The following is a 144,179-nucleotide window of genomic DNA, read 5'->3' as shown; positions in this document are numbered from 1 at the left end:
ATTGCCTTACCCCTCTTGTGTGCGAGAGGTGCAATCTTTTCTTGGTCATGCAGGATTCTACAGGCGCTTTATAAGGGATTTTAGCAAAGCAGCCCTTCCACTGTCCAACTTGGTGCAAAAGGAGGTGGAGTTTGACTTTAATGACAGATGCAAAGAGGCTTTTGATTGCCTCAAAAGAGCGTTGACTACCACCCCCATCATCCAGGCACCCGATTGGACAGCCCCTTTTGAGCTTATGTGTGATGCATCAAATTATGCATTGGGGGCTGTCCTTGCTCAGAAAATTGATAAATTGCCCAGGGTGATATATTATGCTTCTTGGACTTTAGATGCTGCCCAAGCAAATTATACTACTACTGAGAAAGAGCTTCTAGCCATAGTTTTTGCTCTTGAAAAATTTCGATCTTATTTGCTTGGTACTCGCATTATTGTTTATACTGACCATGCAGCTCTAAAGTACATGTTGAAGAAGGCTGATTCTAAGCCTAGGTTGATCCGATGGATGCTCTGGCTCCAAGAGTTTGACTTGGAGATCCGTGATAGGAGCGGAGCACAAAATCTAGTTGCTGATCATTTGAGTCGGATCGAACGTGTCTCTGATGCAGATTCACCTATTCGGGATGATTTCCCGGATGATCATTTGTATATATTGTATAGTATTTCTGACTCTCTTTCTACTCCCTGGTTTGCTAACATTGTCAATTATTTAGTTGCCTCTGTTTTTCCTCCCTTAGCATCTAAGGCCCAAAAAGATAAAATTAAAAGTGATGCTAAGCATTTTATTTGGGATGACCCCTACTTGTGGAAATTGTGCAGTGATCAGGTCATTAGACGGTGCATTCCAGATCATGAGACTGACTCAGTCCTGCAGTTCTGTCATTCTTCCGCACCGGGAGGTCATCTGGGTGTTCAAAGGACAGCTCGCAAAGTGCTTGATTGTGGTTTTTATTGGCCCACCATCTTTAAAGATGCATGGAAGATCTGCAGCACTTGTGAGCAGTGTCAGAGAGCAGGAAATACACTTACACGGCGACAACAAATGCCTCAGCAACCTATGCTATTTTGTGAGGTGTTTGATGTCTGGGGTATAGATTTCATGGGTCCTTTTCTTGTCTCTTTTGGTTATGTTTACATTCTCCTTGCAGTTGACTATGTTTCAAAATGGGTGGAAGCCAAGCCCACTAGAACTAATGATGCTAAAGTTGTCGCAGACTTTGTCAGGTCTAATCTGTTTTGCAGGTTTGGAGTACCTAAAGCATTTGTTAGTGATCAAGGAACCCATTTTTGCAACAGGACAATGCATGCCCTGCTTAAAAAGTACGGGGTGGTACACAGGGTATCCACACCATACCACCCCTAGACCAATGGACAGGCAGAAATTTCTAACCGAGAAATCAAGCGAATTTTAGAGAAGATTGTGCAGCCAAGCAAGAAAGATTGGAGTACCAGGCTTGATGATGCTCTCTGGGCACATCGGACTGCCTACAAAGCACCTACAGGAATGTCTCCTTATCGGGTTGTCTTTGGAAAGGCATGTCATCTTCCAGTGGAAATTGAGCACAAAGCTTACTGGGCAGTGAAGACTTGCAACTTCTCTATGGATCAAGCTGGTGAGGAAAGAAAGTTGCAACTGAGTGAGTTAGATGAAATCCTCCTAGAAGGCTACGAGAATGCCAAGTTCTACAAAGAAAAGACCAAGAAGTTCCATGATAGCATGATAGTTAAAAAAGACTTCGTGGTTGGGCAAAAAGTGTTATTGTATAATTCTAGGCTTGGACTCATGAGTGGTAAGTTGAGGTCTAAGTGGATTGGTCCTTTTGTTGTTACTAATGTTTTTCCTTATGGTACAGTTGAGATCAAAAGCGACTCCACAAACAAGAGCTTCAAGGTCAACGGACATCGACTTAAGCCATTCCTCACGAACCCTTCTTTAGTGGACGTAGTGGTGGAAGAGACTTCCTTACTCCACCCTACTCTTCCTCCACCATGACTTAGGGAGTTTTTCTTTTCCTATCTCCTTCTTTGCTTTTATTACACTTGTCCGATTCTCTTTGATGATTTAATTGTTTTTAATCTTTTAATTGTGCTACATTTAGGACAATGTGTTGTTTAAGTATGGGGGGGGGGGAGTGTTCTTTGGTTTTGCTAGTTTTGTTGGTTTTGTTAATTTGTTAGTTGTGTTAATTTGTTAATGTTGTTAGTTTCGTCGGATTTTTAGTTTAATATTTTGGGTCAATTTTGTGTGCACGTACGACTTTGCATGTTTTTCTTTGAATTATAGGATATGTTCATGAAATGGGTAATTGTTTTGAAAATAAAAGTTCTTGACATTTTGTGACTTGAAATCCTTGATTCTTCTCTACATGTCATGATAGTTTTGAAAGCTCAATTTGAAAGTGATGATTTTACCTTTGTGAGAATTTGAGCCATCCATCATCATAATCATTTGGTGTGTTTTGCCCCATTGATTGCTTGCACAATAGCCTTGGCTTGATTCTTGTTGATGCGTCCTAATTCACATGCATATTTGGAAATGATTGAGGCAATTTTGTTCTTATAAGCTTCTAGCCAAACGGACCTACCTTGAATTAATTCCTTTGATAGCCCTTTTGAGCCTTGTTTCCCTTTCCTTGTTTTGAAGCTCACTACAAGCCTTAAGTGAAAACCATGATATCACCATATCCTTAAGGAATTTTGGAGCTTTGGAATTGTTTTGGGAATAAGTGTGGGGGGTTTTTGTTTCATTGGACAACTTGTTTTGTTGGCTATGCTTCATGATGTATTTTGGGCCATACTTGATGTACATTGTATATTGGTTAAATGTTGGACATGCTGAATGAAATGTTGTTTCTCAAAGGCTATAGAGTAAAAAAAAAATATTCGAAAAAAGAAAAAGAAAAGCAATAAAGTTGAGTGAATAAGATCTTAAATGGCACAAGAATGATGAAACTCTTGGTTCTACTCTTCATGTTTAATTTTTATCTTTACTTCTTTTTATTTTCTTATTTTTTTTTCTTAATATGCACTTATTCCCCTTTGCTCCTCTATTCCTTTGGGATTTAGCCACTTATTCCATATTTCTCCATACCTTGTCCTTGGCCCCATTACAACCTTAAAAGACCTTTTGATCCTCATGTGCTTGTGTTTGTGGGTTGATTGTCAATTTTAGAATCTTGCCAAGTCTATGTGGTGTTTGCTTTCATGGGTGCTTTGAGGGTAAATAGTAGCCTAGACACTTGAGAGATAGAGTGTATATCTTGTGAGGCTTTATCACTTTTCATTCTTGAGCTGATTAACTATTTTGCCATGATTGGGTTGCTTGGATGATTTTCATGAATGTCTTGACTTTTTGGATCTCCTTATGTTAGATGTTACCCATTCCTTTCATTCCTTGATGTTCATTGAGAAATATATGAATGTGTTTGTTTGTCTCTATTTGATATCCTTGGATTTTGTTCTTTGTTTCATTTTGCCCAGGAGTGCAAAAGGCTAAGTATGGGGGGTTTTGATGTGCCATCATTTTCTTCTATTTTCTAAACCCTTTTTGCACCATTTTAATTATTGATTGGTCTTAATTGTCAATTAATTAGGCAGTTTTATTATTTGGGCTCATTTAGCTAATTTGATGTTTTTAATCTAATTTCAGGAATTAATGAAACATTGGGCTTAATCCGGATTTTAGTTGTGGACTTGAAGAGGGCAAATAAAGCAGAGCTTACCTTAGTTAATTTCTAATTAGGAAATTTCGCAATTTTATTTTATGTTGTTCAGTGTTTATTTCGTTTTGGGCCAGAGTATTGTAATAGGGCCCAGTGACTTTGAGTGACTCTTTTTAAATAGCTGCCTTGGGATTTGTGCAAGGCATTCTGTTATGCTATTTTCATTATTCAGAGCTTTGGTTTTAGGTTTTCACGTTTTTCTGTTCCCTTGTTACAATTTTCGTTCTTAATGCAAATTTCCGTTTTCTGCTTCTAATTACGAGTTCATTCGTGCTTCTTCTTCTACTTTCATTTATGTTTCTGTTCATTTACGTTTCTGTTCATTTATGTTTCTGTTTCATGTTTCATTTGCATTTTCTATTTGAATCCATGGAAGGCTAGATTTTCTGGTGTTGTTTCCTTTTGAGGATGAAGCCCAACTCTCTTTGAGGTTTCGCTTGTAATGTGGGTTCCTGGCAGTTTTCCCTTCACCAGTTATCCCAATTTCGTGAATATTAATCAGTGCACACTTTGTGTTCGATTAATTGCCTCTAAGCCTAACTTGCGTTCATGCTTAATGGACGAAGGGCTAACTGGTGTATGTGGTGCCTAATCACGTATTGAAAACCCTAAGTTGATTTTCGCTTAGTAAATTGAAATAGGGTTGGATTAAGTGGTTGACTGTTAGGGACGAATTCTCCATAACCCAGGATAAGAGAATGGCTTCTGAATCAGAGGAAACAACCCGTTTTTAATATTAGTAGTTTCGTATTCCAGTTTACTTGTTCTGCTCTTTAATTACCAAACAACCAACCCCCCCCCCCAATCGTTACTGTTACTGCAAGTATATTATGAACATTTGGTTTGTCACTGCTCGTTGGGAAACGACCTAGGATCACTTCCTAGTTACTGCATTTTCATGTTTATTTGATTCGGGTACAGCCTCGATCAAATTTGGCGCCGTTGCCGGGGAGCAGTGTCCAAAGGTTCATAATAGCTAGCTAGTGTTGTGTGTTTAATCCTTTCGTGTTTTATGTTTAAATTGTTAGTATTGTGTTAGTATGTGTGTTAGTGTTGTTTAGTGTCCTGGTATTTTGTTTAATGTGTGTTCTGTTTCAGTTGTCAATCTTATTTACTTTCATTTTTACTGTTTTGAAGCCTAGACTTAGTTTAATTCTGTTCTAAACAATCAATTACCAATGTTTCTTTCAACAATGCCTTATTTATGAATTTAACCCTCTCTAATACTAGTTCCCTGAGTTCGATACTTGGATTCATCCATTTTAATTTTAAATACTTGACAATCCGGTACGCTTTCCGGCGAATCGGATTTCCCTTGAACATAATTGTATAAAGAAAAATTGGACCAAAAAAGTAACTGTAGGGGAAATCCAACAGCGACTCCACTCGTTTTCTCCCTAGGAGACGAACATGCTTGCTTTTATGTTACTTATTTTTCTTTCGTTGTCTCGTCGTGAGGTAGGTTGTGACAGATGACAACTCCACTAGGTACCATTAGACAGTTAAGCTATTCGATCAGTGTGCAATTTTATTGTGACTTTTTCTTTATTTATGTTCCCTTTTCCATTTTATCTTTTGTTTTGTTCATATTTGTGTATAACCTTTGCTATGTTATTGTCTTTTAGTGTGTATCTGTCTATCTGTTACGTTTGTAGCTAGGAATGTTTTTTTGTGCCATTGAATCCTGTGGTAGACGACATGTGATGTACTTGTTGCATCTACCTAGGAGTTGTCTGTTTGCTTGGCAAGTAGGGTAGGGTAATTCTTAGATTGCTCTATGAACACATGGCACTTACACTTTTGCACACACGTTGAGATGTTAGGCCCTATACCTGGGTCTGTGTGAGCCATAGGGAGTGGAGGTTGATCTGTGGTCATGTTGGGTCTTCGACTCGCTTGATAACAGTGAAGCCTCATCTAGAGTTTTCCTCTCTTGATGATGCGTTGTCGCTGATAAACCCTATTGCCACAATGTAATATCTAATAGGATGATATCTCTAGAAGCCAATAAAGTTACGTGTAACATCCCTCGGGAGTTGTCACTAGAAGTGGACTTTTGGATCCTTTCCATTAGGTTCTTGATCGCATCATGCATCTCTTCTTGGCATCATAATGGACACATTCATTCCTGCATTTATCATTTATCATATTCATGCATTGCATTTGCATAAGTCATCGCATTATCATACATCTTCATTTAGCATGCTTTTGTTTTGCCGATTGCATAAATTCTATTTTCATTGTTCATATGTTATGTTCACTCATGCATGATCCTGATACATAGTTGCTCATGCCTTGCATTTTCCTCACAAGAAAAACAAAAACAGTTAGAATTTAGTGTGAAATTTACACCACATTCTTAGTTACATGTGTTGGGTACCATGATGATAGCTATAAATAGACCATGTTGGGATTATACACTATACACCTATTTCTCTTTAAAAATGATTGAAACATGGTACCCAATGCATTGTTAATAAGAGAGGGTGGTCTTTTTGGGTGTCTTGTGTCAGTTTGATAAGCACGTTTGTCATGCATAGCATAACCATACCCTAATCATTCACAATATCTCCTCTATAATGTGGTGTTGAAGTATTGGCAATCAAAATTTCTATTCTTGGAAACATAGGGTCGAACCAAGCACATGCTTTTAAGAAAAGATTTTCATCAAGTGAAGGTCAAGTATGGAAGTAACCAGCTTGCAAAAGTTGGGGCAGAAGATGGATCAAGTTTACATAGCTCATTTGGCTACTGCCAACACATGATTGAGCTAAATGATTTACAAAATTAGGAACTATTGATGTCTATGTTTTATTTCTAGATGCACTTTGACTCTGACAAGATGTAATGAACAATGTTGTTTTAATGAATATTTGAATTGATTCGACCCTATGTTCTATTGAATGTCCTGTGTAAAATTTGCAATACTTCAACAATGTATCATTCACATACATCCATGCTTATTTTTCTTTTCACATTGGTTGCATTGCTCATTGCATTCTTTCCTTGAAATCAGAACTGTAATCATTGTAATCAAAAGGAAAGAACGCGTTTTACGGTGCCCTTACCGAACGCGTGCCAAAGCTAAAGTGATGAGTGAAATAGAGGAGCTACAAGAGTGGATGAAGGCCGACACGGAGGCCATGAAAGAGCAAATGATCACAATGATGGAAGCCATGATGAGTATGAGAAAATTGGTGGAGGCCAACATGGCTACAATCGTTGTCACAAGTACTGCCACTGAGGTGGACCCGACTCACCCATCTGGCCTCAAGCAAGTAAATCGTCTAGCCTCGGATATGGTTGGTCAGGGAGGCGAAGCATTGGGAAGTGCGGGCGACCCCCATTTTGTGCAGGTTCAGAGCAAGCATTCCTTCCAACCATATGGCTTGCCTCCTTACTATACACCACCTAATGTTGCACACGCTCTCGAGGAGAATGTCAACAACTCCACTCCCATAACCATTGAGAGCCAACAACCCCGGTCTGGTCATGCACCAGTTCCTCAACCCATGGGGGAAACACATGAAATACCCCAGGACCACGCTCTGGCCGACTTAGAGCCTTACCTCAGATATGCCACTGAGGGGCAAGCATTTGGTGGCATACCCCTACCAAACACCTTTGGGGGCCCTCAGCATCGCCCGCAATCACAACTGTAACCCTTACATTTTGCAATGGGAAGACTGCCTCCTGCTATGGTGGAAAGGGAGAAATTTGATCATATAGAGGAAAGGTTGAGGGCTATTGAAGGAGGCGAAGATTATGTTTTTGCTGACATGGCAGAGTTGTGCCTAGTGCCCAATGTGGTCATTCCTTTGAAGTTCAAGGTGCCAGATTTCGATAAGTATAAGGGGACTACTTGCCCCAAGAATCATTTGAGGATGTACTGCAGGAAAATGGGGGCATACTCGAAAGATGAAAAATTGTTGATGTATTTCTTCCAGGAAACTCTTACTGGGGCAGCCATCACCTAGTATACTAATCTGGAACCTTCCCGGCTCCATTCTTGGAAGGACCTAATGGTTTCCTTCATTAGGCAGTATTAGTACAATTTTGATATGGCTCCGGATAGAATGCAGCTATAGAACATATGTAGGGGCAAGTTTGATATGGCTTCGGAGCATGAATCTTTCAAAGAATATGCCCAAAGGTAGAGGGATTTGGCAGCTCAAGTAGTGCCCCCATTGATGGAAAGGGAGATGATAACAATGATAGTGGACACGCTACTGGTGTTCTACTATGAGAAAATGGTGGGCTACATGCCTTCAAGCTTTGCAGATTTAGTGTTTGCTGGTGAGAGGATCAAAGTGGGTCTGAGAAGAGGCAAGTTTGATTATGCTGCTTTGATGAATAAGAAGCTTGGGGCAAACAGAGAGAATAAGAAGGAGGGAGAAACCCATGTTGTGGCTGTCGTCCCTACAGGGCAAAATTTCCCACTAGCTCAACAATATCAATACTCAGCCAATATCAGTCCTTCTCATTACCCACCACCCTACCAGCCAAGAACACCCAATCATACATAAGGGTCGCCCCTAAATCGGCCACAAAACCCGCCTGCTGCACATTCAAGGCCAAACACCACCCTTGAGCGTAGTGGTGGAAGAGACTTCCTTACCCACCCTACTCTTCCTCCACCATGACTTAGGGAGTTTTTTCTTTCCTATCTCCTTCTTTGCTTTTATTACACTTGTCCGATTCTCTTTGATGATTTAATTGTTTTTAATCTTTTAATTGTGCTACATTTAGGACAATGTGTTGTTTAAGTATGGGGGGGGGGAGTGTTCTTGGTTTTGCTAGTTTTGTTGGTTTTGTTAATTTGTTAGTTGTGTTAATTTGTTAATGTTGTTAGTTTCGTCGGATTTTTAGTTTAATATTTTGGGTCAATTTTGTGTGCACGTACGACTTTGCATGTTTTTCTTTGAATTATAGGATATGTTCATGAAATGGGTAATTGTTTTGAAAATAAAAGTTCTTGACATTTTGTGACTTGAAATCCTTGATTCTTCTCTACATGTCATGATAGTTTTGAAAGCTCAATTTGAAAGTATGATTTTACCTTTGTGAGAATTTGAGCCATCCATCATCATAATCATTTGTGTGTTTTTGCCCCATTGATTGCTTGCACAATAGCCTTGGCTTGATTCTTGTTGATGCGTCCTAATTCACATGCATATTTGGAAATGATTGAGGCAATTTTGTTCTTATAAGCTTCTAGCCAAACGGACCTACCTTGAATTAATTCCTTTGATAGCCCTTTTGAGCCTTGTTTCCCTTTCCTTGTTTTGAAGCTCACTACAAGCCTTAAGTGAAAACCATGATATCACCATATCCTTAAGGAATTTTGGAGCTTTGGAATTGTTTTGGAATAAGTGTGGGGGTTTTTGTTTCATTGGACAACTTGTTTTTGTTGGCTATGCTTCATGATGTATTTTGGGCCATACTTGATGTACATTGTATATTGGTTAAATGTTGACATGCTGAATGAAATTGTTGTTTTCAAAGGCTATAGAGTAAAAAAAAAATATTCGAAAAAAGAAAAAGAAAAGCAATAAAGTTGAGTGAATAAGATCTTAAATGGCACAAGAATGATGAAACTCTTGGTTCTACTCTTCATGTTTTAATTTTTATCTTTACTTCTTTTTATTTTCTATTTTTTTTTCTTAATATGCACTTATTCCCCTTTGCTCCTCTATTCCTTTGGGATTTAGCCACTTATTCCATATTTCTCCATACCTTGTCCTTGGCCCCATTACAACCTTAAAAGACTTTTGATCCTCATGTGCTTGTGTTTGTGGGTTGATTGTCAATTTTAGAATCTTGCCAAGTCTATGTGGTGTTTGCTTTCATGGGTGCTTTGAGGGTAAATAGTAGCCTAGACACTTGAGAGATAGAGTGTATACTTGTGAGGCTTTATCACTTTTCATTCTTGAGCTGATTAACTATTTTGCCATGATTGGGTTGCTTGGATGATTTTCATGAATGTCTTGACTTTTTGGATCTCCTTATGTTAGATGTTACCCATTCCTTTCATTCCTTGATGTTCATTGAGAATATATGAATGTGTTTGTTTGTCTCTATTTGATATCCTTGGATTTTGTTCTTTGTTTCATTTTGCCCAGGAGTGCAAAAGGCTAAGTATGGGGGGTTTTGATGTGCCATCATTTTCTTCTATTTTCTAAACCCTTTTTGCACCATTTAATTATTGATTGGTCTTAATTGTCAATTAATTAGGCAGTTTTATTATTTGGGCTCATTTAGCTAATTTGATGTTTTTAATCTAATTTCAGGAATTAATGAAACATTGGGCTTAATCCGGATTTTAGTTGGACTTGAAGAGGGCAAATAAAGCAGAGCTTACTTAGTTTAATTTCTAATTAGGAAATTTCGCAATTTTATTTTATGTTGTTCAGTGTTTATTTCGTTTTGGGCCAGAGTATTGTAATAGGGCCCAGTGACTTTGAGTGACTCTTTTTAAATAGCTGCCTTGGATTTGTGCAAGGCATTCTGTTATGCTATTTTCATTATTCAGAGCTTTGGTTTTAGGTTTTCACGTTTTTTGTTCCCTTGTTACAATTTTCGTTCTTAATGCAAATTCCGTTTTCTGCTTCTAATTACGAGTTCATTCGTGCTTCTTCTTTACTTTCATTTATGTTTCTGTTCATTTACGTTTCTGTTCATTTATGTTTCTGTTTCATGTTTCATTTGCATTTTCTATTTGAATCCATGGAAGGCTAGATTTTCTGGTGTTTTCCTTTTGAGGATGAAGCCCAACTCTCTTTGAGGTTTCGCTTGTAATGTGGGTTCCTGGCAGTTTCCCTTCACCAGTTATCCCAATTTCGTGAATATTAATCAGTGCACACTTTGTGTTCGATTAATTGCCTCTAAGCCTAACTTGCGTTCATGCTTAATGGACGAAGGGCTAACTGGTGTATGTGTGCCTAATCACGTATTGAAAACCCTAAGTTGATTTTCGCTTAGTAAATTGAAATAGGGTTGGATTAAGTGGTTGACTGTAGGGACGAATTCTCCATAACCCAGGATAAGAGAATGGCTTCTGAATCAGAGGAAACAACCCGTTTTTAATATTAGTAGTTTCGTATTCCAGTTTACTTGTTCTGCTCTTTAATTACCAAACAACCAACCCCCCCCCCAATCGTTACTGTTACTGCAAGTATATTATGAACATTTGGTTTGTCACTGCTCGTTGGGAACGACCTAGGATCACTTCCTAGTTACTGCATTTTCATGTTTATTTGATTCGGGTACAGCCTCGATCAAATTTGGCGCCGTTGCCGGGGAGCAGTGTCCAAAGGTTCATAATAGCTAGCTAGTGTTGTGTGTTTAATCCTTTCGTGTTTTATGTTTAAATTGTTAGTATTGTGTTAGTATGTGTGTTAGTGTTGTTTAGTGTCCTGGTATTTTGTTTAATGTGTGTTCTGTTTCAGTTGTCAATCTTATTTACTTTCATTTTTACTGTTTTGAAGCCTAGATTAGTTTTAATCTGTTCTAAACAATCAATTACCAATGTTTCTTTCAACAATGCCTTATTTATGAATTTAACCCTCTCTAATATGTATCCCTGAGTTCGATACTTGGATTCATCCATTTTAATTTTAAATACTTGACAATCCGGTACGCTTTCCGCGGAATCGGATTTCCCTTGAACATAATTGTATAAAGAATTGGACCAAAAAGTAACTGTAGGGGAAATCCAACAGCGACTCACTCGTTTTCTCCCTAGGAGACGAACATGCTTGCTTTTATGTTACTTATTTTTCTTTCGTTGTCTCGTCGTGAGGTAGGGTTGTGACAGATGACAACTCCACTAGGTACCATTAGACAGTTAAGCTATTCGATCAGTGTGCAATTTTATTGTGACTTTTTCTTTATTTAGTTCCCTTTTCCATTTTATCTTTTGTTTTGTTCATATTTGTGTATAACCTTTGCTATGTTATTGTCTTTTAGTGTGTATCTGTCTATCTGTTACGTTTGTAGCTAGGAATGTTTTTTTGTGCCATTGAATCCTGTGGTAGACGACATGTGATGTACTTGTTGCATCTACCTAGGAGTTGTCTGTTTGCTTGGCAAGTAGGGTAGGGTAATTCTTAGATTGCTCTATGAACACATGGCACTTACACTTTTGCACACACGTTGAGATGTTAGGCCCTATACCTGGGTCTGTGTGAGCCATAGGAGTGGAGGTTGATCTGTGGTCATGTTGGGTCTTCGACTCGCTTGATAACAGTGAAGCCTCATCTAGAGTTTTCCTCTCTTGATGATGCGTTGTCGCTGATAAACCCTATTGCCACAATGTAATATCTAATAGGATGATATCTCTAGAAGCCAATAAAGTTACGTGTAACATCCCTCGGGAGTGTTCACTAGAAGTGGACTTTTGGATCCTTTCCATTAGGTTCTTGTCGCATCCTCACAGTGATCAGAAATGAGAAGGAAGAGCTGATTCCTACTCGGGTGCAGAACAGTTGGAGAGTCTGCATTGACTATAGGAGGCTAACCAGGTTACCAAAAAGGACCATTTTCCCCTGCCATTCATTGACCAGATGCTTGAACGCCTGGCAGGTAAATCCCACTACTGTTTCCTTGATGGTTTTTCTGGTTATATGCAAATTACTATTGCTCCTAAGGATCAGGAAAAGACCACATTCACCTGCCCTTTGGCACTTTTGCTTATAGGTGGATGCCTTTCGGCCTGTGCAATGCCCCTGGTACCTTTCCAGCGGTGCATGATTAGTATTTTCAGTGATTTTTTAGAAAATTGCATAAAGGTGTTTATGGATGATTTCACTGTATATGGATCCTCTTTTGATGGTTGTTTGAATAGTTTGGAAAAAGTTTTGAATAGATGCATTGAAACTAACCTTGTTCTAAATTTTGAAAAATGTCATTTTATGGTTGAGCAAGGTATAGTTTTAGGCCACATTATTTCCAATAAGGGTATTGAAGTAGATCCTGCAAAAATTTCTGTTATTTCACAATTGCCTTACCCCTCTTGTGTGCGAGAGGTGCAATCTTTTCTTGGTCATGCAGGATTCTACAGGCGCTTTATAAGGGATTTTAGCAAAGCAGCCCTTCCACTGTCCAACTTGGTGCAAAAGGAGGTGGAGTTTGACTTTAATGACAGATGCAAAGAGGCTTTTGATTGCCTCAAAAGAGCGTTGACTACCACCCCCATCATCCAGGCACCCGATTGGACAGCCCCTTTTGAGCTTATGTGTGATGCATCAAATTATGCATTGGGGGCTGTCCTTGCTCAGAAAATTGATAAATTGCCCAGGGTGATATATTATGCTTCTTGGACTTAGATGCTGCCCAAGCAAATTATACTACTACTGAGAAAGAGCTTCTAGCCATAGTTTTTGCTCTTGAAAAATTTCGATCTTATTTGCTTGGTACTCGCATTATTGTTTATACTGACCATGCAGCTCTAAAGTACATGTTGAAGAAGGCTGATTCTAAGCCTAGGTTGATCCGATGGATGCTCTGGCTCCAAGAGTTTGACTTGGAGATCCGTGATAGGAGCGGAGCACAAAATCTAGTTGCTGATCATTTGAGTCGGATCGAACGTGTCTCTGATGCAGATTCACCTATTCGGGATGATTTCCCGGATGATCATTTGTATATATTGTATAGTATTTCTGACTCTCTTTCTACTCCCTGGTTTGCTAACATTGTCAATTATTTAGTTGCCTCTGTTTTTCCTCCCTTAGCATCTAAGGCCCAAAAAGATAAAATTAAAAGTGATGCTAAGCATTTTATTTGGGATGACCCCTACTTGTGGAAATTGTGCAGTGATCAGGTCATTAGACGGTGCATTCCAGATCATGAGACTGACTCAGTCCTGCAGTTCTGTCATTCTTCCGCACCGGGAGGTCATCTGGGTGTTCAAAGGACAGCTCGCAAAGTGCTTGATTGTGGTTTTTATTGGCCCACCATCTTTAAAGATGCATGGAAGATCTGCAGCACTTGTGAGCAGTGTCAGAGAGCAGGAAATACACTTACACGGCGACAACAAATGCCTCAGCAACCTATGCTATTTTGTGAGGTGTTTGATGTCTGGGGTATAGATTTCATGGGTCCTTTTCTTGTCTCTTTTGGTTATGTTTACATTCTCCTTGCAGTTGACTATGTTTCAAAATGGGTGGAAGCCAAGCCCACTAGAACTAATGATGCTAAAGTTGTCGCAGACTTTGTCAGGTCTAATCTGTTTTGCAGGTTTGGAGTACCTAAAGCATTTGTTAGTGATCAAGGAACCCATTTTTGCAACAGGACAATGCATGCCCTGCTTAAAAAGTACGGGGTGGTACACAGGGTATCCACACCATACCACCCCTAGACCAATGGACAGGCAGAAATTTCTAACCGAGAAATCAAGCGAATTTTAGAGAAGATTGTGCAGCCAAGCAAGAAAGATTGGAGTACCAGGCTTGATGATGCTCTCTGGGCACATCGGACTGCCTACAAAGCACCTACAGGAATGTCTCCTTATCGGGTTGTCTTTGGAAAGGCATGTCATCTTCCAGTGGAAATTGAGCACAAAGCTTACTGGGCAGTGAAGACTTGCAACTTCTCTATGGATCAAGCTGGTGAGGAAAGAAAGTTGCAACTGAGTGAGTTAGATGAAATCCTCCTAGAAGGCTACGAGAATGCCAAGTTCTACAAAGAAAAGACCAAGAAGTTCCATGATAGCATGATAGTTAAAAAAGACTTCGTGGTTGGGCAAAAAGTGTTATTGTATAATTCTAGGCTTGGACTCATGAGTGGTAAGTTGAGGTCTAAGTGGATTGGTCCTTTTGTTGTTACTAATGTTTTTCCTTATGGTACAGTTGAGATCAAAAGCGACTCCACAAACAAGAGCTTCAAGGTCAACGGACATCGACTTAAGCCATTCCTCACGAACCCTTCTTTAGTGGACGTAGTGGTGGAAGAGACTTCCTTACTCCACCCTACTCTTCCTCCACCATGACTTAGGGAGTTTTTCTTTTCCTATCTCCTTCTTTGCTTTTATTACACTTGTCCGATTCTCTTTGATGATTTAATTGTTTTTAATCTTTTAATTGTGCTACATTTAGGACAATGTGTTGTTTAAGTATGGGGGGGGGGGAGTGTTCTTTGGTTTTGCTAGTTTTGTTGGTTTTGTTAATTTGTTAGTTGTGTTAATTTGTTAATGTTGTTAGTTTCGTCGGATTTTTAGTTTAATATTTTGGGTCAATTTTGTGTGCACGTACGACTTTGCATGTTTTTCTTTGAATTATAGGATATGTTCATGAAATGGGTAATTGTTTTGAAAATAAAAGTTCTTGACATTTTGTGACTTGAAATCCTTGATTCTTCTCTACATGTCATGATAGTTTTGAAAGCTCAATTTGAAAGTGATGATTTTACCTTTGTGAGAATTTGAGCCATCCATCATCATAATCATTTGGTGTGTTTTGCCCCATTGATTGCTTGCACAATAGCCTTGGCTTGATTCTTGTTGATGCGTCCTAATTCACATGCATATTTGGAAATGATTGAGGCAATTTTGTTCTTATAAGCTTCTAGCCAAACGGACCTACCTTGAATTAATTCCTTTGATAGCCCTTTTGAGCCTTGTTTCCCTTTCCTTGTTTTGAAGCTCACTACAAGCCTTAAGTGAAAACCATGATATCACCATATCCTTAAGGAATTTTGGAGCTTTGGAATTGTTTTGGGAATAAGTGTGGGGGGTTTTTGTTTCATTGGACAACTTGTTTTGTTGGCTATGCTTCATGATGTATTTTGGGCCATACTTGATGTACATTGTATATTGGTTAAATGTTGGACATGCTGAATGAAATGTTGTTTCTCAAAGGCTATAGAGTAAAAAAAAAATATTCGAAAAAAGAAAAAGAAAAGCAATAAAGTTGAGTGAATAAGATCTTAAATGGCACAAGAATGATGAAACTCTTGGTTCTACTCTTCATGTTTAATTTTTATCTTTACTTCTTTTTATTTTCTTATTTTTTTTTCTTAATATGCACTTATTCCCCTTTGCTCCTCTATTCCTTTGGGATTTAGCCACTTATTCCATATTTCTCCATACCTTGTCCTTGGCCCCATTACAACCTTAAAAGACCTTTTGATCCTCATGTGCTTGTGTTTGTGGGTTGATTGTCAATTTTAGAATCTTGCCAAGTCTATGTGGTGTTTGCTTTCATGGGTGCTTTGAGGGTAAATAGTAGCCTAGACACTTGAGAGATAGAGTGTATATCTTGTGAGGCTTTATCACTTTTCATTCTTGAGCTGATTAACTATTTTGCCATGATTGGGTTGCTTGGATGATTTTCATGAATGTCTTGACTTTTTGGATCTCCTTATGTTAGATGTTACCCATTCCTTTCATTCCTTGATGTTCATTGAGAAATATATGAATGTGTTTGTTTGTCTCTATTTGATATCCTTGGATTTTGTTCTTTGTTTCATTTTGCCCAGGAGTGCAAAAGGCTAAGTATGGGGGGTTTTGATGTGCCATCATTTTCTTCTATTTTCTAAACCCTTTTTGCACCATTTTAATTATTGATTGGTCTTAATTGTCAATTAATTAGGCAGTTTTATTATTTGGGCTCATTTAGCTAATTTGATGTTTTTAATCTAATTTCAGGAATTAATGAAACATTGGGCTTAATCCGGATTTTAGTTGTGGACTTGAAGAGGGCAAATAAAGCAGAGCTTACCTTAGTTAATTTCTAATTAGGAAATTTCGCAATTTTATTTTATGTTGTTCAGTGTTTATTTCGTTTTGGGCCAGAGTATTGTAATAGGGCCCAGTGACTTTGAGTGACTCTTTTTAAATAGCTGCCTTGGGATTTGTGCAAGGCATTCTGTTATGCTATTTTCATTATTCAGAGCTTTGGTTTTAGGTTTTCACGTTTTTCTGTTCCCTTGTTACAATTTTCGTTCTTAATGCAAATTTCCGTTTTCTGCTTCTAATTACGAGTTCATTCGTGCTTCTTCTTCTACTTTCATTTATGTTTCTGTTCATTTACGTTTCTGTTCATTTATGTTTCTGTTTCATGTTTCATTTGCATTTTCTATTTGAATCCATGGAAGGCTAGATTTTCTGGTGTTGTTTCCTTTTGAGGATGAAGCCCAACTCTCTTTGAGGTTTCGCTTGTAATGTGGGTTCCTGGCAGTTTTCCCTTCACCAGTTATCCCAATTTCGTGAATATTAATCAGTGCACACTTTGTGTTCGATTAATTGCCTCTAAGCCTAACTTGCGTTCATGCTTAATGGACGAAGGGCTAACTGGTGTATGTGGTGCCTAATCACGTATTGAAAACCCTAAGTTGATTTTCGCTTAGTAAATTGAAATAGGGTTGGATTAAGTGGTTGACTGTTAGGGACGAATTCTCCATAACCCAGGATAAGAGAATGGCTTCTGAATCAGAGGAAACAACCCGTTTTTAATATTAGTAGTTTCGTATTCCAGTTTACTTGTTCTGCTCTTTAATTACCAAACAACCAACCCCCCCCCCCAATCGTTACTGTTACTGCAAGTATATTATGAACATTTGGTTTGTCACTGCTCGTTGGGAAACGACCTAGGATCACTTCCTAGTTACTGCATTTTCATGTTTATTTGATTCGGGTACAGCCTCGATCAAATTTGGCGCCGTTGCCGGGGAGCAGTGTCCAAAGGTTCATAATAGCTAGCTAGTGTTGTGTGTTTAATCCTTTCGTGTTTTATGTTTAAATTGTTAGTATTGTGTTAGTATGTGTGTTAGTGTTGTTTAGTGTCCTGGTATTTTGTTTAATGTGTGTTCTGTTTCAGTTGTCAATCTTATTTACTTTCATTTTTACTGTTTTGAAGCCTAGACTTAGTTTAATTCTGTTCTAAACAATCAATTACCAATGTTTCTTTCAACAATGCCTTATTTATGAATTTAACCCTCTCTAATACTAGTTCCCTGAGTTCGATACTTGGATTCATCCATTTTAATTTTAAATACTTGACAATCCGGTACGCTTTCCGGCGAATCGGATTTCCCTTGAACATAATTGTATAAAGAAAAATTGGACCAAAAAAGTAACTGTAGGGGAAATCCAACAGCGACTCCACTCGTTTTCTCCCTAGGAGACGAACATGCTTGCTTTTATGTTACTTATTTTTCTTTCGTTGTCTCGTCGTGAGGTAGGTTGTGACAGATGACAACTCCACTAGGTACCATTAGACAGTTAAGCTATTCGATCAGTGTGCAATTTTATTGTGACTTTTTCTTTATTTATGTTCCCTTTTCCATTTTATCTTTTGTTTTGTTCATATTTGTGTATAACCTTTGCTATGTTATTGTCTTTTAGTGTGTATCTGTCTATCTGTTACGTTTGTAGCTAGGAATGTTTTTTTGTGCCATTGAATCCTGTGGTAGACGACATGTGATGTACTTGTTGCATCTACCTAGGAGTTGTCTGTTTGCTTGGCAAGTAGGGTAGGGTAATTCTTAGATTGCTCTATGAACACATGGCACTTACACTTTTGCACACACGTTGAGATGTTAGGCCCTATACCTGGGTCTGTGTGAGCCATAGGGAGTGGAGGTTGATCTGTGGTCATGTTGGGTCTTCGACTCGCTTGATAACAGTGAAGCCTCATCTAGAGTTTTCCTCTCTTGATGATGCGTTGTCGCTGATAAACCCTATTGCCACAATGTAATATCTAATAGGATGATATCTCTAGAAGCCAATAAAGTTACGTGTAACATCCCTCGGGAGTTGTCACTAGAAGTGGACTTTTGGATCCTTTCCATTAGGTTCTTGATCGCATCATGCATCTCTTCTTGGCATCATAATGGACACATTCATTCCTGCATTTATCATTTATCATATTCATGCATTGCATTTGCATAAGTCATCGCATTATCATACATCTTCATTTAGCATGCTTTTGTTTTGCCGATTGCATAAATTCTATTTTCATTGTTCATATGTTATGTTCACTCATGCATGATCCTGATACATAGTTGCTCATGCCTTGCATTTTCCTCACAAGAAAAACAAAAACAGTTAGAATTTAGTGTGAAATTTACACCACATTCTTAGTTACATGTGTTGGGTACCATGATGATAGCTATAAATAGACCATGTTGGGATTATACACTATACACCTATTTCTCTTTAAAAATGATTGAAACATGGTACCCAATGCATTGTTAATAAGAGAGGGTGGTCTTTTTGGGTGTCTTGTGTCAGTTTGATAAGCACGTTTGTCATGCATAGCATAACCATACCCTAATCATTCACAATATCTCCTCTATAATGTGGTGTTGAAGTATTGGCAATCAAAATTTCTATTCTTGGAAACATAGGGTCGAACCAAGCACATGCTTTTAAGAAAAGATTTTCATCAAGTGAAGGTCAAGTATGGAAGTAACCAGCTTGCAAAAGTTGGGGCAGAAGATGGATCAAGTTTACATAGCTCATTTGGCTACTGCCAACACATGATTGAGCTAAATGATTTACAAAATTAGGAACTATTGATGTCTATGTTTTATTTCTAGATGCACTTTGACTCTGACAAGATGTAATGAACAATGTTGTTTTAATGAATATTTGAATTGATTCGACCCTATGTTCTATTGAATGTCCTGTGTAAAATTTGCAATACTTCAACAATGTATCATTCACATACATCCATGCTTATTTTTCTTTTCACATTGGTTGCATTGCTCATTGCATTCTTTCCTTGAAATCAGAACTGTAATCATTGTAATCAAAAGGAAAGAACGCGTTTTACGGTGCCCTTACCGAACGCGTGCCAAAGCTAAAGTGATGAGTGAAATAGAGGAGCTACAAGAGTGGATGAAGGCCGACACGGAGGCCATGAAAGAGCAAATGATCACAATGATGGAAGCCATGATGAGTATGAGAAAATTGGTGGAGGCCAACATGGCTACAATCGTTGTCACAAGTACTGCCACTGAGGTGGACCCGACTCACCCATCTGGCCTCAAGCAAGTAAATCGTCTAGCCTCGGATATGGTTGGTCAGGGAGGCGAAGCATTGGGAAGTGCGGGCGACCCCCATTTTGTGCAGGTTCAGAGCAAGCATTCCTTCCAACCATATGGCTTGCCTCCTTACTATACACCACCTAATGTTGCACACGCTCTCGAGGAGAATGTCAACAACTCCACTCCCATAACCATTGAGAGCCAACAACCCCGGTCTGGTCATGCACCAGTTCCTCAACCCATGGGGGAAACACATGAAATACCCCAGGACCACGCTCTGGCCGACTTAGAGCCTTACCTCAGATATGCCACTGAGGGGCAAGCATTTGGTGGCATACCCCTACCAAACACCTTTGGGGGCCCTCAGCATCGCCCGCAATCACAACTGTAACCCTTACATTTTGCAATGGGAAGACTGCCTCCTGCTATGGTGGAAAGGGAGAAATTTGATCATATAGAGGAAAGGTTGAGGGCTATTGAAGGAGGCGAAGATTATGTTTTTGCTGACATGGCAGAGTTGTGCCTAGTGCCCAATGTGGTCATTCCTTTGAAGTTCAAGGTGCCAGATTTCGATAAGTATAAGGGGACTACTTGCCCCAAGAATCATTTGAGGATGTACTGCAGGAAAATGGGGGCATACTCGAAAGATGAAAAATTGTTGATGTATTTCTTCCAGGAAACTCTTACTGGGGCAGCCATCACCTAGTATACTAATCTGGAACCTTCCCGGCTCCATTCTTGGAAGGACCTAATGGTTTCCTTCATTAGGCAGTATTAGTACAATTTTGATATGGCTCCGGATAGAATGCAGCTATAGAACATATGTAGGGGCAAGTTTGATATGGCTTCGGAGCATGAATCTTTCAAAGAATATGCCCAAAGGTAGAGGGATTTGGCAGCTCAAGTAGTGCCCCCATTGATGGAAAGGGAGATGATAACAATGATAGTGGACACGCTACTGGTGTTCTACTATGAGAAAATGGTGGGCTACATGCCTTCAAGCTTTGCAGATTTAGTGTTTGCTGGTGAGAGGATCAAAGTGGGTCTGAGAAGAGGCAAGTTTGATTATGCTGCTTTGATGAATAAGAAGCTTGGGGCAAACAGAGAGAATAAGAAGGAGGGAGAAACCCATGTTGTGGCTGTCGTCCCTACAGGGCAAAATTTCCCACTAGCTCAACAATATCAATACTCAGCCAATATCAGTCCTTCTCATTACCCACCACCCTACCAGCCAAGAACACCCAATCATACATAAGGGTCGCCCCTAAATCGGCCACAAAACCCGCCTGCTGCACATTCAAGGCCAAACACCACCCTTAATACAAACCAAAACACCAACCAGGGAAGGAATTTTCCAGAAAAAAAGCCTCTAGAATTCACCCCAATTTCGGTGTCGTATGCTAACTTACTCCCATATCTACTTAATAATGCAATGGTAGCCATAATCTTAACAAAGATTCCTCAACCTCCATTTTCTCGAGGATACAACTCGAATACAACATGTGCTTATCATGGAGGAGTTCCGGAGCATTCCATTAAGCATCGTATGACCCTGAAACATAAGGTGCAAAGTCTAATTGATGCAGGTTTGCTAAAATTCGAGGAGGACAATTGCTTGTGAATTTTGACGTTGTCAAGCGATACTATGCATGATACTTGGGGAAATTTGAAGGTTGTTGTTAGATGTCTCCAATGGTTCATTAGGATTTTCAAGTTTATGCCATTACTATAAACAACAGTCACAATGCTAATAATATGGATAAATTTGATGTCCTTGCCTCTCATTCTCTCATAATTACATCTTTGTGTATTTATTTAAACATCCACTAGAATGTGAATGTATGTCGTTGGCTTTGTTTGCTCAAGTGACCTGCACTCCCGAGTTGATCTCCAAGTCTGTTCAATCAGAAATTGCTCGTTCTACATGTTTGGTGGGGGTGCCGTAAACGACGAGTAAAGTAAAAAAATGATTGATTGATTGTGTTTCAAATCAAAAATAAGAAATACAAACATTCATATGACCTTATTTTATCGTTCTTAAAAGTTGTCTTTTGAGAGAAAAATGGGATGTCAAGAACAAGAGTTATTCGACTTAATTTGTCAATTGAAAATCTTTTAAATATTTCTCATCCTTGAAAATTCATTTTCGAGAACCTGCACAGTTTCTTTCATTTTTCCTTGCTACAAGGTCATGAAAAGACATCAATAGATACCTCAGAGCTCTACACTGGGACAATGAGAGGCACCATGCATGAGCCTCAAGGGAACCTAGGGGCAGATCAAAAGTTCTCACCCGGTACGTTGAAAACCTGAAAGAGGAGTCTAGGCAAAATTAAGGTAATAAAAAATAAAAGGAAGAAAGAATAAGGAGCATGTTTATCATAGGTTTGGTCCCAAAATCCAAGCTATAAAAGTATCTAGTCAAGATTTGAAATGACACATAGTCGTGTTTCAACATCCCAAACACTAATTTATCCCTTGCTACCCCCTTCGAGCCAAAGCATATTTGTTTTCTAAAAAAAACAAAAAAAAAACAACAAAAACAAAATAGAAACCCTGAGTAGGAACCACCGCTGAACCGGCGGGAAGAGCAATGCAAACAACACATGCATGAAGTTGGGCAACAATGAAAAAATAAATAAAATAAATTCCGCCAAAGGTGAGTGAAGAAAAAAAAGAGACAAAAGATCTCCAAATTTTACAAGAAAGGCACAAAAGTGCAATAAAGATTAATGAATAAGACAAAAGGAGTAGAGCCCAGCCCAAAAAAAAGGAGTATAAGCGAGACTCTCAAGGTTCTTACTCAATATAACCCTTAAACACTCTTTGAGCCTCTCTGATCGTTTCTTTCATAGCCCTCTTGCCCTTGACCACGTTACAAGCCCAATGAAGTCCATGTGGATCAAGGAATGACTAATTTTGCTTTTCAGTTTGGATTTTGGAATGGAACCCGCAGACGCTTGTGATTGTTGAAAAGAAGATATAGAAAAAAAATCCTCGAGGTTTTGAATTTGCACATTTGAGAAGAAAAACTCATTCAACCAGGAGCTTGTGGAAAATGCTCAAAGACAATTGTGACAGTAAGGTACATCTGATGTTAGTCACTCATGTAGACTCCTTACGGTTCCTTTTGAATCCAAAGGTGACCTTTGTTGTATAAAGTCTTTCAGGATCAGCCCATGTCATCAAGTTTCAGCAGGATCGATAGACCCTTGGCATCACTTTATGACCTTAAATCAGGAAAGTTTCACTTGGTCATATACCAAAGTGTAACAATCCATTTCCATCCTTCAATAGTGCATGTGATTGGTCCTAAAGCCATATATTTTCTTGCTGTGTAGAATAATCAAAGTTTTTAAACAAAAAAGAAAGGATGAATCCCAGGATCAATATTTCAGTTGATTGATTAAATGTCAAACGACTCCACTGTCGTCACCCAAAACTGTCAAGTGATTAAATCAAAACATACACTCTGAGGGAGATCCCAAAGAGATTTGCAAAAGATAGAATGAGGTTGCATGAGTTATCACGTCTTTTAGAAAGAGACAATCAATCTGTGTTTTTCACACAAAAACAAAAAAAAATTAAGATCACCAAAAGAAGAAAGAATGTCATGAACATTGCACAATTTTTCATTGCATTACATTGTTGCATACAAAACCTGCAATTACTTCATTTTAGGGCGAAGTTTGCATGTTCATGCATTCCAAAACTCATGTTTCACATCAGGCTATGAGTCCATAGATTTCTCATTATATACCAATTTCCAAAATCCAATTGCATGACTCATTGGACTCAACGTCCTTTTCTTTATGTTTCAAAAGACTACAGTGTCTTTTGCTTTCACACTTTCCAAGACTATAATGTCTTTTGCTTTATGATTTCAAAGACTTCAATGTCTTCAGTCTTTTATGATTTCAAAGACTTCAATGTCTTCAGTCATTTACGCTTTCAAATACTATAATGTCCTCAGATACATTTCAAAGATTACAATGTCTTAAGTCATTTACGCTTTCAAAGACTACAATGTCTTCAGTCTTTTGCATTTTCAAAGTCTGCAATGTCTTCAGTCATTTATGCTTTCAAACACTACAATGTCTTCAGTCATTTACGCTTTCAGACACAACAATGTCTTCAGTCATTTATGCTTTCAAAGACTACAATATCTTTTGTCATTTATGCTTTCAAAGACTACAATGTCTTCATTCATTTATGCTTTTAGAGACTACAATGTCTTTTTTCATTTATGCTTTCAATGTCTTTTATCATTTATGCTTTCAAAGACTACAATGTCTTTTGTCATTTTCGCTTTCAAAGACTACAATGTCTTCAGTCATTTATGCTTTCAAAGACTACAATGTCTTTTGTCATTTTCTCTTTCAAAGACTACAATGTCTTTTGTCATTTTTGCTTTCAAAGATTACAATGTCTTTTTTTCATTTATGCTTTCAAAGACTACAATGTGTTCAGTCATTTACGTTTTCAAAGACTACAATGTTTTTTTTTTCATTTTCGCTTTCAAAGACTACAATGTCTTCAGTCATTTACGTTTCCAAATACTACAATGTCTTTTTTCATTTTCACTTTTAAAGACTACAATGTCTTCAGTCATTTATGCTTTCAAAGACTACAATGTCTTCAATCATTTATGTTTTCAAAGACTACAATGTCTTCAGTCATTTATGCTTTCAAAGGCTACAATGTCTTCGGTCATTTACGCTTCGAGAGACTACAATGTCTTCCGTCATTTATGCTTTCAAAGACTTTAATGACTTTTGTCATTGTCACTTTCAAAGACTAGAATGTTTTTTGTCATTTATGCTTTCAAAGTCTACAATGTCTTTTGTCATTTACGCTTTCAAAGACTACAATGTCTTCAGTCATTTACGCTTTTAAAGACTACAATGTCTTCTGTTTTATGTTTCCAAGACTACAATGTCTCTTGCTCTATGATTTATAAGACTTCAATGTCTTCTGTTTTACTTTTTTTCAAAGACTTTGACGTCTTCTGCTTTATCTTTCATAGGATTCAATGTCCTCGTCTTTTTTTCATAGGACTCAATGTCTTTGTCTTTGTGTTTCTTAGGACTCAAGTCCTCTTTTTTTATGCTGTGAAAAAAAAAACTTCAAGTGTCTCCCGCTTTTATGCTCTACAAGACTTCAATGTCCTCCATTTTACGTTTTATAAGACTTCAAGGTCCTCTCATTGGGGTTATAGGACTTCAATGTCCTTTTGTTTTTTCAGTTTCACTTCTCTTGTTTTCTCTGGCGTCTGGTTTTTGAATAGCAAGATCACTCATATGAAATTAGGGTCCTTATCTTTACCTACCTTTTATTTTCAATAAAAGATAAGTAAAGAGGGGCAACTGTCAGGCCCTAATTTTGTCCGAGGACTATCATTCACTGATGTTTTGATTCTCGATAGCCGAATTGCGGTGTTCGACACCAATTACCACACAAAGCAAAGGATCACTCGGTGTTTTGATCAAGAATACAAAAGGATACCAAGGAAGGGGGAAAAGGGGTCTTCTTCTTGATTTTTCTAGACCCCAGCTCGCCCAGGCTAGCATCTGGCTCGCCTGGGCCATGGAATTACCTCTTGGCTAAGCAACCAACTCGCCTGGGCGAGCTCATTACTTCAGGGCTAAGCTCCAGCTCGCCTGGGCGAGCTTAAACCGTCCCAAGGTGACTATTTTCCTATAAATAGGTATCCTAGGGTGGTCTTTAAGGGGTTGGAAGGTTCGTAACTTGAGAAAATTAAGAGAGAAGAAGAAGAAGAAAGAAGAGGAAACAAAGCTGAGGCACTACCAAATCGCGACCGTGATCATTCCCTATGTTGTTTCTTGTTTGGTGTTCTTCGTTCGACAATCGGTTAGTTTTGTTTTTAAGGATTAAATGTGATTTATGTACCCTTAGGGGTCCCCCTTATTATTATGTGCACATTCATCTCCTCCATCTATCATAGATAATCTCATTTTCTTTTGTAAAGTTTAATCTCAACCGATCACTAGTATCGTAAAGTTATCTTAAAAGAGATTGAAAGTTAATAGACAAAAAACCAAAATAAAACCAACTCATAACTAAACTTCATTTCACCAAATATCACTTGAGATCGTTTCAAGGTCCAACGCCTTAACGATTCTCTCTGCTTTTCAAAATTTAAAACATCGTTTCAAGGTCCAACGCCTTAAACGACTCTTTGTTTGCAATTAAAATAAATCTTTCAAAAAACATAAAATCAATTTAACACACAAACATCCAAACTTAAAGAACTACGTAGGTTTGAATTCTTCATCGCACCTGGGGATATGTAGGAGAAAGGCAGCCCCCTTGTCGACCCCAAAAACAATAAAAAAATATAAAAAATGAAAAATAAATAATTTTGAAGTCACATTGTGCACACTCAATTAAAAGTTGTCGTCCTTGTGACGGGTGCATGGGTGTTAATACATTCTCTATGCGTAAACAATTCCCGAACCCTTATTTTCAAGATTCGCAGACCTCTTTTTGGTTTTTCTAACGTTTTCCTCGAATAAACGTTGATTGCGACTTTACTCGTTTTCTCCCTAGGAGACGAATGTGCTTGCTTTTATGTTATTTATTTTTCTTTCACCGTCCTGTCGTGAGGTAGGTTGTGACACATGTCTCACTTTATCTTCATCTCTCTTGTTAATCTTCTTTTTCTCTTATTCCTCATCATGCCACCATGGTGGGATTTTAGCTTGCATTTTTATTTTTGGATAAAGGTATATATGGTGACTTGTAGCTGGAATGTGTGAACATGATGCTTAATTTTGCTTTATTGGATTTTAGGATTTAAAATTGCTACAAAACATAATTTAAAACATTATTTGTTAATCTAAATTTTTTGAGCTTGAAACCATCATTAACATATTTTTAAAATTGCCTTAAATACACATTGTTAGTAATGTCAACAATTTTTTTTCAACAATGTCAATTGTGAGGACTAGAGTAAGCTATTTCCAAATCAAGGGGACTAAATAATTACTTTTAAATTTTGATGACTAAAATTCACTTTTTAATATAGGGAAAAAAAACTTGACTGAAATTTGCAAGACAAAAAGTTGTTGGCATTGTCTTCGTTAGCCACGCTAGTCGTTTCACTAATGTCGTTGATGGTTAGGGACTAAAAAGTTTTTTAAAAACAATTAAGAGATAAGGAAACATATTTACCAAAAATTTCAAGGACTAAAAATATAATTAAACTAAAAATGTTTTAAAAGAATAAATATATTTAATATTTCAAAAATATTATTGATTTGAGTCTGACTCAATAAAAAATTAACTCATATGATAAAGGTTGCTTCCTAGTTCTCACTTGTATATCCCATTTTGATCATATTATTAGTTTATATAGAATTCTGACACATTTGTCATGCTAAGATTGACTATCTTGAGTATAAACTTTGCAAAACTAGCATTCCCAAGTGATTCAATAATGAGTTGTTTGATGATATCGAATTATAATTTAAATTTAGGCATAGTTCAATTCTCAAAAGTTATATATATATATATATATATATATATATATATATATATATATATATATATATATATAAAGAATATGTGAGAACAACTAATAACAATCATTAAATCAAAATTATAAAAAAATGAGAATAAAATATTTAAAATTTAATATATCATCAAATATTTAAAAGATTAACCAGACAACAAATAAATCTATAAAGATCTCAATTATCACTCCTTAAAATATCTCATTTAATCCATCACCATCATGATTGTCATTGCCATCTACCACCACCATGACCACCGTTGCATCCACTACCATAGTCACCACTACTATCACCACCATAATTAACTGTCACCACCACCATCGTCAATCGTCACCACTTCTGTCACTGTGACCTTATTTGTTGTTCTCTCTCTCTCTCTCTCTCTCTCTCTCTATATATATATATATATATATATATATATATATATATGGCCAAATGATCTATTTGGTCCCTTATCTTATTTTTTGGTTCATTTTGATCATTTATCTTTTTAAAATGGTCTTTTTATGAGTTTGAAGTTAACGTCGTTAATGATATTAGCATACTAGTGGCTAAAAATCACCACAAAATGAAAAAAAAAACCCTAATCACTAAATTGTTTTACTCCTTCCCTCTTTCCTTAGAACCGTTAATCTTCCCTCAAAGGCCAAAACATCTCGCATCTAATCCCATCTCATTAACTTCCTCTCCTTCCAAATCGAAACTCTCCAACCTTTCCCAATCGAAACTCTTCTACACTGCAAATCTCAAAAAGCAATGAGAGAGTAACAAATTTTATTCATTACAGACTTGAGCGGATGTGATTACCCCTCCACTCTTATCTTCACCACGTGTAGTTCCCTCTACATCACGCACGACAACAAGATTACCTATTTCGATGTGATTCCCTCCCCTCTCTCTCTCTTGTTGACACTTGCCTATGCTCGCTGTCACCATTGCCAACAACTTCTCAGCCTCTAGATCCTTAACCTCGAAAAAGGGACGTATAACAGAAACCTTAGATTGAGAAAACACCACCAAATCCACTGATCCACGACATTGTTCACTCAAATTCGATTATGATTTATGATAAGCATGTGCAATTGTGGGCTTTTCAATCCAAAAAAAGATAAGGGTTTTGAATGATGAACTTAATTAATCAGGAGTGTGTTCTGCATAAGGATTGAAAAGCATACATACCCTAAATGAGTTCAAAACGATTTCCATATAAGAAAAGCATAGTTTCCGCATGAAATTCATTGCGATCAAAATTTTAATCATATGATTTACTATGTTAAAATAAGTTTAAAAAACCTAGCAGCTGGAAAATGTGCCACTTAACTACATTTAATTATTACATGTGCTGACTTTATGGTAAAGAATTGTTTCAACAAGCTCGGTTGGATCTCTCTTAGATGCATAGTGCATTATATATAGTACTCTGGTAGGAAACTTCGTCCCCTTATTGAGTATCTTCAAGAAGCAGCAAACTATTAATGTTGTGCCGACACTAGTGCCTTTCTCTACGTAAAACCTCCCAAGAGTTTACTTGTTATGTATGCTCTGCAATTAATATCAGCCAATGCCATATGGATTTTGATGCTTAATTTACGTCATTGGAGAAATATTGTAGGTTAACAATGAAGTTGAAGTCCCTTTTTTTTATAATACTATTATTTAAATTTAGTCAATATGAAGTTATCAGATTATTAGTTTAAGAATTTTTATATCTACAAATTAAAAAATTATAAATTTTAATTTTCTATACATTATCTATTAATTAGTATTAAATAGGTTATTGAGAGAATGCTTTACTATTACCATTCAAACTTTTTATACATCACGCCACATTAATAATAATAGAAAAAAAAACTTATTGTTGTTAATTTGTCTTGTACGAAATCTAAATTCAATTGATCGTTGATTTCCGTCAAATTTCTTGATTTTAAATTTTACATTTAGTATTTGTCCAATTAACGGTACGTGTAAAGACATGAATTCGTACGACATTCGTAGTAATGGGTTTGTATTATGAAGCAATTCTTATAATCATATCACAGTGTTTTATCAATATATTGACCTAAATGTTACTACATCATGTCTCTTAATTAACGTCTTAAATTCAAGTTTTATAAATAAAAACAAATAATTAGAAAGAGAAATTTCACTAAATAATACATGGCTACATACTGTTTCTGACTACATGGTATAATCTAAGACTAGAGACGTACCCAATTACAAAATTCTTATAAAATTAGGGATTCGAGTACATTTTTTTTATTAATTTAGAGACTTTTTAATTAAAAATTCCAAATACTTCACGTACCTAATGATTAATTTAACCCTATTTAAACAGCAAAAATTAGACACCCCCTATTTCACTTCACTACTAACATCCAATAACAAAACCCCCATCGGCAGTGTAAAATATTTATTCTAATAAAGCTAGCAAGAGCTGTGAAAATTCCTCGAAACTTCAAAGATTCAATTCTTCAAAAAAAAACTACATGGTACATGGTTACATACTGCTTCTCACTAATCTCGTCCAACAAATGAATATTGGGAATAAGCTATCGTTGTACGTATAATAGAGAGTATACCATAAAAATTCCTCACTATAACCAAACCAAATAATCCAAATATATATACTCAACCCCAATAGGCTTATAGTCCTTATAGACACTATACATAATTTTACCTCATTCAAATCTTCACTAATCACAGCCCCGAGTGATATGAAGAACTAAGTCTTAATTAATTGGTTGCTTTCAAATGGCACACCACACCATGGAGGAGGACTTGAACATCTTGGAGGTGAATTACAACACGCTGAGCATGGCAACAACAATGTTATTACAAGTGCAAAGACTGCACCACCATAGGCAAAGAACCTTAGTTCAATTGTAACAAAGAAGTGTCTATTTCTGGACACCAAAGTTCGATTCCAAATGCTTGGGAATTTCACAACCAATTTGCGAGAGGTCATTTTTGGGACTAAGCTTGCACTGCTTTTTCCTGCTGTCCCTTTAGCTGTTGTTGCAGATTTTTATAGCTTTGGAAGGGTAAGTAAGAAACAAAGTCCATTATTTTCAAGTTAATTCCTTCTTACATATATATACAATGTCAATGTACTAATTAGCTTACATAGATATGATGATAATGCCCGAATCGGTATCAGGATTGTTTATTAACATGAGAATGTCATAAATTCACTACAATGGGCCTAGTGATAAGAGGCTAATCGGGTAATTTACACTAGGTTTGTTGAACTTTCTTATCGGTATTGTACACACAAAAAAATGAAAATGTTATGACATGAGATAATTAGAACTAATAATAGGAGTATAGGACCTATTATAATCGTTCTCTGAGTCAAAAAGTATTTCAGATAATAATCCTTTTGCTTCAAATAATATTTTAAAATATTATTTGAACATGCTTTATCTAAGAAAAATAATTTTTTTAAAAAAACTTATTATATGATTTGAGATCATGTATTTTAATGATTTTGATATATGTCTTGAATAATCATATTTTTTAATTCATAAAAAATAATTAATAAAACTCAGTTATATGTCATATGATGATGTCACATCAAAGAATAATTTTTTAAAGTTTCAGTCTTTCCAACAGTGGTCAGACAAGCTAAAGTAGATAGTGCTTGCTCAAGTAAGTGTTGTAATTAACTATATTTATATTTAACTAGTCGGTAACCCGTGCGCATGCATGGGTCTTTTGTCTAAATGATTTTCGATGGAAGAAAAATAAAAAAGACATTATAAAAAGATAAAAGAAGCAACATTCATATTAAATTGTTGTAATCTCAAATTGTTTGAAGATAAATATAAGGACGTCTGAAATAAACATAAACAAACATTGTTTTGCAAAATGACACCATAGATTTTCCTAATCTATATCACTATCATCCCAATCAATTGCACGCCTGATGATAACTGATGAAATCCTCCCTAGGAAGGGACCAGTCACTAGAACCATGAGCAAGAGGCTCCAAGAAGATTGGGCTAGAGCTGCTGAAGAAGGCCCTAGGATTCTCAAGAACCTCAGGGTAGATTTCTGAGCCCATGGGCCAAGGTTGGATCCAATTATCTTTGTACATATTAGACTAGGATTTGGTCCTTGTATTTAGGGTTCCATATTGTAGGTAGGGTACCCTAGAAATATAGGATTTTTTCAGCCCTTGTATTTTAGGGCACCTACACTAGTTTTTGTATTATGAGTAGTTTTGTAATTTCACATGCACTAAGTGGATATTTGATGTGTGTGGTTGGAAATAAATTTAATTGAATTGGTAGAAGCCCAATCCAATTAAATTTTAGAGGGGGAAGTGAGTATTTGCTTACTACACCCCATTGCCACATCATATAGTCACACTTTGTGCATGTCCTTCATGCTTTTCATGCCTCATGACACCTAAGCACACTTAGTGGAGAATCTTGGAATTGATCTTGGATTAGTGGGCTGAACCATAACTAAAATTCACTAAACATAATTAGTGAAATTTTGGCTCCAAAGTTTGGCTCCACAAATTCAATTTCAAATTCAAGTGAAATTTGAATTTCCCTCCAATTTTGTGTGACACTTAGGCTATAAATAGAGGTCATGTGTGTGCATTTTTTTTGGAAAACTTTGATGATTTGAAAATTAAACTTCAGATTTCAAAGCTCTTTTAGAGCACAAAATTTCGTGCTCTTCTCTCCCTCTCCCTTCATTCATCTCCTTCTTCCTCCAAGCCATTATCCATGGCCTTCCATGGTGGTGAGCATCTTCTAGACTCATCTTCTCCTTGAAGTGGCGTCTCCTCTCTCTCTTCCTTCTCCATTCCGCTGCCATTCATCTTCCAAGAAGCAAAGGAATCCATTGATGAAGAAGATCCTAGGCCTACAAGCTCCAATGGAGCTTACATCATGTGGTATCAAGAGCATCTTCATCTAGGTGATGTTCTTTTGCTTCCTCTATCATTTTGTTCGGTGAATTCTCTTTAATTCCTTGTTCTTCATCTTATTCTACATGTATATCCTGCATTGTCTTGTGGTTTGGTGCTGTTTAGAGTAGATTCAAAAAAAGTAAACCGATTAAATCTTAAATCTACACTTGTTCTTGCATTTCTATGGTTCAAATTTTGTACATCTACTCTTGAATCTTGTTTTTGTGTTGATTTTAGGTTCTATCATTTTTCATTCATAATATTCTTGTGCAGAACCTTAGATCTAAATGTTCTTCCAAAATATTGATTAAAAAAACACAAAAATCTAAGTGTAAATCACTTAATCCATGTTGTCTTAGAGTCATGTTTAGTCATAGTAATTATCACATTATGTTCTAAGTTTGTGTTGAATTTTATTTTGTTGATTGAATTCTAGATACATTTGTTCATGTATTCTTGTCATTCTTAGCCTATCTTTTGAATTTTGAGTCTAATTCATGCATGTTATTTAGTTCATAGCATGTTCTAAATCAATTCCTAGAAGTAGTCTTGTTCTTGAACTTTTTTTTGTTTTCTAAGTTTTCTACATGATGCCTATGATGAAGTTGAGTTGTGGTGCTGAGTTGTGGCTGGATTTGTGAATCAAAATAAGTTTTAAGCTATCTTGAATTGTGTTATTCAAGATAATTGAGCATAAGCAAACACAAATTGTAACTATCCAAGCCTTAAGCAACATAAACACTACTCTTGATTTCTAGGTTGAAATCGCTGGTGCTGGCATCTTGAACATATGAACTTGTATAAATTACTGGGAATTGTTCACTATGTTGTTTGAGCTGAAGGTTTTAATGAATTTTCTAGACATCTGGACCAAAATTATAAAAAAAGAACCAAGCTATTTGGATTAAAGGAAAAAATAAGAAAAATCGCACAAGTTGGCAGAAAAAATCAGTGTCCAGGAAAAAAAAAAGTGAAAGGAAAGTGTGCTTGTTGTTTTGGCTCAAAATTTGTTCTATAATTGGTGCCTATTTTATACCAATCCTAGTTCTGAAATTTCAATTGAAAATTATTGTAAAAACAAGTTCTAAAACTAGAGGTTTCTTGAGTCTTTTTTTTAGAGTTTTTCTACTCTACTCTAGAGCCATTCTAGGTTTCTCTGAGTCCTAGCTTGCTTTTTTGTGCTTTTCATTGCTTTAATTGTTGAATAATCCTTGGAAATTTGTCTTGTTAAAACTCTATTGGTTTAGCTTTCATTTAATTTTTTTGTCTTTGGTTATTGCTTGTCTCTTTGTTTCCTTGCTTGTGAGTTGCCATATAGGAAATTGGAAAGGAGGATTGGTGCCATATCTTGAAGAATTTGAGTCAATAAGCAAGGGGCCAACCACCTTAAGAGCTATTGGACTAAGAAGCACTCCAAATTGAGTGAAATACTAAAGAGAGAATAGCCACCACAATTGAGGACTTTTTTTTTTTGTAATTTTGTAATTGGCAATTTGTTTTGCTTTCAAATTTTGTAACAAAAAGGCCTTTCGTTGGAAGTAAGTTGGGAGCCTCCAATAGGTCACCCTACTTCCATTTGTGTGTAATAATTTTAGGCAATTTTTCCTTAGGATAGTGAGTGTTTTGTTGGGAACCTTAAATGAGGTCATCCAAACACTCTTAGGATCCACCTAGTTTGCATTTCTTGCACTTTAATTTCATGCTTACTTTCATAGCTTATTTCCTTTACCCTCCATTGTCAAACCGCCTAGATAGCTTACCTTTTACCAATTAGTTTTTACCTTATCTTTCACACCTCTTTTAGTGTTTATTTTGGCTAGTTTCAACCATAGTTTCTTTTACCTTTCTTTCAAACCCCCAACAAGAAAGAACCATAACTTAGGAACCAACATGAGTCTTCATTCTTTATCTAGTGTTAATGGTGAGGGTTCTACTCCTAAGGACCCCTTGTATAAGATATTAGATGAGTTGAGATCCCTTAAGTTGTGGAAAAAAAACAAGACAGAAAAGAAAAAGGTAAAAAAGAGTGGAAGAAATAAGTCAAGATGAAAGAGAGAAAATAAGAGAGGAAGAGAGAAGAAAAATAATGAAAGAAATGAAAAGAGAAAAACATGCCTCCTATAGTAGTCATGACTCTTGCAAGAGTTTAAGTGAAGAACTTAGCGACTATTATATAGGGCGTCATAGTTCACATACTAAACATCACTCCCAAAGAAGAGAAAAGGATAGAAGGCCTCAAGAGGTTAACATTAGCCTCCCATATTTCCATGGAAAAGATAATGTTGAGGCTTACTTAGATTGGGAAATGAAGGTTGAACAACTCTTTTCTTGCCATCATATTAGCGAAGAGAGAAAAGTTCTATTGGCTACCCTTAACTTTCAAGGGTATGCCCTCTATTGGTGGACTTCCCTTGTTAGGGAATGAAGGATTCATGGGGATCCTCCAGTAGAGTATTGGAATGATCTTAAGAGTGCCCTTAGGAAGAGGCACATTCCCTCCTACTATGAAAGGGAGCTTATGGACAAGCTCCAAAGGCTTAGACAAGGGAGTATGAGTGTTGAAGAATATAGACAACAAATGGAACTACTCCTTTTAAGATCTAGACTTAGGGAAGAGGAAAGAACAAGCATAGTTAGGTTTCTTAGTGAACTTAATATGGAAGTGAGGGATAAGGTTGAACTCCTTCCATATAGGGACCTAGATGAGCTAGTCCAACTTTGTATAAGAGTGGAGCAACAACTTAAAAGAAAGCCTTCTTCAAAATCTTATGGCTCTCACTCTTATCCAAGGAAGGACCAAGCCCATGGAATTTTGGGGGCTGCACCTTCAAAACCTAAGGAAGATAAGGGTAAGACCATAGAGAAATACACCCCTAAGACTAGTTCCCAAGAAAGGACTAGCAATATTAAATGCTTCAAATGTCTTGGGAGAGGTCACATTGCCTCTCAATGCCCCCACAAAGAAAATCAAGGGGTCAAGACATTTATAGTAGTCAAGAGGAGACCACTTCTTGCCCTTCCTCTAGTGGAAGTGAAGATGAAGTAAGGGGTGAAGAGTCTAGTGAAGAAGTCTACCCCCATGAAGAAGGTGACCTCTTAATGGTTAGAAGGCTCCTTGGAGGTCAATCTTGTGATCTATCTCAATCCCAAAGAGAGAACATCTTTCATACAAGATGCAAAATTTTAGATAAAACTTGTTCTCTCATTGTGGATAGTGGATCTTGTTGCAATTGTTGTAGCACAAGATTAGTTTCCAAGTAGAACCTCACTATCATTCCCCACCCAAAACCTTATAAACTTCAATGGCTCAATGAGCAAGGGGAAATGATAGTTAACCAACAAGTGAAGGTACCTTTTGTGTAGATAATATAGTTTTCTTAGGTTTTGTAGTTGGTAGAAATGGGGTCCAAGTGGACCCTGAGAAAATCAAGGCCATCCAAGAATGGCTCACCCCAAAAAGTGTGGGAGATATTAGGAGCTTCCATGGGTTAGCAAGCTTCTATAGAAGGTTCGTTCCTAATTTCTCTACAATTGCATCACCTCTCAATGAGTTGGTGAAGAAGAATGTGGCATTTACCTGGGGTGAAAAACAAGAGCAAGCCTTTGCTTTGCTCAAAGAAAAGCTTACTAAGGCACCTGTTCTAGCTCTTCCTGACTTTTCTAAAACTTTTGAGCTAGAATGTGATGCCTCTAGAGTGGGAGTTGGAGCTTTATTGTTTCAAGGTGGGCACCCTATTGCTTATTTTAGTGAAAAACTTCATAGTGCCACCCTCAACTACCCCACCTATGATAAAGAGATTTATGCCTTAATAAGAGCCCTCCAAACTTGGGAACATTACCTTGTTTCCAAGGAATTTGTCATTCATAGTGATCATCAATCACTTAAGTACATTAGAGGGCAAAGCAAGTTAAACAAGAGGCATGCAAAATGGGTAGAGTACCTAGAGCAATTTCCATATGTTATCAAATACAAAAAGGGAAAAACAAATGTGGTAGCTGATGCCCTCTCTAGGAGACATACATTGTTTTGCTCCCTAGGAGCTCAAATTTTAGGATTTGATAATATTAGGGACTTGTATGCATTAGATGAACATTTCTCTCCCATTTACGAGAGTTGTGGGAAAAAGGCCCAAGATGGATTCTATTTGGCTGAGGGATATTTGTTCAAAGAGGGAAAGCTTTGCATACCCCAAGGATCCATTAGGAAATTACTTGTGAAAGAGAGCCATGAGGGTGGGCTCATGGGCCACTTTGGGATAGACAAGACCCTTGTCATACTCAAAGAAAACTTTTATTGGCCCCATATGAAGAAAGATGTCCATAAGCATTACACTAGGTGTGTGGCTTGTTTACAAGCCAAGTCTAGGGTGATGTCTCATGGGCTATACACACCCTTACCCATCCCATCTGCACCTTGGGTAGACATTAGTATGGACTTTGTCCTTGGGCTTCCTAGAACCCAAAGAGGTGTGGACTCTATCTTTGTGGTGGTGGATAGGTTTAGCAAGATGGCACACTTTATACCATGCCACAAGGTGGATGATGCTTCCCACATCTCAAAACTCTTTTTCAAGGAAGTTGTGAGACTCCATGGTTTGCCTAGGACCATTGTGTCTGATAGAGATGCTAAGTTCCTTAGCCACTTCTGGAAAACCTTATAGGCTAAGCTAGGAACTAAACTTCTTTTCTCTACCACTTGTCATCCACAAACTGATGGGCAAACAGAGGTAGTGAATAGGTCTTTATCCACCCTTTTAAGGGCTCTTCTGGAAGGCAACCATAAGTCTTGGGATGAGTATCTTCCTCATGTAGAATTTGCCTACAACAGGGGAGTTCATAGAACCACTAAGCAGTCGCCTTTTGAGGTTGTCTATAGGTTCAATCCCCTAACACCGTTAGACCTCATTCCCCTCCCACTGGACACTTCTTTTATACATAAAGAAGAGGAATCTAGGTCAGAATTTGTAAAGAAGTTGCATGAGAGGGTTAAGAACCAAATAGAGAATCAAACAAAGGTGTATTCAACTAAAGGCAATAGAGGAAGAAAAAAGCTAGTTCTTAATGAGGGTGACTGGGTTTGGCTCCATCTTAGGAAGGATAGATTCCCTACTAAAAGGAAATCCAAGCTTAGCCCTAGAGGGGATGGACCTTTTCAGCTTTTGGAGAGGATCAATAACAATGCCTATAGGTTGGACCTCCCAGAAGAGTATGGAGTCAGCACCACTTTTAACATTTCTGATTTAATTCCTTTTGCAGGTGGAGCTGATATTGAGGAGGAGGAACTAACAGATTTGAGGTCAAATCCTCTTCAAGGGGAAGGGGATGATGAAATCCTCCCTAGGAAGGAACCCGTCACTAGAACCATGAGCAAGAGGCACCAAGAAGATAGGGCTAGAGCTGCTGAAGAAGGCCCTAGGGTTCTCATGAACCTCAGGGTAGATTTCTGTGCCCATGGGCCAAGGTTGAATCCAATTATCTTTGTACATATTAGACTAGGATTTGGTCCTTATATTTAGGGCTCCATATTATAGGTAGGGTACCCTAGAAATATATGAGTTTTTCATCCCTTGTATTTTAGGGCACCTAGACTAGTTTTTGTATTAGGGATAGTTTTGTAATTTCACATGCACTAAGTGGATATTTGATGTGTGTGGTTGGAAATAAATTTAATTGAATTGGTAGAAGCCCAATCCAATTAAATTTTAGAGGGGGAGGTGAGCATTTGCTTACTACACCCCATTGCCACATCATATAGTCACACTTTGTGCATGTTGTTAGTGCTTAGCTTTACTGAGTTTTAAAAGATTGGCTAAAATTTTGTTAAAACATAAGCACTTAGACAATGAAGGAAAGCTGGAGTTGCTGCACATGGTGTCTAACATTATGTCAAGGAATCAGATCGGGCTGCACAAGGCACAAGGCAAGATAAAATGTCAAATGAAGAATTGAAGCTGCAGGATCCACGATGTCGGATACAATGTCCAGGACATCCTGCCCGAAAATACTGGACACATAAATCTGTTATATCTTTAACAGATTAATGTGCAGTCAGCAACAGATTAGGAGATCTATCTTTAGGAACGAATTAAAAGATAATTAAAGTTTGAATTACAAACTTGAATAGTTTCGTTCAGGGATTAGAGATTGAAGATAAAAACTAAAAGATAAAACTTTATCTTTTAGATCTTTAAGTGCAGATTTTTCAGGAGAATGATAGATCTTATCCAGCGCAAGTTGTTGCAGCCCAGATACGTACACTGCTATATAAACATGAAGGATGCACGGGTTTTTTTCACCAAGTCCGAGATTGAAGAGTTATTTTGTGAGTTTTGGGACTTGAGTGTTTTGTGAGCCACCTTGACGTTACCCTAACATCAAGTGTTGGACCTGAGTGTGTAGAGTTGATCTCTATTGTTCAGAGAGCAATCTCTGGTGTGTCTTTGATTTGTTTGTAAACACGGGTGAGTGATTGAGAGGGAGTGAGAGGGGTTCTCATATCTAAGAGTGGCTCTTAGGTAGAAGTTGCATGGGTAGTGATTAGGTGAGAAGGTTGTATACAGTGGCTGTTAGATCTTCGAACTAATACTATTCTAGTGGATTTCCTCCCTGGCTTGGTAGCCCCCAGATGTAGGTGACGTTGCACCGAACTGGGTTAACAATTCTCTTGTGTTATTTACTTGTTTAATCTGTTCATACTGTCATATATAATCTGCATGTTCTGAAGCGGGATGTCGTGACATCCTGTACGACATCTGTCCTCAGTATCAGAATTTCAATTGGTATCAGAGCAGGCACTCTAAATCACTGAGTGAGATCTAGGGAGATAAATTCTGATGAACATGGAGAAAGAAGGAGGACCAGTGAACAGACCACCAATTCTGGATGGAACCAACTATGAATACTGGAAAGCAAGGATGGTGGCCTTCCTCAAATCACTGGATAGCAGAACCTGGAAAGCTGTCATCAAAGGCTGGGAACATCCCAAGATGCTGGACACAGAAGGAAAGCCCACTGATGAATTAAAGCCAGAAGAAGACTGGACAAAAGAAGAAGACGAATTGGCACTTGGAAACTCCAAAGCCTTGAATGCCCTATTCAATGGAGTTGACAAGAATATCTTCAGATTGATCAACACATGCACAGTTGCCAAGGATGCATGGGAGATTCTGAAAATCACTCATGAAGGAACCTCCAAAGTGAAGATGTCCAGATTGCAACTATTGGCTACAAAATTCGAAAATCTGAAGATGAAGGAGGAAGAATGCATTCATGACTTCCACATGAACATTCTTGAAATTGCCAATGCTTGCACTGCCTTGGGAGAAAGGATGACAGATGAAAAGCTGGTGAGAAAGATCCTCAGATCTTTGCCTAAGAGATTTGACATGAAAGTCACTGCAATAGAGGAGGCCCAAGACATTTGCAACATGAGAGTAGATGAACTCATTGGTTCCCTTCAAACCTTTGAGTTGGGACTCTCGGATAGGACTGAAAAGAAGAGCAAGAGCCTGGCGTTCGTGTCCAATGATGAAGGAGAAGAAGATGAGTATGACCTGGATACTGATGAAGGTCTGACTAACGCAGTTGTGCTCCTTGGAAAACAGTTCAACAAAGTGCTGAAAAGAATGGACAGGAGGCAGAAACCACATGTCCGGAACATCCCTTTCGACATCAGGAAAGGTAGTGAACACCAGAAGATGTCAGATGAAAAGCCCAGCAAAGGAATTCAATGCCATGGGTGTGAAGGCTACGGACACATCAAAGCTGAATGTCCCACCCATCTCAAGAAGCAGAGGAAAGGACTTTCTGTATGTTGGTCTGATGATACAGAGAGTGAACAAGAAAGTGATTCTGACAGAAATGTGAATGCACTCACTGGGATATTTGAATCTGATGAAGATTCAAGTGATATTGATGTTGAAATCACTTTTGATGAGCTTGCTATATCCTATAGAGAACTATGCATCAAAAGTGAGAAGATTCTTCAGCAAGAAGCACAACTGAAGAAGATCATTGCAAATCTGGAGGCTGAGAAGGAGGCACATGAAGAGGAAATCTCTGAGCTTAAAGGAGAAATTGGTTTTCTGAACTCTAAACTGGAAAACATGACAAAATCAATAAAGATGCTGAATAAAGGCTCAGATATGCTTGATGAGGTGCTACAGCTTGGAAAGAATGTTGGAAACCAGAGAGGACTTGGATTTAATCATAAATCTGCTGGCAGATCAACCATGACAGAATTTGTTCCTGCCAAAGACAGCACTGGAGCCTCGATGTCACAACATCGGTCTCGACATCATGGAACGCAGCAGAAAAAGAGCAACAGAAAGAAGTGGAGGTGTCACTATTGTGGCAAGTATGGTCACATAAAGCCTTTTTGTTATCATCTACATGGCCATCCACGTCATGGATCTCAAAATAGCAGCAGCGGAAGAAAGATGGTGTGGGTTCCAAAACACAAGATTGTTAGTCTTGTTGTTCATACTTCACTTAGAGCATCAGCTAAGGAAGATTGGTACCTAGATAGCGGCTGTTCCAGACACATGACAGGAGTTAAAGAATTCCTGGTGAACATTGAACCTTGCTCCACTAGCTATGTGACATTTGGAGATGGCTCTAAAGGAAAGATCACTGGAATGGGAAAGCTAGTCCATGATGGACTTCCTAGTCTGAACAAAGTACTGCTGGTGAAGGGACTGACTGCAAACTTGATCAGCATCAGTCAGTTGTGTGATGAAGGATTCAATGTAAACTTCACAAAGTCAGAATGCTTGGTGACAAATGAGAAGAATGAAGTTCTAATGAAGGGCAGCAGATCAAAGGACAACTGCTACCTATGGACACCTCAAGAAACCAGTTACTCCTCCACATGTCCATCCTCCAAAGAAGATGAAGTCAAAATATGGCATCAAAGATTTGGACATCTGCACTTAAGAGGCATGAAGAATATCATTGACAAAGGTGCTGTTAGAGGCATTCCCAATCTGAAAGTAGAAGAAGGCAGAATCTGTGGTGAATGTCAGATTGGAAAGCAAGTCAAGATGTCCCACCAGAAGCTTCAACATCAGACCACTTCCAGGGTGCTGGAACTACTTCACATGGACTTGATGGGGCCTATGCAAGTTGAAAGCCTTGGAGGAAAGAGGTATGCCTATGTTGTTGTGGATGATTTCTCCAGATTTACCTGGGTTAACTTTATCAGAGAGAAATCAGACACCTTTGAAGTATTCAAAGAGTTGAGTCTAAGACTTCAAAGAGAAAAAGACTGTGTCATCAAGAGAATTAGGAGTGACCATGGCAGAGAGTTTGAAAACAGCAAGTTTACTGAATTCTGCACATCTGAAGGCATCACTCATGAGTTCTCTGCAGCCATCACACCACAACAAAATGGCATAGTTGAAAGGAAAAACAGGACTTTGCAAGAAGCTGCTAGGGTCATGCTTCATGCCAAAGAGCTTCCCTATAATTTCTGGGCTGAAGCCATGAACACAGCATGCTATATCCACAACAGAGTCACACTTAGAAGAGGGACTCCAACCACACTGTATGAAATCTGGAAAGGGAGGAAGCCAACTGTCAAGCACTTCCACATCTTTGGAAGTCCATGTTACATTTTGGCAGATAGAGAGCAAAGGAGAAAGATGGATCCCAAGAGTGATGCAGGAACATTCTTGGGATACTCTACAAACAGCAGAGCATATAGAGTATTCAATTCCAGAACCAGAACTGTGATGGAATCCATCAATGTGGTTGTTGATGATCTAACTCCAGCAAGAAAGAAGGATGTCGAAGACGATGTCAGAACATCGGGAGACAATGTAGCAGATACAGCTAAAAGTGCAGAAAATGCAGAAAATGCAGAAAACTCTGATTCGGCTACAGATGAACCAAACATCAATCAACCTGACAAGAGTCCTTCCATTAGAATCCAGAAGATGCACCCCAAGGAGCTGATTATAGGAGATCCAAACAGAGGAGTCACTACAAGATCAAGGGAGTCTGAGATTGTCTCCAATTCATGTTTTGTCTCCAAAACTGAGCCAAAGAATGTGAAAGAGGCACTGACTGATGAGTTCTGGATCAATGCTATGCAAGAAGAATTGGAGCAATTCAAAAGGAATGAAGTCTGGGAGCTAGTTCCTAGACCCAAGGGAACTAATGTGATTGGCACCAAGTGGATCTTCAAGAACAAAACCAATGAAGAAGGTGTTATAACCAGAAACAAGGCCAGACTTGTTGCTCAAGGCTACACTCAGATTGAAGGTGTAGACTTTGATGAAACTTTCGCCCCTGTTGCTAGACTTGAGTCCATCAGACTATTACTTGGTGTAGCTTGCATCCTCAAATTCAAGCTGTATCAGATGGATGTGAAGAGCGCGTTTCTGAATGGATACCTGAATGAAGAAGTCTATGTGGAGCAGCCAAAGGGATTTGCAGATCCAACTCATCCAGATCATGTATACAAGCTCAAGAAGGCTCTCTATGGATTGAAGCAAGCTCCAAGAGCTTGGTATGAAAGGCTAACAAAGTTCCTTACTCAGCAAGGGTATAGGAAGGGAGGAATTGACAAAACTCTCTTTGTTAAACAAGATGCTGAAAACTTGATGATAGCACAGATATATGTTGATGACATTGTGTTTGGAGGGATGTCGAATGAGATGCTTCGACATTTTGTCCAACAGATGCAATCTGAATTTGAGATGAGTCTTGTTGGAGAGCTGACTTATTTTCTGGGACTCCAAGTGAAGCAGATGGAAGACTCCATATTCCTCTCACAAAGCAAGTATGCAAAGAACATTGTCAAGAAGTTTGGGATGGAAAATGCCAGCCATAAAAGAACACCTGCACCTACTCACTTGAAGCTGTCAAAGGATGAAGCTGGCACCAGTGTTGATCAAAGTTTGTACAGAAGCATGATTGGGAGCTTACTATATTTAACAGCAAGCAGACCTGACATCACCTTTGCAGTAGGTGTTTGTGCAAGATATCAAGCCAATCCCAAGATAAGTCACTTGAATCAAGTAAAGAGAATTCTGAAATATGTAAATGGCACCAGTGACTATGGGATTATGTACTGTCATTGTTCAGATTCAATGCTGGTTGGATATTGTGATGCTGATTGGGCTGGTAGTGCAGATGACAGAAAAAGCACTTTTGGTGGAGGTTTCTATTTGGGAAACAATCTTATTGCATGGTTCAGCAAGAAGCAGAACTGTGTGTCCCTATCTACTGCAGAAGCAGAGTATATTGCAGCAGGAAGCAGCTGCTCACAACTAGTTTGGATGAAGCAGATGCTGAAGGAGTACAATGTCGAACAAGATGTCATGACATTGTACTGTGACAACATGAGTGCTATTAATATCTCTAAAAATCCTGTTCAACACAGCAGAACCAAGCACATTGACATTAGACATCACTATATTAGAGATCTTGTTGATGATAAAGTTATCACACTAGAGCATGTTGCCACAGAGGAACAAGTAGCAGATATTTTCACAAAGGCATTGGATGCAAATCAGTTTGAAAAACTGAGGGGCAAGCTGGGCATTTGTCTGCTAGAGGAATTATAGCAGCTACTTCTGTCTGAACGTGCTCAAACGTCTCACTCAACATTAATAGCACGTTCACTACTGAGCCAAAACAAATTCAAACTCCGTCCCCCTACCTTCCTCATTCAAACTTACATTTTCGTGGCAATCTCGTTTTCATTCCCCAACAATTCTCAGATATTCACGAAACCACTCCAAAAGCTCTGCTTCTCCATGGCTACCTCACCAAAAGAAACCTCATCCCCTGTTTCACCCTCTGTACCATCATCTCCATCATCCTCCAAAACTCCATCAAACCAGGAACAATCCGAATTCAATATCCAACCCATACAAATGATTCCTGGTCCAGGCCCTGTTCCTGAGAAACTGATCCCTAAAAGACAACAGGGAGTGAAGATTTCTGAAAACCCTAACTTTGCAACAAGCCCTAGGGAAGTAGACACTGAGATGGATAAGAAAATCCGCAGTCTTGTGAATAGCATTTTGAAAAATGCTTCTGTCCCTGATGCTGATAAAGATGTCCCAACATCTTCCACCCCAAATGCTGAAGTCCTCTCTTCATCCAGTAAAGAGAAATCAACAGAGGAAGAGGATCAAGCCACAGAGGAGACCCCTGCACCAAGGGCACCAGAACCTGCTCCAGGTGACCTCATTGATCTAGAAGAGGTAGAATCTGATGAGGAACCCATTGTCAAAAAGTTGGCACTTGGCATTGCAGAAAGATTACAAAGCAGAAAGGGAAAAACCCCCATTACTAGGTCTGGACGAATCAAAACTATTGCACAGAAGAAGAGCACACCAATCACTCCTACCACATCCAGATGGAGCAAAGTTGCAATCCCTTCCAAGAAGAGGAAAGAAATTTCCTCATCTGATTCTGATGATGATGTCGAACTAGACGTTCCCGACATCAAGAGAGCCAAGAAATCAGGGAAAAAGGTGCCTGGAAATGTCCCTGATGCCCCATTGGACAACATTTCATTCCACTCCATTGGCAATGTTGAAAGGTGGAAATTTGTATATCAACGCAGACTTGCTGTAGAAAGAGAACTGGGAAGAGATGCCTTGGATTGCAAGGAGATCATGGACCTCATCAAGGCTGCTGGACTGCTGAAAACAGTCACCAAGTTGGGAGATTGTTATGAAAGCCTAGTCAGGGAATTCATTGTCAACATTCCCTCTGACATAACAAACAGAAAGAGTGATGAGTATCAGAAAGTGTTTGTCAGAGGAAAATGTATTAGATTCTCCCCTGCTGTAATCAACAAATACCTGGGCAGACCAACTGAAGGAGTGGTGGATATTGCTGTTTCTGAGCATCAAATTGCCAAGGAAATCACTGCCAAGCAAGTCCAGCATTGGCCAAAGAAAGGGAAGCTTTCTGCAGGGAAGCTAAGTGTGAAGTATGCAATCCTGCATAGGATTGGCACTGCCAACTGGGTACCCACCAATCATACTTCCACTGTTGCCACAGGTTTGGGTAAATTTCTGTATGCTGTTGGAACCAAGTCCAAATTTAATTTTGGAAACTATATTTTTGATCAAACTATTAAGCATTCAGAATCTTTTGCTGTCAAATTACCCATTGCCTTCCCAACTGTATTGTGTGGCATCATGTTGAGTCAACATCCCAATATCTTAAACACCATTGACTCTGTGAAGAAGAGAGAATCTCCTCTATCCCTGCATTACAAACTGTTTGAGGGGACACATGTCCCAGACATTGTCTCGACATCAGGGAAAGCTGCTGCTTCAGGTGCTGTGTCCAAGGATGATTTGATTGCTGAACTCAAGGACACATGCAAGGTGCTGGAGGCAACCATCAAAGCCAACACAGAGAAGAAAATGGAGCTGGAACGCCTGATCAAAAGACTCTCAGACAATGGCGTTGATGATGGAGAAGCAGCTGAGGAAGAAGAAGATGCAGCAGAGGATACAGAATCAGATGATGATGATTCTGATGCCACCCCATGACCATCAGACCTTTATTTTTGCTTTTTACTCTTACTAGTTATTGGTCTGTAATATTTGCACATTAATTTCATGCATTCTACTTTTGCCAAATTCTGTCTAAAAAGGGGGAGTAGAATATTATATTATGATTTATGATTTTGAGGGGGAGTAGTATTTATACTGCTGCTGCTGATGATGATTGATGTAAGCTATGAGTTTGAGGGGGAGTAGTATACTGCTGCTGCTGATGATGATTGATGTAAGCTACTAAAACTAGTAGCTGATAGAAGATGCTGCAGTGAACTGCTGCCTAGCAGAATATTCACTTCACGGCAGTAAGAGCATGGAGACAGGGGGAGCAGAAAGCTGATGTCACGTGAGATGTCTTGACATCCTGGAAAAGACTTGTAGATTTGCAACTTGCAGAATTTTGCTGTCACCACTACAGATACTGCTGTGCTTGATTACTCTGATAATGAAAGTTGCTGATCCCACTTGCATGACTGCTCGTACCTGCTCAGGAAGTGTCTAAGTATGTTTTAGACAAAATTTGCCAAAGGGGGAGATTGTTAGTGCTTAGCTTTACTGAGTTTTAAAAGATTGGCTAAAATTTTGTTAAAACATAAGCACTTAGACAATGAAGGAAAGCTGGAGTTGCTGCACATGGTGTCTAACATTATGTCAAGGAATCAGATCGGGCTGCACAAGGCACAAGGCAAGATAAAATGTCAAATGAAGAATTGAAGCTGCAGGATCCACGATGTCGGATACAATGTCCAGGACATCCTGCCCGAAAATACTGGACACATAAATCTGTTATATCTTTAACAGATTAATGTGCAGTCAGCAACAGATTAGGAGATCTATCTTTAGGAACGAATTAAAAGATAATTAAAGTTTGAATTACAAACTTGAATAGTTTCGTTCAGGGATTAGAGATTGAAGATAAAAACTAAAAGATAAAACTTTATCTTTTAGATCTTTAAGTGCAGATTTTTCAGGAGAATGATAGATCTTATCCAGCGCAAGTTGTTGCAGCCCAGATACGTACACTGCTATATAAACATGAAGGATGCACGGGTTTTTTTCACCAAGTCCGAGATTGAAGAGTTATTTTGTGAGTTTTGGGACTTGAGTGTTTTGTGAGCCACCTTGATGTTACCCTAACATCAAGTGTTGGACCTGAGTGTGTAGAGTTGATCTCTATTGTTCAGAGAGCAATCTCTGGTGTGTCTTTGATTTGTTTGTAAACACGGGTGAGTGATTGAGAGGGAGTGAGAGGGGTTCTCATATCTAAGAGTGGCTCTTAGGTAGAAGTTGCATGGGTAGTGATTAGGTGAGAAGGTTGTATACAGTGGCTGTTAGATCTTCGAACTAATACTATTCTAGTGGATTTCCTCCCTGGCTTGGTAGCCCCCAGATGTAGGTGACGTTGCACCGAACTGGGTTAACAATTCTCTTGTGTTATTTACTTGTTTAATCTGTTCATACTGTCATATATAATCTGCATGTTCTGAAGCGGGATGTCGTGACATCCTGTACGACATCTGTCCTCAGTATCAGAATTTCAATTGGTATCAGAGCAGGCACTCTAAATCACTGAGTGAGATCTAGGGAGATAAATTCTGATGAACATGGAGAAAGAAGGAGGACCAGTGAACAGACCACCAATTCTGGATGGAACCAACTATGAATACTGGAAAGCAAGGATGGTGGCCTTCCTCAAATCACTGGATAGCAGAACCTGGAAAGCTGTCATCAAAGGCTGGGAACATCCCAAGATGCTGGACACAGAAGGAAAGCCCACTGATGAATTGAAGCCAGAAGAAGACTGGACAAAAGAAGAAGACGAATTGGCACTTGGAAACTCCAAAGCCTTGAATGCCCTATTCAATGGAGTTGACAAGAATATCTTCAGATTGATCAACACATGCACAGTTGCCAAGGATGCATGGGAGATTCTGAAAATCACTCATGAAGGAACCTCCAAAGTGAAGATGTCCAGATTGCAACTATTGGCTACAAAATTCGAAAATCTGAAGATGAAGGAGGAAGAATGCATTCATGACTTCCACATGAACATTCTTGAAATTGCCAATGCTTGCACTGCCTTGGGAGAAAGGATGACAGATGAAAAGCTGGTGAGAAAGATCCTCAGATCTTTGCCTAAGAGATTTGACATGAAAGTCACTGCAATAGAGGAGGCCCAAGACATTTGCAACATGAGAGTAGATGAACTCATTGGTTCCCTTCAAACCTTTGAGTTGGGACTCTCGGATAGGACTGAAAAGAAGAGCAAGAGCCTGGCGTTCGTGTCCAATGATGAAGGAGAAGAAGATGAGTATGACCTGGATACTGATGAAGGTCTGACTAACGCAGTTGTGCTCCTTGGAAAACAGTTCAACAAAGTGATGAAAAGAATGGACAGGAGGCAGAAACCACATGTCCGGAACATCCCTTTCGACATCAGGAAAGGTAGTGAACACCAGAAGATGTCAGATGAAAAGCCCAGCAAAGGAATTCAATGCCATGGGTGTGAAGGCTACGGACACATCAAAGCTGAATGTCCCACCCATCTCAAGAAGCAGAGGAAAGGACTTTCTGTATGTTGGTCTGATGATACAGAGAGTGAACAAGAAAGTGATTCTGACAGAAATGTGAATGCACTCACTGGGATATTTGAATCTGATGAAGATTCAAGTGATATTGATGTTGAAATCACTTTTGATGAGCTTGCTATATCCTATAGAGAACTATGCATCAAAAGTGAGAAGATTCTTCAGCAAGAAGCACAACTGAAGAAGATCATTGCAAATCTGGAGGCTGAGAAGGAGGCACATGAAGAGGAAATCTCTGAGCTTAAAGGAGAAATTGGTTTTCTGAACTCTAAACTGGAAAACATGACAAAATCAATAAAGATGCTGAATAAAGGCTCAGATATGCTTGATGAGGTGCTACAGCTTGGAAAGAATGTTGGAAACCAGAGAGGACTTGGATTTAATCATAAATCTGCTGGCAGATCAACCATGACAGAATTTGTTGAGGCTTACTTAAATTGGGAAATGAAGGTTGAACAACTCTTTTCTTGCCATCATATTAGCGAAGAGAGAAAAGTTCTATTGGCTACCCTTAACTTTCAAGGGTATGCCCTCTATTGGTGGACTTCCCTTGTTAGGGAATGAAGGATTCATGGGGATCCTCCAGTAGAGTATTGGAATGATCTTAAGAGTGCCCTTAGGAAGAGGCACATTCCCTCCTACTATGAAAGGGAGCTTATGGACAAGCTCCAAAGGCTTAGACAAGGGAGTATGAGTGTTGAAGAATATAGACAACAAATGGAACTACTCCTTTTAAGATCTAGACTTAGGGAAGAGGAAAGAACAAGCATAGTTAGGTTTCTTAGTGAACTTAATATGGAAGTGAGGGATAAGGTTGAACTCCTTCCATATAGGGACCTAGATGAGCTAGTCCAACTTTGTATAAGAGTGGAGCAACAACTTAAAAGAAAGCCTTCTTCAAAATCTTATGGCTCTCACTCTTATCCAAGGAAGGACCAAGCCCATGGAATTTTGGGGGCTGCACCTTCAAAACCTAAGGAAGATAAGGGTAAGACCATAGAGAAATACACCCCTAAGACTAGTTCCCAAGAAAGGACTAGCAATATTAAATGCTTCAAATGTCTTGGGAGAGGTCACATTTCCTCTCAATGCCCCCACAAAGAAAATCAAGGGGTCAAGACATTTATAGTAGTCAAGAGGAGACCACTTCTTGCCCTTCCTCTAGTGGAAGTGAAGATGAAGTAAGGGGTGAAGAGTCTAGTGAAGAAGTCTACCCCCATGAAGAAGGTGACCTCTTAATGGTTAGAAGGCTCCTTGGAGGTCAATCTTGTGATCTATCTCAATCCCAAAGAGAGAACATCTTTCATACAAGATGCAAAATTTTAGATAAAACTTGTTCTCTCATTGTGGATAGTGGATCTTGTTGCAATTGTTGTAGCACAAGATTAGTTTCCAAGTAGAACCTCACTATCATTCCCCACCCAAAACCTTATAAACTTCAATGGCTCAATGAGCAAGGGGAAATGATAGTTAACCAACAAGTGAAGGTACCTTTTGTGTAGATAATATAGTTTTCTTAGGTTTTGTAGTTGGTAGAAATGGGGTCCAAGTGGACCCTGAGAAAATCAAGGCCATCCAAGAATGGCTCACCCCAAAAAGTGTGGGAGATATTAGGAGCTTCCATGGGTTAGCAAGCTTCTATAGAAGGTTCGTTCCTAATTTCTCTACAATTGCATCACCTCTCAATGAGTTGGTGAAGAAGAATGTGGCATTTACCTGGGGTGAAAAACAAGAGCAAGCCTTTGCTTTGCTCAAAGAAAAGCTTACTAAGGCACCTGTTCTAGCTCTTCCTGACTTTTCTAAAACTTTTGAGCTAGAATGTGATGCCTCTAGAGTGGGAGTTGGAGCTTTATTGTTTCAAGGTGGGCACCCTATTGCTTATTTTAGTGAAAAACTTCATAGTGCCACCCTCAACTACCCCACCTATGATAAAGAGATTTATGCCTTAATAAGAGCCCTCCAAACTTGGGAACATTACCTTGTTTCCAAGGAATTTGTCATTCATAGTGATCATCAATCACTTAAGTACATTAGAGGGCAAAGCAAGTTAAACAAGAGGCATGCAAAATGGGTAGAGTACCTAGAGCAATTTCCATATGTTATCAAATACAAAAAGGGAAAAACAAATGTGGTAGCTGATGCCCTCTCTAGGAGACATACATTGTTTTGCTCCCTAGGAGCTCAAATTTTAGGATTTGATAATATTAGGGACTTGTATGCATTAGATGAACATTTCTCTCCCATTTACGAGAGTTGTGGGAAAAAGGCCCAAGATGGATTCTATTTGGCTGAGGGATATTTGTTCAAAGAGGGAAAGCTTTGCATACCCCAAGGATCCATTAGGAAATTACTTGTGAAAGAGAGCCATGAGGGTGGGCTCATGGGCCACTTTGGGATAGACAAGACCCTTGTCATACTCAAAGAAAACTTTTATTGGCCCCATATGAAGAAAGATGTCCATAAGCATTACACTAGGTGTGTGGCTTGTTTACAAGCCAAGTCTAGGGTGATGTCTCATGGGCTATACACACCCTTACCCATCCCATCTGCACCTTGGGTAGACATTAGTATGGACTTTGTCCTTGGGCTTCCTAGAACCCAAAGAGGTGTGGACTCTATCTTTGTGGTGGTGGATAGGTTTAGCAAGATGGCACACTTTATACCATGCCACAAGGTGGATGATGCTTCCCACATCTCAAAACTCTTTTTCAAGGAAGTTGTGAGACTCCATGGTTTGCCTAGGACCATTGTGTCTGATAGAGATGCTAAGTTCCTTAGCCACTTCTGGAAAACCTTATAGGCTAAGCTAGGAACTAAACTTCTTTTCTCTACCACTTGTCATCCACAAACTGATGGGCAAACAGAGGTAGTGAATAGGTCTTTATCCACCCTTTTAAGGGCTCTTCTGGAAGGCAACCATAAGTCTTGGGATGAGTATCTTCCTCATGTAGAATTTGCCTACAACAGGGGAGTTCATAGAACCACTAAGCAGTCGCCTTTTGAGGTTGTCTATAGGTTCAATCCCCTAACACCGTTAGACCTCATTCCCCTCCCACTGGACACTTCTTTTATACATAAAGAAGAGGAATCTAGGTCAGAATTTGTAAAGAAGTTGCATGAGAGGGTTAAGAACCAAATAGAGAATCAAACAAAGGTGTATTCAACTAAAGGCAATAGAGGAAGAAAAAAGCTAGTTCTTAATGAGGGTGACTGGGTTTGGCTCCATCTTAGGAAGGATAGATTCCCTACTAAAAGGAAATCCAAGCTTAGCCCTAGAGGGGATGGACCTTTTCAGCTTTTGGAGAGGATCAATAACAATGCCTATAGGTTGGACCTCCCAGAAGAGTATGGAGTCAGCACCACTTTTAACATTTCTGATTTAATTCCTTTTGCAGGTGGAGCTGATATTGAGGAGGAGGAACTAACAGATTTGAGGTCAAATCCTCTTCAAGGGGAAGGGGATGATGAAATCCTCCCTAGGAAGGAACCCGTCACTAGAACCATGAGCAAGAGGCACCAAGAAGATAGGGCTAGAGCTGCTGAAGAAGGCCCTAGGGTTCTCATGAACCTCAGGGTAGATTTCTGTGCCCATGGGCCAAGGTTGAATCCAATTATCTTTGTACATATTAGACTAGGATTTGGTCCTTATATTTAGGGCTCCATATTATAGGTAGGGTACCCTAGAAATATATGAGTTTTTCATCCCTTGTATTTTAGGGCACCTAGACTAGTTTTTGTATTAGGGATAGTTTTGTAATTTCACATGCACTAAGTGGATATTTGATGTGTGTGGTTGGAAATAAATTTAATTGAATTGGTAGAAGCCCAATCCAATTAAATTTTAGAGGGGGAGGTGAGCATTTGCTTACTACACCCCATTGCCACATCATATAGTCACACTTTGTGCATGTTGTTAGTGCTTAGCTTTACTGAGTTTTAAAAGATTGGCTAAAATTTTGTTAAAACATAAGCACTTAGACAATGAAGGAAAGCTGGAGTTGCTGCACATGGTGTCTAACATTATGTCAAGGAATCAGATCGGGCTGCACAAGGCACAAGGCAAGATAAAATGTCAAATGAAGAATTGAAGCTGCAGGATCCACGATGTCGGATACAATGTCCAGGACATCCTGCCCGAAAATACTGGACACATAAATCTGTTATATCTTTAACAGATTAATGTGCAGTCAGCAACAGATTAGGAGATCTATCTTTAGGAACGAATTAAAAGATAATTAAAGTTTGAATTACAAACTTGAATAGTTTCGTTCAGGGATTAGAGATTGAAGATAAAAACTAAAAGATAAAACTTTATCTTTTAGATCTTTAAGTGCAGATTTTTCAGGAGAATGATAGATCTTATCCAGCGCAAGTTGTTGCAGCCCAGATACGTACACTGCTATATAAACATGAAGGATGCACGGGTTTTTTTCACCAAGTCCGAGATTGAAGAGTTATTTTGTGAGTTTTGGGACTTGAGTGTTTTGTGAGCCACCTTGACGTTACCCTAACATCAAGTGTTGGACCTGAGTGTGTAGAGTTGATCTCTATTGTTCAGAGAGCAATCTCTGGTGTGTCTTTGATTTGTTTGTAAACACGGGTGAGTGATTGAGAGGGAGTGAGAGGGGTTCTCATATCTAAGAGTGGCTCTTAGGTAGAAGTTGCATGGGTAGTGATTAGGTGAGAAGGTTGTATACAGTGGCTGTTAGATCTTCGAACTAATACTATTCTAGTGGATTTCCTCCCTGGCTTGGTAGCCCCCAGATGTAGGTGACGTTGCACCGAACTGGGTTAACAATTCTCTTGTGTTATTTACTTGTTTAATCTGTTCATACTGTCATATATAATCTGCATGTTCTGAAGCGGGATGTCGTGACATCCTGTACGACATCTGTCCTCAGTATCAGAATTTCAATTGGTATCAGAGCAGGCACTCTAAATCACTGAGTGAGATCTAGGGAGATAAATTCTGATGAACATGGAGAAAGAAGGAGGACCAGTGAACAGACCACCAATTCTGGATGGAACCAACTATGAATACTGGAAAGCAAGGATGGTGGCCTTCCTCAAATCACTGGATAGCAGAACCTGGAAAGCTGTCATCAAAGGCTGGGAACATCCCAAGATGCTGGACACAGAAGGAAAGCCCACTGATGAATTGAAGCCAGAAGAAGACTGGACAAAAGAAGAAGACGAATTGGCACTTGGAAACTCCAAAGCCTTGAATGCCCTATTCAATGGAGTTGACAAGAATATCTTCAGATTGATCAACACATGCACAGTTGCCAAGGATGCATGGGAGATTCTGAAAATCACTCATGAAGGAACCTCCAAAGTGAAGATGTCCAGATTGCAACTATTGGCTACAAAATTCGAAAATCTGAAGATGAAGGAGGAAGAATGCATTCATGACTTCCACATGAACATTCTTGAAATTGCCAATGCTTGCACTGCCTTGGGAGAAAGGATGACAGATGAAAAGCTGGTGAGAAAGATCCTCAGATCTTTGCCTAAGAGATTTGACATGAAAGTCACTGCAATAGAGGAGGCCCAAGACATTTGCAACATGAGAGTAGATGAACTCATTGGTTCCCTTCAAACCTTTGAGTTGGGACTCTCGGATAGGACTGAAAAGAAGAGCAAGAGCCTGGCGTTCGTGTCCAATGATGAAGGAGAAGAAGATGAGTATGACCTGGATACTGATGAAGGTCTGACTAACGCAGTTGTGCTCCTTGGAAAACAGTTCAACAAAGTGATGAAAAGAATGGACAGGAGGCAGAAACCACATGTCCGGAACATCCCTTTCGACATCAGGAAAGGTAGTGAACACCAGAAGATGTCAGATGAAAAGCCCAGCAAAGGAATTCAATGCCATGGGTGTGAAGGCTACGGACACATCAAAGCTGAATGTCCCACCCATCTCAAGAAGCAGAGGAAAGGACTTTCTGTATGTTGGTCTGATGATACAGAGAGTGAACAAGAAAGTGATTCTGACAGAAATGTGAATGCACTCACTGGGATATTTGAATCTGATGAAGATTCAAGTGATATTGATGTTGAAATCACTTTTGATGAGCTTGCTATATCCTATAGAGAACTATGCATCAAAAGTGAGAAGATTCTTCAGCAAGAAGCACAACTGAAGAAGATCATTGCAAATCTGGAGGCTGAGAAGGAGGCACATGAAGAGGAAATCTCTGAGCTTAAAGGAGAAATTGGTTTTCTGAACTCTAAACTGGAAAACATGACAAAATCAATAAAGATGCTGAATAAAGGCTCAGATATGCTTGATGAGGTGCTACAGCTTGGAAAGAATGTTGGAAACCAGAGAGGACTTGGATTTAATCATAAATCTGCTGGCAGATCAACCATGACAGAATTTGTTCCTGCCAAAGACAGCACTGGAGCCTCGATGTCACAACATCGGTCTCGACATCATGGAACGCAGCAGAAAAAGAGCAACAGAAAGAAGTGGAGGTGTCACTATTGTGGCAAGTATGGTCACATAAAGCCTTTTTGTTATCATCTACATGGCCATCCACGTCATGGATCTCAAAATAGCAGCAGCGGAAGAAAGATGGTGTGGGTTCCAAAACACAAGATTGTTAGTCTTGTTGTTCATACTTCACTTAGAGCATCAGCTAAGGAAGATTGGTACCTAGATAGCGGCTGTTCCAGACACATGACAGGAGTTAAAGAATTCCTGGTGAACATTGAACCTTGCTCCACTAGCTATGTGACATTTGGAGATGGCTCTAAAGGAAAGATCACTGGAATGGGAAAGCTAGTCCATGATGGACTTCCTAGTCTGAACAAAGTACTGCTGGTGAAGGGACTGACTGCAAACTTGATCAGCATCAGTCAGTTGTGTGATGAAGGATTCAATGTAAACTTCACAAAGTCAGAATGCTTGGTGACAAATGAGAAGAATGAAGTTCTAATGAAGGGCAGCAGATCAAAGGACAACTGCTACCTATGGACACCTCAAGAAACCAGTTACTCCTCCACATGTCCATCCTCCAAAGAAGATGAAGTCAAAATATGGCATCAAAGATTTGGACATCTGCACTTAAGAGGCATGAAGAATATCATTGACAAAGGTGCTGTTAGAGGCATTCCCAATCTGAAAGTAGAAGAAGGCAGAATCTGTGGTGAATGTCAGATTGGAAAGCAAGTCAAGATGTCCCACCAGAAGCTTCAACATCAGACCACTTCCAGGGTGCTGGAACTACTTCACATGGACTTGATGGGGCCTATGCAAGTTGAAAGCCTTGGAGGAAAGAGGTATGCCTATGTTGTTGTGGATGATTTCTCCAGATTTACCTGGGTCAACTTTATCAGAGAGAAATCAGACACCTTTGAAGTATTCAAAGAGTTGAGTCTAAGACTTCAAAGAGAAAAAGACTGTGTCATCAAGAGAATTAGGAGTGACCATGGCAGAGAGTTTGAAAACAGCAAGTTTACTGAATTCTGCACATCTGAAGGCATCACTCATGAGTTCTCTGCAGCCATCACACCACAACAAAATGGCATAGTTGAAAGGAAAAACAGGACTTTGCAAGAAGCTGCTAGGGTCATGCTTCATGCCAAAGAGCTTCCCTATAATTTCTGGGCTGAAGCCATGAACACAGCATGCTATATCCACAACAGAGTCACACTTAGAAGAGGGACTCCAACCACACTGTATGAAATCTGGAAAGGGAGGAAGCCAACTGTCAAGCACTTCCACATCTTTGGAAGTCCATGTTACATTTTGGCAGATAGAGAGCAAAGGAGAAAGATGGATCCCAAGAGTGATGCAGGAACATTCTTGGGATACTCTACAAACAGCAGAGCATATAGAGTATTCAATTCCAGAACCAGAACTGTGATGGAATCCATCAATGTGGTTGTTGATGATCTAACTCCAGCAAGAAAGAAGGATGTCGAAGACGATGTCAGAACATCGGGAGACAATGTAGCAGATACAGCTAAAAGTGCAGAAAATGCAGAAAATGCAGAAAACTCTGATTCGGCTACAGATGAACCAAACATCAATCAACCTGACAAGAGTCCTTCCATTAGAATCCAGAAGATGCACCCCAAGGAGCTGATTATAGGAGATCCAAACAGAGGAGTCACTACAAGATCAAGGGAGTCTGAGATTGTCTCCAATTCATGTTTTGTCTCCAAAACTGAGCCAAAGAATGTGAAAGAGGCACTGACTGATGAGTTCTGGATCAATGCTATGCAAGAAGAATTGGAGCAATTCAAAAGGAATGAAGTCTGGGAGCTAGTTCCTAGACCCAAGGGAACTAATGTGATTGGCACCAAGTGGATCTTCAAGAACAAAACCAATGAAGAAGGTGTTATAACCAGAAACAAGGCCAGACTTGTTGCTCAAGGCTACACTCAGATTGAAGGTGTAGACTTTGATGAAACTTTCGCCCCTGTTGCTAGACTTGAGTCCATCAGACTATTACTTGGTGTAGCTTGCATCCTCAAATTCAAGCTGTATCAGATGGATGTGAAGAGCGCGTTTCTGAATGGATACCTGAATGAAGAAGTCTATGTGGAGCAGCCAAAGGGATTTGCAGATCCAACTCATCCAGATCATGTATACAAGCTCAAGAAGGCTCTCTATGGATTGAAGCAAGCTCCAAGAGCTTGGTATGAAAGGCTAACAAAGTTCCTTACTCAGCAAGGGTATAGGAAGGGAGGAATTGACAAAACTCTCTTTGTTAAACAAGATGCTGAAAACTTGATGATAGCACAGATATATGTTGATGACATTGTGTTTGGAGGGATGTCGAATGAGATGCTTCGACATTTTGTCCAACAGATGCAATCTGAATTTGAGATGAGTCTTGTTGGAGAGCTGACTTATTTTCTGGGACTCCAAGTGAAGCAGATGGAAGACTCCATATTCCTCTCACAAAGCAAGTATGCAAAGAACATTGTCAAGAAGTTTGGGATGGAAAATGCCAGCCATAAAAGAACACCTGCACCTACTCACTTGAAGCTGTCAAAGGATGAAGCTGGCACCAGTGTTGATCAAAGTTTGTACAGAAGCATGATTGGGAGCTTACTATATTTAACAGCAAGCAGACCTGACATCACCTTTGCAGTAGGTGTTTGTGCAAGATATCAAGCCAATCCCAAGATAAGTCACTTGAATCAAGTAAAGAGAATTCTGAAATATGTAAATGGCACCAGTGACTATGGGATTATGTACTGTCATTGTTCAGATTCAATGCTGGTTGGATATTGTGATGCTGATTGGGCTGGTAGTGCAAATGACAGAAAAAGCACTTCTGGTGGAGGTTTCTATTTGGGAAACAATCTTATTGCATGGTTCAGCAAGAAGCAGAACTGTGTGTCCCTATCTACTGCAGAAGCAGAGTATATTGCAGCAGGAAGCAGCTGCTCACAACTAGTTTGGATGAAGCAGATGCTGAAGGAGTACAATGTCGAACAAGATGTCATGACATTGTACTGTGACAACATGAGTGCTATTAATATCTCTAAAAATCCTGTTCAACACAGCAGAACCAAGCACATTGACATTAGACATCACTATATTAGAGATCTTGTTGATGATAAAGTTATCACACTAGAGCATGTTGCCACAGAGGAACAAGTAGCAGATATTTTCACAAAGGCATTGGATGCAAATCAGTTTGAAAAACTGAGGGGCAAGCTGGGCATTTGTCTGCTAGAGGAATTATAGCAGCTACTTCTGTCTGAACGTGCTCAAACGTCTCACTCAACATTAATAGCACGTTCACTACTGAGCCAAAACAAATTCAAACTCCGTCCCCCTACCTTCCTCATTCAAACTTACATTTTCGTGGCAATCTCGTTTTCATTCCCCAACAATTCTCAGATATTCACGAAACCACTCCAAAAGCTCTGCTTCTCCATGGCTACCTCACCAAAAGAAACCTCATCCCCTGTTTCACCCTCTGTACCATCATCTCTATCATCCTCCAAAACTCCATCAAACCAGGAACAATCCGAATTCAATATCCAACCCATACAAATGATTCCTGGTCCAGGCCCTGTTCCTGAGAAACTGATCCCTAAAAGACAACAGGGAGTGAAGATTTCTGAAAACCCTAACTTTGCAACAAGCCCTAGGGAAGTAGACACTGAGATGGATAAGAAAATCCGCAGTCTTGTGAATAGCATTTTGAAAAATGCTTCTGTCCCTGATGCTGATAAAGATGTCCCAACATCTTCCACCCCAAATGCTGAAGTCCTCTCTTCATCCAGTAAAGAGAAATCAACAGAGGAAGAGGATCAAGCCACAGAGGAGACCCCTGCACCAAGGGCACCAGAACCTGCTCCAGGTGACCTCATTGATCTAGAAGAGGTAGAATCTGATGAGGAACCCATTGTCAAAAAGTTGGCACTTGGCATTGCAGAAAGATTACAAAGCAGAAAGGGAAAAACCCCCATTACTAGGTCTGGACGAATCAAAACTATTGCACAGAAGAAGAGCACACCAATCACTCCTACCACATCCAGATGGAGCAAAGTTGCAATCCCTTCCAAGAAGAGGAAAGAAATTTCCTCATCTGATTCTGATGATGATGTTGAACTAGACGTTCCCGACATCAAGAGAGCCAAGAAATCAGGGAAAAAGGTGCCTGGAAATGTCCCTGATGCCCCATTGGACAACATTTCATTCCACTCCATTGGCAATGTTGAAAGGTGGAAATTTGTATATCAACGCAGACTTGCTGTAGAAAGAGAACTGGGAAGAGATGCCTTGGATTGCAAGGAGATCATGGACCTCATCAAGGCTGCTGGACTGCTGAAAACAGTCACCAAGTTGGGAGATTGTTATGAAAGCCTAGTCAGGGAATTCATTGTCAACATTCCCTCTGACATAACAAACAGAAAGAGTGATGAGTATCAGAAAGTGTTTGTCAGAGGAAAATGTATTAGATTCTCCCCTGCTGTAATCAACAAATACCTGGGCAGACCAACTGAAGGAGTGGTGGATATTGCTGTTTCTGAGCATCAAATTGCCAAGGAAATCACTGCCAAGCAAGTCCAGCATTGGCCAAAGAAAGGGAAGCTTTCTGCAGGGAAGCTAAGTGTGAAGTATGCAATCCTGCATAGGATTGGCACTGCCAACTGGGTACCCACCAATCATACTTCCACTGTTGCCTAAAAGATTTACTGAGTTTTAAAAGATTGGCTAAAATTTTGTTAAAACATAAGCACTTAGACAATGAAGGAAAGCTGGAGTTGCTGCACATGGTGTCTAACATTATGTCAAGGAATCAGATCGGGCTGCACAAGGCACAAGGCAAGATAAAATGTCAAATGAAGAATTGAAGCTGCAGGATCCACGATGTCGGATACAATGTCCAGGACATCCTGCCCGAAAATACTGGACACATAAATCTGTTATATCTTTAACAGATTAATGTGCAGTCAGCAACAGATTAGGAGATCTATCTTTAGGAACGAATTAAAAGATAATTAAAGTTTGAATTACAAACTTGAATAGTTTCGTTCAGGGATTAGAGATTGAAGATAAAAACTAAAAGATAAAACTTTATCTTTTAGATCTTTAAGTGCAGATTTTTCAGGAGAATGATAGATCTTATCCAGCGCAAGTTGTTGCAGCCCAGATACGTACACTGCTATATAAACATGAAGGATGCACGGGTTTTTTTCACCAAGTCCGAGATTGAAGAGTTATTTTGTGAGTTTTGGGACTTGAGTGTTTTGTGAGCCACCTTGATGTTACCCTAACATCAAGTGTTGGACCTGAGTGTGTAGAGTTGATCTCTATTGTTCAGAGAGCAATCTCTGGTGTGTCTTTGATTTGTTTGTAAACACGGGTGAGTGATTGAGAGGGAGTGAGAGGGGTTCTCATATCTAAGAGTGGCTCTTAGGTAGAAGTTGCATGGGTAGTGATTAGGTGAGAAGGTTGTATACAGTGGCTGTTAGATCTTCGAACTAATACTATTCTAGTGAATTTCCTCCCTGGCTTGGTAGCCCCCAGATGTAGGTGACGTTGCACCGAACTGGGTTAACAATTCTCTTGTGTTATTTACTTGTTTAATCTGTTCATACTGTCATATATAATCTGCATGTTCTGAAGCGGGATGTCGTGACATCCTGTACGACATCTGTCCTCAGTATCAGAATTTCACATGTCCTTCATGCTTTTCGTGCCTCATGACACCTAAGCACACTTAGTGGAGAATCTTGGAATTGATCTTGGATTAGTGGGCTGAACCATAACTAAAATTCACTAAACATAATTAGTGAAATTTTGGCTCCAAAGTTTGGCTCCACAAATTCAATTTCAAATTCAAGTGAAATTTGAATTTCCCTCCAATTTTGTGTGACACTTAGGCTATAAATAGAGGTCATGTGTGTGCATTTCTTTTGGAAAACTTTGATGATTTGAAAATTAAACTTCAGATTTCAAAGCTCTTTTAGAGCACAAAATTTCGTGCTCTTCTCTCCCTCTCCCTTCATTCATCTTCTTCTTCCTCCAAGCTCTTATCCATGGCCTTCCATGGTGGTGAGCTTCTTCTAGACTCATCTTCTCCTTGAAGTGGCGTCTCCTCTCTCTCTTCCTTCTCCATTCTGTTGCCATTCATCTTCCAAGAAGCAAAGGAATCCATTGATGAAGAAGATCCTAGGCCTACAAGCTCCAATGGAGCTTACATCAACAACCTCCCAGATCTTCTCAGCACGCCTATAATTGAATGAGAGCTTGTCTCCATGGCTAAAATCACCTTCTTGAATGAATTTGTACCAAGGAAGAGTGACATACTTGTCACCGATGCCTTTGTCGAGCACAACTACATTCCATGGCAGTGGAGGTCCGAATCTTCTGAGAATTGTCATATGATCACCACAGTGGATTAGGCATTGTGTGACAGAGGTTGGAAGTTGCTGCAGGGGAAAAAAAAGGAGTTAGGCATTGAAATTTATATTTGTATGGAAGATATATATGGATATGAATATTTTACCCGTGGATATGGTGCGCCTAGCATTGATTGGTTGATTTCATATGTCCAGATGTGTTTTCTTGTTGCACGGCGCCTTTTGCATTTCTGCTGGTCTAATGGTGGAGTGAAGTGGAGGTCAAATTTTGCAGGGTGGTCGCAGGTCAGGAAATTTATCATGACAGATTCATAAATCTGCAGTTCTGTCCTGAATCTTGTTAGGCCATCAGCAAAGTAAAGTTTGTCTTTCTGTTGTCTGACTTGAATTTTGTAGGTTTCCCCATCATACTTAAATTCAACAATTTTAGGATAATTTGGTAGCCATTGGCGCTGATAGAAGCCTGGTATTTCTATGGAGTCTTGCAATGGGGAAAAAGCGTTTAAAAAAGGAAAACAATATCAGAAGCACAAAGGATAAAATATGGAAAGGAAGGCTTTGATTTAACCTTGTCACAATGGAGGGCAGCTTTAAACTGCAATATCAATGGTTGTCTGATAGCAAGCAATCTCAATTGTAGTGCAATGAGGAAAAAAATGGGCTTAGCATTTAAAAAACATGCATATTGACTAATTCAATTGTCTGCAGGTCTAAATTGTTGTGTTGCTGCAATGTGGTAGTAATTGGATTTAACAGTTCTAATTTAGGATAATTAAAATAAGATAAGAGAAGATGCATATAATATAAGACGTAGGAAATTAGATGCAAAGCATGAAAATAAGGAATACAGAACATTGCAGAGATCAGAAAATGCAGCAAAAGCAAATACAGATATCATATGATTGAACAGATAAGAAAATGCATTTCATGATTCGAATTAAAGGCCTAAAGCAAGAAACTTTGAAAGAGCAGAATCAGGATTATAAAGAGAATATAATAGATGATGTATATCAGAGATGATATGATCGAACAAATAAGAAAATACACTTCATAATGGTAATGAAGGACCAAAAGCAAGAAAGTTTGAAAGGGCAGAGTCAGCATCATAAAAACAATGTAATAGATGGTGGAGATAACTGAACTACTTAGAATCTTAATACAATAGTTCGAAATAATGGTAATAGAATGCTACGAAATTTAATAGACATTTAAAAAGATTTAACTTAATATTGTATCTGTTTTGTTTTGGATAAGGTATAATCACACAGGATATGCATAGGCTGTTTTTTCCTATATGCATGAATTAAATGTTATTCTAGATGACATGCTACCTAGGGTTCATTGACAGTGACAATATAGTAGCATCATTCAAAATTATTGAATAATTTTTTGGATTCGTTACCAATGAACAAAAGTAAATTAATATATAAATTTCTGACTATGTATTTAATAATAGAACATCAGAATGAGTGGAACAGGTTTTTGAATTAGTATCAACAAAATGTCCAATTTCAACATGGATTGCGATAAAAGCACAACATGAATGCAAAAAGTGTGAGGGACAAAAATAACATTTAAACGTTACTAATATCTAAAGGGCAAGATAGATGATAACGTAGTATGCAAGAAACCTAACACAATGGGCACAAATAAATGAAGCAGAAGCAGGGAAATAAATTGGATTTACCTTCTAATATTTGTAAAGACCTCTTTGAAAACCACATTCGTGGTTGAAGTCATTTTTTTTTGTCCTGATGATGTATTAAAATTCGAAGTCCTTTCTTTGACTTGACTCTTGAAAATGCAACATATAGTTGGCCATGTGAAAAAACTGGTTTTGGCAAGTAAAGTCCAACTGAAGATAGTGATTGTCCTTGGGATTTATTAATTTTCATAGCATAAGAAAGCATTATCGGAAATTGTCTCCTCAATAGCTTAAAAGGCCATGGTGACTGTGAAGGCAACATAGACATTCATGGGATATAAACATGAACTCCGATATTTGTCCCAGAAATTATGTCAGCTGCAATAACATGCTTTGCTAATCTTGTGATAATTAACCTAGTACCATTACACAACCCTTGAGTTTGGTCTAAGTTCCTTAATAAAATTATTGGTGTTCCAATCTTGAGTTTGAGACAGTGATTGGGTAAGCCATATGTTGTCAATGAATTCAAAAATTCAGTTGTCAGTGAGCCGGAATGACAACTTTCAATGGTTTTGGATTTGTCAACTGAATCAGAACTTAGATATTCCATTTGTTCACCTATCAATATTTTAGACATAAAAAAGAAAATTCATCAACCAAAAATGTTAAATCCAGGAAAGTTGATTAAAAGATGAAAAACAGAATAAGATAGTTTACTATATGATTACCCGGTATCATTGTAAGCATATAATCATTAACTTGTTGCACTGTTTCATTTGTGGAAGCTAATATTGCTCTGGTTTGGAAGTATTCAGGATCATTGTGATGATGAGATAGATATGGAAATGTAGAGCTAATTATACTATGAATAGGATCATTATATTCTGTGATTAATAGTTCCTGTGGAATTTCAATAGTAACATAACCATCATTTTCATCTCCAATAATACCATCACCAATATCTATAATCCATTATGCAAAAGCTGCAGTTTCTTCTTGATCTGTTGCTTGCATGTTGTTTTGTAAACGCATGTTTTTTGTTAGTCTCAAGATCTGACAGTGATCCCATAGATAAGAGGAATTAATTGTGGCGTTAACAATATCAGAACGGCTGCCTCTTGGAATGACTGGCAGGATCTGCCGGAAATCTCCACCAAAGACCATGACTTTACCTCCAAAGATTGTATTGTCCTTTGAGTTGTGTTTGATGATATCTCTAAGACTGTGATCAAGTGCCTCAAAACAGAATTTGTGAGCCATGGGTGCTTCATCCCAAATGATTAGACTTGTCTAATTTAATAGCTCAGCTAATTCAGTTTGTTGATGGATATTGCAAGTTGAGTCTTCAAAAACTGGAACTGGAATTTTAAATTTTGAATGTGCAGTTCTACCTCCAGGCAATAGCTGAGAAGCTATGCCGCTAGAGGCCACCATTATTACAATTTTATTGTTAGCTCTCAATGAACTTGCAAGTGTTTTCCAAATGTATGTTTTTCCTGTACCTCCATATCCACAGAGAAAAAACATACCACCTTCATCTTTATTAACAGCTTCAACAATCTGGTTGTAAATTGAAGCTTGTTCATCTGAAATCATCCATATGTGGTGTTAGATTTAAAGATAAATGAATGAAGTTAAAATACTAATTTATAGATGAGAAAAGCTAAGAAGGAAATGCACATAATAATTTTCAGAGGGGTAAATTGCTCTATACTTAATGTACCTGTCATGTGAGAAAATAGATGTTCAAACTCTGATCTAAGTTCTTCATTGTTGTAGTTCAGTTCAGCTAATATAAGGCTATTGTCTAGATAAGTTGGACAATTCGCATCCTCTGGATATGGCATTGAAGGATAGTCTCTTAGCGATCTTTGATTTGCTTGCAGCAGTTGTTCAATTTCAAGCAAGACCAAATTTTGAAGAGTTCTATCATCAAGCTGCAATGCTAATACACAAAAGAGAAAAAAGTCAAATTATGTGTCGTATCAATATTGATTTGTCTGATGGGAAATTAGCACAAACCTGGACTTGTTGATGGTTTTTTATAATTATAGACAATGTCATCAGCCATCCAATGCCAAGTTTGGTCCCAAACTTGTTCAGGTTTGCTCATTGTTGCAGTTAAAAGTAACAACACAAATAGCTTTCTTATATAATGTGCTGAACCCCAGTCTTTTGCTTCTTTGATTGCCTCAATAAATTCTTTATCATCTTGTAAAAATCCCACAACAAAACATGCTTCTTTATATGTAGAATACTGAACATTATCAACTGTTCTTAAATCCTCAAATGAGGTAGGTCCTTTACAAATGGTAAGCATCATTCTCAAATAAAATAATTCCCCTGTAATTGGTGGAACCCATAGTAATCTGCCAATGGTATAGCCTTTCTTCCTAAGGTGCCAACATCTTTTCTTCTGATTGTATACAAACTTTGAAACAAATTCTGCATAAGTAAGATTTCTCCCTTCAACAGAATTTTGGTTGGTGTTCATCCATGAAATAAACTTTGAATCAGAGATACTTGGCTTAGACAATACATCATCAATATCATCATGGTCTTCATAGAGAACACTATGTTGGCCTAGAAGATGGAAGTGTAATCTTTCAACAACAGGTTTTTTGCCATGTATTGGAAATCCAAAGATTCTCCAAGTAGATTCACAAGGACATATGTATCTGTTAGGAAGATAGAATTAGTTGTTATAACAATGATGATCAGATAAATTAGAGATCAAGTTTTAACAATACCTGCAATCTATATATTCTTTGATCTCATCATTATGGGTGCCACCATTCTCAGTTTGATCGTTATCTTCATCAATCAAAACAGCAGTCACCCTATCATATCCCTTGTTGATGTACTTAAATAAATATTTGATAGAAGTGCTTTGGTTACACCATTCAATATTGATATACGCTTGGTATTTTCTGAGCAATCTTGGATTGTAAGGTACAATATACCTGTTATCAACTATAACACCATTTTTCTCAATTGCATTACCATTGTTTCTTCTACGATAGAATGGAAAACCATCAGCATCTAAAATAGTATGCGGCTGGAACATTTTAGGATAGAAACGAATACACTTGCCTTTTTTCATGCATGGAGATCCATGATTCAGACATCCACATGGACCATGAACCATATGGTTTTTTACTAATGAATACAGTTCTGGATCATCTTGCTGTGAAGGTATCTCTGCTGATATAATTTGATCAATTTCATCTGAGGATGGGTATTTGTTATCAGGATGTAAAAATAGCAACAAATGGACATGAGGTAGGCCTCATTTTTGAAATTCTATTGTATACATATCTGCAATTCATTAGTAAGTCTGTTAATAGAAAATAATTAAAGTTATTAAATATGATTGTGTGATTAATATTGGTAGTGTAAAATAACAATGTCACACATAATATAAATTCAACAAACTTAGAATCAACTTACATGCAATAACTTTGCCTAGCATGTGATTCTTTGTCAGGTCCATAAGCATTTGTTCATACTTTAGTTTGAAGACTCTGGAGATTTTGTTTGGCCTATCTGCTGCTTTCAGATTCAATGGATTCAACAATCTATGGATTTCAGGCCAATTTGGATTGCAGGTTAAAGTAATAAAAAGATTTGGGAAGCCCACATGGCTACATATGGCCATACCATCAAAATAAAGTTGATCCATATAGCGCGGACTGCCAACAAAAGTTGAAGGCAAAATGACTCTTTTACCTTTATTTAGGCCTCTCCTACTTCCATCATCCAATGACTGTTGTAAGCTACAAAACTTGTCAACTCGAAGTTTTTTTTACTTGTTTCTGATGTAAGAAAGTCTTTCTGACTCAACCATAGTATAGCCATCAACAACAAATTGTTGGAATAGTCTCCTAGAATTCAACAAAGTCATAGATTCATTTGATCTGCATTGTAGCCTATAAGAAAACCACTCCCTCATTGTAAGACGATTTCTTTTCCTTTTCTTACCATCTGATCGACTGCTATGTAGAATATCAGGTCTATATCCATCTTCCCCATAAGGAAATAAGAGAGGGTATTGTAGAGCTAGATAGCTAGAATGTAATTCATGGATCCTTTGTAGTTGTCCATGCTGAGTTTCAATAATAATATCTCTTTTTGAATTTGCATCAAAATCGCCTACTATTAGTGCTACAACTTCAGGAACAGTAGGTACATTATATGTACGACCATCTTTCTCACGATTAGCAATCAATTTCAACTTGATATTATTCACTTGAACATCTTGTAATCTATCTCTGGCCATCCTGAAAGTTTTTGCATGCACGTTGTATTCATCTAACATCTCACTAAGTTGTGAAACAATGTGTTCTTGAATTTGATTATGTGGACTGTTGACTAAAATAAACAATTATATATATGATGATTGGAAGATTAGTAATGCAGAATAAACAATTGAATCCTATTTAAATGTAAGATTGTTGATCAATGTTGTGCATTTATAATAATAATAATGAAAGACTAACTACCTTATTGCATTAATCCTATTCTGCACTTCATTTTCTGTGTCAAAGATATACAATTGTGCAAATTTTGGTTCTTTCCCAGGAATCGGTAACATACTACCTATTCTATGACATGGTTGACCTTGAATTCTTATTGTAGGAGGTCCTCTTGAATGATTAATTGATTTGTCAAACTTAATACCAGCAGAAGTAAAGGCAAACATCATGTTATATGTCCTTATGTTCTGTTGGTAATTTTTACTATCAGATGTATCATGATCATACAAAAGTTGGTAGAGATATTTAGGTGGATTCTGTAACAATGGAAGTTCAACCTTGCCATTTCCACAACATAAACTGAATCTTGGATTTGTAGTTCTTTTATCTTTTGAGACTCTTTCATCATACCACATATTTGCATTACAGTGACTACACTGCATGAGTTGATCACCAAGATCAAAATATCCTGAAATAATTTAATGATATATGGCAAAGTGAAGTTGGTCATTGAAAATGTTTTAGGAAAACATGTAAATTGAAACACGATAAACAAAAGCAGTTTTGTAGAGTGAAAGATATTCGACAGTGAGCTAATAACATAGTGTTTATCAATATTAATCGTTACCTTCTCTATTAATTGCAGGCTCATTAGCTGAGGACATATAATTTTGGTTCTCAGGTGAAGAAACTGAAACACAACCCATGAAAATTGCATTTAGATTAGATTATAGCATTATAATGTTGAAAATTAATTTGATAAAGTCTATTTTAATTGGTACCTTGTGTTGATTTAGAACTGTCATCCTCTGATGAATCACGAATATTGACTAAAAAAGTGAATTGAATCTAAGTTTAGTGGAATTTATTTAATGTGGAATGGATTCACATAATATTGAATGTACCTTACAGGTTGCTTGTCCTTGTGTGAAAAAAATTATGGATATTGTATTACTAAATCAACAAACTAATTAAAATTATTAACTGTAATTTGGTACATAATATTTTGAATTGCTTACAATCAATATTCTGAGCCTGATCATTAACTTTGTGCTGCCTAATACCTTTATTTTTTATCCTAGCTTGTGTCGTATCACGATGATTTGCATACTCATGGTTATCCATGTTCTTGATGGTTGTTGTTAATCTTGACTGAGTTATAAAATTTTCACTGACTTCTTGTTTTAATATATTACAATACATGCAAAATTAAAATTGCAAAAGTCCATGGACATGCAGAAAAGGAATGTTATTCCACTTGAACCAAGACATAACTTGACTTGTTGACTAAAATTATCAATGTTGACACATGGTTAAATAGATCATACTTTGATAAAAATGATTAGACATGCATGTATAGCCATGATTATAGTCATGGTTTTGACGACCACATTAAAACTTGAAAAGTAAGTAATCAAAAGTAAGCATAAGGAAAAACACTAAAATTATGAATGCTGACAGCTAATTAAATGCACTAAATTGATTAGACTTGCATTTATAACCATTATTATACCTATGCTTTGGCGCCATCGATAAGAAATATGATATCGAAAATGTTATGCATGGCAGAATTAGGATGTCAAGCTAAACAAAAATTGTTTTTTTACTTGTTTTATTAATTGTACATCATATTGAGACATCTGATGAAAGATGGAGTAAATTTATCAAATATCCGATTCTACATTTGCGAAAGCCAAATCAAGCAAAAAATGTTATCTAAATTAACAAATCATGCTAAACGATGATTGATAATAAAGAAACACTTAATTACATATCATTGATGATCCAAGATCATGTTTCTCAAGACTCCAAAGCTGATACTTTTGTCTTGGTGTGTATATTCTGCTGTTAGAAAATTAATCAGATATGAATGTTGATTTAGTTGTGCTAGTGATCAATATTTCCTAATCATCATTTCTAACATTTTAATTTGTTTCCCGTGAATACTTTTTGCTCAGACAATTAAGGATGCACAACATAAAATCAGATGAATTAATCAGATATTAATGGTGATTTAGTTGTGCTACTGATCAATATTTCGTGGTCATTATTTCTAATATTTTAATTTGTTTCCCATGAATACTTTCTGCTCAGACATTTAAAGATGCACACCTTAAAATCAGATGGTTTAATGGCCGGTTAAAACTTTAATTGAATTTTAACTTATCATCATTGTGAAGAACATGTTTTTTGAACTTTCTGTCTGGCAATCTCTAATTTTTATTTTCAAATCTTACTTGTTCTATCTCTCATGATATATTTCAATTCATAACATTTGCATAGCTCGATTTCTTTAAAGATGGCTTTATAACCATTAATATAAGCATGGTCTGTTGATAGTTATTTTAACAATTGAACAAATAAGGATTTTGAAATATAGTGCAATAGTTAAGGTGACATCGGATAAGCCATACAACTAAAATGCCAGGATACTCGCATACAAAATAAGATTAAAATTTAAACAAAAGTTCTGATCAGAGTTCAAAAGCAACACCACCACAACAGAAATAAGGTAGAAGCCAATGTACAATATACAAATACCAAGGGGGAAAAAATTGTTCAACACAACTTGGAAACAACCAAATGCACTAAATTCAGGCATGTTTTTTTAATTTGTTGGATGAAAGTTGTGCAGGTGAAATTTGAGAGATCCCTGGTTCATCATCACAATCCTGAAATGCCTGCCGCTTTGTAGGCGTCAAGGGGAGTCCAAACAGGGGATCATGATCTGCTGTCACAGAGAGGGATTGCTAGATAAAACAAATGGCAATCAATAAGTTGAATGCTAAGTTGAAAGTCATGAAGTGTCAAAATGCAAGAATTGCAAGAAATATCATATTTAAAAATGAGAGCAGTCATCAAAACTCACAGATTCATGTTGAGCAGAATGATTCGAATCAGAAACCGAGATATCCATTTTTGAAGATGTCTGAATAAGACATACATTGAAGATAACACAACCCATGGAAAACAGATAAATATGAATAGAATACATACTTTTCACAATAGTTAATGTCAAATAACTTGCATTGAACATTACCTCAGCATCAGCTAGCATATCCATCACAGCATTTATCAAGCACGAGTCAGCTGAACACTTCAAAACAGCAAAATTCCTAAACTTGGGTTGCACCTTTATCTTGAAAGCAAGTTCATGACCCAGCAGCTTATCAAGTGCTTGGGGTGAAGCATTCAAATCAACATCACCATCCTTGTTCAAAGAGAATAATTGTATTACACAAACAAAAAATAACATATCAAACATAAACAATTACGGTTGAATCCAAAAACACACTTCAATTTTAAGCTTATTAACTGCATCAGCTGATTGGCCAATTAATTCACTGCATTCACGGTCCCAAAGCAGGAATTTTGTGCTTTCATTTCCCTGGTTGATCATCACCTCAAGCCTATACCTGCCACCATATGCACCAATAGTCAAAAAATGATGAAGGCATAAAAAATACACAACATTTTAAAAGATCACAATCACCTAAGCACAACTTCCTTATTGTATTTGCCGCATGCACATGTAAAGGGCGCCATCTCTGCATCACTTTTTTTATGGCACTGAATGCAAGCTGTATAACACCATGAATGATTGTCCAGAACAATCCTAGTAATTGTGCCAATAGTGACACAAACAATTTCCTGCATGAAACAGCATAGACATCAAATAAAAAACTTCAGATAATGCATGACAAAGAAGTAAAATCTATATAAGATCATTACTTCAGAGATGGTGTTAATCTCAACAATAGTCTTTGCCTCAGTCTTGCCAAAGAATGATTCTTTTGATGATAATTGGATAGAACCTGAAAGCTGTGTACTCCCTTCACCATGGGATTTAAAACCTGACCGGGCCTCAATGCCCAACTCTGCAAGCCTACAAATATACAATGAACAACAAAAATAAGACAAAAAATAATCAATATATATTACATAACACATACAAAAAATATCGTTCATTGAATTCTTGAATCTCCATCACGGGCTGGTTAATAATTAACTTTGAAGCCTTGAAAGAATTGTTGATCGATGCAAGATAAGATCCTGAATCATTTAAAAAAACAAAACCATAACATGCAATAGCATAAACAGAGAAATCAATAAATTCAAGATGAGGATATACCCTGCGCTTCCTTGATCCTACAATGGCTTAATAGAACTGTAATTGCACCATCACCTTCATAATCATCTAAGAACTTCACAAACTGCAAGCAATAATCATCCCACAAAGTGCAAGATAGCAATTGCTGGCTATCAAAAACAAATAGTTATGAAACAATCAGTTATTAATAATAATATAATCATAGCCACAACTTGACAAAGCATATCACATAAATTGTCACCAAGAATCGAACTTCACCTCAAGTCCTTTAATTTGAAAACTACCCTTCTACCTTTTCCTGAAACTTGCCGAAAGACAACCTCCTCCACAAGACCAATAACATCTATAAAGCAAGTAGGAAAATCAGGGAATGTTATTTAATTCCAAAAACAACAGAACTTTCAAAATAAACTCAATTGCAAAAATATAACTTAACATACCAACCAATAGTCCACGTTCAAACTGGCCAACCACAACATCTGCAAATCCAACAAATCTGTATTTTCTAAAAGGGATGTCCCCTAGAACACACTCCCTCACAACAGTAACCCTAATAAACACCAATTTAAATTGATGATCACACACTCTGTACTGACCATTGTTTTTTAGCACTTTAAAATTGTGCATGACGTAAGTACAATTTTCTTCCAAGTCCATTTTTATTTTACTTCAATTGGTCTTGTTTACAAACAGCGTGGATCTCATCACCCTGGATTGCATTAAGGTTACAACACAATGAAATGAACAATGAGTAATAAGTAATAAAGCTACAAAAAAAAACACAGAATTGAAGCATACATCGGAGTCCACAAACACCATTCCAGCTTGCTCAGATTTGTTAGGCGTGCCAATAAACCATAGATCACTGATCCTCACACTGAATTTAAGAGTTTCTTTTGAGCCATCGATGCTCTTTATCTTGTCTGGAGAACGTGCCATAACACTGAAAAAAATACAACAAAGCCACCATCAAAACAGAAACATGATAAGCTAAGCAAAAATCCAAAACCTCGTTCAACACACAAAAATGAGAAGCTAAATGCATGTAAGAAAACACACATGAAAACAGCACCAGAACAGAACAACAGAAGTACCACCAACCCTAAACCAAACATGCAAACCAAACATCGCCCAACACAACAAAATTAAAAAATAACATGCATGCAACAAAACAAACATAAAAACACCACAGAAACAAAAGCCAAAAACCCGAAAGGTAATATGCATGTAAGAAAAGAAAAGCCAAAAAACCATAAGCTAACATCGAATGTAACAAAACATACATCAAAACAGCATCAATCAGAACCCAAATTAAACTGCTCTGTATCTGCGAAAATGAAAACCAAAAACGCGCAAACTGAAGAATGAAGATTGAAATGCAAGAAACCACGTAAAGAAGCAAAGGCCAGCACATGCACAACATGCAAAATAAAACACGTGTAAATGCCACAATCAACAAAATTAAACACCTGTAAGCATCAGAAGAGTGGTAAATTAAGGGCTAAAAGACAAAAAAACCAACAAAATGGACATCTGTCACAATCTTAAGCAGGGGTATTTCAGTAATTTCCATAGGGTTCTCTTTTATAGATTGTATATAGATAACTTTTCTGCCATATGTAGCCTTGGATTTTTGCTTGGAGCCTACTTGGACTCACCCCTCTAGCTGAACGTGTCAGCTTCTTTACTGAGTAAGTTTGCATGTCACTTCCTATGCAGGCTTTTTACACAAATGAGTTAATTTTTTTAAAAAAAATATAAAAATATTATAGGTATGAGTAAATTATGTTTTAAGAAAATCAGATTTTCTTAAAAAATACTGAAATCGCTATAAATAATAAAGTGATAATTACACTCATGACTTTAATTTTTTTTATAAAAGAAAATAATACTTGAAGTTCAATATTTTTTTAAAAAAAATCAACTTTTTAAAATTATATTTTAAAACACAATTTATCCATACTCATAATATTTTCCAAATTTATTTATTACTGAATGTTTTTTAAAAATTAATTGTTTGTGTAAAAAAGCCTCATATATATCAACATCATACAGTCACTACAAATATATTGAAGTCCATATTTCTAATACTTTTAATCTGTTTGATTTTTCTCTCAAAATTCAAGGCAAATTGAGTATTACACTGGCCGCACAAGTAAAAATTAAATCATAAATATTAATCTCACATGATTTGCATACAATAAGAAGCTAATACAAAGAATGCAACACTAAGCTTTTCTTAATAATATTGTGTGACAATGGAAAGTGTGAATATTTTCAGTTGGAGGGCTTCTGAATGCAACCTGTGGAAATGCAACCCAGATGATCATATCTCTGTTAGCACTTCACCAAAACAAAGTAAATGTTGTGAAGTTCTCTCTGCTGGGATCCATTCTCTCAAACCTTCTATTAGTGCTTAGAAGTTCACTCATCCGTGGTGGTAGCCAATCTTAGGAAGGAGCAACGATATGACAGAGTATATTGTTGAAGATTAATATAGAAAAATGTAGATGTATAATTGGTGGTCCATTATCTAGAGAGTTCTACACCTATGGAGATGTTGTAGTGTGTAGAAACTTCTTGATGGATGTAGAAAAATATCTTATTATCTAAAGTCATAGAAGCACCTAGAACATTATAGAGATGGATGATAGATGATAGATGAGTCTAGAAGACTCTAGCTAGGACTAAGTAGTATAGAAGTGTGTAGAAATCATGTATGTAACCTATATAAAGGCATAAGTTGTAGCAAGCCATGGAATGTAAGAAAAGAAGCTAATAAACACAATTCAAGTTAAGGTGTCAATTTTCTGAAATATCATCCTCTTCCTACTCCCATCATTTATATCATACATTTCTACCATATCCTTCCATAGAAAAAAGGCATAACCACGTCCCATATCCTAACAATGGCATCAGAGCAGTGTTGATCCTATGGCCTTTGCTACATCACCTAGCCCACCAACCTTCAACTATAACCAAACCTTAGTTCCCATTATTGGAGCATCCAAATGCAAACTCTATTCATCTCACAAGACTTGTGGGATGTTATAGAGAATGGCTATCCAGTCCCAGAAAGCCAAGAAGAATTGGCTATGTGGACAGCAGCAAAGCAAAAGGAGTACAAGCAATAGCAACATGATGCTAAGGCTCTACAATTCATCCGACAAGGAGTTAGTAGAGAGATCTTTCCAAGAATCATGCAAGCAAAAAATGCAAAGGTGATGCAAGCTCCATTGGAGCTTGTAGGCCTAGGATCTTCTTCATCAATGGATTCCTTTGCTTCTTGGAAGATGAATGGCAGCGGAATGGAGAAAGGGAAAGAGAGAGGAGACGCCACTTCAAGGAGAAGATGAGTCTAGAAGAAGCTCACCACCATAGGAGGCCATGGATAAGAGCTTGGAGGAAGAAGGAGATGAATGAAGGGAGAGGGAGAGAAGAGCACGAAATTTTGTGCTCTAAATGAGCTTTGAAATCTGAAGTTTAATATTCAAATCATCAAAGTTCAAAAAAATGCACACACATGACCTCTATTTATAGCCTAAGTGTCACACAAAATTGGAGGGAAATTCAAATTTCACTTGAATTTGAAATTGAATTTGTGGAGCCAAACTTTGGAGCCAAAATTTCACTAATTATGATTAGTGAATTTTAGTTATGGTTCAGCCCACTAATCCAAGATCAATTCCAAGATTCTCCACTAAGTGTGCTTAGGTGTCATGAGGCATGAAAAGCATGAAGGACATGCACAAAGTGTGACTATATGATGTGGCAATGGGGTGTAGTAAGCAAATGCTCACCTCCCCCTCTAAAATTTAATTGGATTGGGCTTCTACCAATTCAATTAAATTTATTTCCAACCACACACATCAAATATCCACTTAGTGCATGTGAAATTACAAAACTACCCCTAATACAAAAACTAGTCTAGGTGCCCTAAAATACAAGGGCTGAAAATTCCTATATTTCTAGGGTACCCTACCTACATTATGGAGCCCTAAATACAAGGCCCAAAAATAATGAAACCTTAATCTAATATTTACAAAGATAAGCGGGCTCGTACTTAGCCCATGGGCCCGAAATCTACCCTAAGGCTCATAAGAACCCTAGGGCCTTCTCTTGCATCTCTGGCCCAATCTACTTGGAGTTTTTCTATCCAATGCCCTTGCGGAGTAGGATTGCATCAAAAGGAGGCATGGGAGACTCTAAAAAATGAATTTAAAGGCACAGACAAGATAATTTCTATTAAACTTCAATCTTTGTGGAAGGATTTTGATACATTAATAATGCGGGAAGATAAATCTATAGAATCTTTCTTCTCTCGTGTCTCTAATATCTTCAATCAAAATAGAAGTTACGGGGACACGATTGAAGACAAGAAAATAATACTAAAAATATTAAGAAGTCTTCCCATAAAATATGATCATATTGTGGCTGCCATAGAAGAATCAAAAGATTTATCTAAACTCACTCTAGTAGAATTAATGGGCTCTTTAGAAGCTCATGAAGCTAGAATGAAAAGATTTGAGCAGCCACTAGAGCAAGCATTCCAATCTAAAATTAATATCTCTAAAAATGATGGAGAAAAGAAAAATAACCACGGTAAATTTCCTCAAAAAAGAGGAGGAGCATTTACTAATCGTGGTAAAAGAAGTGGAAAGCAATGGAGAAATAATGCTTCAAGCTCCTATTGCAAATTATGCAAGAAAAATAATCATGATACAAATGATTGTCGGTACAAATGCAAAAATTGCAAAAGGCAACTACACTACGAAAAAGATTATTTTTACGAAAAAAAGAAGAAGCAAATTTTCTATAAAATAAAGAATCCCTTGATCATACTTTGTACTCCGCTTTATCTTCTCAAGAATCAAGGGATGTATGGTATGCTGATAGTGGCTGTTCAAACCACATGACAAAAAACAAAAAGTTGCTTTGTGCAACTAGATGAGACAATAAAATTCAAAGTTACACTTGGTGATGGAAATGTTCAAAAAGTTGAAGGAAAAGGCACCATTGCTGTTAAAACTCAAAATGGTAGCAAAAAATATATCCATGATGTTTTTTATGTGCCAGGTCTTACTCAAAATCTTCTAAGTGTTGGTCAACTTATTCATAAAAATTATAAAGTCATCTTTGATGATGATAAATGTAATATCATTCATAAAAGAAAGGGCCAAATTATTTCTATCAAAATGGCTCCTAATAAAGTATTTCCTCTATTTATGCCATTTGGGCAAAACAATGCATTGAAATGTGAGAATATGGATGAGTCCATACTGTAGCACTTGAGGTATGGTCATCTAAACTTTAATGACCTCAAATTATTAAAACAAAAAAAAATGGTGCTTGGGCTTCCTTTTATTTCATCTAACCTTAAAGCTTGTGAAGGCTGCATTTATGGCAAGATGCACAGGTTACCATTTCCAAAAACATCTTGGAGAGCTAAAGCTTCACTTCAATTGGTGCATGCTGATATCTAGGGACCATCAAGTACCCCCAGCTTTGGTGGAAGAAGATATTTTCTCCTCTTCGTTGATGACTACACTCGAATGACGTGGGTGTACTTCATCCAACAAAAATTCAATGCATTATCTTGCTTCAAGGAGTTCAAGGCCCTAGTGGAAAAGCAAAGTGGGCATTCCCTCAAAATCTTGAGAATAGATCGCGGGGGAGAATTCAATGGGCACATATTCATCAATTTTTGCAATGATCATGGCATCAAGAAGGAGTTGATTGTTTGTCACACTCCACAACAGAATGGTGTCGCTGAAAGGAAAAATAGAACCATTGTGGAAATGGCTCGATCGATGCTACAACACAAGAACCTGCCAAAGAATCTATAGGCGGAAGCTGTTAGCACAGCAGTATACATCCTCAACCGTTCTCCAACTAAAGCAGTCTTAAATATGACACCATATGAAGCATGGTTCAATAGAAAACCAACAGTTGATCATTTTAAAGTTTTTGGATGTGTTGCTTATTCGCACATTCCAAAGGAGAACCGAGAAAAGCTCGATGAAAAAGGAGAAAAGTGCATCTTTGTCGGCTATAGTGACCAATCTAAAGGTTACCGATTATTCAAACCAGATTCAAAGCAGCTAGCTGATCATTTCAAGAGATGTCATCTTTGACGAAGGAGCAAGCTAGCAATGGAGTACTGAAGTCAATGAGACGCAAGTAACTAATCCAAGCCCGAGTGTAACGACTCGCCTCGTCGCTACGGTATCCACACTCTAATATTCGATAATTTCAATTTTTATAAAAAGAACTCCCTTAATTTTTGCTTATGAAAATAGAAGTGATTTTGTCACAACATAAATTCATCCAACAACACGCCATTACTTAAGTGAATATGCATAATTACATAGAAACAATAATTTGGTACATGTCATACACATAACGAAAATTAAATCTGCTCATATATACAATTAAAATCACAGTTTTACATCTTTAACTCAACAAAATAAAACTTAAAAACCAACTACGGAGGAGTTGATTACAAAACACAACTATCTCCCAAAATAACGCCAACGTCATCACGTCGGCTCGGCGGCTCCTCACTAGAATCTTACTCCCTGCACCCTACCACTGTCATTTTGCTCCCACGAACAAGGTTCGTGATCATCACAGGTACCAACCACATGATACAAAATTGCAAGGGTGAGTTCATTATAAAAAAAACCAATACCAATTCCAAATAACCACAGTTAGCAAGGAACATGGGCAAACATGATGAGCATACACAACAATCATTATTCAACACTCATATCCAACAAATATTCATCATCCACATCCAACAATTACTCATCATCCATTCATGGACCCAATCAAGACTGCACAGAATGATGCATGCACCTAACTCAACACTTAGATGCAATTTGGTACATACCAACAACAACCAAACCTCAGGAAATAGCCTAAGCGTGTCCACACGACACTCTCACTTAGGGAACTGTGTTGAGTTTATCGAGACCACCCGGTTGTGCACGTAACAGCCCCCCTCCCATAGGTGATCAGCCTGGGAGCCCAAAGGTGTTCCCTACCAGGTGGCAGCCCCCTAGTACAAAGTAACACTTGGCCACAGTTACTCTATTTCATGTGTCATATGAGCTATGATCACGGCCAAAAGCAAGTGCCAAAGACCATGGACCAATTAAAGCGCCTAAGCATCCCCTCAGAAATGCTTAGATTCTCTAACCACGCTAGTTACCCACGTCTGGGCCATCCGACAAGGTCAGTGCACTCTACCCCCCATGACATACACTCCATACGACGTATGATCGTGGCCAAAAGCTAGTGCCAAAGACCCCGGAAGGTCAGTGCACAGTGCCCCCCATAAACATACACAACATCCAACGTATGAACGTGGCCAAAAGCTAGTGCCAAAGACCCTGGAAGGTCAGTGCACAGTGCCCCCCACAAACATACACAACATCCAACATATGAACATGGCCAAAATCTAGTGCCAAAGACCCTGAAAGGTCAATGCACAGTGCCCCCCACGAACATACACAACATGCACATGCCAATGCATTTCCAACATCAATCAACATTCCATTTCCATGTCATTCACAACATAAATATCATCTCATCTCAATGACGTTATCAACAACAACAACAACCTCATTTTATATTCACATATTCACCAATAATAACAATTCATGTTGACATGGTCATTATTAACAACGTCATCTCAAATCAATATCATCATAATTATCATTATCATCACATATCAATTAAAATCCTTAATAGCGACATCAACAACAAATCGCATTTCGCACACACACACACACACACACACACATACACACACACACACCCACACACACACACACACACACACACACACACACACACACACACAAATATATATATATATATATATATATATATATATATATATATATATATATATATATATATATATATATATATATATTTCTTTCATGTCTGAGATTCACACTCACAGATCTTCAAACAACCACAACAATATCATTCATCACAATACATACATACATACATACATACATACATACATATATATATATATATATATATATATATATATATATATATATATATATATATATATATATATATATATATCGCATCCCATTAGTTAAAACATAATTTTCTTTGAAGAAAAATCAGCATGCAACAGGGATAGGCAGATATCCTCATAGCTAGGTTCCCTGACCCTAGCTATGGTGTTAAAACGGTAAATTTTATAATAAACTCCCCTCACCTATCGTGAGCTACGCCGTGGATTCCTCGTCGCGTCACTTGAATATTCCTTTTCATCCTTGCTCGTCGATTCCATGCAAGCCTCTACCATGCCAAAACGAAGGAGACTTAATATGGATTTCAGAAAACAAAGCTAATAACAGTGCTCTAGGTCAAACACCCACATCACTACATGAAAGAGCTGAGAGCATTTCGGGTTTTACAAAGGAACATCATTTGGAAATTCCGACCACACCAATGTGACCGGGGTTCAGTGTAGGTTACGAAAATAACATGCATTTCATGAAAGGATTATGTTTACAAAGTCTCTTTCTCTAAGGTTTTTCAAAGGAAGCATAAGACATGCAATGGCGGTTCCAAAGTCAAAAAAGATGCAAAGACAAGATGAAACTAACAAGAAACAAGCGTAGAACCGTGGTTACCTCAAAATAAAACGAAAGGTTAGACTAGGGTTTCTTTCTCTACCGATACCGCGAGCCAAGTTGGAAGATTCCGCTTCGGTTGAAGAGTTCCTCTCGGTGTGGGTCTCAACGGAGAACAATGGCGGTTTGTGGTGGCTAATGGTGGCTGTGGGTGATAGAGAAAGTGCTTGGGACGTTAGAAATGACTTTGGAATAAAGAAAGGAGAAGAAATGGCGTTTTTCCTAAGCTACACGAAAGCAAAGGCTGAAATGCTTAAATAAGAAATGCACTCGAGAACGGAAGCTTCGAGCATACTCCAGACATCTTCTCAAAGATCCCAACGGTCAGATCGTGGACAAGTGTCTTGTGAAGCTAAAGACCAAATTATACATGGGAGCTCATGCAAAAACTAGAAGACAAGGAGATCGTTGGCCTGAAATGGGTTTACAAGATTAAATAATGAGGATGGAACAATCCAGAAAAACAAAGCACGACTTGTCGCTAAAGGCTATTCACAACTGCAAGAGTTGATTTCAATGAGACATTTGCTCCTATTGTGCACATGGAAACAATCAGAACTGTACTAGCCTTAGCTGCACAGTTGAAGCTACAAGTCTACCAGCTAGATGTAAAATCAGCTTTCTTGAATGGAAAGATTGAAGAAGAAGTCTATGTTGAGCAACCACAAGGATACAAAGTTCAAGGAGAAGAAGACAAAGTATATCGCTTGAAAAAGGCGCATTATGGCCTCAAACAAGAAATCAAGTAATAACAATTGAATATTAAAAAAATCTAATATACACCAAGAAAATATCATATCAATATATACTAACAGGATAATAGAATTTCATAACAATAGATATTACACTCAATTTAGCATAAGAATTATTCAATTTGAAAGAATCATGAATTAACATTTTATAAAAACAACCCAAAATTGATCCTCTAGAGATCTCTATACATGTTCCTTCTAATCCCCAAGCGTGAGTAACTCATCCCTTAACTCGATGTAGTCGCTCAAACGTTCTCCATTAGCAATTGTGGTGTCTCTGGTGTTCTCTAGAGCTCCTCCTCTGGTTGCTCTGATAGGGTTCTTGTGCGTCAGAAAAAGAAGAAAGGAACAGAAGTGTTTTGTAAAAGCTGTTCTAGGTAAACATTTGGTTTATATAGTGGAAATTTATGACCTAATTACTTTTACTTATTTATTTATTAATTTATTAATTTTATTTTATAGGAAAACTTAAAAAAAACACGGCTGCAAGATTGCAAACCACTTGCCACACCTATGGCGATGAACGAGAAGCTTTCAAAAGATAATGGGCAAAACAAAGCTGATGCAAAAATTTATAGAAGCCTAGTCGGTTCGCTAATCTACTTAACCAACTCAAGGCCAGACATTGTACATGCAGTTAGCATCGTGTCTAGATTCATGAGTAACCTAAGCAAAGCACACTTTGCAGCAGCCAAGAGAATCCTAAGATATGTCAAAGGCACAAAGGATTTTGGCATTTTGTATGAGGCAGATAGAGACTTTAACTTGACAGGTTATATAGATAGCGACTGGGCTGGAAGCACAGATGATAAAAAAAGCACAAGTGGATATGTGTTTCTTCTAGGCAACAAAGCAATATCATGGGCATCAAAGAAGCAAACGACAGTTGCTCTATCATCAGCAGAAGCAAAATACATGGCTGCAACAAGCGCTGCGTGTGAAGCGACATGGCTCAGAAAAAATCTACAAGACGTACAACAAGACTCCAACAGTTATTCATTGTGATAATATGTCAGCTATTGCAATGACTAAGAATCCAGTATTCCACAGCCGTACAAAGCACATTGAGATTAGATACCACTTCATCAGAGAGCTTGTGGAACATGGAGAAATCAAAATGGAGTTCTGCAAGACTGAAGAACAATTAGCAGACATCTTCACCAAGCCAATTGCAACAGAGAAGTTCATCAAATTCAGAGACATGCTTGGAGTTCAAGACTTTTCTAGATTAAGGGGGAGTGTTGAAGATTAATCTAGAAAAGTGTAAATGTATAATTGGTGGTCCATTATCTAGAGAGTTCTACACCTATGGAGATGTTGTAGTGTGTAGAAACTTCTTGATGGGTGCAGAAGAATATCTTATTATCTAAAGTCATAGAAGCACCTAGAACATTATAGAGATGGATGATAGATGATAGATGAGTCTAGAAGACTCTAGGACTAAGTAGCATAGAAGTGTGTAGAAATCATCTATTTAACCTATATAAAGGCATAAGTTGTAGCAAGTCATGAAATGTAAGAAAAGAAGCTAATAAGCACAATTCAAGTTAAGGTGTCAATTTTCTGAAAACTCATTCTCTTCCTACTCCCATCATTTCTATCATACATTTCTACCATATCCTTTCATAGAAAAAAGGTATAACCACGTCCCATATCCTAACATATATAAGCCTTCTTACCTTTTGGTTTCTTAGTTTGAAAATTGGTTATGTTAATGAGTAGCTCCCTTAGACTATATGGGAATTTTTAATTGTCTTAAACTAAAAAGAAATTGTAATTGGGTTTTTGATCTTGTAATTTCTTTTACGAGAAGCGTTATACTCTTTAATACACTTTTATAGACGCACTCTTTTCTATTGGTTAAATTCATTAAATAGGATGCAGGATCCATAAATTTGTGTGATTTGCTATAGATTTCAAAAATAAAAAGGAGTGTGTTACTAACATTTTTTTTATTATTAAGTTTCTGAAATTAGTTTATAATAGCATGAAATTGTCAGAAAATGATAATTTGTGGTGGCTTTAAAAATCTTAAGAGCTCAATTACAAATATTTTACAAGATCAAGGACACAATTACTATTTTTTTAGTTTAGGGACCTAAATAAAAACTCCTAAATAGTTGAGGGAATTAAATTAACCTTGAATGAAGAGAAAGAGGCAGATGTAAACTCACTGCTTTTGTTGCTGGGGTTGCTATGCCATTTGCTGCCATTACTACTCAGATATGCCTTAGCAGGGGAATATCTTTCTATAGCCACTAGTAATCTACAATTGTCAAGAGCAAGCAGTATTTTTATGCTTCTAGCATATACTGGATACATCTTCTTTCAATTAAAAGCACATCGACAATTTTTTGATGCACAAGAGGTGATTGATATTTAAGCTTTAACTTTTTTTATGGAATTGAATACAAGCTTTAATTGAGTACGTTTGATTAGCTTCATCATTTCTACTAATTACAATGCGTAGAAAAATAAAATGCTACCCAATATATGACAATAATTATGACTTGTTAACTGTTAAGACTGCAGAGCAAGCACATAGAAAAAAAATCATTTTTTATAAAATAACTTGGCCTAATATATATTTTTTTCATTTCTCTTCATCACATGATATCAACTATCTTATCCCACGTTTCTTTATTTCTCTTCATCCTACTTTTTAGTTTTTTTGTAATGCAATATATCTTTATTATTATTTCAATTCCTAATAAAAATGACATGTGAGAAAAGCATAATTATGCCAAATGGTACATAGTTTAATATTGCACATGCTTATCATGTGTTTTTTTTAATTAATAAATGAAAGAATAGGAGAGAAAAAGTAAACAGGCGCATATTAGGTGGTAGTAAAATAAATTTCAGAATAGCAGAGAGAAAATTTAAATGTTGTGAACACATTGACCTTTAGGCAAATAACAGGCTGACATATTGAATATAGGATTGTCTAATATAGTGATATACAAGTGTTTAAATAAAAATTAGGAAAACTGAAAGCAATCGTTGGAGTCTCCACATAACAACTTTAATTGTTGACTTTATTTCGTTATGTCTTTCTTAGAATTAGTAAGTTCCACTCTTATGCTAGCTATAACTTCTGGCCTAATAATAAATACTTCACTTGACAAGTGGAATTAATAACTATGCAAGGATTCTTAGCAACTATCTGATAAAAGTAATTTTTTAAACTAATTAGGAACTTGATTTTTCTTAAAAGACTTAAACTAGATGGGATCCAAAATGGGTTATAGATACCAATAGTCAAAGACAATAACAGTCTGTTTGGATGGAGAAATTTAATAGGATAATTCATTTTTTAAAGGATTTTAATTACTTTTCAGTGAAATAAGATGTTTGTATAAAAAATTTGACAAGAAATTAAAATTTCAATATTTTGTTCAGGTATTTTAATTAACTTAAATATTATGATTTCAAATTCTTTCATTTTGAAAGAATTTGAAATTCTTTTGTGAACTTAGGATATGAACACATTACATTCTTATCACACCTTCATCATTTCCAACAGTTTCTCCCTCCTCTCTCTCTTGCAAACCTTAGGATACAATGCCTTGGCGAGCTCCACCAACACCGTCTTGGGCTTCCCGACGCGCACGACGAGATTGGAGTCGCACGCCTGGAGGCTACGGTGGAGGTCGGAGATGGAGTCGATGAGGAAGGCGGTGCGGTAGGGGTCGGTCTTGTCGAAGCCAGATGTCGACTTGCCGTAGTCGGAGGGGTCAAAGCAGTAGACGGGGAGGACAGAGAGGGAGTCGTTGTTGGCGGCGGTGAGGCACTCATTGTCGAGGAGGCGGAGGTCGTTGCAGAACCAGACGAGGGCGGCACGGTGGAGGGCGGCGGCATTGGAAGGGTCACGGGGGCGGTGGGGAACGAGGGAGAGAGGGGCGTGGAGGGGATTGGCGGGGATGGTGAATTTGAAGGAGGTTTTGGAAGGAAGAGGAAGAGAAGTGGTGGTGGAGAGAGAAAGGTGTGTGAGGGATGAGGCTTGGGTTGGAACTTTGAGCTTGCTTGGTTGAAGGGTGGTTGATGGGATGTTCTTGAGTTGGATGAAGGGGAAAATAGTAGAGAGAGAGAGAGAGAGAGAGAGAGAGAGTGGCTGCTGCATGCTCTTTCTCTGTTTCGTAAATTGTTTCAATCCTGTTTTTATAACTAATTTTGCTTCTTTTTTTTATTACAGGCTCAATCCTGTTTTTACTATAAAATTGTTTTATTCAAATATAAAATTTTAAAAAAGAATGTATTTGATTATTTTATCAAAATAAGAAATTTTGAAAATGAAGACATTTAATTTCTTTATCCAAACACAAAAATTTGAAAATGAAAAAATTTAATTTTTTTTATCAAAACACAGAATTTTAAAAATGAAAGAATTTAAATTAAAGCATTTGAAATTCTTTTTTAAATTCCTCCATTCAAACACACTCTAAAAGAAATTATTCATCTCTATTTTGTGATTTGTAGTCATTGCATCACACCTTAACTTTTGAGTTTTGACTTAATAGTAAGTTTTCGACACAATGATAATTATGCATAGGACTTTATCACAGGGAGATGAAAATGAAGATGAAGAGAAGGCTGTGATAGGATTTAGGAGTGCATTTTCTTGGTTGGTCGAAATGACACTTATCATATCTCTGCTTTCTGAATATGTTGTTGCAACCATTGAGGTACACTTTTTTAACTACATTTTTCTTGAAGTGCATAAATTCAGAACTTTCAATTGGCTTGAAGTTAATGAGTTGTCTATCCTTTCATGCTTAACTAGGCTGCTTCAGATTCTTGGGGCATTTCTGTTAGCTTCATTAGCATAATTTTGTTACCAATTGTGGGGAACGCTGCAGAACATGTTGGCTCAATCATATTTGCTTTTAAGAACAAGTTGGTACGATTTATCTATCAATTATTTTGTTAAGCTTAAGTTTCAATTTGTATATAGGATTAAGTTTTTCAAGTGTCTTTAATTTAAAACTATGCATGAATGTGATTGAAATTATCATACAGGACATATCTTTGGGTGTTGCTATGGGATCTGCAACTCAAATTTCTATGTTTGTGGTAAGGCTAAACCATTATTGTCTATTATTATAAGGCCTAAATTAAGCGTGGACAATAATGTTATGACAACAAATTTTGATTATCTAATTATCAATGCCAGGTTCCATTTAGTGTGGTTGTTGCATGGATAATGGGGATAGAAATGGACTTGGATTTCAATCTTCTTGAAACTGGGTGTCTTGCTTTTACAATTATTGTTACAGCATTCACTTTGCAGGTAAACTAAGCATATAACACCATCTGCATATACATTTGATCACTTTATCGTTTCATTTTTTTTCCCTTAATTATTTTCGCTAATTAAACGATTTTATTGTATGTCATGTAGGATGGAACTTCACACTACCTGAAAGGAGTGGTTCTTTTTCTGTGCTACATCATCATTGCTGCATGCTTTTTTGTTCACAAAACTAGTACTCCACTAATCAGTAAGTATATATATCTTGCTACTCAAAGTCAAGAAGTTCATATTATAAAAATAACATTTTACATTGCCGAATTTACATCTATTGTTAAACAAACGATGTAGAGAAAAATGTGACATATTACTTTGTTCATCTTTGTTAAGGATAAATGTACAAACAATGAAGTAATTAATGACTTTATTTCATGAGAAAAATTATTATACACCAATAGTTAAATTTTTTTATACAGTCTTCTAATCATAATCTATCATGTATAAATTTGTTGACTTTTAAAATAATTATTTTAAAGCAATTTAAATTATTTATAATTGAATGATAATGTAAAATTATTTTACAGTCTCAGTACATAGACATTAAAATCTTATTTCATTTGTCCCATTCACCGATGAATTATTCAAAAAAACATAACTAATTAGCAGTTTGAACTAGTTTCAAATCAAATGATGGTGGATTTGACCTTATTAATTATCTGTGTTACAGATCAAGCATAGAGTAGGGTCAATTTCGGAGCTAGAACATAAATTGGGATGGAGAGGTGCATCCCCTTTAGGTGGAAGCCCTGTCTTTGAAAGTAATTAAGGCTTGGAGGTCCACAAAGAAAGTCAGCAAACCATAGAAGATAGATTTGAATGTTTCCATATCAATGATATAATAAGGCATATCCAGACTATAGTGTGGCATTTGGGGTTATTTGAAATCCCTTTTCCTTTCCTTTAAATTACCTTTTCCCTGTTTCCCGCTCACTCCATAATGATACCATTTTTCACTCAATGTAGAAAATGAACAGCAAATAAAGAATGTTCTTGCCTTATTTCTAGACTTTATTATGAAGAAACATCCTTGAAGTTTTCTCTTCACGATTTAATTCTGTTTACTAATCGGCATCATGATGATTAACTTAATTTATAAAAGGAGTACATATACATTAATATTATAAGGATTTTTTACTCCATCGTTCAATTATCACGTCTTGTAATATATAATAAGTTTATTAAAAGTCATAATTTCTATTGATAGATAATGTAACTTTTATATTAATAGTACAAGAAATTAAACTCATTTATAAAACATTATGTGTGGAAATATTTTTCTTTTAATAAGTGGAGGCCTCTTCAAAGAGACATGTGCCACAGCCGTCCTAGTTGCAAATAAAAAGTTCTCACAAAATCGCAAGGTGCAACAAAAAAAAATGTTCAAGGAAAATTCATGATGAAAATCATGACAGATATTAGAGAATTGCAAACACGAGTTTAATTTAATAAAAGAATTAAAAGTGTTTAATTGACAGTTTAAACTAATCACTTACTAATCACATGTACGTCTAACTATATTCACTAACTATTTAAAGTAATCATTAACTAACTCAACTATATTGCAGTAGAGGCTGAAATCTAAATTTAATAGAATGAATAAAAGCATATTACAAGTCTAAAACGCGGCTTATTAATTACATGTGCATCTAACTACTAAAGTGATCACATGTGCATCTAACTATAATCGCTAATTTAAACTAATCATCAGCTAACTCAACTATTTTATAATAGTTCCACTATTTTTTTGGTGAAATATATAATAGTTCCACTATAATATTATGCCCAATACTTTTTTCGTTGCTACAAAAAAAAAATATTTTTAACTCAAACAATTTATAAAGTAATAATTTACTCTTTCGTCTTACTTTTTAATTGCCTGAAAAATTGGGTTGGGTGCTTCCATTGTATATAAGAATATTATTAGCTTAATGCTTTTCTACTATTCCCACAAAATGAGGGCACAGGGTTTCCTCCAAATTAATCAAAAGGAATAATTATTCTACTATTGGAATCATAAACCCTATGTATTCACACTGTTTTTTTAATCTTTTAAGACAACAAGGTGCTCCACATAGTGTAGGACTACGACAAACCTCAGAAATAAATTTTTTATATGTATTTATAGAAAATAAAACAAAATGAACTAAAAAAATAAATCAAACTTTTTTAAATATCTCAACTTTTTGAAAACTCTTGCGTCTAATTTTTTTCTTCATACTAATTAACTAATTTATAAAAGCTTAAAAAGTTTCTTAATAGGATTTTACTATTAAAAAATTCTCATAAATTTGAAACTAATTTAAATTGATTATTGTTCACCTTTCTCCCCTTTGCTCATATCATAAGCCTCAAAACTTCGCTTGCAACTACATTTTTTTTAAATAATTTCTAGACTATAAAGAAGAGGAAGACCTACCTTCATGTATGGTGTGACCATATATATTTATTAATGAAGTTCCTTGGGGTATTAGGTAGTAAAGTTAGTTATATGTTATTGACATAACACGTTAATATATATGTTATTTTAACTTGCTTGTAACCACAACGCCGGCATTGCAACGGCCATCGGCACAACCTGCCGGTTGAGTTTGGAACTCAACAAGCCTCCACCTATTTCCAATAGCACATTATGTGGGTTTAGTCAAAATTTATTCAATCATAAAGTATTTTTTTTCCGTCTAGGATATCTTCTGTCAAGAACAAAGACTAATATCTTCAAATACATGTTTTTGGCCGAAAGTAAAGACTAATATATTGAAATATAAATATCTATTTAAAAAATTGACTTTTTTTAATATATATTTTTCTATACGTATGAACATGAGAATTCATCTGACTATATATTTAAGGAACATAATTATCTTGTCAATCATAATATGGTCGTTGGAAATAAAGTACATATCTATAGTCATCTATGAAGAACTCTATAAAATAACACCCTCATGTCTCTTATCTTGGCAACAACCAGCATCTATCTTACTTGGAATTTTAAACTCAAACTGCTACCTTACAAGTTACAACTATGACAGCCCAGAAACACTCCTCAAAAGAAGAGCAATATAAACAAGTTGATCGGTGTTAGGACAGTTAGAAAGTCCACATTATTGCTACCCCCAAGTTCCAAATATACACAATGAGGCATTATATTTTTTTTATCCCTAAGAATCGAAAATAGTGTAAGAGATTTTACAATAACTCACGCCTTATTAACTCATACACCTTATTTAATTAATTGAGCAAAACCCCTTGACGTGAGGCACTGCATTCATTAGTATAAAATGGTTTCAATTTGGGAGGGAGGGTCAGTATCATCTAGAGCCCCTCATATGGCAATGGCAACAACAACCATAGAGGAGACAAAAAATGTTGCTATCATCTTTGGGGTCACTGGACTTGTTGGGAGAGAGTTGGCTAGGAGGCTTCTTCTTTTAGAACCTTCTTGGAAGAAGGTTTATGGCATAGCTAGAAACCCCGAAACACTACCAACCCTTATTATAAGCCCTTGTTACCATTTCATCTCTTGCAATATGCTGAACCCTTTGGAGACTCAGAAGAAGCTGTCTTGCTTGCAAGATGTGACTCATATGTTTTGGGTCACATGGGCCAGCCAGTTCCCATCAGAGACACAAGAAAGTTGTGAGCAGAACAAGGCCATGATGTGCAATGCTTTGAATACTATGCTCTCAGTAGCTAAGAATCTGAAGCATGTTTCCCTTCAGACAGGAACCAAGCACTATATATCACTGCATCCCCCCTTTGATGAAGAGAAGCTCCAATTTTACTACTACCATGAAGAGTTTCCCAGAATGAGCAAATCCCTTAATTTCTACTATGCCTTAGAAGATTTGCTCATGGAGAAACTGAGTGGTAAGGTGTCTTGGTCTGTGCATAGGCCTGGTTTATTGTTTGGTAGTTCTGTTAGGTCATTTTATAACTTCATGGGGAGCTTGTGTGTTTATGGTGCTATTTGTAAACATTTGAGGCTCCCTTTTGTGTTTGGAGGGACAAGGAAGTGTTGGGAGGAGTCATATATTGATGGATCAGATGCAAGACTTGTAGCTGATCAACATATTTGGGCAGCAAAAAACAGTGACATGATTTCCACCAATGGCCAAGCCTTCAACTCAATCAATGGCCCTAGTTTCACTTGGAAGGAGATTTGGCCTATTATTGGGAAGAAATTGGAAGTGCAAGTTCCTCAAGAAATGCTTGTGGAGAGCTTTTGGTTTTCAAAAGCCATGGCTGGGAAGGAGGATGTTTGGGAAGAGATTGTGGAGGAAAATGGGCTGGTTCACACAAGTGTTGAGAATTTGGCCAATTGGGAATTTTTAGATGCATTGTTTCGTTTCCCTTTGAAACTCTTGGGGAGCAGAGATAAAGTTGATGGACTTGGTTTTGGTGCAAGGTACAAGACATTGAATTCAATATTGTATTGGATTGATTGCATGAGAGATGAGAAGCTAATTCCCTAGAGGCTTCTTAATTCTTATTGCTAGCTTTGACTTCAACTTTGAAGATGTGTTTGGTACCAGAAATTTATGGAGCACCAGAAGATGGGGTTTTTCCTTAAGAAAATTAGTGGCAGGGTGGTTTACATGTGCTGGTTGACTAGCCCTTTATTGCTGCATAGTTTACTAGTTTATATACAGATGGAATCATCCAATTTAATAATATATATAACTTATTTTCTACATTACTGTCCCCTGGTGTCACTTATGTGTGGCTACAGGTGGAGGGGTTGCTTTGTCCACTTTCCACGTTTTCTTTTTCTTCTGTTTTTGCAGTAACCATATAGTAATTAAAAGAAAAATTCTCTAAGATAACATGGTGTATCAAACGTTCAGGTTGCTCTCTTTTAAGTCCTTTCTTCTGGTCATATTTGAGACCATGTAAATTTGAGTAATGCTGTATCAAATGTTCAACACGGTATATTACTTTTTCATTTCAATAATTACAAATTAAAAAGGTAATATCTTCAATATCACAAATATAAAAAGTATTCAATATTTTTTACATTTGGTGACTAGGAAGATTTATAAGAAGATTTTGGAATTATTCTAATTAAATGAAAGAACTTCTAAGGTAGAGACCAATAACCATTAGCACCATCCGCAGATAGACATACAAAATTCAACCGAGACAAACTAATGCTCCAATGGTGTAACTCAATAGGCCAGGAGTCGAGGATATTAAAGAATTGTTTGATTCTTCTAATGTAGAAATGCAATTTTAATTTTTGAAGAAAAGTGTAAAGCTATAATTTAATTTTCATTCTTTTGTCCCTTTTTATCTCCCCGGCCTTTCCCTTCTAACTGCAACCAGGAGCTCTATTAACAGTCCCTTGATAGGGTCCCATAGAGTATTTTTTTATGAAACTCTATTCTTAACTCTTGGATAATTCAATTAAACCTTTCACGTATTCTGACCGTATACTGTGAATATGAATATTTATATTATTTAGCTGAACATAATTATCATATCTTATCATTCTATTTCTATATGTAATATGTAGCATACTGTACCTGTACAGAGATAGATATTTAATTCCTCTTCTCGTGTCTTTTTTCTTTGGGGTTTTCTTTCTGTGTTCTATTATTCAACAATTCTAAGGGTGAGGTGTAACATTCCGATAAATTATACCGGAAAGAGAGAGATCTAGAAACTATGTAGGTATGAGATTACACAGTTGAAGATGACTTAAATGAATTAATTGATACAACGTATACCAACAAGATGTATCTACTTTTCAGTAGCCTATCACTTAAGAATTTTACGGTTAAAGGTACTTGACTTGGAGCAATTATGGGATGGGTGATCATCCGGAAAGTTTCCTAGAAAGCGTGTGAGTAAGGCTAAAACATGTTGAAAAGTCTTGTGTTGATCTGTGGAGACAGCCATTGATCTTGAAAGCAGTCAAGGATGATTGTCGAGGTCTCGGAAAGGGTTACCTACAAAGGGTTCTGACCAACAAGTATGTTGAGTGAAGTGCCACCATGTGAAGGATCACCTTGATATTATCATAACTATTTATACATACTTTAGTGAGCCTTGAATCCATGAGCCCCCGTATATTGTTTCCTCATTAGGTAATGTGCCTCTAATCATCACTAGGGAGTTTAAAGCTTTAATGGTTGTCATTTAGGATATTCTTGATACTTTGTTAAGTGAGTAATGAGAACTACTCGGGTATTCGACTAGGCCAAATACCAAAGTATTTAGGAGGGTCACCTTTGTGACAAGGTGATGAGAGTACTCGGATATTCAGCTAGGCCGAATACTTGAGTACTTAGAAGGGTCACCTTTGTGACAAGGTGATGAGTACTTGGGTAGCCGAATACCTTAGTACTTAGAAGGGTCATCTTTGTGACAAGGTGATGAAAGTACTCAAGTATTCAGCTAGGTTGAATGCCTGAATACTTAGAGTAGTCACCTTTAATGACGTGGTGATGAGAATACTCGAGTGTTTGGTTTGGCTGAATGCTTGAGTACTTAGAAAGGTCACCTTTGATGACAAGTGATGGCAATACTTAGGTAGGCCAAATACTTGAGTACTTTAGAAGAATCCCTTTTGATGATGAGGTGATGAGAGTACTTGGGTATTCGATTAGGCCAAATACCTGAGTACTAAGAAGGGTCACCTTTGATGACAAGGTGATGAGAGTTCTCGGGTATTCGTCCTATACTTCTTAAAAAGGTCAAGCTTCAATATTTTAAAGGTGTTGTGAGGGGTATTGTCTTGTATTTGGTCTAGCCGGAATTAACAAGTTAACATTATGAAAGAGTAAATGAAACTCATCTAAATATGAACTTAATTTATTTATAACTATTTACCTACATACATATGTATGAAATTCACACATAATCATTTTTTTCTTTTACAAAAAGGTTCCACATTCTTAAGTGTTGATATCTCTTCCTAGTTCCTAGCTTGCAAGGATGAAAAATAAGTAGAATAACAACAAAAATTGGAGCTTCTACAGTAGTTGATTTTGAAAGAAATCAAGCTCAAAGAAGAAAAAGGAAAATGGCATGACTGGGTAAACATGTCAACACACTGATTTTACCACTATAACATGCACTACATGTAATGCTCCCTTTAGTCCATAAGTTTCATGTATTTCACAGCTCAAGATGACTCTATTGAAGATTTTCCAATAATGTAAAAGTCACAAATCATTGTGCTTAGTAATGTATTTGAAAGGCTTTAAATCGGGATTCCAACTTCGAGAATGGAATCAGGTCTCCTCCAAAGAAGAAAAACTAATATAAAAGGATAAAGTTGATGAAAATATCCTCAACCTCCATTCAATATCAACAAAAGGTTAAATACAAGGGCATTCTAACCTAATCTGAGGGGTCACCAACAACGGGCAAAAACCTTAGGAAGCTTTTAGGAATTAACAAAAGGACATTAATAGCCTTGTTACAACGGTAAAGAGGAAAAATGATAGACTATTACACAGTCTCTTAAGTTCAAGGGCTTGCAGGTCTGCACAAATGAGTTTGGGGAATTACTTTGTGCAGCCAACACTAATAATTTTTTTTTAAAATATTTTACAAATTAATTTAAAATTAATGGTCCATGAATGATTTGAACCTGTGACTTTCACATTATTAATGTCACACTCTAACTCACTGGATTAATAGGCCAATTATGTTATAAAATAATTAATGTCGTTATATATAACACTAAAATTTCTAATGTATATTTAACACACATATAAGTTTACATAATAAATTTGTAACAATTAATTTTGATCTAATAATGTATTTTTAACATATATAAATTGTAAATAAAAATCATAGGTTTAATAAATAGTTATATATGTAAAAAAAATACATTATTAACATAAATCTACTAATGTATTTTTTGGCCTTATTACAATTAATTTTGATCTAATAATGTATTTTTTTACCTATATAAATTTTAGATAAAAATCATAGATTTCATAAAAATTTATATATGCAAACAAATTAATTATTAAATCAAAATTAATTATCACAAAATTTATTCTGTAAATTTACATGTACATTAAATATACATTAGAAATTTTAGTGTTATATATAACAATAATTATTTTATAACATAATTGACCTATTAACTCAGTTGATTAGAGACGAAAGTGACATATTCAAATGTCACATGAACCATTAATTTTAAATTAATTCACAATTACCATTAGGAATTCGCAATCCATATAAAACTCTGTGGATGAACAAAGTTGAAATTGTCCATCTTGCATGCACCAGAAAAGTGATAGGTGCACACAGCAAGTGCCATGAGTTTGTCCTCAAAGTAGGCACTTTCTCGGGGGAAGAAAAGATGCTCGTGCCTAATTGGTCCATGGGGGCGTCAACCTTACCTTGACAAGAGTAGTTGGAATTTCAATGCCTTTGGTCAAAATTGCTTCTGAGTCCAAAGCGTCTCCCTTAGGGGGAATGAGCGGCTGAGGGATGGAGATTGGCGTTGTTGGAGGTTCTCCGACCAAGAGACACAACAACGACATGTGAAATACGGGGTACATTCAAGCATTGGGTGGTAGGCGACGATACCTATACACCGGAGCACCTTGAAGGGGACAAAGTAGTGCCGATTGAACTTTTAGGAGCCTCGTCTAGCCATGGAGTGATGCTGGTATGGACAAAGTTTCAAGAGCTCCCAATCACCCTCTTGAAACAAGATATCACGCCAATGATTGTTGGATTGGGCAACCATCCGTTTCCTTGTGCTGCGAAGTGTCTCTCGGTGTTGTTTGCCAACAATTTGTCGATCTTGCAGGGTTTCATCCACATTTGGCAGAGACACCGAGCCTGGTAGGTAATCAGTCAGACCCGACGGTGAGCGGCCATACAAAGCTAGGGAGGGCATCATGCCGATGGCACTATGCTTGGTGGAGTTATACCAATACTTTGCCAAGTGTAGGATGTTGTACCATCGTTTCGGAAAATCCCCAGTGAAGCACCGGAGGTAGGCTTCGAGAAAGAGATTGAGGGATTCTGATTGGCCATGGTCATCAGTCTCCAGGGGGTAGGCTCCCTTGCGGCTTGAAGAGCTCGTGCCAGAACTGGCTCAGAAAAACCTTGTCACGATTGGAAACAATGGAATAGGGTATCCCATGGAGGCGACACACTTCCATCCAAAATCTGGCGGCCAAGCTTGCAGTTGTGAACTTGCTTAGTAGCACAATAAAATGTGCGTACTTAGCGAGCCTATCAATAACTACCCAAATAACGGTGTGGCCGTGTGAGTTGGGAAATGGGTAGATTGGTAACAAAGTCCATGCAGATGTCGTGTGAAACCTTCTTCGGTGATGGTAAAGGCTGTAACAACCCGGGCTTCTTAGCAGGTATGTATTTGTTTTGTTGGCATATCAAACAAGAACTGACAATATTTTTTACATTGTTGCTCATCCCAGGCCAATAAAAAGAGGTGGGCAACCTCGCTAGGATGGATTTGTTGTCAGAATGCCCTGAAGTCGAGGTGCGGTGAAACTCCTTGAGGAGAAGTTGCCTCATCTATTTGACATTGGGTGCGTAGATACGACCCTTGTACAAGACGACTCCCGTACTGACTTGAAATACCTTGCTCATGGAAGGGTCAGTCTGGCATCAGTGCAAAAATTGTTTGCAGCCAACATCCTCTTGGAACACTTTCTACAAGGTTGAGAACAACTCCGGTATCGGTGATAAAGCATCTGCCACACGATTCTCCTTACCAGGTTTGTATATAATCTAATAAGAGAAACCCCGTAACTCAATCACCAATTTTTGTTGATTCGGAGTTTGGAAAGATTGGGATAACAGATGTTTGAGGCTCTTTTGATCTTACAAACCTTGAATTTGTTGCCTTATAAGATACAGTATCCATTCTCGCATGGATTCTGTTATAGCATACAATGGGCACCCTTGTGCAGAGTTTCTTGCTAAAAAAGACTAATGGGCACCCTTGTTGGGAAAGAACAACTCCTACAATAGTGGCAGAGGCATATGTTTCAATCTCGAGTGGAAGGGTGAAGTTTGACAAACAGAGCACTGAAGTAGTAGTTACGATAGTTTTTAACTTTCTAAATGTCTAATTTGTATTTGTATCCCAATTAAACAAGGAGCCCAAGCACAACAAATCCATGAGATGGGAAGCTATAGCTGCATAATGGCAAATAAATAGCCTAAAGAAACCTGTTAAGCCTAGGAAACCATGCAAGGCAGTAAGGTTGGGAGGAATGGGCCAATCTACACTAGCCTGGGTCTTTGCTATGTCTGGCTCTGGACCCTTTGGGCAAAAACAATGTGGCTAAGATACTTCGCCCAAGAGACTGCAAAGGAGCCTTTAGATAATTTAGCATAAAAACAATGAATTCGCAACAAGTCTAGGATTAATTCAACATGAGCTAAATGGTCATAATAAGTAGGAATATAAATGAGGATATCATAAAAAATACTAGAACAGATTTGCAAAAATAAGGCCGAAGAAAATCATTCATGACAACTTGGAAGGATGAGGGCACGTTGGTAAGCCCAAAGGGCATAACTAAGAATTTGTAATGGCCATCAGAGTCCTAAAATCCATTTTTTGAGTGATGCGTAAAAAGTACTCGCATAAAGGTAAGTGTACCCTACACAGTAGTAACGATGGACAAGTCTAGATATCAAACCTTAGAGACTAGTTATATTTCCAAATAGTCAAAATTATTAGGCTAAAATATGTTTGTCGTCCTCATAAATATGAAAATATTCGGAATTTATCTCTGTATAATTTTCAGTACGTTTTCCATCCTTGGAAAGTCTAAATGTATCATTTTTTTGGCTTGAGCGTAGGTTTGAGTGAAACCAAACCGACAATGATGACTTTTTACATCTATTATATATATAACTGATGTAAAATGAGACAGTTTTTACATTAGTTGTGCATATAATTGATGTAAAAAGATATGCACGTTGGTTTGGACATCTAAACCTTACTTTGAACCAAAAAATAACACATTTCAATTTGTGAAGATGAAAATCGTATTGAAAGTTTTGCAGTGATGAATTTCACACATTTTCATATTTATGAGGATGAAAAACATATTTTAGCCAACTTATTGAACTAAACATTTGGGATAATTAGGAAGAGATTGAAGTATTTTTTGTGGTTTTTGATTTTAGGAGAAAACTGATAAACTATGGCAAAGAAAAATTTGAGTGATATTAAAAGTGACCAAAGATTATGATTCACTAGTACCAATTTTTCCCAATTTCAAATCCTATAAAATTCCTATCACGGTTAATTACCAATTCCCAAAGTCAATCAAAAGCCTATGATCAAGGTTTAATGATGCTCTTTGCTTTTAGATCATAACATTATTATTGAGATTGAGTATAAGTGCAAATTTGAACATGCGTTGATTTGTGAGATACACATAAACATGCGATGGTGGATTGTGACATCGTGATATGTTAAAATTATGGACATGAAATTTGGTTGTAAATAAGTGTGTAGTTAACAATTGATGTGACAATACTTGTGTTGTGAACTGTGAATTATACAATAACCCAATTGGTGTTTACCTTGAGAAAAGTGTTTATGCCCAGTGTTAAAGGGAAAGTGTAAGATTCCTAGTTAGGAACCTAAAGTGTTAAATTGTAACACAATGTGTTAAACGTGTTTGTAACACGAGTGTGAGGTTGTGGGTATTGTATAATTCATGAATAGTGTCTAGGTGCAAAAATTGTTATAGGGGTTGGACCTTAACGGATTCTTCGGAGTCTAGACCTTAGGGGTAAAAACACTCGATTTAAGTGCTCCTTTAAGCATATGTTGATCCCATATGGCGCCTCAGTGTAGTTTTTCACTGACATGGTACCACGTTGCATATAGGGTTGAGTCTTAGTATAAATGTTGCATAACACCTATGAATTATTTATTATGAAATTGATTAGTGTTGTTACATCTTGACTCGAGTGTGTGATTCATGTGTAACGTGTTTGGTGATTGAAAAATGAATTTTAAATGATAAAGTGGTGAAGTAATGTGGATTGTATTAAGTTGAGCTATATTTTAAATACTTCTATAATTTATATTGATTATGTCTTTGTTTATCTGTATTTTATTTAGAAATGTGATAACTCATTCCTTGTGTGTTGTTTGTGTTTGGATTCTATGATGATCTCGAACCTTGTGTTTGTGGGAGCAGATGACTAGGTGGATGACTTTAAAGAATCTCGTGCTAGATGTGACATCCTGGAAATTTCTACCCGGAATTTTTGGAAACGATGTATTTTGAATGATTATATATATATATATATATATATAAGTATTATTCAGTGTATATGCATATATGTTCTTGATAGAAGTAGGAATAGTGGGGGCAAGATATGTGGGTTAGGCTAATTAAGGAAGAGAAATCCATAACTGGGAGGTTATGGGTTAATTCTTAATTAATTAGTCTAAAAATCATCGTTTTGCGTGCGACTTAAAAATTAACAAAACCAACCTCTGAACCACGCTCGGGGTTTTATTCTGAGCGTTTTGATATATATATTGATTACTTTCGAAAACTGGCCCCGACGGACGCAAAGAAACGTGAGGAACTGGAACCAGAGAAACGGCATGCAAACCGAGGCAGGATTTTAGCATTCCAAAGGTCAGATTTTTCTCACTTTCTGTGGCTGTGTATGGGTCACAATCAAAAGAGAAAGTGGGCCCTTTTTACTCCACTCAAATGGAGACATGTGGCATAGCTTAAATAAAATAATAAGAAAAAAAGGAAAAAGCTTTTTTTTTTAAAACTAAAAAGCAACTCTCTCTCTCCTCACTCAGCCCAATTTCAGACAGCCCTCTCTCTCCCTCTCCCTCACGTTGCTTTTCTTTCTCCTTCATTCTCCATTGAAGCTCCAAACAAAGCTCCAAGCTTTGGCCATCATTTCTGCTCCAAATCACGAAAGGAGGGCATTTTCGGAGTCGTGAAGCGCACCTCTATGTGTGGGACTTCGAAATTTCAGGTTTGGGTGAACTTCTTTCTCTCTTGATTTTCGTGGGTATGGGGTTTTGGGAGATATGATGGGTAGTTTTGCTAGGTTTCTGCTTCACGGTAGTTATTTGTGAAGAAATTTGTCGAAAGCATGTTGAACTTGCCATGTTTGGATGAGTTAAGCTTACCCATTCTGTTTTAGGGTTTTTATGATGATGCTTGTGATGTTTATGTGCTGAAATTACTTATGGAAAACTGTTAGAGATGAAGGGTAGAATTAACCTAGGGTTAGAAGGTGGGAGTATGGTGTTGTGAGTGGAAAAAAAAGTGAGATTTTGAGAGTTGGAAGGCCCAATTCTGGATTTAGTGGTATTTGGAGGTTAGAGTGAGTTAATCCTAGCTTGAAATACCATTTAGGACTTATGAGAAAGGTTAGGCTGTGCTAGAGAGAAAAACAAATGACCAAAGTGAACAAAGAGCCATTTCTAGGGTAAATTTGGGTGTTGAGGAGTCAAATTTTGATTCGGTGAAATTTTAGGCGTAAATCCAGTTTGAACAAGTTTAAATTGATGTTATAGACTTGTGTGAGGTGAGAGTTTGCTTCAAATTTGTCCCATTCTCAATTTCACTTCTCAAACCTAGAAAATCCATTAAATTGAGGGGTATTGGACACCTAGATTTTGGGTTGCTGTGTTTTGAAGCTTGACTTTGGTTTAGACATGATTGATACATGATTTGGGACTTGTAGGATTTGATTTGGGCAAGATTGGATGAGAGGAAGTGTGGTTTTCGAAATCTGCACTTTATGCAGAATTTTGCTGTGAAATTGTGCAGCAGAATTTTGCAAAGTGCAGAAAAATGCTATGTTTCACTGGTTGTGGAAAGAGTAGTGCAAAATGAGTTCTGGATGTTTGCTTGCAGATCCCAACGGTCAAAATGTAGGCTTATGTACTAGAGACTTCCAGTAAAATTTTTGAGTCGATCTAACGGTTAACGAATTGGAACAAAGGAAATGTTACTGAGGTCTTTAAGTGAGAAAAGCTGTGATTTTGGTTTGAGTTTTGGGCAGAGTTTTCTGCCTTTGCCCTATTTTGCTTGGTTTGTTAGTTTGTGATGATTTGGATGTTGAATTACCTGGATGTTGGGGAAGCTTGGGAGGATTGATGGGGACCCGGTGTTGAGAGAAACGAGAATATGGGCTACGTGGGAGTACGTGAGCTCAGTTGGAGGTGGGCAACAGGGGATGGTGGGTTTATGCGCGATTTGTGGATGTGGAAAACTTGTTGTGCACCATCGCCCGACTGCCACCTAGTACCACATGTGATGGGTACCCCATAATCCTACAAGCTTGAGATGAGGAAGCGTAGAAGGGTGAAACTTCCTGCTTTTATTCGTTGACCACAGAGTGGTACCTGGAGATATGTCACGGGGGTCAGGAGACCTTGGGGACGTCAGGTGGGGTGCTATTGCCCAAAACCAAGCTTGACCAATCCCGAACAAACCCGGGCATAGTCAGTCAGTGAGAACCTATGATGTACCTAAACAGGCGAGCTCCTGGCAGTCAACAGATAAAAGGAACAAAGACCACAAAGCAAGGAGGCTTGTGTGGTGGCTGGCCAGCTGTGAACTTTGATTAATATATGGGATATGGCCTCTGGTAATTGATTACCAAGGGTGGGTAATCGATTACAAGGCTTAAAAATGAAGACAGGAGGCTAAGATGGTCTTTGGTAATCGATTACCAAGGGGTGTAATCGATTACCAGGCTTGAAAACGAGGTCAGGAAGCTAGGAGAGCTTCTGGTAATCGATTACCAAGGGGTGTAATCGATTACCAAGCTTCAAAAAGGGAACTGGCAGACTTTGGAGGCCTCTGGTAATCGATTACCAGACTGTGTAATCGATTACACAGAGGAATGGGTCATTGGTAATCGATTACCAGGTATGTGTAATCGATTACACAGTGCCTTTTTCAGGTTTTCATGTCCTGAAGTTGTGTAATTCGAGTTTGGCCTCTGGTAATCAATTACCAATGCTGTGTAATCGATTACCAGAGATGAAAAGCCTTAAAAATACCCCTTTTACTTGTATATAGTGATCATGAGACAAATTTTGTGCGGCGCGGTTAGATTTTCATGAAAGAGTCTACCCCTTTCTTTTCTTTCTTGTAGATCGTGATGGCGGCGCAGCTAATCCATGATCGAGTGGAGATGGAGTGCCTAGAGGGAGCTTGGGAGACCCTCGAAGGCAACGCGAGGTGCCGATTCCGGGGCACGATTCGATTCACGGCTACTTCTTTGGTGCATCCAGATGAACCCGTGCGTACGCTTCAGCGCACTGTGGAGTGGATACTACCCACGCCTACACCATATCGTCTAGTGGAGCCAGTCCAAGTGATTGAGGTAACGTCATCCGAGGAAGACCCTGAGGAGGATCCCGAGGAGCTACCTCCTGAGCCTGCTGTGGATGCTCTTGATTTTCTAGAGGGTGATGAGGACCCACTCCCTGAGGTGGATTCTCCCGAGGACGTCATGTCGGCATCCGAGGCAGACTCTACGGAGGATAGTGGCCCTGGAGAGATGGCGATCAGTGGAGGCTCTTCATCCTAGTGGACAGCTCTTCGGATTAGTTTTCTATACTTTTTGAGGGTGGGTGTATCTAGGACTGACTGTTAGGTTTACTCTTTTGTTTTTTTTTGTATCGGTAGACCTATTGTATAGGAATTTGATGATTGTATACATGTGGCTGAAGCTACTACAGTGGATACTTTTGCTTTGGATGACACTATGCATTTTGTAAAACTCCCATATTTTGGACAGCTTTAAATGATGAGTGTATTATGTTTAATCTTGTTATTCAAAGAGAAGGCATTAGCAAACTTCATTTGTAAAAGAGTTTACCGATCGTATTTTGTTCTATTATTTTCATGTGACGACCTAAAGTAATGGCTGGTATATTCTTCCTTTTGAAACAGCAAAATAGTTTAGAGAATATCAGCGGTAAGAAAGAAATGACTCCGAATAGAGTTGTGAATTGGCCATTCAGGACTCTATAGTGAGGATTTTCCTTCTAAACCCAGTTATTGTGAAAAGAGAAAGATATGAAAAGGAAAAAGAAGAAAAAAAAAATTTACCATGGTTTTCGTTATTTAAATCATTACTATTAAACCAGTCATTAATTTAGGGACGCCACACTAGAGGATGTGAGACATAATGCTTTGACAGGATGTGACACTGGAGCATGGGTTTTTATTTCAATTGCATGATGTTATATTACTTTATTTTAGGCCACTATTTAACAATATTTGTTTTGTAAACTTTGATGGCCTTGTTCTGAGCCGGATATGTCTTTAATATTTTTTATTTGGTAATAATAAAGTGAATGTGACCATTTTACTCACATGAGCTCCTTTACGTTAATTGAATACAATCATTTTAGTTAATTCTACATTTTTATATGTTTTTCTTATTTATATGTATGTCGGGGTAGAGGGTGTCACAAAACCTCCAAGTATTATCTTTCTTTCAAACTAATAAAACTGGAGAGGTGTTGTATGTTGATTAATTAACAACCATTAGTTAGCCTTTTTTAGACTTTACCAACTTAGTTATTTTTCTGTTTTTTCTGTTATTCTGTTATAACAGTTAACAGTTAGGTAGTTTTAAGTTAGTTAAGTTAGTTAGACTTGAGATAGTGCTTCTATTTCTTTTACTGCATAGTCTAGTTCAGAGAGATTTTGTAACTAGAAAAAACTGTAGTTTGAATAAAAGTGGTTGCTGTGAGGAGATTTAGAGTTGAATGTTTACTCTAGTCAAATCACACATTCTGTGAAGTTCTTCTTTGTTCATCCCTATTTCTGCATTTTGACTATTCTTGTTCAAACAAGAAACTCATATCTCTTGTGAGTAAATCTGATCTTGGCACAACAAATTGGTGCGGTGAGCGTGGATGATTTTGGGCTCGACCAAGTATGAGGTTAAAAAATTCACAGGGCAAAATGATTTTGGGCTATGGCGATTGAAGATGAGAGCTCTTCTTGTCCAGCAGGGCCTGGTGGAAGCACTTGATGGAGAAACCAAACTCGAAAAGATGATGGCTGATGGGGGAAAAAAAGCACTACTACAGAAGGCACACAATGCAATTATCCTCAGTCTCAGAGACAAGGTGTTGAGGCAAGTCTCTAAGGAAACAACTGCTGCTGGGGTTTGGTCAAAGCTTGAAGGTTTGTACATGATCAAATCTTTAGTTAATCGTCTTTACCTAAAGCAGTCTTTGTATTTGTTTAAAATGCGTGAAGATAGATCAGTAGGAGAACAATTGAATTTGTTTAATAAACTGATTCTAGATCTTGAAAATATCGATGCCACCATTGATGATGAGGATCAAGCTTTGCTATTGCTGTGCTCCTTACCTAAGAGTTACTCTCATTTCAAAGAGACTTTACTGTTTGGAAGAGACTCTATTTCTCTTGATGAAGTGTAGGCTGCTCTGAATTCAAAGGAATTGAATGAAAAAAGGAAAAGAAGTCCTCGACAAGTGGTGAAGGGCTGACAGTAAGAGGAAAAACCTTCAAGAAAGATAGTAAATCTGATAAGAAGAAGCAAAAGCCAGAAAACCAGAAAAATGGTGAAGGAAACATCTTCAAAATCAGATGTTATCACTATAAAAAGGAGGGCCATACAAGGAAAGTTTGTCCTGAAAGGAAAAAAATGGTGGTAGTAACAATAGGAAGAAGGACTCAAGAAATGTTGCAGTTGTTCAAGATGATGGCTATGAATCTGCAGAGGCACTGGCGGTGTCTGAAAAGAATCCAGAAACTAAATGGATAATGAATTTAGGGTGTTCATGGCATATGACACCAAACAAATCATGGTTTGAACAATTTTCTGATCAAGTAGATGGGTTAGTACTCCTTGGAGATAACAAGCCTTGCAAAATTGAAGGAATTGGGTCTATAAGGTTCAAGTTTCATGATCGAGCTGAGAGAATTCTCATAGAGGTCAGATATGTACCTGAGCTGAAGAGAAATTTAATCTCTCTCGGTGAATTTGATAAAAGAGGGTATGTGTTCAAGGGTGAAAAAGGAATACTAAATGTAGTTAAAGACTCCATGATTGTCATGAGGGGAATTATGGACAATGGCCTTTATTCTGTGGATGGTGAAGTTGTAATTAGCTTTGCATCCACTACAATAGGAAGAGTTTTTTTTTATCAAAAATTGAGTTATGGCACATGAGGTTGGGTCATGTAAGTGAGAAGGGGTTGATTGAATTGGCAAAACAGGAGCTGCTATGTGGGGACAAAATGGAGAAATTGAAGTTCTGTGAACATTGTGTCTATGGCAAAGCTTGCAGAGCCAAATTCAATGTTGGACAGCAGAGAACAAAAGGTACCCTTGATTATGTTCATGCTAATCTTTGGGGACCAACCAAGATCCCCTCTCATTCTGGAGCAAGGTATTTCTTGAGCATTGCGGACGACTACTCAAGGAAGTTGTGGATCTACATTCAGAAAACAAAAGATGAGGCTTTTGATAACTTCAAAAGTTGGAAGACGCTTGTGGAAAACCAAACAGGCAGAAAGATCAAGAGGTTTCATACTGATAATGGTCTTGAGTTCTGCTCTGAACCTTTCAATGATTTTTGCAAAGAGAATGACATTGCAAGGCACAAAACAGTTGCGGGCATCCCTCAACAAAATGGTTTAGCTGAAAGATTCAACAGGACCATTTTGGAGAGAGTGAGATGTATGTTGCTGAGTGCAGCATTATGTTCGCTAATGGCAAGTGTACCGGACTGCACAAGTAGTATAAAATGGTAAGAACTGAGTATCAAACTCTCAGCGAACTAGTGTTATCTGGCAAGCTATTTCGATAAATAGGCATCTGGTATGAAAATATGACTGTGGTTATGAAAAGGTATTTAAACTATCTAGGCAAAAAAAAAAGGAAATCACGCAAGAGAAATACTGTGTAAAAACAAGTAGAGAATGCGCTGGTCTTCCTCATAGGTTCCTGATGCTAAAAATGATGTTCTCTATCTAACAATGCTCATGCGTTCCTATGTTGTCTCTTGGACTGCTAGACCTCGATTCCTCATGATAGCCTAGCCTAGTCCTAATCAAGCCTCGTCTGCAGATTCCTCTTGTAAGACTAAACTCAACCAAGATCGCATTAAGACACACAAACTCAACTAAGTTCTTGTACCCCGATTCCTCATGATAGCACAACAACTTAGTCCCGTACTATCAAGGACTTTAGAATCAAACCAGTTCCCACTGTTGAATGACCCTAACAAAGCATGCATCTACGTGATCAAGGTAAAAGCACACTGGAATGAAAAGCAGATAGCACAGAGAATCAACAAAGCATCATTACATAGATAGAAATATATTTACATCAGGTACCTATAGGGAAGATCAAACAGAGGATTTAGCTTTCCATAGTCTGGAAATCTCAAACTTATCTCAAGCTCTAAGAACGGCTTTCGCTTCGAACTTGCGTCTTTGCAGATCTTCACACAGCAAAATCTCTCAGAACTCTTTGTAACTTGGACCTTTCTCTCTCTAGAACCTTCGTGCATGAAGAGCTTCTCAAGAAAAGTGCCAAACTCCTTTTTCAAATCTGATTCCAGGCTTAAATAGGTGGCCTTGTTTGTGCTCGTGTGCTTAGTGCAGATTTGGATCGCTTAGCGCGCATAAGTGGATGTTGGCTTAGTGCGCTTGTTTCACTTAGCGGATGAGCTGAAGCGGTGCGCTTGATGACCTAGAGTGGTGCGCTTAGCGAACTTGACAGCTCATCTTCTTCTGGATTCTTCCTCGCACTTAGCCACTGAAGGTTGCGCTTAGCGAAAGAGTGAAAAACATCACTTTGCCAAAGTTGCCTATTTAACCTGAAATTAAGAGAAATTGATTATTAAATGCACAAAACAAAAGTATAAATTATCTATTACCTATATTTAACAAAAAGTAATTATAGTATTACAAAATAACCATAAATTGGGAAAGTTTGATACAATATACATAGGTTTTATACACAAAAGTTAGTCGTATTCATCGACTAACAACTCCCCCAAATTTACAGTTTTGCTTGTCCTCAAGCAAAAGAAAACAGCTCACTTGTCCTCAAGTGGTAAAACATGCAGTGTTTATGTACAAAGGTGTATGCATCAAAATTTATTGATTGCATGATGAGAAAGATGAAGTAATGTGTACCTATCACTTGTTTTCACAGAATATGCAGCTAGAAAAAGAGGAGAACCAAATATGAATATACAGTTAGATGAAGTTAATCATAAGACAAATATCAAGGAAAGTAGCTCAAACCACAGTCTCACGGCTACTGTTTCACTCAAGCACAAGTGTTTAAGCTATTCATTAATAACAACTAACAGGAGGTCCAATCTTTGCATTTCATCTCATGCCATCCAGTCAGAAATGTATAAACAGAATCAGAAGGACTTTCTCAGGCTTGTTGTGAGGTTTGGCTACAAAAATTCATTGTTTTTTCTAGGATTCAAAGGTTTAGGTTCTAAGAGAGCACAAATCCTTGACTTATCCCAATGGTCTTGTATTATACCAGTAGCTTTCTCACTATCTTTTCCTTTTAAGTTACTTTTGACCTTATTGTAGCAGCATAATTTATTATTATTTTTTTTTACATACAACTTATTTGTTGTGTGTGCTGGTGCTTAACCTTTTTCTTTTCATTCTTTTCAACTTTTCTCCCCCAAATTTAGAGTAAATTTTCCTTGAACCACATGCTCTCCTAGAATCTAAACAAGGTATTAGGAGATAATCATTTAAAGTTCAGGGTTTAATTCATGACAAATCAATAAGCCTTATACAAGGGAGCAAAAGATACAAGTATCATTCAAGGTAAGCTATTTGGTCAAAAGAGCTTGTGTCTATACAATTCATGGCCTTCATCATGTTCTGAGTTATACAAATCATTCTAGAATTCAAAGATTTATGCAAATATCATTATTCACAGTTAGTCATTCACTCACAAATTAAGGTCACACTCTCACCGGTTTTTTTGGTTCAAGCTTTTCTTTCACAATCAGTCTGTCTAGTGACTAACCATTCTATTATAAGTTCACATTCTTGTTCTTTCTTTGTTCAACATACACATTTGCTCAAGTTCATGAAAGGAAACACATATTTCATCATAAGCATGCACTCAATTTAAAACAAGGCATACAACCATTTTTCACAAAAAGATAAAAGTGTTTCACTGCCATGTCATCTAAAATAAGTTAAACTGTTCAAAATGCTTCAGGATAAGCATACTAACTATTCATAGATAAAACTAGCAGTATCTATAGACATAAAGGAAATACTGTACGAAAACCAAAATTATAATAATAATAAATCAAAAAGAAAAAAAAAATTCATCAGGAATCAAAATTCCTGTGACTGGTCCTGTGTGTCCTATGTCTGACCATCCTCCTCATCTGTCAGCTGAAGAACTGGAGTAGCGGGAGGAGAAATGTCCACAGCTAGGACTGGTGTAGTTCGATCCTCTGGAATCTGTGGAAGAGGAGTGGAGGGGTGTGATGAAGGCTGAGGTGAGGGTAGGTGTACGACTGGTGAAGAAGGTTCTGAAGTAGCCTCAAGGGATTGCTCAAGAGTGGTAGCAACTACATGTCTCACCTGTGTCTCCTTTGCCTCTTCTCCTCTATCAAATGGCTCTGAGATGGTGGCCTCAGATGACTCATCCTCCATATGCTGAGGTACCTAGGTTGTGGGACCTTTGTCTTCCTTATGAAGAGAAGGTTGGGTCCCGGGCTAGGCTACCATCTCATTAAACTGTTCAACAGAAGGAATAGAGTCTGGAGGTGCTATCATCTGAAAACTCTGATATGTCCCTGATGAATGCTTTGGAGCATGGCTTCAAAGCGTTGAGAATTTGTTTGAGCTAGGACAGAGGGGGCTATTGAAGTGGATGTTGGAGTAGGAGCTGCAGAAGTAGAAGGAAGCTCGGCTGGCCTTGCCCTCGCCCTCCTGGTCCCTCGGATAGTGACTGTTAGATCCTCGGGGTTCCAACAGTTCTTCCTGATGTAAGCCAAATTAATGACTGGGCTAAGGCGCTCGAAGGTAAGGCTGTCAGATACAACCCCTCTGGCTCTGCATAATGCGGTGATTAAAGCAGGGAACCCAAGTCTAGAGGTGTTAGACTGGGCTATAGAAGTCATTTGGCTAGAAATCAGCGCTCCTATGTTCATATGCAAGTGAGAGACTAGGCCAAAGATTAGCCTAGCTCTGTCCACTGTCAGATCAGAGGTATGTGATGTGGGGGCCAAGTTGGAGTATGAGAGGACACTCCACACTTGAGCTAGTGTAGTCAAATCCTTCCTGAGAATCCTCCCAGGATGACCCTCAGAGTTCAAGATGAACCCTCGGCCAGGTATGCATAAAGCAGCCTCTATCTCTCTGAAGTCTGTAGGCAACCTGCAGTATCTGGAGTATACGGGTAGATTCTCTCCCTCAGCTAATACCACATGTGTCTCCAGGAATGCGTTGAGACTGTCAGCATCAATCTTCACCAAATGACCTCTGACTCTGGACTGCTTTGGTGGACGGTCCTCAGAACTGTATAAATTTGCATAGAACACTTTCACCAAAGCTAGGTCTATGCTCCCATCGGCTAAATTAGTGAGGCGTTTATGGAAGTTATGCCTCTCCAGCTCGCCCTTGAATTCATCCAGCTCTGTGTGATAGATTTCCACTTTCCTCTCAGCTAATATGTGTCTTCCCAACACATTGTCAGTATATTTGGTCCAGGCTTCAAAGGAATGGAATCTACGTGTATCATATTGAGTAGTGGGCCTTGAACCGACACTCTTTCTTTTCCTTGAAGACATCTACAGACAGAGGAACCAAACATTTGATCAGGACACAATTATTCAAATTTTTAAAACTGAAAAATAAAACTGAAAAAGACATTGACCGCTTAGCGAGAAAGCGCCCACTAAGCTGAACATCTTCCACAAGGATATGCGCTAAGCTTCTTAAAGGCTGCGCTTGGCGGCACCAACTCTTCAAAAATTTCACTAAGTGTTGGGAGCTTAGCGAGTGAAGCTCGCTTAGCTCAGCGGATGCCACAACAAATTGCGCTTGGCCTAGGAAAGCTCGGCTTAGCATGCGGCTATCAACAAAAATTTGTCTAAGTTACCTGGGCTTAGCGATTCAGCCTCGCTTAGCCACATGTAGTTCAGCAAGATGATGAGTGTTTATCCTCAAAGGATGAACTCGCTTAGCGCGGTAGGCGTGCTTAGCGAGTTCTTTAGATAACTCCTACATACAATGAGTATTGATGAACTCATTTAGCGCAGCTTGCTCGCTTAGCGATTTCATCGTGTTTTCCAGAAAATGCAGAAAACGCAACTCATTTTCTCACACTTTTCAAGCCTCTAAAAGGCATATCAGACATGCAATGTGTGCGTCATACTCAATTCAGTATACAAGTGTACATAGCCCTAATCTTAAACTAATTCTAACAAAACATAAAAAACCTAAAAATCTAAAGCTACAGTTAAAGGATAAAGGAACTTACTTGGATGGTATGTGATTGATGCTTCAAAGTTGAAAATGCACAAAGGAAGTACAGATGCAAAATGTGCAAATTTTTGGAGAGAGAGAGAATGCAGAGGCGAGGTTTCTGTAATCTGGTAAATGTGAGTGTAACTGCTGTTACACTCACTTAAGCAGTTTTGATACATTCGCTTAGCGGACTGTTGCGCTAAGCGAGAAAGAGAGACGTTTGGTTTCTCAACTAGGTCCGCTTAGCGAACACGTGCGCTTAGCCGACGTTTCAAATTCGAAAATAATTTTTTTTTTATTTTTTTTATTTTTTGAACAGAAACTCGGCTTAGTGAGAGAGTACGTCCGCTTAGCGAGACCTGCAAATTAGAAAAGCTGCAACTCTCGCTAAGCTGGTCAGGGCCAGCTTAGCTAAAATGATGCATCTTAAGTACAGAGGAGCACGTGCTTAGTTGAGAGGTACTCGCTTGGCACTCATATTGCAGCAAAGAATCTCGCTTAGCTGCCATGACTGGTGCTTAGCGTCATGGACCTCAATTAAGGCCGTAAGGAATTGCGCTTGGTGACAATAGGTCCCGCTTAACCACAGATAAGCTGTCTCTTAGCAATCAAGTTGAAGCTTAGCTGAATTCAACTCGAATTGATGTTAGCTTAGCTCAACATTGGCTAGCTCAGCGGAAATAATCAACTTCAGGTACCAGGGTTGTGCGCTAAGCGCTTGAAACTCGTGGCTTAGCACATGAAAGATTATGCGCTTAGCGAGAAGCAGGCGCTTAGCAAAAGGACTAATTTTCAAAAAGATTTTCTAAGTTTTAAACTTAGTCCTTTCCCAAGAAATTGAAACCCTTATGTTAAACATTCAAAGATAGGCTGATATACTCCTATGTACAGATTATAGAGAAAGTTCCTAATGATCAAATGCATGAAAAACAAACACAACAAAGATTAAAATTGAGTTGCCTCCCAGGAAACGCTTCTTTAACGTCATTAGCTTGACGCTTTTACCTCTCTGGCAATCTCATGTTTTGGTTCTCACCTTCAGAACCTCTTGACCTTCTTCCATTACTTGCAAGCAAACATTGTGCTATGGAGTAGGCTTGTCTTCCAGAAACAAGTTGAAATCAATTTTTTGGTCTTCAAAACCTAACTCCAACTTTCTCTTCCCTATGTCAACTATGCAGCTTGCAGTCAACATGAACGGCCTTCCCAAAATTATAGGGATGTCAATATCTTCAAAGATATCCATGACCACAAAGTCTGCTGGGAAGATAAAATACTTTACTCTGACCAACACGTCTTCAATCACTCCATAGGGCCTGGTAATGGAGCGGTTAGCTAATTGCAAAGTCATTTGAGTGGGCATAATCTCCAACTCTCCCAGTCTTCTGCACATGGAGAGTGGCATCAAATTAATGCTGGCTCCCAGATTAATCAGAGCCTTTCCCACATTGACTTCTCCTATTGAACAAGGAATGGTTTGATGGAAGCTTGCTTGTGGAGCTTCTATGGAGGCTGGATCTTTGAGCTTCAATGAGGTCCTTTAATGGTGATTTTCCACCATGGAGATGCAGCGGAAGACAAAGGAGAAGAGGTGAGAGGAGGCGCCATCCACTAGGGAATAAGCGATGGAAGAAGGAGCTTCACCACCAAGATGAGCCTTGGATAAGAAACTTGGAAGGATGCTTCAATGGAGGAAAAGAAAGAGGGAGAGAAAGAGAGAGGGGGGAGCACGAAATTGAAGGAAGAAAAAGGGAGAGAAGTTGAACTTTGAGTTGTGTCTCACAAGACTCTCATTCATCAAAGTTACAACAAGTGTTACACTTGTTTCTATTTATAGACTAGGTAGCTTCCTTGAGAAGCTTTCTTGAGAAAACTTCCTTGAGAAGCTTTTTTGAGAAAACTTCCTTGAGAAACTAGAGCTTAGCTACACACACCCCTCTAATAACTGAGCTCACCTCCTTGAGAAGCTTCCTTGAAAAGATTCCTAAAGAAGCTAGAGCTTAGCTACACACACCTCTCTAATAGCTAAGCTCACCTCCTTGAGATGAGAAGCTAGAACTTAGCTACACACCCCCTATAATAGCTAAGCTCACCCCCATGACAAAATACATGAAAATACAAAAAAAGTCCTTACTACAAAGACTTCTTAAAATGCCCCGAAATACAAGGCTAAAACCCTATACTACTAGAATGGCCAAAATACAAGGCCCAAACGAAGGAAAAACCTATTCTAATATTTACAAAGATAAGCGGGCTCATACTTAGCCCATGGGCTCGAAATCTACCCTAAGGCTCATGAGAACCCTAGGGCCTTGCCTTGGATCTCTAGCCCAATCTACTTGGAGTCTTCTACCCAATGCCCTTGCGGGATAGGATTGCATCATGGTTACACTCCTAGGATCTTTGTGCTTAGGTGGAAGGATCTTTTGGATTACAACACTACAATTTCCTTCCACTATGATGTTCTCCTGATGAATGTACCTGTGCTTCCTTGTCAACATATCTTTCAAAAATTTAGAGTAGAGTGGCATCTACTGTAGAGTTTCCTAAAAATATCCAAAAACCTTGCCAAATGACGATCTTTTTCTTTCTTGGAAGGCACCACAGGATATGGTACTTCCACACTTTCTTCCACAACCTTTCCACTTCTACTCTTCTCTGCAACCTTATTTTTCATTTTCAGTTTTCTCATTTTCTATTTCTTTTTCTTTTTCTTGGTCCTCCATATCTTTATTCTGGACCATTATTTTCTTCCGTTTTTCTTGATTCTCTTTACCCTTCACATCATTTCTCTTAACCTCAGCACCTATCTTTTCACTCCGTTGTTCCTTGTCTACCACATTTTCTTCATCCTCATATTCCACAAACCTTTTACTCCTGGTCATCACAGCCTTGCATTCCTCCTTAGGATTATTTTCCGTATTTGCTCTAAAGCTGTTTGATGACTTGTCAGCTATCTGCTTGGCCAGTTGTCCCATCTGTACTTCAAGGTTTTTTAGTGTTGACTCAGTACTCTTATGATTCAACATCGTTACCTGCATAAACTGAGTCAAGGTCTCTTCCAACTTAGTTGTCCTCTGAAAGATGTTAGGCCTTTGTTAAATTGTCCTGTTTGGGGATCCACCTTGGTCTTTATTGAACTGGTTGCCATGGGGTGTCCTCCACTGTCCTTGCTGATTATAAGGACCTTGCTGGAAGCCTGAAAATCCTCCTTGAGTGTACCCTTGCCTCTGCTAATTCCCCATGAAATGAATTTCTTGAGTGTTATCGTCAGTGGGATTGCATTGGCTTGTCTCATGAGCTTCACCACAAATGGGACAACTTGTGACCTACAAAATAGAAGAATGTGTAGGTTGTCCAATCGACAATTTAGTTGGCAGCTTACCAAGTGTTTCCGTTAGGATAGCAACTTGATCTGTGCCAACAAGGCATCGTGTGATGTTAGTTCCAACAGGCTCTTCTTTGTGGGTTGATGGGTTCTGTCCCTCAGGATGGCATGATCACTGGCTGACATGTTCTCTATGAGCTCAGTTGCTTCTTCTAGAGTTTTTAGCTTTATTTTTCCCCCAGCAGAAGCATCTAGTAATTGCTTGGTTTGTGGTCTCATCCCATCTATGAACATATTCAGTTGGATTGGCTCAGAGAATCCATGGGTGGGAGTTCTTCTCAATAAGTCTCTGAATCTCTCCAATGCCTCACTCAAGGATTCATCAGGGAACTGATGAAATGAAGATATTGCTGCCTTCCCTTCAGCAGTCTTAGATTCTGGAAAGTACTTCTTTAGGAATTTTTCCACCATTTCTTGCCAGGTTTTAAGATTGTTGCCTTTGAATGAGTAGAGCCACCTCTTAGCCTCTCCTACAAGTGAAAATGAGAAAAGGCTGAGTCTGATAGGTTCATCTGGTACACCGACTATCTTAACACTATTGCAAATCTCTATAAATGTTGCCAAGTGTGCATAGATCTTCATTGGGTAATCCTTGAAATAAATTCCCTTGTATCAAATGGATCAAAGAATGTGGGTAGGTGATGTTGTGTGCTTGCACTTCAGGACGTGCAATGCTAGTGAAAAATTATGGTACGGAGCCATTTGAATAGTCCTCAAGGGTAGTCCTTTGATCATGCTCATCTACCATGGTAATAGCCTCAGAATATTGATTAGCAGATTCCCTTAATGATGGTGAATCATGTGATAATGAATAAGAAAAATGAGTCTCCTCCTCAAGAATGGACGCAACTGTTCTGTCTTGCAACAATTTCCTTCTTCTCTCAGCCTTGTTCCTTCTTAGTGTAGCTTCTATTTCTATGCATAAATAGTACTAACAGAGCAGTGGTGCCAAAAACTTGTTCGCTACCGACAAGTGTACCAGACCGCACAAGTAGTATAAAATGGTAAGAACCGAGTATCGAACTCTTGGGAAACTTGTGTTATCTGGCAAGCTATTTTGATAAATAGGCATCTGGTATGAAAATATGACTGTAGTTATGAACATGTATTTAAACTATCCAGGAAAAAAGAAAGAAAATCACGCAAGAGAAATACTGTGTAAAAACAAGTAGAGAATGCGTTGGTCTTCCTCATAGGTTCCTGATGCTAAAAAGGATGTTCTCTATCTAACAATGCTCATGCATTCCTATGTTGTCTCCTGGACTGCTAGACCCCGATTCCTTATGATAGCCTAGCCTAGTCCTGATCAAGCCTCGTCCGCAGATTCCTCTTGTAAGACTAAACTCAACCAAGACCGCATTAAGACACACATACTTGACTAAGTTCTTGTACCCCGATTCCTCGTGATAGCACAACAACTTCGTCCCATACTATCAAGGACTTTAGAATTAGACCAGTTCCCACTGTTGAATGACCCTAACAAAGAATGCATCTACGTGATCAAGGTAAAAGCACACTGGAATGAAAAGCAGATAGCACAGAGAACCCATAAAACATCATTACATAGATAGACATATATTTACATCAGGTACCTACAGGGAAAATCCAACAGAGGATTTAGCTTTCCATAGTCCGAAAACCTCAAACTTATCTCAAGCTCTCAGAACGGCTTCCGCTTCAAACTCGTGTCTCTGCAGATCTTCACACAGCAAAATCTCTCAAAACTCTCTGGAACTTGGACCTTTCTCTCTCTAGAACCTTCGTGCATGCAGAGCTTCTCAAGAAAAGTGCCAAACTCCTCTTGCAAATCTGATTTCAGGCTTAAATAGGTGGCCTTGTTCGTGCTGTGCGCTTAGCGCTGATCTGGATCGCTTAGCGCGCATAAGTGGATTTTGGCTTAGCGCGCTTGTTTCGCTTAGCTGATGAGCTGAAGCGGTGTGCTTGATGACCTGGAGCGGTGCGCTTAGCGAACTTGACAGCTCATCTTCTTCTGGATTCTTCCTCCCGCTTAGCCATTGAAGGTTGCGCTTAGCGAATTCTCGCTAAGCCAGCAGCTTGGCTTAGCGAAAAAGTGAAAAATAGCACTTTGCCAAAGTTGCCTATTTAACTTGAAATTGAGAGAAATTGATTATTAAACGCACAAAACAAAAGTATAAATTATCTATTACCTATATTTAACAAAAAGTAATTATAGTATTACCAAATAACCATAACTTGGGAAAGTTAGAAACAATATACATAGGTTTTATACACAAAAGTTAGTTGTATTCATCGACTAACACATTACCCAAGATTTTTTGGGCTGAAGCAACAATGATTGCTATAAATCTCATCAACAAGAGTCCTTTAACAACTTTGAATTTTAAAACCCCTGAGCAAATTTGGTTTGGCCATCCACCGAGTCTAAAACAGCTAACGGTATTTGGCTGTGTTGTCTATGCTCACATCAGGCAAGACAATTTGGAAATTAGAGCTGTCAAGTGCATCTTTGTAGGATATCCTGAGGGAGTGAAAGGGTATAAGCTATGGTGTTTGGAGGCTAGTTTTAAGAGGTTTTTGGTGAACCTCATCTTCCTCCCATTCTTTGGCATTGATCATACTTCAAGACATGGTGATGGGCATCTTTGAAGAGTGTTGGCCAGAAAAATCCTGACTGTAAGACCTTAGCCGTTGTTTTGTCTCCACCATAATGTCCTCCACATGGTGAATTATGACAGTGCCACAATATACCCTTGGTTTCCTCACTTGTCACACATCTTCTGAGGAGATTATCTGCACCTACCTTGAACAAGTGTGGATCATCCCATATATAAAATCGTGTGTCATGGAAAATTTTTTGTCGCTGCTGCCAAGTGAGGTCTTTGGGAATGATCGTAGCTGCCTTAAAATTTGCCATGTTAGCAAACCATGGTCTCTCTGCAATCAAAAACAAAAATTCATCAGGAAATTCATCTTTTATTTCAGCCTCCTTTAAAGTGACCTCTTCTTTGACTAATCTGGATAAGTGGTCCACTACCACATTTTCAGATCCCTTCTTGTCCTTGATGACTAAATCAAATTCTTGAAGTAACAATATCCACCTGATAAGTCATGGTTTGGAATCAGCTTTGCACAACAAATATTTAATTGCTGCATGATTAGTGTAAATTACTATTTTGGACCCCACCAAATAAGATCTGAATTTCTGAAGTGCATAAACAATTGCCAGCAATTCTTTCTCGGTGGTGGCATAATTGATCTGAGCATCATTCAAGACTTTGCTGGCATAGTAAATGGTATGAAAAATTCTGCCCTTTCGCTGTCCCAGCACAACACCTACTGCATAATCACTTGCGTCACAAATTAATTCAAACTCTTGTCCCCAGTCTGGTGCTGTGATCACAAGAGTAAAGACCAACTTGGCTTTATGGGTATTAAAGGCTTCTAAACATTCATTGTTAAACACGAACACAACATCCTTGTTCATTAGATTACTCAGTGGTTTAGCAATTTTGGAAAAGTCTTTAATGAATCGCCAATAGAATCCAACATTACCCAAAAAACTCTGTATGCCTTTAACATTAACTGGAGGTGGAAGTTTATCAATAACCTCAATCTTTGCCTTATCCACCTCAATTCCTCTTCTAGAAATCTTGTGTCCCAGCACGATACCTTCTTGAACCATAAAGTGACATTTTTCCTAGTCGAGCACCAAATTAGATTCTTCATAGCGTTGTAACACTTTCTCTAAATTTGCTAGACAATTTTCAAAAGATACACCAAAGAAAGATAAATCATCCATAAAAACTTCAATACATTTCTCTACCATGTCAGCAAAAATTGTCATCATACATCTCTGGAAAGAAAAACTTGTTCGACAGCCGGCAAGTGCACCGGATCTCGCAAGTAGTATAAAACGGTAAGAATTGAGTATCGAACTCTAGAGGAACTTGTTTTACTTGGTAAAACTGTGGTTCAGTAAATAAGCGTCTTGTTATAAAAGGTTTGTGTGTATTATGGACACGTGTGTAAACTAACTAAACAAAGGTAAATAAAAGGTGAGTAGTGGTGGGTGTGAAGGTAGATGGTCAACATGTTGGTCTTCCTACTGGGCGACTGATGCTACTAAAGATGTTCTCTACCTAACAATGTTCCTGTGTTCTATGTTGTCTCCTGTTCTGCTAAACCCCGATGTCTCATGCATGTTTAGCCTAATCCTAGCCAAGCGTCATCCTTAGATCCCTCTTGTTGGACTAAACTTAACCAGAATTGCATTAAGACATACATACCAACAACTAGGTTACCGTACCCTAATCCCTTGTGAAAATACGATAAACTAGCCCCGTCCTATCAAGTTCTAAGGATCAAACAATTTCCCAATGTTGAATGACCATAACTGAGCATGCATCTACGTGATCAAGGCAAAAGAATACTGAAAATGAAGTACTGATAGCACAGAGAACACATGCAACATCGTTAGATAGATATAAGAGTATTTACATCAAGTACCCCGTAGGAAGAACCAACTGAGGATTTAGCTCTCCATAACTGGGAAGCTTCTCTTACAAAGATGACAAAGAGAAAATGAAAGATTAGGAAGTACAAGTGGTAAGGATGTCTCCTTCACCTCTAGGAACCTCACAATCACTCAAACTCTCATCCAATACTCCGCATGATAACTTCCTCTTTAATCTTTGCTGTCCCTCCGGATCTTCATAGCAGAAGTTCTCTCCGCCACTCAGCCACTCAGAGGAATGCTTCCAAGAATAGAGAAAATGCCAAAAATTGAGAACTCCTTTCCATTTCTGATTTCAGGCTTTAAATAGTGTTGCTGATTTTTGGTCATTCGCTCAACCACATTCTAGTTTGCTTAGCTAAATTAAGTGACATTTGGCTTAGTGCGCCTCTTCTTCGCTCATCCTAGAGGTGCAAGCAGTGTGCTGAATGAGTTGATTCTCGTTGAGCGCATCATGACAACTCATCTGCTTCCAGGATCTTCTACGCGCTTAGCCATGAACTGCTGCTATTAGTCATCTTATATGACTAACTTTTGTATAGAAACATTTTCGAAAACTTGTATAGTTCCCCAATTTATGGTTATTTTGTAGTGATTTTTGCAAATAAATTTTGTTTTATGGTTAAAGCTGTCTCTAGAATATGTCTATTGGATTTAATGATGAAATATGTGCAATTTCGGGTGAAAACGAGGCTAGGTCATGAAGTGTAAAAGTGATATTTGAGCTTAGCTCATCAATGGGCTAAGCGCGCATCCACCGCTAAGTGCACCTTCAGCTCGCTTAGCACAATAGAAGAATCTGGAAGAGCATCAATATCAAGGCCACGTGCTAAGCGCGAGATCAGTGTGCTAAGCACAACAGTTGTCTTCAGCCAAGCTCAGCGCACGACTGACGCTAAGCTCAAATCCACTTACTTGCGTTAAGCGCGAGGGTGGCGCTAAGTGCAACATAGCGAATTCAGAGCCTATTTAAAGTCTGTGTTGTGTAGAATTAGGGTAAGAACTTTAATGAGGGCTAGGGCATAGAATTCCACAGAACACCAAAGTGCCTATTTTGGGAAAAAAGCTCTAGAGGCAGCAAGAGGAGCAGCTTTTGCAGAGATACCTAGGTTTTGTAAGCTTATTATTGTTAGGGTTTCGTCTATAATGGCTGGCTAAACACCCTTGTTTGGGATTTCTAATGAACAGTTGATGTAATTATTTTCATATCTAATTGATTTTGTTTCTTGTGTTCAATGCTTCTTCAGTGCTTAAATTTTGTATGCTCTTGGTCTGATCAACCATTTGTGTGCCTAGTTAGGTGATTTTAACATTGGGAAATGTATTGTTGCCTTAGAACTTGAATGAAGCAGAATTGAAACTTAGTCTTACAAGAGGAATCTACGGATTAAGTTTTGCTTTTAAGTATGCTGTTACAATAATGTTGTTTGGTCTAAGTCTAGTCCAACAAGAGGGATCTAAGGACAAAGCTTAGGCTAAATTAGGCTAAAATTTCGTAAGCTATTTAAGCTAAGTCTAGTCCAACAAGAGGGATCTAAGGATGAAGCTTAGTTTAAGTTAGTCTAAACCTAGGAGGGCTGTCTAAATTGAGCCAAGTCCAACAAGAGGGATTTGAGGACGAAGCTTGGATTGATTCAGTCCAACTAGGGATTGAGGTTTAGTAATTTAGGCTACAACATACAACATAAAAGCATGATCGATTAGAGAAACATCCTTATATGCATCAGCTGGTCTGTTAGAAAGACCCAACACTTCTACCTACTGCTGTCAATTTTACTTGCATTTTTTTTACTGTTTTTATCCTAGACCTAGTTTAATTCTGTTTTAAACCATCAATTATCAATGCTTCCTTCAACAATTCCTTATTTCTGAATTTAACCCGGTCTTAGACTAGTTTCCCTGAGTTCGATACTTAGATTCATCCGTTTTAATTTTTAAATACTTGACGATCCAGTGCACTTTTCGATAAACCGGATTTCCCTTGAATATATTTGTGCGAAGAAAAAGTGGAACAAAAAGTAACTACAGGGGAAATCCCACAAAGTATTTATGGTGTCGTTGCCGGGGAAACTAGATTTAAGAAGAGTTTAGTTCAGTTTTACGGCATTGCTTTATATTTTTCTTGTTAATTCATTGATTCTTTTTGTTCATATTTTAGTTATCGTACATTCATTATTCTTTTGAACTGGATAATTGCTGTTTTGTATTCTTGTATGCAAAGAAGATCTACTGCAGGTGATTTGATTCCCATTGATTTGGAGATTAGCGCCACCTGTAGAAAGCATAATTCAGAGAGAATCAGAAATTTTTTGCAGGATTTAGAAGCAGCAACAACCCTAGAAGAAGAACCTTGATCTTCTGAGGCATCTTCTAGTTTTCCTATTGCAGGGCATTCTCATGTAGAATCTGTTGAAGATACAATCATGGCTGAAGAGCGAAGAAGAGTAACCCTGGAGGATTATTTAAGTTCTAATGTGCCACAATTTTTCACTAGCATGAACCATTACATATCCACCATCATTGATTCAGCTAATTTAGAATAATTTGTTTCATGGTTTACCAAATGAAGATCCATATGCACACCTAGCCACTTACATTGAAATATGCAATACTATTAGGCTAGCTGGTGTGCCTGAAGATGCAATCCGATTGAGCTTGTTTTCATTCTCACTATCTGGAGAAGCTAAGAGGTGGCTTCATTCATTCAAAGGCAACAGCCTTAAGACATGGGATGAAGTTGTGGAGAAATTTCTAAAGAAATATTTTCCTGAGTCTAAGACCGCGGAAGGCAAAGCTGCCATCTCTTCTTTTCACCAATTTCCAAATGAATCTCTGAGTGAGGCCTTATAAAGATTTTGTGGTTTATTGAGAAAGACCCCCACTCATGGATTCTCAGAACCAATACAACTCAACATTTTTATAGATGGGTTAAGACCGCAGTCCAAGAAGCTGTTGGACGCCTTTGCAGGGGGAAAAATCAAGTTGAAGACTGATGTGTCATTATCATTTGGGCCTACTTGACTAATTTTGTGTTTTTAATTTAATTTTAGGAGAATTATAAGCAATTGGGCTTGAATCCGGAATTGGGCTTGGACTTGAAGAGATCAGACAATTTTATTTTATCAAATCTTATCTTATCCAGATTTTATTTCATCTAGATTTTATTTCGTCCAGATTTTATTTCATCCAATCTTATCTTATCTTGTCCAGATTTTATTTTATTTCGTTTATGGACTTGGACTTAAAATAGATTTGTAAGCTTTGGGGCTGAGGACCTATATACCAGCACCAGGGTTTTAGTTTAGGGAGGTTTTGAGAGGAGAATAATTTTAGGGTTTTTGTAATTCCATTTTTTACTGTTCATGCGCAATGTTCACGTAGAATAAAATCCGTTTTCTGCAATTTCGTTTCTGCTTCAATCTACAATTTTGTTTTCTGCTGATTAATGGAAGGCTAAGTCTCCAGCGTTGTTTTCTCTTGAGGATCAAACACAACTCTCTTTGAGGTTTTGTTATTACTATTGAGTTCTGATCAATTTTTCCTCTTCAGCAATTACTCTGTAATTGTTGCTATTAATCCATGCATGCTTAGTGCTTGATTAATTGTCCCTGCACTTAATTTACATTCATGCTTAATGATAAGTTTCATTCATGATTAATTGGTGTATGTGTTGCTTAATCACATAATGACAGCCTTATGTTAATTTTCGCTTAGTAATTTAATTTAGGGTTAGATTAAGTGGTTGAACTTATTAGGGATAAATCCTCGTAACCTAGGATAAGAGACTTGCTTGTGAATAAAAGGGAAACAACATGTTTTAATTCTGTTATTTCTTTAATTCAAATTTGCTTGCTGTTTAATTTACAAAACAAACAAGCCCCCCCCCCCAATTCGTTACTGCTTTATTACTATCTGTTATGAACGTTTGGTTGACAATTGCTCGTTGGGAGACAACCTAGGATCACTTCCTAGATACCGCATTTTTATTGTTTATTTGATTTGGGTACGACCTCGATCAGAGACCCTTGAAGAAGCCATGGATCTCATTGAAAATATGGCTGCAAGTGACATTGCTATTCTGAGAGATAGAGCCCACATTCCTACTAAAAAGAGCTTATTGGAGCTAACCTCACAAGATGCATTGTTGGCACAAAACAAGTTGCTATCTAAGCAACTTGAGGCATTCACTGAAACACTAAGTAAGTTGCCAACTCAAATTCATTCTACGCAAACTTCACATTCTTCTGTTTTGTAGGTTGTAGGATGTACAATTTGTGGTGGATCTCATGAATCTGGATGTTGTATCCCTAATGAAGAGCAAGTCACACATGAAGTCAATTATATGGGGAACCAGCCCAGGAACAGTTTTAATGCAGGTGGATTTTCTAGATTCCAACATGGACAGCAATGCAACCAACAACAGGGACAATGGAGGAACCATCCTGGGAATCAATTCAATAGAGACCATGGGGGATCATCCATAAGGCCGCAACAACAAGGGCCTAGTCTCTATGATCACACCACGAAGCTGGAAGAGACTCTAGCTCAATTTATGCAGGTTTCTATGTCTAACCAGAAGAGCACAGAGTCTACCATAAAGAATCTGGAGGTCTAAGTGGGACAGCTCGCAAAATAGGTTGTGGATAGGCCGTCAAGAAGCTTTAGTGCTAACACTAAGAAAAATCCAAAGGAAGAATGTAAAGCTGTCATGACAAGGAGAAGAATGACAACCCATGTGGATGAAAGAAAAGTTGAGAAGAAGATGGAGGAACATAAACAATAGCTGGCTGATGAACTAGCGCTAGAACTGGTTGATGATTTAGTTGAACTTGAAGAAATTGTTGAGGAAGCAGAAAGTGATGAAGAAGGAGAGATACCAATAAAAGACTGTCAAGAGAGAATAAAGAAGGAAGAAAAAGAGAAAGAAGAAGAAACAAAAGAAAGGGAAGAAAAAGTAAAAAAAATTGAAAAATGAAAACAAAGAGAGAAGGTTATTGAGATTGAAAAGAAGAAGGGCAAGAGTGAGGCTAACTCAGAAAAGAAGAAAGAGGCTACTCCTATTGAATGCAAGGAGGTACCTTATCCATTGGTACCCTCCAGGAAAGGTAAAGAGCGACATTTGGCCAGATTTCTTGATATCTTCAAGAAACTGGAAATTACTTTGCCATTTGGAGAAGCACTTCAGCAAATGCCCCTCTATGGTAAATTTTTGAAGGATATGCTAACGAAGAAGAATCGGTACATTCATAGTGACAGAATTGTTGTGGAAGGTAACTGTAGTGTTGTGATTCAACGCATTCTTCCACCCAAGCACAAAGACCCTGGAGTTGTCACGATACCATGTTCTATTGGTGAGGTTGTTGTAGTCAATGCTCTCATAGACTTGGGATCTAGTATCAATTTAATGCCTCTTTCCATGTGTCGGCGACTTAGAGAGATAGAGATAATGCCTACATGCATGACCCTCCAGTTAGCTGACCGCTCCATTACAAGGCCATATGGAGTCATTGAAGATGTTTTGGTGAAGGTTAAACACCTGATATTCCTAGCTGATTTTGTTGTCATAGATATAGAAGAGGATGCTGACATTCCTCTCATTCTTGGCCACCCATTCATGTCTACTGCAAGCTGCATGGTGGACATGAGAAAGAAGATACTACAGATGGGCATAGAAGACCAGAAGATCAGCTTTGATTTGTTCCATGAGGACAAAGATCCACCTTGCCAAAATGTCTGTCTGAAAGTGCATGTGATGGAGGAAAAGAGACCTGAGAAGAAGTTCCTTGAAGTAGGAACTCTCTTGGATCCTGGATAACAGGACAATGTGTCAAGCTAATGACATTAAAAGAGTGCTTACTGGGAGGCAACCCAACTTTTCTTTCCTTTTTCTATTTTCATTTTACCTCTTGCATGTAATTAGGATATCTTGCTTGTGATTGTGATTAATTTCAGCTTATTTAGTAATTAACAAGGGGTTGCGAGCTTGTGTGAAGAGATAGACAGAAAAAGAGTTAGAAATTATTTTTTTTGAAATTATCTATCCGCTAAGCGTAGACCTTGCGCTAAGTGCTCATTCTTCACGCGCTAAGCTGAGCTTGCTCACACTAAGCACACAAACCCCTGATTGGTTGGCTGAATAGTTCAGCTAAGCGCACATCACTGCGCTAAGCCCCACTTCTTTGCAGTAATTGAACTTTAACCTGTGGGCTTAGCATGGATGATGCGCCAAGCGTCACTTCTTCTCTATAAACATCTCATTGTAGCAATGCTAAGCGCGCTATCCTACGCTAAGCCCTAGATCCATTCTGTAACTTGAGCTTTTGAGCTGGGCTAAGCTGGTCAGGAGGTGCTAAGCGCCAATCCCTTATGGTTTTTGAACTCTTGTAAGTGCGGTAAGCGTGCCTATTGCACTAAGCCTGAACTACTCTCTGTAAGTTGAAGCTTGATGTTACGCTAAGCCTCACATCTCAGGCTAAGTGCATGTTGTAGAAAATTTTGTGTTGCAGAAAGCGCTAAGCGCAGCTTGCTGCACTAAGCCCCAGATGCTCACTGGACCTTACAACTTAAAGTTGGGCTTAGCATGAGGCTAGGCTAAGTGCTAGTGTTTTAAACTCAAACGTCACGTTGGCACGCTAAGCGTAGCTGCGCGCTAAGCGTGCCATACAAATTTCAGTTTTTAAAAATCAAAGGCAGAGGCACTTGGGTTGCTACCTTTGCAACCAAACCTTTGCACCCTCTCATCTTTAAGAAAATTCTTTTACTTTCTGCTACGTATGTACTGCTTCTCTGCATCATCTTTGCTTCATTTCAAGAAAAATTCAAGTAAGTTAGCACATTTCTATTTTTACTTTTCATTCTTCAAACCTTAGGGTAGATGACTTCTTGTTTTTCTTAGTTAGTTGTTGTTAGGTTAAGGTTATTAGTTTTAGGGTTAGTCAATGTAGGATTTTTGGTAACCTAGAAGCCCATTAGGGGCAATATGGCTGAAAAGGGGAGAAGACCCCTGAAGTTCTATCTGGAAATCGCGATGAACGCACTAAGCGCGCCCTGTGCGCTTAGCATGTTCATTGCAGCTGTCAAAACTTTGAATTTCCAGATGAACAAGCTATGCGGACCATGTCGCGCTAAGCGCGTTCATCCTTGCTGATGAACTTAAGTGATAAGCCCGCTAAGCGTATCTGTACACTAAGCGGGACAAGTGTTTTGACATTTAGGGTTTTGAAAATTTTTGTTCAACGCTAAGCCAGACCTGTACAGCTAAGTGCCACTTTGCTTTTGTAAGTTTTCCTTTGTAATAAGGCTAAGTGCGTCTGTGCGCTAAGCTCAACTCCCTCACTTTCTTTTAAGTTTTTGTAGTCAGGCTAAGCTCGCCCTATGCGCTAAGCCTGAGTGTCTTTTTGTTGAGGCAGAGCTAAGCGCTCGCATGATGCGCTAAGCTCCAATCCTTTGCGGTTTTGAAAATTGTAGACTTAGGCTAAGCTCAGCTGTGCGCTAAGCCTATTCTGCAGAAAAAAAATGTTTTATGTGTCTTCGAGCTAAAAGCCAGCTTGCTGCACTTAACGCTTGAGTAAAATTTCATAAGTCGCACTAAGCTCGGCATGCTGCGCTAAGCGCCCAGTCAAAATTTCAGTTTTATTTTTCTGTTTTTGTGAAAATGACCTGTACTAATCTCTTGTGTTTGTCTTATATTTTGTGGATGGCATCTAAGAAGAGGAAAACACCCACTACACCTACCTAAGCCAGATTTGATAGATCCAGGTTCACATCCCAAGAGGGTTGGGAGAGATATACAGATATTGTGGTGCCTCGCAAGCTTTTACCAGAAAGTTATGTGGTAGTCTATTACACAGAGTTTGATAAGTGCAAGGAGGAACTCAAAAGACGCCATTGGGATGAGAAGCTGACTAATTTTTCTGACAGCAGTATAGACATCGCCATTGTGAAGGAGTTTTATGCCAACCTTTATGAACCCGATGATAAATCACCTAAGCAGGTGAGGGTGAGAGGTCATTTAGTGAAGTTTGATGAGGATACTTTGAACACATTTTTAAAGACCCCTGTAGTGCTGGAAGAGGGGGAGAACTTGTGTACATATTCCAGATTTGCACTCCTGAGGCCCGATCCTCAGGAGTTGGCTGCTAAGCTTTGTATCCCAGGGAGGGGATTTGGGCTTAATGCTAATGGGAAGCCTTTGAAGATTTTGAGGAAGAACATGACTACTCTAGCTCAGACATGGAGCATTCTTTCCTTTTCTAACCTCATTCCCACCTCCTACACATCTGATGTGACCCTGGACAGAGCCAGATTGATCAGTGTGCTAAGCACAGCAGTTGTCTTCAGCCAAGCTCAGCGCACGACTGGCGCTAAGCTCAAATCCACTTACTTGCGCTAAGCGCGAGGGTGGCGCTATGCACAACGTCGCGAATTCAGAGCCTATTTAAAGCCTGTCTTGTGCAGAATTAGGGTAAGAACTTTGATAAGGGCCAGGGCACAGAATTCCACAGCACACCACAATGCCTATTTCGGGAAAAGAGCTCTGGAGGCAGCAAGAGGAGCAACTTTTGTAGAGATACCTAGGTTTTGTAAGCTTATTATTGTTTGGGTTTCATCTGTATTGGCTGGCAAAACACCCTTGTTGGGGATTTCTAATGAACAATTGATGTAATTATTTTCATATCTAATTGATTTTGTTTCTTGTGTTCAATGCTTCTTCAGTGCTTAAATTTTGTATGCTCTTGGTCTGATCAACCATTTGTGTGCCTAGTTAGGTGATTTTAACATTGGTAAATGTATTGTTGCCTTAGAACTTGAATGAAGCAGAATTGAAACTTAGTCTTACAAGAGGAACTTGCGGATTAAGTTTTGGTTTTAAGTATACTGCTACAATAATATTGTTTGGTCTAAGTCTAGTCCATCAAGAGGGATCTAAGGAAAAAGCTTAGGCTAAATTAGGCTAAACTTTCGTAAGCTATTTAAGCTAAGTCTAGTCCAACAAGAGGGATCTGAGGATGAAGCTTAGTTTAAGTAAGTCTAAACCTAGGAGGGCTGTCTAAATTGAGCCTAGTCCAACAAGAGGGATCTGAGGACGAAGCTTGGATTGATTCAGTCCAACTAGGGATTGGGGTTTAGTAATTTAGGCTACACCATAGAACACAAAAGCATGATCGATTAGAGAAACATCCTTATATGCATCAGCTGGTCTGTTAGAAAGACCCAACACTTCTACCTATTGCTGTCAATTTTACTTGCATTTTTTTTTACTATTTTTATCGTAGACCAAGTTTAATTCTGTTTTAAACCATCAATTACCAATGTTTCCTTCAACAATGCCTTATTTTTGAATTTAACCCGGTCTTAGACTAGTTTCCCTGAGTTCGATACTTGAATTCATCCGTTTTAATTTTTAAATACTTGACAATCTGATGACTTTCCGGCAAACCAGATTTCCCTGGAATATATTTGTGCGAAGAAAAAGTGGAACAAAAAGTAACCGCAGGGGAAATCCAATAGTTGCGCTTAGTAGATGACTCACTAAGCCAGAGAATTCGCTTAGCGAGCGGCTCAAAATCAGCACTTCCACAAACTTGCTTATTTTACCTGAAATTGAAATGGAAAGGTTATTAAATTCACAAAAGTGGGATACTAAGTACTTATTAACTATATTTAACAAAAAGTACTCATAATACTACAAAAGAACTGTAAATAGAAGGAGTCAAATACAATTTACACGGTTTTTTTACACAAAAGTTAGTCGTATTAACCGACTAACAAACTCCTCCAAATTTACAGTTTGCTTGTCCTCAAGAAAATAAAGAATAGCTCACTGGTCCCCAAGTGACAAAACATGCAGTGATTATGTAGAAAGGTGTGTAACTCCTAAAATATTAGTTGCATGATAAAAATGAAACAAAAAATGCCTTTATCAATTGTTTTTCACAAGGCATGTAGTTTTTCAGAGAAAAGAACATGTTAGCAAGCAACGCAACTAAATAAAGCTAGACAGGAGACATATTTCATGGAAAGATGCTTAACTGAAATCTCATGGCTTCTGTTTCACCCAAGCACATAACGACTAGCAAGAGGTCCAATCTTCGAACTTCATCTCATGTCATAAAGTCAGAAATGCACAAATTGAATCAGAAGGACTTTTATTGGCTTGTAATGAGGCTGGGCTACAAGAATATATTGGTTTTTCTAGGATTCAAAGGCTTAAATTCTAAGAGAGCACAAATCCTAGACTTAACCAATTAGTCTTTTTAATATCCTTATGTTGGATCAAGTGGCCTCAGAATAATTAAGAAAGGGGGGTTGAATTAATTATTACTAGACCTTTACTAATTAAAAATTACCCTTCGTAGGATTTTACTATGTTGTTAAGAAAATAAAGAATAGAAAAGAAACTTAACCAAAGTAAAAGCAGGAATTAAAGTGCACAGCGGAAATTAAAAGAGTAGGGAAGAAGGAGACAAACACACAAGAGTTTTATATTGGTTCGGCAACAACCTGTGCCTACAACCAGTCCCCAAGCAACCTGCGGTCCTTGACATTTCTTTTCAACCTTGTAAAAATCCTTTTACAAGCAAAGATCCACAAGGGATGTACCCTCCCTTGTTCCCTTTGAACAACCTAGTGGATGTACCCTCCACTAGAACTGATCCACAAGAGATGTACCCTCTCTTGTTCTCAGTCAACAACCCAAGTAGATGTACCCTCTACTTGTACCACAAAGGATGTACCCTCCAATGTGTTAAGACAAAGTTCTCAGGCGGTTAGTCCTTTGAAACTTTGTGAATGGGGAAATAAAAGAATTCTCAGGCGGTTAGTCCTTTGAAATCTTTTGTTTTAGGGAAAGGGAAGAATCAAAAGAATTCTCAGACTGTGTCATTTTGAATTCTTTGACAAGGGAGAAGGGAGATACAAAAGAATTCAGGTGGTTAGTCCTTCGTTCCTTTGGAAAAGGGAGAAGAGAGACACAAAAAGAATTCAGGCGGTTAGTCCTTGGCGAATTTTTTTTGGCAAAGGGAGAATGGAATGAAAAAGATGAATAACACAAGTTTTTGAACAAAGAACTTTTCTTGGAAGAAAACGTTTTGAACAAAAACTTTTAGAAAGATGAAGAGAAGATGAAATAAGAAAGTTTTGAAAGAAATGAAAGAAGATATTGAAAGATAGAATGGTTGAAAGAGATGATAGATCTGAATTAGATAATGTTTCATGCCAAGGTCACATATTTATAGTTTCTTGATGACTCAAGTCAAAACTTGTAACTCTTGGCAATTCCTTTAAAACTAATCACTTAAAAATATATGACTTTTGAAAGAATATTCAGAAACAAGTCACTTGAAGAAATATGACTTTTGGAAATGAATTTTTCGAAAACAGTCACTGGTAATCAATTACCATAAAGGTGTAATCGGTTACACTTCAACAGATGTGACATTTCGTTTTGAATTTTGAAAATCTTAATGTTTTAAAACCACTGGTAATCGATTACTATAATCTGGTAATCGATTACCAGAGAGTAAAACTGTTTGGTAATGATTTTGTGAAAACTTCTTGTGCTACTCAATGTTTTGAAAAACTTTTTTAATACTTATCTTGATTAAGTCTTCTCTTGATTCTTGAATCTTTGAGTCTTGAATCTTGATCTTGATTATTCTTGAATCTTGATTCTTGAAATCAAATTTCCTCTTGATCCTTGAAGTGTTCTTGACTCAATCTTGAATGTCATCATCTTTGTTATCATGAAGTGATCTTGACTTTTGAGCTTTTTGTCATCATCTTTGTTATCATAAAAACTCCTTGAATCAATCTTGATTCATCATGAAGCTTGCTTCTACAATCTCCCCCTTTTTGATGATGACAACTCTGAAATCAAGAAACACACACACACACACACACTTTTTCCTAGTCAATCACTCACATAAATTTCCATTCTCCCCCTTTGTTTTTGAGTTTATGCTTTATTTGAAATTAAGTTAATTACTTTTGTGGGTTCTTGATTTATTCCTTATTTCTCTCCCCCTTTGGCATCAACAAAAAGCCAAAGTGTGTAACAAGTATAAGACAAACATATACTATTAATCATTCACAAGGCATACATTGAAGAATATAAACCGATCATGAAGCAAGAAACATGAATAGATCAAATATATAAAAACCACATAGTCATATAATATAATTCTTAATTGTTCATTGAAACCATGCAAATAAAGAAATACTAAATTATCCAAATTTCATAATATAGCCAAATACACGGCTAGAAAGCAAAGTACTAGTAATATTAAATAATAGAAAACTAAGATGATGGTGGCGGTGGTGGTGGTAGATCAAAGCTTGAACAAAAATAAGAAACATCTTCTTCGACCTTGGTGATTTTTGACTCCATCTCATTGAAGCGCATGTCCACTTGTAACTCCAAAGTATCAAACCTTTCACCAACAAAGGTTTGAAGACCATCGAACCTATCCAAAATCTTTTGAAGAAGAGATGAATCTTCTCCACCATGTCCTTCTTCATCAACATGTCGAGCACCCTTTTCACCAAAGAGCCATCATGCTCTTTTTGATAACCAAAGGATGCAATGACTGAAGCACCTATTAGAAAGGATCTCTTGATTGGAACATAAGGTTCAGAATCAAGAAGGATGTTAAAGTGTTGAAGGAAGAGGGTGGCTAGGTGTGGATATGGCAATGGAGCATTTAATCGCAATGCCTTATGCATGCGATATCGGACTAAGTGTGCCCAATCAATTTGTCGGCCTTTATGAAAAGCCCACATAACAATAAGATCTTCTTCAGAAACCTGTGCAAGGTTTGAAGATCTTGGAAGCAAGATACGAACAATAAGGTAATGAAGGATGCGGCTCTCAAAAGCCAATGAACCGGCAAGGAGCCTTCCGGTCATATCTGCTTGGTTGGTGCAAACCAACTGGCGGGCATCATGCATAGAAAATTCATATTTCCAATCATTAATCAGTGTACCTTCAAATGGTACACCTTCACTGGATAATTGGGTTAACTCATAGAATAGGGATTGGTCAATGACCATTTTAATCCCATAAACTTCAGAAATTAAAGTGCCTTCTTGGATTTCTAGGTTTGAATAGAAGGCTTTGACTAAATCAGAATAAACAGGCAATTTTAAAGACATGAAAGGAATAAGATTGGAGTTTTCAAATGCTTGAATGCATTCAAAACTCTCATTTGAAAAGAAATCCATATCAATGAATTAGTGATCAATAATGGAACGAGATGAAAAGAGGTTTGTGTACCGTATCCGCTGTTCTTCGGATGAAAACAATGAGGCAGAGGAAATAGAGGAAGGAATTGGCGTTTCCTGTGTCTCGGAATGTCGTTGACTCCAACTCGAAGTACCCTTTCGCTTCTTTGATGGTTCCGCCTTTTGTTGAGATTATTTGAAATTTTAATCGGTTCAAATGAAAGACAATGAAAAAAAAAATGAAGTTTGGGCTTTGTGGGGATTGATTTGTACAAGAAATGAGTGAGATATGGCTGAAGAAAGATTTGGGGACGAGGGTTTTCGAGAAGAAGAGGGGTTGCAGATTTCAGAATTTGAAATTTGAATATATAGGTACAGCAGGGATGCGTGGTAATCGATTACACTAATATGGTAATCGATTACCATTGAGCAACATAGCCAGAAATAACTGCCTGTAATCGATTACACTAATATGGTAATCGATTACCAGAGGTTATTTTAGCCTGAAAATAAAAGCTAATTGACTTTTTAGGGGAGAAGGAATTTGAATAGTATCAAAATACTTTATAATAAAAAAATATATTAAAAATACTTTATGAATGAATCTTAATCAAGTAATTCACATATTATATCATGCAAAAACATGTAGATATTCAATTATATCAAAGCAATCAAACACAAGTATTGAAGAATAATGATTATAGATATTATCAAAATATTTGAATGAAGATTTCATGCAAAGAAGATAAACTCAATCAAGAACACATACCCATAATTTCAAACAATCAAAACAAACAAATAATGAAAAAATTGTTAGTCATCATAATCAAATAAATTGAAGGAAAATTTCAACTAAAAATATATTTTAACAAGAGAATGGTTTTGATATTACTTTTTTCATGATTAAGATGTCTAGATCTTAAAAGATGAAAGTCATACTTTTGCTCTTTGTTTAACCTTCTTGAGAAATTTTTTCATCACTCTCATAATCCTTGGTTAGAAGATTGATCTCCTTTTCTAAACCATCGGATGAATCATTGTCGTCCCATGCAATGTAGGCCTTCTTGGTTCTTCTTTCATCATACCTTTTCTTATCACTTTTCTCAGGCCATTCTTCATTTGAAGGACAATTAGCTTTGATGTGACCTAGTTGATTGCATTTGTAACATCTAAGGACTTGAGAGTCTTCTTGTGATTTTCTTCCATTGTTAAAGTTCTGACGCCTTTCTATTCTTTTTGTCTTGACAAATTTCTGGAACTTCTTAACAAAGAGTGAGAAGTCTTCTTCATCATCTGAATCTTCTTCTTCATTTTCTTCTTGTATTGATGATGAGGCTTTAAGTGCTATACTTTTCTTCTTTTTGTCGATTTCTTCATTTTGATTAAGACGTTGGAGTTCCATTTCATGTTCCTGCAATTTTCCAAACAGAGTAGCAAGAGACATAGAAGAGAGATCTTTACTTTCAGAAATAGCAGTTACCTTGGGCTGCCATTCCCTACTTAAGCATCTTAAAACTTTATTAATCAAATCTTCATTGGGGAAGATTTTTCCTAAAGAGGCAAGATGGTTAACTATATGTGTAAATCTTTTCTGCATGCTATAGATGTTTTCATTAGGGTTCATCCTAAACAATTCATACTCATGTGTAAGGGTATTGACTCTAGATCTTTTTACATCAGTGGTTCCTTCATGTGTAAGTTGGAGAGTATCCCACATCTCCTTGGCATTTGTGCAATTTGACACTCTAAAATACTCATTTATTCCTAGGGCTGAAGTAATAATGTTTTTGGCTTTAAGATCATACTGGATTCTTCTTCTATCTTCTTCTGTCCACTTATCTCTAGGTTTTTGTGTTGTGGTGCTTGTGCTTACATCTATTACACTGAGTATGTATGGTCCTATTTCTATTGCTTCCCAAATGTTTAAATCTATGACTTCAATGAAAATCTGCATACGGGTTTTCCAATAATGGTAACCATCACCATTGAAAATGGGTGGTCTATGAATGGAATTTCCTTCAGGAAACAAAAGATTTGAAGAGGCCTTGAATCTTAAGTTGTTAAACGTTCTACAAGATACCTGCTCTGATACCACTTGTTGGATCAAGTGGCCTCAGAATAATTAAGAAGGGGGGGGGTTGAATTAATTATTACTAGACCTTTACTAATTAAAAATTACCCTTCTTAGGCTTTTACTATGTTGTTAAGAAAATAAAGAATAGAAAAGAAACTTAACCAAAGTAAAAGCAGGAATTAAAGTGCACAGCGGAAATTAAAATAGTAGGGAAGAAGGAGACAAACACACAAGAGTTTTATATTGGTTCGACAACAACCCGTGCCTACATCCAGTCCCCAAGCGACCTGCGGTCCTTGAGATTTCTTTCAACCTTGTAAAAATCCTTTTACAAGCAAAGATCCACAAGGGATGTACCCTCCCTTGTTCTCTTTGAACAACCTAGTGGATGTACCCTCCACTAGAACTGATCCACAAGAGATGTACCCTCTCTTGTTCTCAGTCAACAACCCAAGTAGATGTACCCTCTACTTGTACCACAAAGGATGTACCCTCCAATGTGTTAAGACAAAGTTCTCAGGCGGTTAGTCCTTTGAAACATTGTGAATGGGGAAACAAAAGAATTCTCAAGCAGTTAGTCCTTTGAAATCTTTTGTTTTAGGGAAAAGGAAGAATCAAAAGAATTCTCAGACTGTGTCGTTTTGAATTCTTTGACAAGGGAGAAGGGAGATACAAAAGAATTCAGGTGGTTAGTCCTTCGTTCTTTTGGAAAAGGGAGAAGAGAGACACAAAAAGAATTCAGGCGGTTAGTCCTTGGCGAATTCTTTTGGCAAAGGGAGAATGGAATGAAAAAGATGAATAGAACAAGTTTTTGAACAAAGGACTTTTCTTGGAAGAAAAAGTTTTGAACAAAAACTTTTAGATAGATGAAGAGAAGATGAAATAAGAAAGTTCTGAAAGAAATGAAAGAAGATATTGAAAGATAGATTGAAAGATAGAATGGTTGAAAGAGATGATAGATCTGAATTAGATAATGTTTCATGCCAAGGTCACATATTTATAGTTTCTTGATGACTCAAGTCAAAACTTGTAACTCTTGGCAATTCCTTTAAAACTAATCACTTTAAAAGATATGACTTTTGAAAGAATATTCAGAAACAAGTCACTTGAAGAAATGTGACTTTTGGAAATGAATTTTTCGAGAATAGTCATTGGTAATCGATTACCATAAAGGTGTAATCGATTACACATCAACAGATGTAACTCTTCATTTTGAATTTTTAAAATCTTAAAGTTTTAAAACCACTGATAATCGATTACTATAATCTGGTAATCGATTACCAAAGAGTAAAACTCTTTGGTAATGATTTTGTGAAAACTTCTTGTGCTACTCAATGTTTTGAAAAACTTTTTTAATACTTATCTTGATTAAGTCTTCTCTTGATTCTTGAATCTTTTAGTCTTGAATCTTGATCTTGATTATTCTTGAATCTTGATCTTGATTATTCATGAATCTTGATTCTTGATTCTTGAAATCAAATTTCCTCTTGATCCTTGAAGTGTTCTTGACTCAATCTTGAACTCATTCTTGAATGTCATCATCTTTGTTATCATGAAGTGATCTTGAATTTTGAGCTTTTTGTCATCATCTTTGTTATCATCAAAACTCCTTGAATCAATCTTGATTCATCATGAAGCTTGCTTCTACACCTTAGCTTGCTCATTAGCCTTTCACTTGGCTTGTTCTAACAACACACATTTATTTGAACTCTTTTCTTCTTTTTTATTTATTTATTTTATTTGTTGTGTGTGTTGTTGTTTCTTACCTTTAAACATTAACCATCTAACAGACTCCCCCAAATTTGGGGTGAAATTTTCCTAAATCGACGTGCCCTCTTAAAACCTAAGCAAGATAAATAGGAATTACAACTCAAGGCTCACGATTCAATACAATTACAGTTTAGCTCAAAGATGGGTGCTAATGATATAATCATTGATAACAGGTAAGCTTTTGGTCAAGTGGCTTGTATATACGACAATGGCCTTCATCATTTCCAATTCTAAATTTCAGAGATTGATGCAAAAATTATTACTCTATGCTAGTCGTTATCTCAACAATTAAGTTCACACTCTCACCGATTTATGATCAAGCTTTTCTTTCACAATCAACCTTTCTACTGACTAACATTTCTAACTATGAGCCTACTTTCTTGTTCTTTCTCATCTAAAATACACACTTGCTCAACTCATGATAAAACACAATCTTCATTTCAATCATGCATTCATTCCATAATCACCATTTCAAACTCATATCAACACTGCATTTTCAAAGAGTCAAGTTAAACTGTTCTTTATGCATCAGGACTTTCAAAATGTTTTCAAAACAAAAAGTATGTTGTAAACCATATTCACATGTCACAAACCAAAATAGTTCATACGTACTAAAACCATACTGATGCAATCCTACCCCACAAGGGCATTGGATAGAAGACTCCAAGTAGATTGAGCCAAAGATGCAAGAGAAGGTTAGGGTAGATTTTGGGCCCATGGGCTAAGTATGAGCCCACTTATCTTTGTACATATTCGATTAGGATTTTATTATTTTTGGTCCTTGTATTTAGGGCTCCATAATGTAGGTAGGGTACCCTAGAAATGTTGGCTTTTTCAGCCCTTATATTTTAGGGCACCAAGACTAGTTTTTGTATTAGGGGTAGTTTTGTAATTTCACATGCATTAGGTGAATATTTGATGTGTGTGTTGGGAAATAAATTTAATTGAATTGGGAGAAGCCCAATCCAATTAAATTTTAGAGGGGGAGGTTGGCATTTGGTTGTTACACCCCATTGCCACATCATATAGTCACACTTTGTGCATGTCCTTCATGCTTTATATGCCTCATGACACCTAAGCATACTTAGTGGAGAATGTTGGACTTGATCTTGCATTAGTGGGCTGAACCATAACTGAAATTCACTAATCATAATTAGTGAAATTTTGGCTCCAAAACTTGGCTCCACAAATTCAATTTCAAATTCAAGTGAAATTTGAATAGAAATTCAAATTTTCCTCCAATTTTGTATGACACTTAGGCTATAAATAGAGGCCATGTGTGTGAATTTTTTGAACTTTGATCATTTGAAAATTAAACTTCAGATTTCAGATCTCTTTTAGAGCACAAAATTTCATGCTCTTCTCTTCCTCTCCCTTCATTCATCTACTTCTTCCTCCAAGCTCTTATCCATGGCCTCCTATGGTGGTGAGCTTCTTCTAGACTCATCTTCTCCTTGAAGTGGCGTCTCCTCTCTCTCTTCCTTCTCCATTTCGCTGCCATTCATCTTCCAAGAAGCAAAGGAATCCATTGATGAAGTAGATCCTAGGCCTACAAGCTCCACATGGAGCTTACATGATGTGGTATCAAGAGCATATTCATCTAGGTGATGTTCTTTTGCTTCCTCTATCTTTTTGTTCGGTAAATTCTATTTAATTCCTTGTTCTTCAACTTATTCTCCATGTATATCCTCCATTGTCTTGTGGTTTGGTGCTGTTTAGAGTAGATTAAAAAAAATAAACCGATTAAATCTTAGATCTACACTTGTTCTTGCATTTCTATGGTTTAAATTTTGTAGATCTACTCTTGAATCATGTTTTTGTGTTGATTTTAGGTTCTATCATTTTTCATTCATAATATTCTTTTGCTGAACCTTTAGATCTAAATTTTCTTCCAAAATATTGATTAGAAAAAAAAACACAAAAATCTAAGTGTAAATCACTTAATCCATGTTGTCTTAGAGTCATGTTTAGTCATAGTAATTGTCACATTATGTTCTATGTTTGTGCTGAATTTTTATTTTGTTTATTGAATTCTAGATACATTTGTTCATGTATTCTTGTCATTCTTAGCCTATCTTTTGAATTTTGAGTCTAATTTGTTGGATCGAGTAGCCTCAGAATAATTAAGAAGGGGGGGGGGGGGTTGAATTAATTATTCCTAAACCTTTACCAATTAAAAAATTACTCGTTTAAGGCTTATACTAAATTGTTAAGAGAATGAGGAGTAGAAGAGAAACTTAACAGAAAGTAAAAGCGGAAATTAAATGCACAATGGAAAGTAAAAGCGTAGGGAAGAAGGAAACAAACACACAAGAGTTTTTATGCTGGTTCGGCAACAACCCATGCCTACATCCAGTCCCCAAGTGACCTACGGTCCTTGAGATTTCTTTCAACCTTGTAAAAATCCATTTACAAGCAAAGATCCACAAGGGATGTACCCTCCCTTGTTCTCTTTGAACCTAGTGGATGTACCCTCCACTAGAACTGATCCACAAGAGATGTACCCTCTCTTGTTCTCAGTCAAACCCAAGTAGATGTACCCTCTACTTGTACCACAAAGGATGTACCCTCCAATGTGTTAAGACAAAGATATCAGGCTGTTACACCTTTGATACTTTGTGAATGGGGATACAAAAGAATTCTCAGGCGGTTAGTCCTTTGAACACTTTTGTATTAGGGAAAGGGAAGAATCAAAAGAATTCTCAGACTGTGTCGTTTTGAATTCTTTGACAAGAGAGACGGGAGACACAAAAGAATTCAGGCGGTTAGTCCTTTGTTCTTTTGGAAAAGGGAGAAGAGAGACACAAAAAGAATTCAGGCGGTTAGTCCTTGGCGAATTCTTTTTGGCAAAGGGAGAAGAGAATGAAAAAGATGAATAGCACAAGTTTTCAAGATTTAGAAAAACCAGAAAACTTTTGAAAGCTTTTGGCAAAAGGAAGAAGAAGAAGAAGTTCAAAGAGACTCAGAAATCAATGTGGAAAACTTGCTTGTGTAAAGAATGAATTTGGAAAAGATTGATTGATAGAATGAATGAATTGAAAATGAAAAACAAAGCCTTGCTTTTATAGACTCTTCATGTCTGGTCAAGAAGACCATTTAGAAGAGTTATAACTTTTAGAAAAACTTAAAATTACATCTTTTGATTTATTCAGAAACAGCCACTGGTAATCGATTACCAAATAAGTGTAATCGATTTCACAATGCTTTTGAGTGAAAGGATGTGACTCTTCACATTTAAATTTGAATTTCAACGTTCAAGGGCACTGGTAATCGATTACCAAAACATTGTAATCGATTATAGCCTTTTGAAAATAATTGGAACGTTGTAAATTCAGTTTGAAAACTTTTTCAAACTCATTTTGCTACTGGTAATCGATTACAATAATATGGTAATCGATTACCAGAGAGTAAAAAACTCTTTGGTAAAGGTTTTGTCAAAAACTCATGTGCTATTCAAAGTTTTGAAAAAACTTTTTAATACTTATCTTGATTGGATATTTTCTTCATTCTTGAATCTTGAGTCTTGAATCTTGATCTTGATTCTTGGCTTTCTTCTTGAGTTTTGAATTCTTCTTGATTCTTGAACTCTTGACTTGTTCTTGATTCACTTGAGATGTTCTTTGATTCACTTGAGTTGTTCTTTGATCTTTGAGCTTTTTGTTCATCACCTTTGTCATTATGTTTTGTTGTCATCATTGTTATCATCAAAACACCTTTGAATCACATTCACCATGAAGCCTTGCTTCTACAATCTCCCCCTTTTTGATGATGACAATTTCTGAAATCAAGAAACACATACACACTTTTTCCTAGTCGATCACTCTCATAAATTCTCCCCCTTTGTTTTTGAATTTATGCTTATCTTAAAATTAAATTGTTTACTCATGTGAGTTCTTGATTTAATCCCATTTCTCTCCCCCATTGGAAGCAACAAAAAGCCAAAGTGCGTATCAAAATTTTAGTATGCAAATATAACTAAACATTCATACAGCAACCATGAAAAACCATCAATCAAATCATGAAGTAAGAACCATGAAGCAACAATCATAAATAGATTAATTATGAAATCCACATAGTCAAATAACATACTTGTTCAACCATACCATGCAAATAAGTAAATAGTAAATTGTTCAAATATCATAATAATATAGCCAAAACACATGAGAATAGAAAACAATCAAACAAGATATCATAACTATTCATCACACTAAAAATATAATACTTCATAGAATGTCATATAATCCAGAAAGTCATTCATAATATTCAAATAAAACATATATGAATAATTAAAAATATAAAACACAATATCAAATGTAAGTACATACCGCTAGTCATATATTATTAAAGTAATTAAGTTTAAAACACACAATCATAAACAACCAAGATCAAGTCAATATAATCATCATGTTTAGTCATACTAAGCAAGTATTAAAAGAAATACTAAGTGTTCAAATGTCATAAAAACATAGCCAAATACAAGGTTTAAAAAAACAAAATATAATTACAATCTAAATCTATTATCAGAGAATCAAAACTTAATTCTAAGTAACAAAAATTAGTTATGAACACATACATGGTAACTCATTAATTATATCAATTATTTTAGTATATTAATATAATTTTGACAAAAATCTAATCATGTCAAATTATATAAAAATGAATAAACATACAATAAATGTATTCATACAAGAGAGAAAAACTTATAAAAATCAAACAAGATAATAAATCATCCTCACATTATAATAGAAGCAAATGTGCATAAATAACAAATAAGTCATAAGTCATCAAAACACAAATCATTTGTCTAAGTTACTTGCATCTAGAAATCCTAATTCTCTTCTAATTGTGTAGAAAGAGTCTTTAGTTAGTGGTTTTGTGAAGATGTCTACAAGTTGGTTTTTAGTATCTACAAATTTTAAAACACAGTCACCTTTTTCCTAAGACTAAGTGTTAATTGACTATCAACACATACCAAGATGAGTTCTTTTTAACATAGATTGTTTCATCACATCAAAATAATTTTATTTGAAATAAAATATAATAGTTTTGAAAAGCATAAAAAATATTTTGAACAATCAATCAAGTAATTCAAACATATCAAACAAGAATTATACAAGGATTGAAGGATATAGATCACAGGCATCATCAAACATTCAGATTTGTTAAAGAAAATTTAAAAACTTAGAAAGTTCAAAGAACTCAGTCAATCATGTAATCATTATTTTCTCTGAAACCTACATCTTTATCATGCTCATGCTTGATAACACATTTTTCAGAATCAAAAAGATACTTTATATATGAAAATTCTTATAAGAATAAATAAATATAACATAATGGATTTTAAAAACTTCATGAATGAACCTTAGCAAGTAATTCACATGTCATATTAAAAATTATGCAAGAATCATAGAAGAGATATAAAACCATACATAACCATTCATAAATGACTAATCACATATCACATCAAAAATCATGCATAATCATTTTAAAAATATATAATATCAAAATAATAAACATAACTTTTAAGCACAATCAATCATCAAACATTTAAAATTAATTAAATTCAATTAATAATCAACTAACTGTGCACAATACTTTTTTTAAAAAATTCAAATATAAAAAAATTTCAATTTCAATTTCAAATTTCAAATTTCAAATTTCAAATTTCAAATTTTAAATTTTAAATTTCAAATTTCAACTTCCAGTAACTTCCTTTTTCAACTTCCAACTTCCAATAACTTCCACTTTCATTTTCAACTTTCAACTTCCAATAACTTCCAAATTTTTATTTTCAAACTTCCAACTACTTGGACACAATTACCAAAGACAAAAAATCAATCATGTATATTGAAATTATTTAAACTAAATATAGTTAATTAATCATAATAAATTTTAACATAATCAAATAATTTTGAACTTATCTTCAATTTATAGAACTAAGTCTATTCTATTGTAATCAATTACACATAGTGGTAATCGATTACCATAGAATTAAACACTGAAATTTAAGTATCAAATAACAATTATCAACACATATTATGGTAATTATTTACTTAATTCAATTATCCTATCATGACAAAACAAACAAAACATAAGCAATTCAAGCATTAAACAAAATTCAATTAATCATATATATTCAAAATTAAAACTAAATATAGTTAATTAAACATTGTAAACACAATCAAACAATTTCAACAATTATTTTCTATTAGCTACAAAAATAAATTAACTGAAAATACTACTCATACCTTAATTCATAGAGATGGCTTAGATGTTACCTCTTTTGAGATTTTACTAATATTGTTGTCGCCGTATGTAACATGTCCACTTTTCTTGGGAGAAATAGTTGTGAATTTGGATACATCACCCGTCATGTGCTTGGAACATCCACTGTCTATGTACCATTTCTTCCTTACAGAATCTTCTTTGCTATTCTCATCAAATTTTGTCATGAGACAGAAATTGACTTGGTCTTCATCATGATCTTGGAATAACATGTTCCTGAAAATACTTTTGAAAGACAAAGAATCTAAAGAGGCCATTAATCTTGAAGTTGTTAGACTTTCTACAAGAAACCTGCTCTGATACCACTTGTTGGATCGAGTGGCCTCAGAATAATTAAGAAGGGGGGGGGGGGTTGAATTAATTATTCCTAAACCTTTACCAATTAAAAACTTACTCTTTTAAGGCTTTTACTAAATTGTTAAGAGAATGAGGAGTAGAAGAGAAACTTAACAGAAAGTAAAAGCAGAAATTAAATGCACAGTGGAAAGTAAAAGAGTAGGGAAGAAGGAAACAAACACACAAAAGTTTTTATACTGGTTCGGCAACAACCCGTGCCTACATCCAGTCCCTAAGCGACCTGCGGTCCTTGAGATTTCTTTCAACCTTGTAAAAATCCATTTACAAGCAAAGATCCACAAGGGATGTACCCTCCCTTGTTCTCTTTGAACCTAGTGGATGTACCCTCCACTAGAACTGATCCACAAGAGATGTACCCTCTCTTGTTCTCAGTCAAACCCAAGTAGATGTACCCTCTACTTGTACCACAAAGGATGTATCCTCCAATGTGTTAAGACAAAGATATCAGGCTGTTACACCTTTGATACTTTGTGAATAGGGATACCAAAGAATTCTCAGGCGGTTAGTCCTTTGAACACTTTTGTATTAGGGAAAGGGAAGAATCAAAAGAATTCTCAGACTGTGTCGTTTTGAATTCTTTGACAAGAGAGACGGGAGACACAAAAGAATTCAGGCGGTTAGTCCTTTGTTCTTTTGGAAAAGGGAGAAGAGAGACACAAAAAGAATTCAGGCGGTTAGTCCTTGGCGAATTCTTTTTGGCAAAGGGAGAAGAGAATGAAAAAGATGAATAACACAAGTTTTCAAGGTTTAGAAAAACTAGAAAACTTTCGAAAGCTTTTGGCAAAAGGAAGAAGAAGAAGAAGTTCAAAGAGACTCAGAAATCAATGTGGAAAACTTGCTTGTGTAAAGAATGAATTTGGAAAAGATTGATTGATAGAATGAATAAATTGAAAATGAAAAACAAAGCCTTGCTTTTATAGACTCTTCATGTCTGGTCAAGAAGACCATTTAGAAGAGTTATAACTTTTAGAAAAACTTAAAACCAATTTGAAAAAGTCAAAAAACTTTTTGAAGAGTTACATCTTTTGATTTATTCAGAAACAACCACTGGTAATCAATTACCAAATAAGTGTAATCGATTTCACAATGCTTTTGAGTGAAAGGATGTGACTCTTCACATTTAAATTTGAATTTCAACGTTCAAGGGCACTGGTAATCGATTACCAAAACATTGTAATCGATTACAGCCTTTTGAAAATAATTGGAACGTTTTAAATTCAGTTTGAAAACTTTTTCAAACTCATTTTGCTACTGGTAATCGATTACAATAATATGGTAATCGATTACCAGAGAGTAAAAAACTCTTTGGTAAAGGTTTTGTCAAAAACTCATGTGCTATTCAAAGTTTTGAAAAATCTTTTTAATACTTATCTTGATTGGGTCTTTTCTTCATTCTTGAATCTTGAGTCTTGAATCTTGATCTTGATTCTTGGCTTTCTTCTTGTGTTTTGAATTCTTCTTGATTCTTGAACTCTTGACTTGTTCTTGATTCACTTGAGATGTTCTTTGATTCACTTGAGTTGTTCTTTGATCTTTGAGCTTTTTGTTCATCACCTTTGTAATTATCTTTTGTTGTCATCATTGTTATCATCAAAACACCTTTGAATCACATTCACCATGAAGCCTTGCTTCTACATAATTCATGCATGTTATTTAGTTCATAACATGTTCTAAATCAATTCCTAGAAGTGGTCTTGTTGTTGAACTCTTTTTTTGGTTTTCTAAGTTTCCTACATGATGCCTATGATGAAGTTGAGTTGTGGTGCTCAGTTGTGGCTGGATTTATGAATCAAAATAAGTCTTAAGCTCTCTTGAATTGTGTTATTCAAGATAATTGAGCATAAGCAAACACAAATTGTAACTATCCAAGTCTTAAGCAACATAAACACTACTCTTGATTTCTAGGTTGAAATCGCTGGTGCTGGCAGCTTGAACATACGAACTTGTATAAATTACTGGAAATTTTTCACTGCGTGTTTTGAGCTGAAATGTTTACTGAATTTTCTAGACATTTGGAAAAAAATTATGAAAAAAGAACCAAGCGATTTGGATTAAAGGAAAAAATAATAAAAATCACAAAAGTTGGCTGAAAAATCAATGTCCAGGAAAAAAAAAGTGAAAGGGAAGTGTGCTTGTTGTTTTGGCTTGAAATTTGTTATATAATTGGTGCCTATTTTATACCAATCTTAGTTCTGAAATTTCAATTGAAAATTAGTGTGAAAAAAAGTTCCAAAACTATAGGTTTCTTGAGTCTTTTTTTTTACAGTTTTTTTACTCTACTCTAGAGCCATTCTAAGTTTCTCTTTGAGTCCTAGCTTGCTTGTATGTCCTTTTCATTGCTTTAATTGTTGAATAATCCTTGAAAATTTGTCTTGTTAAAACTCTATTGGTTTAGCTTTCATTTCATTTTTTTGGTCTTTGGTTATTGCTTGTCTCTTTGTTTCCTTGTTTGTGAGTTGCCATATAGGGAATTGGAAAGGAGGATTGGTGTCATCCTTTGAAGAATTTGAGTCAAGAAGCAAGGGGAAAACCACCTTAAGAGCTATTGGACTAAGAAGCACTCCAAATTGAGTGAATCACCAAAGAGAGAATAACCACCAAAATTGAGTACCTTTTTGTAATTTTGTAATTGACAATTTACTTACTTTCATTCCTTTCAAATTTTGTAACAAAAAGGCCTTTCATTGGAAGTAATTTGGGAGCCTCCAATAGGCCACCCTACTTCCATTTGTGTGTAATAATTTTAGGAAATTTTCCCTTAGGATTTTGAATGTTTTGTTGAGAACCTTAAATGTGGTCATCCAAACACTCTTAGGATTCGCCTAGTTTACATTTCATGCTTACTTTCATAACTTTTCTTTCCTTTACCTTCCATTGTCAAACTGCCTAGATAGCTTGCCTTTTACTAATTAGTTTTTACCTTATCTTTCACACCTTTTTTAGTGTTTATTTTGGCTAGTTTCAACCATAGTTTCTTTTACCTTTGTTTTCAAACCCCCAACAAGAA

General features: G+C 37.3%; 2 protein-coding genes and 1 pseudogene across 2 annotated transcripts; 2 read left to right on the top strand and 1 right to left on the bottom strand.

Moving 5' to 3' along the window:
* Positions 1-29,923: 29,923 nt before the first annotated feature.
* Positions 29,924-86,769, top strand: LOC114373116 (annotated as a pseudogene).
* Positions 86,770-89,169: 2,400 nt separating this feature from the next.
* Positions 89,170-90,787, top strand: LOC114375463 (iridoid synthase CYC2-like). The gene has a single exon (XM_028333242.1). The coding sequence runs from the start codon at positions 89,370-89,372 to the stop codon at positions 90,561-90,563; it is 1,194 nt and encodes a 397-aa protein (XP_028189043.1). The 5' UTR covers positions 89,170-89,369; the 3' UTR covers positions 90,564-90,787.
* A 3,906-nt stretch (positions 90,788-94,693) lies between these two features.
* LOC114373115 lies at positions 94,694-95,959 on the bottom strand. The gene is made up of 2 exons (XM_028330656.1): positions 95,925-95,959; positions 94,694-95,156 (listed from the first exon to the last, which is right to left on the bottom strand). Exons 1-2 carry the CDS (start codon positions 95,957-95,959, stop codon positions 94,694-94,696), a joined length of 498 nt encoding a protein of 165 aa, XP_028186457.1.
* Between the last annotated feature and the right edge of the window lie 48,220 nt (positions 95,960-144,179).

The sequence above is a fragment of the Glycine soja genome, chromosome 11 (assembly GCF_004193775.1).
Source record: "Glycine soja cultivar W05 chromosome 11, ASM419377v2, whole genome shotgun sequence".
Taxonomy (NCBI): Eukaryota; Viridiplantae; Streptophyta; class Magnoliopsida; order Fabales; family Fabaceae; genus Glycine; species Glycine soja.
This window is presented reverse-complemented; position numbering and strand designations above follow the sequence as displayed.

What these genes read in the sequence shown, in the direction of transcription:
- LOC114375463 (XM_028333242.1), top strand. Translation starts at nt 89,370, where the DNA reads ATGGTTTCAATTTGGGAGGGAGGGTCAGTATCATCTAGAGCCCCTCAT.
- LOC114373115 (XM_028330656.1), bottom strand. Translation starts at nt 95,959, where the DNA reads ATGGATACTGTATCTTATAAGGCAACAAATTCAAG. An exon ending in TATAAGGCAACAAATTCAAG is followed by an intron (nt 95,157 to 95,924) that starts GTTTGTAAGATC and finishes TTTCTGAGCCAG; the next exon opens with TTCTGGCACGAGCTCTTCAA.